A 101,467-nucleotide genomic window follows, 5' to 3' on the forward strand; every position below is an offset into this window, starting at 1 on the left:
AGCCCCCAATATTCTGGCATGGCCAACTCACTGCATGTATCAGCTAGGAATCCAATCTTAATGGTTATCTAAATGTGAATATGGAGTGAATATCATATGAGAATGTTTCTTAGTGCTTGCAAAAGTTACTTAGAAAATTTATTTAGGCTAAGTATATACTTGGAATTTTATATCCCACATACAAAGAACACTGAATGACTGCAATCATATTTTTACTCCATCGTGTTGACTGCTCTTTGATGGTGCCAAAGGATGGAAGCTGCGCTGAGATTGTGGCCTGTCACCTCGTCCTTCCACCCTGACCCCAAAGAGGTCAGACTTTAATTAAGGTTCTTTCAGAAAAGCCTCTTAAATTCTTATCAAAAACAAAACCCCCTAAAAATAGCATATTAATAGTTTTAACACAGTGAATTTTTTTATTGTAGGCTGTTTATTGTAAGATAATTTACAAATATCTTGCTGTCTTTAGTAATTTAAACAATGGACCAATAATTTCTTCTGACCAGGACAGCAGTAAGCTAAAAACAAATCAGCTGGCTGAATTTTCCTTCTTTACCTGAAAAACAAAGTACAGAACAAATAAAAATTAAGCAATATTTTTGGAAAAACACAATGACATTAAGAGATAATACAGGGAATGCTGGCTTGTATGTTACTATACAGTTGACATATATTTTTGTCTCTCCTTTATTATCTTAGTAGTTTCCTGCTATGTATGTACTATAACCAACTTATGGCCTATGAGAAACATGTAAGATAAGGTATTTACAGCCATTGTTACAAGTTTATAATGTATTTTTCTATCTTGTTTTATATATATGTTATGTAACACTCAAAAATTTTTTTCTTGAAAAAAGGATATAAAATGCAAAATCCACTATTTTGATAACTGAAAACTGCCAATTGTTTTTGAATACTTTATTAGGTTTTGTGTCTTGTCTTTCTTAGGCTTTTTAGTTGGCTTATGAATGAATACATTAGATACTTTTGGATTTTAGCTGGGATTTTACATAGCTTGTGTTTTAACTCTTTGGTTCTTTGTTGTTTCTATTAACCCATGGCATTATTTTAATAAATGTTGTAACAACCACCTACAAAAAAATTTTGAAAAAGAGATGACACATATTTAAGTGGGGGTTAAAGAACTGATTTTACATAATAAAATGTTACTCTACACTAGTTGTTCTCAAATTTTGGTCTGGGAGCCCTTTCATGGGATTCGTGAGGGCAAGACCATATTCATAATAACATATTTCCCTGTTTTAATCTCATTCTCAAGAATATATGTTAGAATATTAGAGTGTGGTACCTGAATGGAATGAATATAGAAAAAGATGAGAATCTTGCTGTTTTTTTCACCAACCTATATTTGATATCTCAAAATAATGCTAATTCTCTCTACTTAAAGTTTACTTAACAAATCTAAGGAGAAAAGGTCCCCAGCATTACCCATGTGCTCCTATAAGCTGGCTGCTTCTGTAAACAGGCCTAGCAAAGTAAACCCCTCATTAGTGTCACTGCCTCGAAATTAGCTTCAGCTCTAACTGGCGGGTGTCTTTTCTGAAGGGGTATGGGAAAACGTATGAAATATTACCACTTTACCTCTTGTCTGAGGATGAAACTTGACTTTCATTAATCCCTGGTTATTATGTTAGAAGAAAAAGACAAACACAAACAAGCTGGTCAAAAGGCAATCCATGCTAGTTAATTAATGTACAATTTCCAACTAAAGAAGTCTATTTCCTCATTTGTTACCTTGAGGATATCACAAACTTACCAAAACAGTCCTTTAAAACAGAGTCAACAAGTATATTAAAAAAAAGTTATAGATCTCAATCTGGTTAGAGGCAGTAAAGCCATATTCATGCATGCAGGCAAGACTGAAAGCATAATTGAAATCACTACTTTTTCTATAAATAGCATACAATATATTATAAATTTTAGGCTGGCCACTAATACTTGACACCTCAAATATTGCGGTTTGTTCATGCTTTTTATTTTATTACTAAAGAAACAAATGTGTTTGTGTTAAATATTAAAGTCTTTAACCAGAATAAACTGATAGGTTAGAAAGCATGCAAGTCCATTCATAAAACCAATCCAACCTTGAGCTAACTTCTTTTTTTTTAAAGAAAGATTTTGTTTATTTTTAAAGAGAGGGAGAAAGAGAGGAAAAGAAACATCTATGTGAGAAACATAGATCGGCTGCCTCTTGTGCACCCCCAACTGGGGACCTAGCCTGCAACCCAGGCATGTGCCCTGACCAGGAATCGAACTGGCAACCTTTCACTTTGCAGGACAACACTCAACTGAGCCACCTTGGTCAGAGCCAGCATTTACTTTACATAAAGGATGTAGAAGATCTTTCTAAAAGGTGAAAATTTAATAGTCAATTTCCAATTATTGGAATTCTTTTATTACTTCTCAGTTTTATGTCTTAACCTCCCTCTCCTTATTTCCCTTGATTTGCTGCTTTGTAGTAAGGTTTCCCACATTTCTAATTTAGAAAGACCGTAGTCTGCAATTTGGCAGGTGTATCCTCACACTTTATTTCTAGCTTTCATTTTTTTTTAAGAGCAAAGAAAGAACCCTGCTTCTCTTTCTCTTACAGCCCCCTGAACTTTCAGAATGCAGTTTTTCCTCCAGGCCTTCCCACACTTGCCATCCAAGAAGAAATCAGCTCAGCATTAGCAGTAGGACATATAACAAGGAGAATAATGAGTTATATAATTATTTAATCCTTGGATGAGTCCCCATGTTCTAAATGACAAAGCTGAGTTGCAGAGTATCTTAACCAAGTCTATCAAGACACTAAGTGGCAGGGCCACTCATTATTGCACTGTACTCTATGATGCTACTAGAACATCAGTGACCAGGCTGAGTGATGGGTTAATCTTCAAGGAGGGATCCTTAAGATAAAAATCTGATGGATCCAACTAATAGCTTATAGAATGGTCTCAGTAAGTTTTATTTGTGTCTCTTGGGCATTCTGTCCAGTTTCTATCCTAGAGAGACAATTCTTAAGGACGAATTTAAATTTCACCTTCCTGATGAACCTTTCCTTCTTAAATATGGACCTGTTTTCACATATTCAATAAAATGTTTTTTCTCCCTCTTCGCAACTTCCAGTACTTAATATAGTTTTGGCACATCTTTCATTCACTTACCTAACTTTCATTGAAGAAGTACATGCAGGTGATGGGCCTACAGAAGTGAGTAAGACAATCCCTCCCCTGCCACAGGAGCACACAGACAAAGGCAATTCCTAATGAAATGCTGTGAAGTACGGATAAAGTGAAGCACAGGATGCTGAAAAGGGGTACCCCACCCAAACTATGCAAGAGGGTTCTCTGGAGGAAAGAATTCCCCAAGCTCAGTTAGGAAGGATAAACAGGAGTCAGTCTGAATAGGTATCAAGGGTGCAAGGGAAGAAAGAAGGCCATCTGAGGCAAAGACACGTGCCAATCTGAAGGTAAATGAGCATAGTATGTTTGTAGAACTTGAAGTAGATTAATGGGGCTCAAGTTCCAGGGAAGTGAGAAATGGTAGTGGTAAGAGTCTAGACTACAGAGAGCGTTCATGGCCAGAAACTATAGGTTCATAAACTTATATATCAAGCTAAGCTGTTTCTGCAGGATGATAATGTGAGAGAATGGGTTCTATTATCTTCATCATACCACTCCGTCGCCGGATCAGCAATTTTTTCTGTGAGTTGCTAGACAATAAGTACTTTAGGCTTTGTGGGTCACATACTGTCCCTCTCTTTTTATAACCCTTTAAAAATATGAAAACCAGGCCCTGGCTGGTAGCTCTGTTGGTTAGAGCATCCTCCCAATATGCCAAGGTTGCAGTTTGATATATGGTCAGGGCACATACAAGAATCAACCAATGAATGCATAAATAAGTGAAACAACAAATTGATGTCTCTCTCTCTCTCTCTCTCAAACCAATAATAAATAAATAAATAAATAAAGTAAAAATAAGAAAACCATTCTTAGCTCTGTGCCTCAGTTTGCTGACCCCCATTCTACTGCAATTTCAAATATAATGTCTATCTTTCCTGTTAAGGCTTGTGAGCTTTTTAAGGCCAAATATTGTCACTACTACATCCTCACTGCCTAGCACTGAGTAAGGCACTTAAAAGACTCTCAAAATACATATTTTTTAATTCTGGAGAAAAATGACAAGGATCTGCATTAAATGAGCATAAAGGGGAAAAGTCATGGGCTATTTACAACGTAAAACTTAGAGAACTTGGTGACCAATTAGGAGGAGGGGATAAAGAACGAGTCAGGCAACTTAATACACATTTGATCCTTCTTCACAATGATCAACTTTTTTATCCTATTAGAATATAAATGCCTTGTAAGTATTACATCCTTTAACAATTATACTCTGCATATAGTTAGTGTACAATTAATAGTTTTTTGAATAGAAGTCTCATTATCTTAACCCTGGTTTCATAAACATTAATATTCTCTTGAGGAAAATGGTATACTATCTTATGGTACTGATATAAAAAAACTTAATAATTTAAAAAGACAGATTTTATAAATGATACTGAATTACCCACATCCCTATTCCTAATGCTTTAGGAAAATGAAAACTAGCAATATATTGATTTCTGAAAGAAGAAACTAAGCCTGAAACAATCATAATAAACCAGAGATTCCATTTTCACCAAATTTTTATATCCTAAAAGCAAGGATAAAAGATTAAGAAATGGGCCATTTCATCTTTAACAGACAAAATGAAATTGAACACTTGTAAACATCCAAAGGTTAAAAAAGCAGACCTAGAGATATGAGAACAAAATCCCTCTGAAGGCAACCTATGAGTACTTACAGAGCCGCAGCACCGGAGATGATTTCAATCAACTCCTTTGTGATGACAGCCTGGCGGGTGCGGTTGAAGGTCAAAGTCAATTTGTCAATCATCTCAGCTACAAACAAAAAGATTACACAATAACATCTACAATTAGAAACAGAGCTTCATTAATTTATTCAGAGATATATGTTGCTTAATGTAACAATAGGATTCTGGGGTGTTTTTTTTTTTCTTTTTTTGCAGGTGTAGGGGGCAGAGGGTGGTGCCAAAGTTGGCCTCCAAAAATTTCAAGATGATATTTTTAATTTCCCATGAGGTACCTTTTCCATGTACTTGCAAATTTACTGCGTACCAAGTAAGATATACCTCCTTTAAGGGAGACAGTATTACCTCTCTATCTTTTCTGATGAGAAAATTCAAGGAAAAAGATAGTATTTGGTCAAAAATGTTGTAGAACCAGCAGTAGAGCCCAGGCCTAAGTCACAGTTCTCTTGCTTCCTGACCTACTTAAAGAATGGTCATGTTTTTGCTGTGAGGGTCTTCATGCTCCTCACGCAGCATGAATTTTCCCAGAAGTCTACTGTGTGCTTACAAGCATTCTTGCTCGCATTGTCCATGGCTGTCATCCTGGCACTTTGCTCACTCGTGGTGGATTCCTTCAGAGAATAGTAGATGATGTTGGCCAGACTGTATTCCTGGTAATTCTGCAGCACATCAGCATCAATGTCATCATAGATACTCATGCTCTCTGTTAAAACAAGTGGTAAATATTTCTGAAGTGATACAGCACAAAGACTGCTTTAATCAAAATGGCTTACTATTATAAAAATCCTCTATAATTACTGAGCAGAAATAGGTGTAAGACAGGTCAAAAGCCTCAGTTATGATAGTTTCATCTATTTCCACACTGTAGATTATGGCAGTTTTTCAGCAAAATATGTAAACAAACCATTGGGTATTTTAAAATAACTACTACATTTTATGGTCATGAACTTGTCTAGATAACATCTAGTTGAGTGCCTGGCACAAAGCCAGTTTTGTTTTTGTTTTTTTCAATAAAGAAATTAAGAATTAAAACTAGTAGAGTATAATACAAAAATCTCAACTCAGCCTTTTGATTACTGGAGAAATCAGTATCAGTGAAGAAAACGAGAGCAGAAGAATGTTTCATTAGGGTGACATGGTGAAAACATTGCTATCTTTCATCAAACTTAAGATGCTATAGGTTATGACCCATATCTGATGTACCAATTAAGAAAATAACATAGCTAATTAAAAATGATATGCTGCTGACTGGGAGAAGCATCCCAATTTCAGAGACATAAAAAAGTGCAATCTTAGAATAGATGAAACGTGATACACAAAAGGGGAAAATGCCTTAGGGAAATAAAATCATTTCCAGAATACTGTTTCTAGAATGCTTCACTGGGCAATGGTGAATTTATTCAAACAATAAAACAAGAACTTACTGGGTCAATGTATATAAATGAGTTGTGGACACTGTTCAAATCTCTATTCTAGAGCTTCATATTAATTAGTTTAAGATAGAGTTTGCATACATAGGCTGCAAAGCCAATGTCTAGCTAGGCTCTCCAACCCAAGGACAGCAAACATCTAATGATTGCCTTCAATACATACTTATTTATTCAATTAATTAAAGAACAGGGTAAGAGTCGCCAAACAATGCACAGATTAATATATCATGGAAGCCATTAATAAACTGTGATGGAAACAGCCCAACATCATTTTGCTACTGCTGAAGCAGGCCATCCTGACAAACACTATTTCCCTAAATGTACAAATTTCCACTTTTATGTGGAAAAATACTTGTCATACAAAAACTACATACCAGCACTTGCAATGGTATTAAGAGAAAAGATGGGCTTTTCTTCTGTCTTGTAGGAGATGACAGACCTACAAGTGACAAAACAAAATATAAAGTTCAAAATAACTTTTAAACTGTTAAACAGACATTTACCTATTTTAAAATATGAACATAAACATTAAAAAAGCTTTGATTTCTAAAATTTTCTTGCCTGAATCGATTAAAGATGATAGATCCTTCATCAAATTCATATCCAGAATTTAGTAATTCCAGGGCAATGACTGATGCATCCCCAAAAGTAGGGGGTTTTCTTCCCACTTCTTTGAATGTTACCAGAAACTGGTCAGAATGAGTCCTACAGGAAATACAAGAGAGCACATAGGATAGTATAATGGCATCTTTCTTCTGAAATAACATAGGAAACAAGGCTTAAATTGCTATGGGTCAAGTTTTTTTTGTTTGTGGGGGAGATGGTGTTCACTGAATTAAGTTTTCCATACATCATCATGATTATTACTTTTCTTCAGCACCTGCATAGAACTAAGGAATGATAATGAGGTCTTTCCTGTTTTGTATTTCTCTATGCCTTTATTTTTCTTCTTACAATCCTAATTAACTATTGTTCATTCTGACATTTCCATACTGTGATAGCTCCTCAGAGTTTAGTCCTCATCTTTCAAAATGTCAATAGCTTTTCATATTCCTACTGCATTCCATTTATGGCTTGGAGGAAGAAGCAAAACACAAGTAGAAAATGGGAGAAATCTATATATTCTAGTGTATACTGGAAAAAATAAAAACAAAAGAGGGTATAAACACCTTTTTATCCATAATATATATATTTAAATTACCTATGAAGTATACCCCTAATTTTATCTCCAATTCCAACAATCTTAACTTCTTTCCCAGCTGCTGTGAGTGTAGCCACCTCACTTTTCATCTGTTTAGCAACTGAGGAATGGATAGCACCACAAAGCCCTCTATCTGAGGATACACCGATAAGGAGGTGTTTCTTCTTGTCTTCAGGCGCCTTAATATCAGCTTTTTCATACAGAGCTTAAAAACAAACAAAAAAAAGCAAGAATTTTTATATGTAATTCATACTAAATACAGTAATCCCTAATTTACAAAAGAGCTGTTTTCAAAATGATGCATTTAAATTTAGGTGGCATTTGACTAATATAACCAAAACTGCCCATGTAGTTATTCCATTTACAATCAAGATTAAAACCAAAAATGTTTAAATCTGTATGACGAAGGTCCCTAAAGGCCCATTAAAGTCAACTTTATCTTAAATACTGACCAAAAAATTATCTCTAGTACAATTAAAGAACTTTTAATGAGGCCAGAATTATAGAGGTAACAACTTATTTAGTATCAGACTTCTAAATAATGTAAACCCTCAGTATACAATGCCCCCCACCCCCCCAAAAAACCAGGAAGCGAATCTTTGCTGAGCTGCTTATACAATCTGCATATCAAGCTCTTATAAAAATCAATAATTATATCCTTGAGTGAGGATTTAGAAAAAACTGGTGATATTAAAATAATGATGCCAATTTCATTTTGGGGATTATTTTAACAGCCTCATTTTGTTGGTCTAGTTTTCCAAGAAGCAGAGGCCAAGGGAAGATTCAGTAGGATAAAATATATAGGGATCTACCAGGAGGTATGCCTGTGAGAAAACAGGAAGTCAAAAGAGCCATCATACCATGACACAGGTCTGAGCAATGAAAAGAAAGGTTGAGGGGCAGCTTCCCAGACCACTGTGGAATTTAAGGAGTTCAGTAAGGCTGCCGGGAACCCCAGGTCTCCAAGACCACATCTGTGCTCGGGTGCTGGCTAGCAGGAGGCCACAAGACGCATGGCAATGGAATCAAATGCAGAACTGACTTCAGCAGCTAGTGCTCGATGTAGTTGCATCTTCATGGCCGCCACATTTGCCCATTTCTACAAAATTGCTGCTGCTACAACCTTTTTCAATATAGAGCAGTGATTCTCAAATTTCAATATCTGAGACCCTCAATAAAAAGCAGAGAGAATACTCAACTCCAAAGTTCAGCAGAGTGGAGAGAACTTTCCTTTTAAGTTTCTTCTTATATTTAATATTGCATAATATAAAATACCTGCTTTACATTTTTAAATATTTACAATGATTAGTCATTTAATATTTATTAATTTTTTTTAGTTTGAAGGACTTTAAAAGGTGATTGGCAACCTCACATTGGATTTTAGTATTTTTTCACAAATATTGATCAGGTATGTAAGCCAGTTTCTTCTTTATTAGATAATTTTGTGGTTATAGACTTCTGGAGAGTAACAAATTTATTATATTTTTTCATACCAGCAAATAAAATGACTTTCCTTTTTCATATAAATAACCAGAGAGTAATTTACCAACAAACATTTACTGAGCCACCAACTTGACGCTTAGTATTGTGCTAGGCAGGGAAGGAGACATGAGATCAAATAGCTGCAGCTGATAAGAATAACTAAAACCTAACCTAGCAACTCTCCAATAGGTGAAACTAAGTATGTTGTTTTATAGCAAGGAGCCATTTCCACTGAGACCTAGTGCTCTACCATTTCCTCCAGAAAATTTTCTTTAGTAGTATAAATGCATGTTTAAAAACTATGGAAGAGCACAAGATAACTACTGCACAGAACATTTTACATCTAATACACAGATATATCAATACACACACATTTTCTTTAATTTGTAAATTTTACTTTCTTTACAGTTGATGTTTAAACATTGCAGTCACATATGTATTCATAAGCTATGTCCATGATTACTAGGTCAACTCCCCATCATAGCATACCACCTCCTCACCATGTAGTCCTAAAATAACACATCACAACTAATAGGATGAAATCAAACATTGGAGTTTGATGCACTATGTTGCTAAGTTCTTTCAATGGTACACTTAACAATGTAGGAAACTTTTCAGAATATTTAAAAAGTTAACATAATAGGTATGCTATCTTGGGTAAGTTACTCAATGTCACTGTGCTTCAGTTTTTTTCATATGCAAAACGGAGACTAAAACAGTTCCCACTCTCAAAGGGTTGCTATGAAAAATTAGTACATGTAGCTCTGGTTTGTGTGGTTCAGTGGACTGAGTGCCGGCCTTCGAAATCAAAGGTCACCGGTTTGATCCCCAGTCGGGCACATGCCTGGGTTGCAGGCCAGGTCCCCAGTTAGGGTTGTACAAGAGGCAACTGGTGGATGCCTCTCTCGTACGTAGACGTTTCTCTCCCTTTCTTTCTCCTTCCTTTCCCCTCTCTCTCAAAATAGATTTTAAAAAAAGAAAAATGAATAGATGTAAAATACTCAGAACAGGCTCATCATCATGGAAAGCACAAAAGAGAAGTCAGTAGTAGTGATCTTCTTTATTTAAATGGTTCTTTATAATTTGTGAATTACACTCTTCTCTTACCCAAAGATCCTGTTCCATACACTCGAGCTGGTTTCAGCTCCCTTTCAGCTCGGGCATATTTTGCTGCTGCTACCATTTTCATAGACTTGGTAATTTTCTGGATGTTTTTGATTGACTTCAGGCGCCTGGTAACTGAAAAACGGAAGTGCTGTGTTAAGATGAAAGAGTTATAATTTCATTTGTGAATTTACTGAAATACAATATTTTTCTAAACTGCAAGGTAGAATAATTAGCATTTAGAACATCAATTAACAGCATGATGCTAAACTAGGCTTAATGTTAGAATGAGTACTAATAAAAGGTCCAACTTGGTTGTTAACACATGAAAATGGTAAATCATACATTAAAATATTAAATCGTATTGAAAATGATCTTAAATCACATATTCCATAACATTTTAAATAAATCTACAAATAGTATAGATGTTCCTTAATTATCACATTATCATTCTACAGACAGTAGAATCTGAACCACCACGTGTTACCTTCCACTGGTCTTTTCTAAACCAAGTCCAATGCCCCACACATATGACATAGATTTTGTCAGTTTTGACAAACATATAATAGGCTTAAAAAGGAGCATGATTTTAAAGTATTATATGTCAAAATTTAGTTTCTCTTAATTCACATATTGAGATAAAGTACTTACTATCTTTCAAAGTTGCCATATTTCGAGCCTGGATCCTAAGAATAAAGGTTTTAAAAATGTTTTAGTTTTTTTGAAAAATAGCTCAATTATATAAGAAAAACTTTCAAAGCTATTATGTTTGTTTAGAGAATACCCTATAAAGAACTACTCAAACATAGGATTCTTAATGTGTATATATTAATTTTTAAATTCTTTAATACTGATACCAAACCCATATCAAAGGCCTCACTTTATTTAACCTAACACAAGCCGTTCATTGAAGTCACAATGGCATTCACACCCACTCTATTCCCACCTCCACTGTTTTTGCCTATATTGGTTCCCCAACAGAAAAGTCCTTTCTCAAGGTCAGCCACCTCTAAAAAAAAAAAAGCATTTCTTGACTTTCTCAGTTCACTAAAATCTTTTCAAATAACAGTTATACATTCTAACACAACGAAATGTGGAAAGTACAGTTTATTCCAACCAATTCTTAGCTTCTCCAACTCAATTCAGTAAGTAGCTACTATGCTTCAGGACATGGTCTCTGATCACAAGCATCATACTATTATCTCATAAACAAGATTCACGAAAACTTAGATTTACATAAAATTTATATTAGATTTTTTTTTTACAATCTTTAAAGTATAATGCATAAAAGTAAAATGGTTTGACTTAAATGTAGTGTTAGTGAAAGATAAGTATGACAGGATCCCTGCCCTATGTGGGAAGACAACATGTTATCCAATATTAATTATCTTCCAGCCCTTAAATCCATACAATACCTGGATTGGCCCAGTTAGGTCCATGGAAGAACTGAAGAATCAGGAAACGAATGTTTATAAGCCCACGAACCAGTTTAGTTTTTCAGTGTATCTTGGATGGCAGTGAAAAGCACAAAAGGACACTGGAACACTGATAACATGGAGACTAAACAGGGGCTGCAGCTGCTTCCAGACAAAAGCAGCAAGGACCTAGACTAAAATGTGAGCACAGCCAACAAGAGACTAAGTGTGAGATCAAGTTCTTAAGAATGAAAAGCAGAAGAGTAAGAATGACCCAAAATTTTCTGATGTAATGACCCAAGTGGATGGTGTTTATCATTAACCAAGATAATTAAACTGGATGCAGGTGATCCCCCTGGAGACACTGATGCTTGAATATGATATAGTTAAAAAGACCATGGGACCGGGAGGAAATGTCCAATGGGTATGAGAAACACATGAAGTTTTGAGATTTGAGATATGGATTTGTAAATATCAGTAAACATAGTTCATCCCCACCCCCAAAGAGGAAAAAAAAAATGGGAATAGGGTTAGAAGCAGAGGGGCATTCCTAATTCCATGACGTTAGCAATATCGTAATACCAAAACCACATAAAAACAAGAAATAACAATTAGAGAATAACATCTCCCATGAACAGAGGCAAAAACCCTCAGCAAAATATTAGCAAATTGAGTTCCACAATATATTAAAATGAATTATACGCCATGACTAAGTGGGATTTATTCCAGGTATGCAAGGCTGGTTCATCATTTAAAATCAAGTAATATCCATCACATCAACAGGTTAAAGAAAAATCATATGATCAAGAGGTACAGAAAAAACATTTGACATATGTAATACATTTTCATGATAAACACCTCTTAGCAAATTAAGAATAGAATAAAACTTCCTTAACCCAATAAATAACATTTACAAAAGACTCCATGGTTTAATGGTGAGAAACTAGAAATTTCTCCCCTAAGACTGGGAATAAGACAAGGAAGTCCTCTCTCACCACTGCTAATCAACATCATACAGGATGTCCTAGCTAATACAGTAAGAAAAGAAAAGGAAATAAAAGGTATACAGACTGGGAGGAAAGAAATAAAACTATTAATAGGTGATACGATTGTCTAGGTACAAAATCACAAAGAATTGGCCAAAAAAACCTCCTGACACTAATGATCAATTATAGTAAAGCATATACAAAAGTCAATTGCTTCCCTTTATACCAGCCATGAACAATTGGTATTTCAAGTAAAAAAAAAAATAAGTAAATAAATAAAATAGACTGTAGACTTAAAAATGGTATAGATGATAAATTTTAAACTAAAAGTTAAATTAAAAAAACAAACATGTATATAAACATGACAAAATATGTATAGGATCTATATGAGGAAAACTGCAAAACTAATGAAAGAAATGAAAGATCTAATTAACTGGAGAGGTTCCATATTCATAAATGGGAAGATTCAATGTTGCTAACAGGTCAATTCTTTCCAACTTGATCTGCAGATTAATACAATTCCAATCAAAACCTGAGCAAGTTGCTTTGTAACTATCAATAAACCAGTTTTAATGTCTATATGAAAAGGCAAAAACACCCAGAATAGCCAACACAACAGTGAAGAACAAAGCCAGAGAACTGACATCACTTGATTTCAAGACTTCCTACAAAATTACAGAAAACAAGAGAGTGTGGCACTAAGCAGATCAATGGAACAGAAAAGAGCCCAGACACAGACCCACACAAATACATCAATTTAAGTTTGAAAAAAATAGCAAAAGTCATTACATGGAGAAAGGATACTGTTTTCTACAAATGGTGCTGGACCATTGTACATCCATATGCAAAAATAGTAATCTAGACAATATCATACACATTTACAAAAATTAACTCAAAATGGATCACAGATCTAAATGTAAAACACAAAACTTTAAAATTTCCACAAGATACCACAGGAGAAAACCTAGGTGCTTTGAGTTTGGCTGAGTTTTTAGATAAAACACCAAAAGCATGATCCATGAAAGAAAAAAAATGATAAGCTGGACTTTATTAATTGTAAGAACTTCTGCTCTTCAAAAGACACTGTTAAGAGAATGAAAAGACAAGCCACACACTGGAAGAAAATATTTGCAAAACATGTATCTGATAAAGAACTGTTATCCAACATATACAAAGAACTTTTAAAACTCAACAGTAATATGGACAACGAAATATAAAAAGTGGGCGAAAGACTGGAACAGATACCGCACCAAAGATATACAGGTGGCAAATAAGCACATAAAAAGATGCTCAGTATCCTATGTCATTACGGAATTGCACATTAAAACAATGAGGTACAAGTACAAACCTGTAAGAATGGCTAAAATTTTAAAAACAGACAAAACCAAATGACGATGAGGATGTAGAGCAAAAGGAATTCTCATTGACTACCAGTGGGAATGAAAAAATGTTGTGGTTAATTTGGAAGATGGTTTGGCAGTTTCTTACACATCTTAAATAATTTTAACATATGAGTCAGCAATCAGGCTCCTATCTAACCTATTGAGCTGCAAACGTCTCATTTGTCTACACAAAAACCAGCCCACAATGTTTATAGCAGCTTTATTCATGAGCATGAAAAACTGGAGGCAACCAAGATGTCCTTCAATGTGAGTGAATGGATAAACAAACTGGTATATCCATACAATGGAGGAGTATTCAGAAATAAAAATAAATGAGCTATCAAGCCACAAAGACAAAAAGGAACTTTCAACTGCATATTAACTTTAACTCAGTGAAAGAGGCCAATCTTTAAAGGCTACGTATACTGATTCTAACTATGACATTCCAGAAAGAACTACAGCAACAGTAGAAAGATCAGTGGTAGCCAGGACAGATTTTTTTTAGGGCAGTGAAACTATTCTGTATGATACTGTAATGGTAGGCACATGTCATTATGCATTTATCAAAACCCACAGAACTATACAATAGGAGTGGCCTTAAACTCTGCATCTTAGTAAATAATATTGATTCATTCATTGTTGTACATATGCCACACTAATGCGAGATGTTAATAACTGGGAACACTATTCAAAGTGGGGTGTGAGTATATGGAACTCTGTACTATTTGCTCAATTTTTCTGTAAGTCTAAAACTGTACTAAAAATAAAGTCTTTAATAACTTTAAAGTGCAGGTTATGAAATGGTATGTTATATGATCCCATTGTTGTGATTGTGTTTATGTGCATAAAATAATTCTGAAAGGTCATAACCAAAAGTTATCTTTTAAAATCTTGACTTATCTTACTACTGGTATTCCTTTGCTAAAGAAAAATATGGAAATAAGAGGAACGAGACTTTATGAAAATACTAGGTGGGTTAGAAAGGATCCACTGAAGATTAAATCTGTTAAATGCTGACAGGCACTACTATTTTGAGTACAGACTTATCTGATGTGTAATGACCATTCCATTAACAAATGGCACTTGAAAAGTGACCTCTTTTTTGGACAGCTTTCTTTTTTGGTATAACGACTTTTTCACTCTCAATATTCTAAATTTACAGATTATAAAAAGTGACATTTGGACATTATGGTTGTAGGCAGACATTCCAACTCAATTGACACAAGTTTCTAGTCAGAGTAAGACATGAAACAAATCTGAATCGCATGCCGTATTTGGATGAACACAATGACTTTGGTTTCCATAGTATCCCAAATGAGGTATGAAAAGGTAGGATCTTTTGTGATTCTTCATGCTTTGCTCATGCCCTAATTTCCTGTTTTGAAGCGCTCTCATGTTTAGCCTCCACTTACTTTTCTCTTAATTGTTCAATTTCAGTTGTCCCCATTACCGCCCCCCGCCACTGCTCTACCCTGCTTCATTTACTTCTAAAAAAGATGCCAGTTTATGTTACAACTTTATTTTTTTAAGTACAATTTGAGTACAGAATAACCATGAGCTAATCTGAAATCTCTGGCTTGGTCTATCTATTGAATATACAGTATTTGCAAACAAAACTTTTGAATCAGTTTTACGTTCTGGAAAATTGCATCATGTCCTGATACACATTTAGGACGCTGAGGAACTAGAAATATACCAAATACAGTGGATGGAAAAATCACACAGATTGTGGAGTACCATTATCTACTATTATTAGTACCATCTAGCACTGTTAGAAAAGCTAAAAAAGGCAGCATGGAGGATGTCAGGAAGGTTGCTAGATGAATGATTTATCAAAGAATTTTATGGAACATATAAATGCTGTATAAGATAAAAATTAAGGAAGCAGCATCCACTAATTCTTAAGGAAAGGAAAATTATGAAGTATGTCTAATTCTAATGTTGAATACCCGCATGCAAGTCCATCACCTGCCCCTCAACCAAAAAAAATGACTTGCTCGCACTTCTTCACCATTGCCCATGATCGAGTCTTCTTTCACAAGCACATAAGCCTTCTCACATTATATTTTACATAGGAACTGTAGTTATAAACTCATTTTCATTTTTCAATTGATACATCTGGATGCACACCAGCACGTTTCCCACTGCTATCAGTTCTTTACAAATACCGCCTCATGTAATCCTCACACTAATCCATTAATTGTGTAGTAATCACCCCCTCCACTTAATGGACAAGTAAATGGTTTAGATACATAGACAATAACTTGTCCAAGGTCACAGAGCCAGGTGAGTGGCAGTCAGGATTCAAACCTCAGCAGTTTGGCTCCAGTCCATCTTCTACTATACTTTGCTGCTTCCCATTTTTTATTTACAAATAAATATCTGCTTTTGCTTTCAGATGACAATCTTCCTTTTCTCTCCTGAAATACCATCTCTCTTTCTTTTCAATGTATATAGTTCAATTTATGGCCACTGGTCTTCTATCATAAAATGTTCCATTCTAGAGAATGTGGAACAGTAGGAAATAGAGATGTATTTTCCCTTAATTTGAGGCAGAAAAAGCAGAGACTCTTTTCTTCAAATTTCTTATTCCCATTTTCTTAAATGCTAAAAGTGAAAGTGAAGGGTACTTTCTGATCCCGTAAACAATTAAAATATTTCATCACGATTTTATTAAGCCTCATGCTTAATGTAGTTAGCACGGAAGCCACCCTGAAGCAAAAACTATAATAACCGCCCAACTGCACATTTAAAAGTTTTCAATAACCAAAAGAGAACCAAGAAGACGCCACTTCATGGTTCTGTTAAAGCAAAGGTATTTTTCTACACTTAGAAATTAATTCTGTGCAGTGTTAAACAATAAGATGGTTTTCATTTCTGAATTTTAAGGGCAATTATAATGAATGGAAAGGCATAGGGCAGAAGAGACAGGAAAGAAATCAGGCTCCGAGAGTGATGGAAAACGTGCAGGGAGGACAGAACATGCTTTCTTCCACAGTGGAACACCAATGTTTGATGAATATTCATAATCTACTAACTTAAAGCCAATATTCCAAAGAGATTAATATCCAGACTATGACCTTCATTTGGTGACTGAAGGTCCAATTTAGGCCCTACTTTGGCATTACGCATCTCAGATTTAAAGAGCTCTTATTTAAAACAATTTTTAATGAAAAGATCTTCAAATTTTCTTACAGGGTTAAAAAAAAGTTATTTCTCCAATTTTATGTAAAATCTTTTGTCCTTATTTCAGAAACTCTTTACATTTTTAAAAGATCAACTTGGGTCCCACTTCAGGTTTTAAAAATATTGACAGATAACATTAATAATACACAATTAGATGGGAAGGCAGGCAGGCAGGCGGGTTGATGTTTGCCTAGCACCACTGTATGCCAGGAACTGTCCTGCAAGGCTAACTCAATAAGACAGTGTCTATATTTTAGTTTATGACCACGTTTTAGCAACTTAATGCAGACCAGTCACCTAACAAATGTGTGCCAAGTGATTAGCAAATGGCCCACAACTGAGAATTCAACAAAGGTGACTTCCTAATACACATATTCTTTTTCAGTATTAAGGGAAAAAACGGACTCCCAAAGCAAATCAACCAACATTTTTATGTAGGTATTTCGCATCACACTAAACTACCTCATTACCCTGAACATCTTGTCTATTGCTTTAAATTTTTTGCTTAATGAAAAACATACCTATTTCAATTAATGCTTTATAGTCTCTATAATATAATATAGTCACATAAACTAGGATACAGAAATCTAGTTTAGTGCTACAGCTCCTTAGAACTCCCTTAGTGTAAACCCAAGGAACTGCTACACCCAGTCTATAACTAATAATCTCCTTAGTACTGTGTCTGAAATTGTCCCAGACTTTGTCTAGCATCGAGACATTTCATCCTACTATATGGTCCTACCACAAGCCATTGCTTATCTGCCTATTCCTCCTAGGCCTTCTAACATACAATTGTTTTTCGGGAACCAATGCTTAAAATGTTTGAAAATTGCACAGCAGTTAGGCACTTACATCTACCCCCTCCTCCTCTCAGGACTTTGGGACAATTTCATGACCTTGCAGGGTTACTGCTTCAGCATAATGGTTTCGAGATAGTGCAAGGTCTTTCTCTTCTTCTCCAACATATTTTTAAGGTCCCTTTTGCACCCCAATTTCCATCGGCCCACGAGGGCACTTATTTGATTCACCAGTGCCCCAGCAAAGCACCTACTTCGTGATAGGTGCTTAATAAACGTTCTGACTGAATCGAACAGCTCTTACAAGTGTTACTCCGCTCTACACTGGCCCATACAAACTCTGCCCAACACTGGGTGGTTTCAAAAGGCGTCAAGGACATAAAGCACAACTTAACCTTCCCCTAGACCTTGCCTTGGGTCCTCCCCTCCCCCTCACTTTGTGCGCCCAGGGAAAGACTGCATCACACTCCTTGCCTGGCACAGAGCAGGCGCTTCGGAATTACTTTTCAGATGAATGAATACAAAGCCGCCCTGAAATTAATTCTGATTAAAGAATCCCGAGGTCCCAGATGACAACTCCTCGTGGCCCTCACCCCGCCCCATCCCGCCTCAGGAAACGTGGCGTGACCTTGTGGTCTCTCGAGCTCCTTCGCGTGCGCCTTGCGACTTAAGAGGCGCTTCCTTCAGCCAGAGCCTCCCAGGGCCTCCGTGGAACCAGGGGCCCAGCTGGCCCTGCGACCCCTGTTCCGTCCCACTCGCCTGCACCCGATTCCCATTCTCTCTCATCGAGGTCTTCCATCCCTTGCAACATTCCCGTTCCTACCGCAAGCTGCCATACCATTGCGGCTGTACGGCCCAGGCCGAGACCCCAACGACGCCCGCCCGAGAAAACATGGTGGTAATGGCCCTGCTGAAGGTCGGTCAGACAGGCCTTTCTGCGCATGTGCAGGAGTTTCCCCACGCCCCCTCCCATCCCGCTTCCCTTTTCAATCTCGCTTCCTGGTGCCAAACTGACGTAAACCTCGCGAGCGTTGGGGGCCCAGGGCACGAGGCCCCACCTTTTTCCGGCTCGCAGCTGGTATTTGTCCCGCCCACCAATCAGTCCAGTTCCGTTTCCGGTCGGCGGTGAGCTGGCCCCTGAAGAGTTAGCGTTCGGGTGGTCGCGATGGGAAAGTCAGATTTTCTTACCCCTAAGGCCATCGCCAACAGGATCAAATCCAAGGGGCTTCAGAAGCTGCGCTGGTATTGCCAGATGTGCCAGAAGCAGTGCCGGGACGAGGTAAGCTGGCGCAGGGATGGCTGCAAGCCCCGTCCTCTCCCTTGGCTAGGTCTGGCAGCAAATCCGGATTCAAGTCCCTGATGTTGAGCGTGAAGGCGTGGATCTCAGGTCCCTAGTCATGGGCCTGTACTTAGAGAGTAAAGACGTCAACACAGTAGGGACATCCTCCCTTGCAGCCCCCGTCCTAGTGAGGAACCAGTGGTCTCTGACGCTTCTTTTCTCCCAGTCGGCCCCCCAAAGACATGGGAAAGAGAAGATTTCGCAGCTCTCATAGAAATGATTCCACTCAAAGTGTCGTAAAACGGAGGCTTAAATAATTAAATGTCGGGTTCGGGGCAATAACAGTAACAATCATCTCTGATGACTTGGCTCTTAAGATAAACATGGTTTGGAATCACACCTCATTTCAGGATCAGATGAAAAAGAAGGAATCAGTTCTTGCATGTTACTCATGTACCAATAATTTATGGAGCAGCTACAATATGCTAGGGCCAGGATATTATTGTGGTTAAGATGTGGACTCGCGTCAGACTCAGAATTGTGAAGCCTAACCGCACCACTTATTACTGTGGTATTGAGCAAGTTACATTCTCTCTGCCTATTTACTTAACTGTAAAGTGGGAGCAATAACTGTCCTTACTTGTAAGATTGTTGTGAATTTTAAATGAGTGGAATATGTGTATAGTCACTCAGGGGTTCTTTGGGCAGTTCTGGAAAAGTTTAGTGCGCCCTGCTATGGAGTTTACACTTTTTCCATTAATGAGGAAGATGATGGGTTGCCTTGAAGAATTGAGAGCAGGCCAGTGATGTGATCATATTTTTCTCTGGAGATTGAATTGGGTAAGGATGGAAGAATGCTGGGCAGTAGGAATAATCTAATCCATTGATTCTGCATGTGAGGTATGAGATATTTTGGATGGGACACAACAGTGAATAATATTGATACTGTTACTCATTTTCATTTCTCTTTAGATCTTGCTGTTTAAGCCAAGGTGAAATTTTCACACAGAAAACTAGAGACTAGTACATTGAATATCCATATACCCATTACCCAGATTTAACATATTAAGTATTTTGTCTTATTTACTTGTTCCTTATTTTAAAGTAAATTGCACACTGCAGGCTATTTCACCTCTAAACACTTAAATATGCACATCTAAAATAACCAGGATGTTTTTCTTCAGAGGCACAAGATATGTTATCACATATAACAAAATGAATAAAAATTCCTTTATGTCATCTGATATATCATACATATATTTCCTCAGTTCTTCCAAATGCTTTTTTAAGCAGTTTTTTAAAAAACCAAGAGCCAATCAAAACCTATGAATTGGATTTAGTTATTAGGGCCTTTAAAAAAAAAACTTCATTTTTTGAAAAGTTTTACATCGACATGTCATTATCACCAAAATCCATATTTACATTAGCGTTCACTCTTGGTTTTGGACAATCTTGGACAAATGTATAATGACATGTAACCCATTATAGTATTTTGCAGAGTAGTTTCACTGCCCTAAAAGTCTTTGTGCTCCATATTATTAGGACTTTTAATCCTCTCTCAATTCTAATTTTCAATAGTGCCCACTTCCTCTTCCCTTCCCTTCCACTTTTCTCTTGCCATTGTCTTGAAGAGCCCAGGTCAGTCAGTTTTCAGAGCATCCCCATTTTCTGGGGTGTGTTACATTGTTTCCTTGTAATTGTCTTTTGCCTTTTTTCTCTAACTGGAGTAGTTTGATTTCTCAATTAAGTTCAGATTAAATATTTTGGGGACGACTACTTCCTAGGTGATTCAGTGTATTTCATATTGCATCAAGTAAGGAATCCCATATGATTAAGTAAAATGATAGCCTGTAATGTTAGAAAGTAATGTTTTCCCTCTTGCAAGAGCAAGTAATTAGTAGGATGATACTTTGGAATCATGACCATATACCTAGTTTTCCATCAGCCTTTCACCTGTGTGTTTTAGCATCCTTGTCTGAGTCAATTATTTCATTAGGAGTTGCAGAATGGTTCTTTTTCTAATTCTTTCTACAATAAATTTGTTATTGGCTGCTATTTATTTGTAAAAATGAGCTTTTCCCCATTAGCTAGGGCTATTGGGTTATCCTCAAGTACAGTTCCAGTAAGAAAAGGAAGATAAATACTTAATCCTTTCCTTGAAGGCATTTGTGGTGGTTCTGGCCTGTTTGCCTTCAGAACTGTCTATTTCCCTTCCCTACCTGAAAGGACAGCCTGGGGCAGAAGAAGTTGACCCCAATAAATTTCTGCCTCTGTTTCCTGTCTCTCAATATTGGAAGATTGAAGGAGAGGAAGGTCAGGTCCACAGTTTCCATTCCTGCTCATCCACTTCTTTGGATTTCTAGGGTTTAATAACATTTTTTTTTGTTTTTATTTTATTGACTTATTTGTAATTTATGGAATATGGAACTGGTTATTCATTGATGAGACCAACACCAAGTTTCTTTTTAAGATACATTTAAGTAAGAGTAATGCATGAGTAGCACACAGATAGATGAGCAAGAATCATACAGGTGATCTTTGAATGACCAAAGATTAAGAAACAACCCAAATCAAGATCCAGTGTTAAAATCAGGATAGTGGCAAATGGGATTGAACAGAGAGACTGGATAAGAGTTATTTAGAAAGCTAAGTAGGCTCAGTAGTAAATGGAATGTGGGGTGATGGAGAAAGACACTAGGATGCCAATCTTGGTTTTGTCTTGGATGATTGGGTGTGTGATATAGTGCTGTTCATTGAGATGGGGGTTAGGAGAGGCTCATTTTTTCATTTCTATTGCTGAATCAGGTTCAAATGCTTAAGTTGAACAGATACAAAGTTAAAACTTGTATGCTTTTATAATCATCTGAGAAGATACAGATTTAGTATGTTTAACATTAGGTTTATGTTATATGTAACAATGTATTTTGGATACTAGCTAAAGTAGAGGAAAGTGAGTGAAAAATAGTATCCTTAATAGAAATTAATGACCCATTTTACTTCATTATATTCCTTGAAGCGTTTGTATAACTGAAGTAGGTGCTCAACAGGAATTTGTTAAATTGAGTCCAGGAAAAAACCCCTGAAATCACTCTTATGTTACTGTGCACAATAATCTTTCTTACTACTGTCCATTTTCTAAAACACCATTTTTCTGTCTCTTTAAGACTTGGGATTATTCTTTGATTAGCAGGGTTGCAAAACTCAACTTCTTAAAAAAAATAATAAAAATAGGTGTTTATGGCTAGTGATTTGATTAATTTTTACAGTTTATCATCAAAGAGCAACTTTTTACAGCTTAATTAAATACTTCTACTTAAGGCACTATATGATGACCTATCAGAATTTAACTACTGTCTTTACATTTTTTGTAGAATGGCTTTAAGTGTCATTGTATGTCTGAATCTCATCAGAGACAACTCTTGCTAGCTTCAGAAAATCCTCAACAGTTTATGGATTATTTTTCAGAGTAAGTAAATAAAATACATTCTTGGGTCATAAGCTTTATTCAGTTGGAAATTTAATAGATGCTTAGTATTTTATATATTGGAGGCTTTGTTTATTCCTTATATACTGACATGATAGCTGTGTTATCTTTGTGCTCAGTTTCTGTCTTCCTTAGACAATTTATCATAATATGAAATTGTTAAAAAAAAAACATGTTTTACACAATTCAGTTTTTTTTTTTTTTCACTTCAAACAAATGAAGCTATCTTTTCTTCTGAAATAGGTGTGGCTAAGAGCACATCTGTGGAGTCACACTTCCTGCCTTTAAATCCTGCAAACCTGGGTTTCTGCACTCATGAGCTATGTGACTGGGTGAAATTACTTAAGTTTTTCTGGGCTTTAATATCATCTGTACTAAATAGTACCCTCTTCCAAGTATTGTCTTTCCTTCATAGGGTTTATATGAGGTTGTATGAGTTAATACTTTTAAACTGTTTAGAAGAATGCCCAGTACTTAATAATATTAGCTGTTAATTATTATTAATAGTATTTAGTCTTGCTTCTATGCATCTCTTTTTAAAGTTCTAGACATCTTGATCTTAGGATCATTGTGAATACCGCCAGGGTACAAATGGCACACTTTGGGAATTACCATTCTGACAAGTGCCATCTACACTCACTGTCTTCCTTGCCACCTCCGTTCACTTGGTCCCATGTAGCTGCCTTCCGCCTCTGTCAGTCTCCTGAGGAGTCACTTGTGCCTTTTTCCTTCTTCCTCTTCCTTCATCTTTTCTCAGTGGGTAATGGCCTTAACTTGCAGTTGAAATACGTCTCTGATTTACAGTCTTCCCTGGTTTCTTTCTTACCACTCCCAGTGCTCACTTCTTCATTAACCCTTTTCTCTTCTAGCTCCTCCCATGTAGGAAGTCTTTCTGGGTGCCCTCTGGGCGTCTTTTCATCCCACTCCACACAGTCTCCATGAGTTAGGTTATTCTTCTGTTACCAGTATGTTTGTATAAACATAAACTCTGAAGTCTGGATGTTTATTCCTAACATCTGTCTTGAGTTACAGTTTTGTTTTATTTATTTATTTATTTTTTTCTGAGCAGTTCTAATCTGTATTTCTGAAGGCTATCTCAAAGTCAGCATTTGCGAAGCTGAAGTTAGAATTCTCCCCACCTTCTGGTTTCCTGTGCTGGCTAATAACTGCCTACACAGACCGCTAAGCTGCAAACCACAGAGTCCTCTGGTAATTCTCTCATGTGGATTCTCTTTAAAATTATGCCTTTTCTATTCTCACAGCCCCAGTAATCATCCTCAACATCTCCACCTAAAAGATTTCAGAGGCTTCTTCACTGGTCTCCCAACCTGCAGCTTCTGCTCCTCGTGCCCCTGTTCTGTGCCTGCGGTTCCCAAACCAGTGCATGCATTGGGATCACCTTGAGGGCTTGTGAGGGCAGAATGGCAGACCCCCACACCCACTTCCTGATTCAGTAGCTCTGGGATGGGCTGTAGACTTTGCATTTCTATCAAGTGCCCAGGTGATGTTGATGCTCTTGGTCTGGGACCACACTGTGAGAATTATTATTGTATATGCCCACCAGAATTATCTTTCCAAATCATAGATTTTTCACAGATTAACTCCTAAGTAAATTATTTTTATATTTTTCCATTATCTGCATAAAACCACCCTCTTTAGCATGACCTACAAGGTACTTAAAAAATTAGCCCTGACATATTCCAGCTATATCTTCGCCCTGTTATTCTGTTCTACCCCCACTCTCACACTCATTTTTATCTGCCTTAAACGTTAGCCAAATTTGATTGTCCTTTCTCAGACGTGTGAAGCTCTCCTGTCTCTGTGCCAACTGGAAATGACCTCCTTTTCTTCACTTTGTTAAAATGCTATTTATACCTCACCACCCATATTAAAAATCCTTCTAGGCACCTGTGAATATTTCCCTCAACTCTTCCTATGATACTTCGTAACATTTCTTTTTCAGTTTGACTTCTGTTATGATTGGATCTGCTAGATGATAACCTAGGGGAAGGCTTATGTTTTATTCACCTGTTTATCTAGCACTCAGTTCAGGGGAACACATTGGGTGCCACTTTCTTGTGGAATAAGGAAAGTGGTTTTGTTTTTGTTTTTGTTTTTGTCATCATCGCTAGAATGGGGTTGTTATGCCACAGTCCATAGTGTTAAGAGGCTTCATGAAGGACCCTCTCCAAAAATGTGTGGTCACCTTTGCTATGGCTGCTTTGCCAAGATAAAAAGTTTCAACTCCAAACTGATACGCAAATTTAATTCCTGAAGCTATAATCTTTTGGGACTCTTTCCTTGTTCAGTGTTTAATGGTTAATAACAGACATTGAATAAATGTTCCCTACATCATTTGAGAATTCAAACTGTACAGTGCCTTAAATTCCAGGAAGACAGTGCTTTATAGTTGTATAAATTAACTTAATGCTTTCCTTTCTTTATTAGGGAATTCAGAAATGACTTTCTAGAACTTCTCAGGAGACGCTTTGGTAAGCATCTTAAGTATTGTGCACATAATAACTTTTAGTCCTATAACCTGCTCAGGATCAACAGTTCCTTATTTTGTTCTTAGGCACTAAGAGAGTTCACAACAACATTGTTTATAATGAGTATATCAGCCACCGAGAGCACATCCATATGAATGCGACTCAGTGGGAGACCCTGACTGATTTTACCAAGTGGCTGGGCAGAGAAGGTAAGAATAAGACATATTTGAACAGTTGGTATGTGGCTCCATTGCAGGGAGAGAGTTGTTATAGTTTCTGTGTAAATTTATGGAAAAGAGGATGAAATAGGGTAATTAAAAGACTGGTGGAGAGGAGCATAATACTCCAGGGTTGATTTCTGTATCACAATTGCGTATGGTTATCTAGAATTGCTCTTTGGACAGTGTGAACATTTATCACTGAAGCCACCTCTCATTTAGATTAACGACTATTATTAATCCTCTTCTATTCCTCACCTCCCACCCCCTTATTCATTTCACTTTAGGAAACTTGTTACCCCTTATTAAGGAGATTTTTTATTTATTCTTTTTAACCTTTATTTTTAAAAGATTTTACTTATTTATTTCTAGGGAGAGAGGAAGGGAGGGAGAAAATGAGGGAAGGAAGCATCAAAATGCGGTTGCCTTTTATATGCCCCGAACTGGGGACCTGGCCTGCAACCCAGGCATGTACCCTGACTAGAAATCGAACTGACAACTCTTTGGTTCTCAGGGCAGCACTCAGTCCACTGAGCCGCACCAGGCAGGGCAGATTTTTTAAATTTATTGTTTCTTTTTCCATTTTTAGTCTTCATAGCATGAAAAATTGGGGAGAAGAAAAAGAAGGAAATTTTGTGTTAATGGGTTACTTACTCATGTGGGTTACTTTATTCCATTTTAGCGTAATAATTTCTACATAATTAAATGAGCAGAATATCACCTACTCATTTGATATTAAACACTTATACATAGTTGAATAATTACTAAGCAAGAAATACTTCTTTTATATGTTTTCTTTGTTTAAATATGTTGCCTCAACTTAGTTAAAAATCAGAACAGTAATTTTTTTATGTTCAAAGAGATAAAATATTCCACTTATAATATCTAAATCTTATTAACTATGAATATGGAAAATTCATGTACTGCATTAATTTGTGTATCTGAATGAATGAGTAAATAGTACAGAGATAAAACACATTTGTATTTACCTTTAGCTTTGATTGTATACAAATTTATGGTGTCCATTTAATTTTCTTAAGGCTTGTGTAAAGTGGATGAGACACCAAAAGGCTGGTATATTCAGTATATAGACAGGGACCCAGAAACTATCCGCCGTCAACTGGAACTAGAGAAAAAGAAGAAGCAGGACCTTGATGATGAAGAAAAAACTGCCAAATTTATTGAAGAACAAGTGAGAAGAGGTCTGGAAGGGAAAGAACAGGTGAGCCTGTGTTATTGAGAGAGGCAATAGAAAAAAGGATAAAGAAGCAAAATTGCTTGTTTTGTTAAGCATTGGATTCAGTTTTGTAGGTAATATTCATTCCTTAACTAGGAGACGAAGTACATGGCTGAAGTAAAAGCCCAGTTTTTGGAGTTGAGACAAACCTGGGTCAATCCCTGACATACTGACTTCACAATCTTGTGTAATTATTTTATCTTCTAAACCTCAATTTTTGTACTCTCTAAAAAGAAGCAAAAGTTAATGGGAAAGAAAGAAGCAGATAATTTCTCCCAATTGTAATTAACGCAGTGCTGGAGGTAAGCACAGGGTGTATGTAACATAGAGGGCCAGAGCTTACTCCAGCCTGGGGCAGATGTAAACTGTTTGAAGGTAGACATAACGCCTGGCTTGAGAAGTCTTGAATCAATGGTCAAAATCCAGGTAAATGGGGAAAGAAGGGCATGGTGGTGGTTCAGGGGTTAGAATAACTAGATCAAGGCATTTATTTCAACAAATATTTATTGGGTACCTCCTGTGTGCCTGGTGCTCATCTAGACACAGGGGATACAGCAGTGAACAAAACATTAAAACAAAAAAATCTTATAAAATAATTTTCAATTGGATGATATTTACAATACATATAATTTCTTTATTAGAGTCTCGATCATTTTCAAGTTATATCTTAGGGCTACCTTGCAATATAGGTAGAAAGTCCTAATTTAGGAATAAAGAATATTGTTAGTAAATGCTCTGGGAACGAAACTTTCAAACTTTTCTCTCCCCTTAGGAAGCTCCTGTTTTTACAGAGTTAAGCAGAGAAAACGATGAGGAGAAAGGTAATTTTACTTCTTTTTCTTTTTTTTTTTTTAATGTGAATGCTTTTGTATTGGTTCTACTAAAAAGTTAACAGCATGTTTGGGAGCAAGGTGTAATCTGTCTGAATCGCATTGTTCTCATCGATAAAATGAAAAGGCAGTACTAATGAATTGGATGGGATGTCCTCAGCTCTAGGGAACAAAAATGGCAAGTAACAAATTAGCCTAAACAATAAGAAAGTGTCTTGCCATACCAAGAATCCCTAAGGTAGGGTAGTTCAGGATGCCTTACTATCAGAAGCTGGATACATGGTGGCTGTAGGCACTTCCAGTCATCATTGCAGACCCAACATTGTTGAGAGGATGACAGAGAGCGTCCTTTCAGGAGTACCCTGTGAGCAAGGAAGGTTTTTCTAGAAGACACTTCTCCTGCCAGGGGACTTTTTTTTTAATGTCATTGGCCGGTCTATCACATGTCCATCTCAAGAATAGTCACTGGGAAGGAATGGGAATGTTTTAATTTGTTTAGACCAGGAGAACCTTACTGATCATTTCCCAAGGGTCCTACTTCATAATCCTGTCAATTTGGGCATTAGGTTTTCAAGTAATTCAAATGTGAATTTTGGGGGACACAAACATTCAGACCATAGCATTTTCTGCATGAATAGGAGGTATGTACACTTAAACAAAATTGGATTCCTATTAGTGAGGGGAGCTGAGGCAGTGGAGTGGAGCGGCACCAAGGCTGTCCGATACAGCTCCGTCATGAAGCTCTTTCCCAGCCCTGTAAGTATCCATCCAGTATATGCTACAGGAATTTATAAATTTTACCTAGGAGCATTCCAGCCCTCATTTTTTCAGAATGCTCATGGGAAACACCACCAAAAAAATGCCCATGAATTTCTTTGTGCATATATAATGGTATCTTATCTGATAAGCTTTATTATCATTTTTCCTGAAATAAATAGAATACCTAATTTTCTCTTCTAGTGACATTTAATTTGAATAAAGGAGCATGTAGTTCAACAGCAACATCTTCCAAGTCAAGGTGAGCTACATGAATAGGTATCTTAGAAGCTGAAAATTGTGAAATGTTGATGACTACATTTTAAAAGCTGTAGTATTGTGAATAATTTTTTTTCTGGTTTTAATTTTTTTTTTTTGGTTTGTTTTTGATGGCTGGTTGAGTTTTTTTGTGTATGTGTGTGTGGTTTCTTTTAGCAGCTATTTTTTTCTTACTTGCTTGTCATTAAATGACTGCCTTTTGAAGAAAGGCTTCTTTTGATTAGCTGCTTCACATAGATAAACTGTTGCTTCTCCATGCATCCCTCCCCACTTAATGGTTCCTTTGTGCTCCTGCAGTACTTTTTCTTTTCCTGTCATTGCCCACTTAGCAAGTTTAAATGTTAGCTAGGGTATATATTTTTTGCTTTCTCTGATGTGTTGTGATTTTCTGAGAATATTAACCTATCTCCTTAATACTATCACCTAGTACAGCATAAATGCACTAGTAGGCACTCAGTAATAATTGCTTTCACTTCTAGATGGTGTAGTACAGGCAGGAGTCCACAAACTTTTCTGTAAAGGGCCACACAGTAAATATTTTAGACATTGTTGTCATATATATATATATATATATATGCCTTTATCACAACCATTCATGTAGCTGCTGTCAGAGTGAGAAAGCAGACATAGGCAGCACATAAACAAATGAAGTTGGCCATCTTCCAGTAAACATTTTATAAAAACATTTTATAACACAGGCTGGATTTGGCCCTCAAGTTGTAGTTTGCCAAACCCTGATATAGCATGTAGTCCGTTACTTCTGTCTACTTTTCATTTTCTTTTCTAGTTCTATATTCTTTTATCAAATATTTATTCACTGTTTGTGTTGTGCAAATGCAGTCAATTTAGTTAAGGAGGTTAGAAAGCTAAATATAAGAGATGTTCAGGAAGGTACCAGTATATATGTGAATATAGTTTTAAGCTGTGTTTTACATGTTGTATATTTAAGGCCCTCATTTTGGGGGGTTGGGGAGCAAAGGTTAATTTATAGGCTAGTGGCTATTCGCAAGACTGAAATGGCTAGGAGAATTGAAGGAAATGGGCAGGCTGAGTCAGCAATGTTTAACTGCTTCACAGTGTCTTACCTAATGTCTTAGCTTTGATCAGAGCATTTCAGAATTAACACCTGCATTAGGTATCATAGGTTGAGTTCTATGTATGGTACATTTGAAAATTCTTTTGAAGATAATGATATGCTGTGACCTGGAAGACAGGCTTGAATATATCATAACACACATGTCATATGGTTTTAGATCTTTCTGTATTTCTCTCCATTTTCCTTTATTATTTGCTATTCCTAAGTGTAGATGAATGTTAAGGTTGGGCCCAGTGCCCCCAAACGGATCACCCTTGTATTAGTTTTCTCTGACTGTTAATAAATTACTACAAACTAGGTGGCTTAAAACAATGGAAATCTCTTTGTCTCTGGAGATCAAGCTTCTGAAATCAAGGTGTGTCTGCAGGGCTGTGCTCCCTCCACAGGCTCTGGGGGAGAATCCGCTTCTGGTTGCTACTTGCGTTCCTAGGCTTATGGCTGCATCCCTCTTGTCTTAATGACCAGGATCTTTAAATTTCTCTTTGTTTCATCTTCATGTCACCTTCTGTGTATCTGTCAGATCTCTGTTTTTCTCTGAAAAGAATGCTCTAGTGCTACCTTTAAATACTTAAATTTTTTTAATGTAGAACAAATAATGGACAATAATAATTCTATTGTATTTTCCGATCATCACACTTTTTTCTTCTTGGCCATCTCCATGGTAGCTTTGTGCAAATATTTGCTTAATTTTTTGTAAAGATGACAGATTAAATAATTATAATACAAGGTGCGGGTGTCATGTATCTCATAAAGTACTATGGCATTTCAAAAAAACCATTCAAGAAACCTCATGAATAATGGATCTTAAAGACTTTTAACAAATGGAGATAAATGGAGAAATTCTTTTAAGTATAAAAGGGGCATGTGCAAATTTGCAAAGGCATGAAGCATAGGGCATGGCTCAGCCAATAGCAAATTGTTTACAGTGGCCAGTGAACGTAGTAAGTCAGAGAGATACTATTCTGGGATCAGCGGTGACAAGTTTATATGACTGCCAGGAAATCAAAAATATTTAAGTGATATTTTAAGATCTTTGCTTAAAAAAAAAAAAAAAAAGAATTGGCAATAATATGCTAGACTTCTACCAATTATTATACAAACATTTAATCCTTGCAGTTGAGTTCAGAGTTAGATCACATTATCATCTCCATTTATAGATGAAGAAATAAGACTTAGAAAAGCTCATTACTCAAAAGTCCTAGGAGAAATAGTCTTAAACCCTGGTCAAACCAAAGCCGACGCTGTCACCACTGTGCTGTATGGGCTGCACCGGCACTCACTGAAGGTGTGAGGAGAAGGTAGGAGGGAGGTAAACACAGGAAGGGTTACATGTTCCCCTGGTGCCAGGAGCCTGTAAGGGATACAGATGGGCCCTTCATTGTTTTGACTAATCTGTTATAAAAGAATCATGTTTATTTTGCACGTTCTAAAGCCTTCGTCTGTGTATAGTTTTCGTTAACAAGCACGGTTCTTCTTTTCATCAGTTCTTTGGGACCAAGTGCATTGAAAGTGATAGAAACCACAGCATCAGTGAAACGGAAAGAATCTTCCCGGAGCTCAGCTCAACCCAAGGAAAAGAAAAAGAAATCCGCACTTGATGAAATCATGGAGGTACAGTTGATAAACTGCCTGTTGACTCTTTTTTTTTTTCTTTTTATTAATTTACTGAGGTGACATTAACCAAATCACACCGGTTTCAGATGCACAATTCATTTGTACACTGTGCCGTTATTTACCACCTCAAGTCGTCTCCTTCCTTCACCGTGGATCCCCCCACACCCTCTCCACCTCTTTCCAACACCATCCCCACCAGCAGTCACCACGCTGTTGTTGTCCGTGTCTATGAATTTTTCTGTTCTTTATTTTTTTTGCTCAATACCCACCCCCCCCCACACTAATGCAGTTTAAACTAAGGAAACTTAAATAGTTTTACCATTGTTAGATTACTATAAAGTTAGAAAACTGTGCATATATTATGTTAGGGAAAAGGATCCTAGGTGCAGTTCTGTTAGAATAAAATTAGAACTCCCCAACTAGGTTTAGTTTTTTGCCTTGAGTGCTGTCTTCGGAACTCTTCGTCCAACTATGGTCAGTAGAGTTCAAAGAGAAGGACTTCAGTTGTCGTGGAAGCTAGAAGTGAAAGTTCTGTTCCTCTTCTGTGACTGTGAAATTGTCATCCTCCATAGAGTCCCCTGCCAGCCTGTGCTCTCCTGCTATCTAACTTCCACTTGCCGCCTTCTAGCCAGCAGGAAGAAACTGTGACATAGTTTTAATTTGATTTAACCTCATGGCTAAGTTTATGAGGTGGATCATTGAAAACTTGTTGGTTATCTGGATCTAGGACCACACCTTCTGCCTGGAACTCTAGAGTAGTTCTGCAGAATATTCTTAATACACTCCTATATAGTCCTTTCTCCCTTCTAACACATGGCCTGACCTTATCAATAAATTTATGAAATAAGTGGAAAAAGAGAAGAGGAAGGACAAGTGACAAGAAAGAATAAATGGATACAAGAAAGTTTTTTTTCTCCCCTGTAATATCATTTCTTCTAGTCTCTCCATCCATTTTTCTTTGTTTATGAAGGGATAGAAGGTCACTAGTCAGTCTTCCCTGTTACTGAGTCCTCACACAGTGAGGAGCAGTCTGAGAAGTGTAAAGTCTAACATAAGGCGTGTATACTCTGAGATGTGGTCCTTACATCATTCAACAAATATTGAGTCGCTATTATGTGCTAGGTAGGCATTGTATGAGGTCATGGGTCTGTAGTATAAGGATAAAAACATAGTACATGTGTGCCATGAAACTTTCATTTTAGTGAGGCAGACATTCTGTGAACAAGTGAACCAGTAAGTGATCACATACAAAATGCTAAGTCCTAAGGAGGTCTGAGCATCAAGAGTGGGGAGATAGCTTGTGTGAAGACACGAAGGAGCTATAAGTCAAACATCCAAAGGAAAAGTCCACGTAGCTGTAGCATGGTAAACACAAGAGTGGTAGCATTTGAGGTTAGAGAGAGAAGCAGAAAGGGAGTGTATAAATTTAATTCAAAGGAAAGTGGAAGGCCGCATCTACCTGCTTTGAATGTAATACATGCTAAATTCAGAATATTTTTTGTTCATGTTGGAAAGTTGGAGAAGTTAAAATGAGATTTAGAATCAATCAAAAATAGCAATTCAATTCCATTGAAAGTTGGTAGTTAGGGTTCTAACTCTAAGCAGTTGAGAAAGAAAAAGATGTAATATAAAGCCATAATTGGCCGGTCAGCCTTTGATTCTTTCGGTTTCCCTTTTAAGTACATCTCTCTTGGTTGTATACTTCCCCTCCATTTATAAGCTTCATTATCCTTATGAAACAGGAAGCTCCTTTTTGCCATAAGACTCTGTACCTAAGTCTGCTAAGTTAAATTGGTCTGTGAGTGTTGTTTTTACCACTTAAAAACATTGCCTGTTTTCTAGTTCATGACAGTCACATGGGAGGAAACCGGGGGAGGGCATTGCCTTGCTGTGCAGACGGCTTTGCAATATTACCTAAGTAGAGGTTATTTGTTTTATTTTCTTGGTCAGTCGGCTTGCTTTATGACATATTTCCTTAATCCAAGTTTATAAAAATCAAAAGTAATTGTAAAAACATGTTTGTATATTAGATCTTGCAAATTATGTCATTGATCTTCTGAGAAGTATACGTTTTCTGTTGTTCTTTTGCTAAATAGAATGTTACTCAAATGAGTTGAGGATTTTAAGGAGATCATTTTCTGATTGTCTTGTGTGTTTTACAGATTGAAGAAGAAAAGAAAAGAGCTGCCCGAACTGACTACTGGTTGCAGCCTGTACGTATTCAGTTGGAGTGTCTTAAGTTCTAAATGTACTTTCAAGTTAATTATTTACATAGCATTTGGTATAAATGACCAGATTTCTCAAGTTTATATAAATTATATAGATTGACTTATAACTTCAATGAGTTTTTTTCTATTTGATCTTTAATTAGGGGTTGCACCTGTATTGGAGGGTTACTTCATGTTTACTAGGCTAATAATATTCCTTGAGTTTAATGCAAAACTTGTTTATGGCACCTTGAAATTAAGCCTGAAATTATTTTCCATTTTTGTTATAAGACAAAAGATTGTAATTTCAGAAATAGAATTAAATAGAATATAAATGCAGAAGTACTTGTTTTCAGCTTATATCTACTGAACTTAGAATACCTATTTAGGTGTTTTGTTTAAAAGAACAGATTTTAATTTTACCAATTCAAGGAATGCTTGATATTTTATTGCTTATAATTTTAAGATAATTTTATAACAATTTGTAAAGATTTAATTTTAAAATTATTATTTATTGATGCTCTTTTTTGAACTTAGTGAGATGAAAAGGTCTCATAAAACCTTCAAATTACCTAGTTACTCCTAAAGCAGTTGCTTTGATTAATAACAGGGGAGTAAAGTATAGTGTGCTATTTAAATAATTTCTGATTTGAAAAATTAGATTAATAATAACCTCAAAGGTCAAGAAGTTCAAAGTTCTGATTCAAATCTTCATAGGCATTTTCCACTAGCTTGGAAATAATTTAGCTTCCATGTCTTAATTTATATTTTTATGTAATGGGAAACATTTCTACCTTAGGGTCACATGAGAGATTATGAAATAAGTTATCTAATAACAAAATACCTACTATGTTAATAGGAAATACTCATTTTCTATAAATTATTTCAGTTAATCCTCATATCAGCCCTCTAAGGTAATTATTGTTATTATTCTGATTTTATAGGTGCGAAAACTGAGGTATAAAGTATTTGAATACCTTCTTCAAGGTCATTTAGTTAGTGGCGAGCCTGGAATTCCCTGGCAATCTAATTCAGTAGTTTGTACTCTCAACTAGTAAATACTTCTTTCTGGGAAGCTTTTGTCACCCTGGCTCCACCTCTGAGTAGAATTTTGGGTCAAGATTAGTAAAGGAAGGACCTGTAGGGAAGAGACTGTCCATGAATTATTTTTGTTTTCCCTGTTAGAGTGGCTATCATTTGAACATTAATAGGTTTAGATGTTTTTGACAATGTAATCAAGAATTTTGATTAAAGCAGTAGTTAGTTCTTAACCAGGAGTGATTAAGAGATTTTTTTCTGTTTACCTCAGTCTCTATAATAGCAAGCATTGTAGAACACTTTATTATATTCACTTGTCTTCTGGAGACAGAAGCTTAGGGTACAATAAGGCCATGGAATTTCAAAATACACATGCTTTACTGTTCTCGCCATCCAGTCTCTTGGTATGAAATGCACATTTTCACTAACTTCCTAGGTGAATTTTATATTTACCCTTAGTTAAGAACCATTTGTTTAAAGGAAAAAAAAAACCTAAAAGCAGAACGAAGAAAGGCAAAATTCCAATTGTTACTTAACCTAAAAATTCTCTTCCCAATCTGACAAAAATCATTCAATTAAATTTTATTTTCTGTTGATAATTTTCTCATACTGTAAATTATTCAGCTTTTCTACATAGTTCCTCTTAGAAAGTTACTTTAAAAGTGAGAATTAACAAACAGTGCTCTGATGACTTAGCATGTTTCTTATTTGGAAAAGGGCAGTATGTTTGTTTAAATAGCCAGCAGTGTACAGAAATAGATTGGAGAGCTTCATTTTTTTAAACTCAGAGAAGAAAGGTTTTGAACGGATTTATTGTGAGCAAGCATCAGTAAGTCCAGTGATGTAATGAACTGTCTTTAAATGCAGGCCTTTGAGAGATTTAGTCTAGAAGTACTCTGGCTAAATCAGAGAAGCTGTTCTGGTATTATTTTCTTTACTTAGAAATTCTTAGTAAAACAGAGACTTAAGAATAAGACCCCTTAAGCCTTCTCCTAAACATATCTCTATCTTCTATTAAATAACTTCCCTGAAAGTCCTCACTGAATTTGTGTTCATACAATTTTTAGCATAGCTTAGTGAAGTACTTGTGACCATCTGGTACCTCTGTTGTAGTTACTTGAAGTAGCAAATGTCGAATTACTATAGTGAATATATAACAATAAATTAGGTGATTTAATTCCCATTATCAGCTGTTAACACAGCTAATTCAAATCAGGAAAACAATTAAGGAAGCAAAATCGGAATGTGTTGATATGAAATAAACCCAGATTTCTCTCACATTTGAGAGTAGTTACTCAACAGAGCGATACTTATAGCCAGAGCTAATCTGGAGGAATCTTGTCTGTATCAAAAATTCAAAGCAACATAATGTGAAAAGAACACTGTGGAGAGTGTCATGTCCTGAGGATTCCCAGTGAGTCTCTTGCCATCCGCACCCTTATCTGCAGTGAACACCAACAGTAAAATATTCTCCACCCTTTTTACTTCCTTAAATGAATAGAAAGAAAGAAGCTGTTTATGAAGGACATGAAGCAATAGAGTTGAGATTTATAGATAAAAGTTCTAGACTTCAAGAAACCTTCACTAGGGAAATCAGCCATTACATGTATGTTTTTTTCCTCTCGAGAACTGTATTGAATAAAAAGAGAAGGAATAAAAGATTACCAAGGAAGCACCATTGTTGGGAATAAGAACTCCAGGTTTTCTTATTTAGCAGAGCAGTCACATCTTACAGTGATTTTTGATGAACACTTAAAATGAAGGAGTAAAACAGAAAAGGTATTTATATATTTTCTTTCATCTTTATTTTCTATTGTAATTTTCTAGGAAATTATCGTGAAAATTATAACCAAAAAACTTGGAGAGAAATATCATAAGAAAAAGGGCATTGTTAAGGTAAGACCATGAAGTTATGAATGAAATTTGTGAAAGGAATTGCTGGGTGGCTGAGTAAAGCATTCTGGTGTTCCATAAATATCAAGTCCTACTAGTAGAAAGCACGTATCTAAAGTTCTTGATAGTTCTGTAAAAGGAAAGCTGAATTCATAATCCCTGGAGAAATAATTCATTTTCAACCATCATTTATACTTCACCTCTGTTTGCTTTTTTACTGGAGCAAATACTATGTATGAAATCCCATTGGCACCTCTTCAGCTCACCTTGCTAATCACTAAGATACATTCTCTCTGGTGATGATGGGCAGTATAGTTGTGCCCCCAGAATTCCAAGGAGGCTTTCCGTGTGTTTTGCCTGAGAGACTGTCTTTTGACTGCTCTAGGATTTTAAAATTTAAATATCAGCACTCCACTCCTTTTTTCCTCTTTTGCTTTTACTAAATATAGTTTCATTTCAGTACCCAGGCTGCTCTTGCATAGATCGCCCTTCCACTGTCTTTGAAGCTAGGCAAAATTATCCCTCTCATTATATTTCTTAAAGTCTTATTTCAAGATAACCAATCTTTTTTCTTTCCAGATGAAAACCTTAACTAAGCTTTGAATTGAATTCTTTATGAAGAACCAAAGACCAGTAATTTTTAATTGGTGTGCTGCAAGAATTTTTAAAACATGTAGTACCTGACTATTTAGTCAGGGGCACCAACCCTTTTTCCCTTAGACTGTCAAATAAAAAATGACAACAGCCAATGCAACAACAGCCATCTGGCATGAATGAATCAAAATTATACCTTTTTTGGGGGGTCATGTTGGCAAAAAAAATTTTTGTGTGTGTGCCACAGAATTTTAGTGTTTAGTTTATATGTGCCATGAGACAAAAAAAGGTTGAAAATCACTGCCGTGGACTAAGAAATAATAAATGGTTTCTAGAAAATAGTGTTTATAGAAGGAATTACTCATCTTCTTAATGGAATTTCATTTCATTTCATTTTTGTCCTTTGAAATTTGTGTTCACATATCTCTTCTATTATAAAAGTATTGATTTTACATGACAGGAAGTAATTGACAAATACACTGCTGTTGTAAAGATGATTGACTCTGGAGACAAGCTGAAACTTGACCAGACCCATTTAGAAACAGTAATCCCAGCACCAGGTAAATCTTTGGGCAGACCATTTAATGCATATGCCATCAATATGAATGATTCCATCTGTCAAACCATAGCTTTTTGACATTACTTGATAGTTACAGATAAGAGTTTCCTTTTTAGAAATATATAGCTGCCATTATAACTGATCCTATACTTAGTGATATGGTGATTTGCAGTCTTCTGAGAAAGCTATTTGTGTCATGAACAAATTTTCCCTTCCTGGAATTTTTTTTTCCGAGGGGCAAAACACAGACACGTTTGGATAAATTCAATCACATTAGGCTTATTATTAATATATAATATTTATTTAGCTACCTGAACTGTAAAGTAAAAGCCAGTAGTATTTTGCTTTTTCTTTTCCTTTTTCTAAAAATATATTTTATTGATTATACTAGTAGAGTTGTCCCAATTTTTCCCCCATTTGCCCCCCTCCACCCAGTACCCCTCATTCCATCCGGCAATCCCCACCTTAGTTCATGTCCATGGGTCATGCATGTAAGTTCTTTGGCTACTCTGTTTCCTACACTGTTCTTAACACCCCCCCGTCTATTTTGTTCCTTCCAATTTGTACTTCTTAATCCCTGCACCATTTCCCCCATTCCACCCTTACTCCTTTCCCAGCTGATAACTGTCCAAATGATCTCCATATATATGATTCTGTTCCTGTTCTTGTTTGCTTAGTTTTTTAGATTCAGGTTTTGATAGTTGTGAATTTCTTGCCATTTTAATGTTCATAGTTTTGATCTTCTTTTTCTTATATAGTTCCCTTTAACTTGAGCACTTGGGTAGTAACACAATGTCTAGTATTAATGCTTTTTGGTCAGGTTGTTGGCCTTTGATCCAGTTTCTTCATGGTGATGTCATTGCTGGCACAGTGACCATGTTAGTTTGTAAAACATTTACATATCAGATCCTTTATTCTTTCACTCTAAAATAAAAACACTAATGGATTAAAAAAATTTTCCAATAACCTGGACTTTTATAGTACACATTTTGATAAGTTTTAACATACGAATACTCTTGTGAAACCATCCTTACAGTCAAGATAATTAATGTTTTATCACCCTCCCCCCTGATTTTTCTCATTTTCCTTTATAATCTAATTGTTCCCTCCCACTCCTTCTCTTGCCTCCCATCTCCCCACAGGCAACTACCAATCTTGCTGTTACTACTGTTTGTTTATCCAGTCACCTGTTGATAGACAGTTGAGTTGTTTATAGTTTTTGGTTGTTACAGTAAAACTGCTATGAACATTTATATACAAGTCTCTGTATGAACATACAATTACTTTTCTATTGGGAAAATATTTAGAAATAGGATGCTTAGTTGCATGACAGGCATATATTTAAACTTTTATGAAACTGCCAAACTATCTTACGGTTTTAAAAAGTTGTGAATTAAAGTAAACAAATTCTTCTCTGATTACTTGTGGATGAAGTATTTTCTTCTCAGAGCATTTCTTCCAAATACCTTATACACCATGCAGTCTAAAATTAAAAATATATCCCTTTAACAACAAAGTGAATAATGGAGTCTTATAATGTGATAGTAATTATGGTATTGTAAACTATATTTTAGAATATTGTTCGTAAATGATTAAGAGCTTATAAGAGGAGGGTTTTGTTTTTCGTTATGTTCATTCAGTGTAATTGCATTTTGCAGTAACAAAGTAAAAGAAAAAAGTGGACATTTTCTTTGCATTTAGTGTTACATTCTTTTCTATTGTAGGGAAAAGAGTTCTCGTTTTAAATGGCGGCTATAGAGGAAATGAAGGTACCTTAGAATGCATCAATGAGAAGACCTTTTCAGCTACTATAGTCATTGAAACTGTAAGTACGTTTGCACAAAGACAAAAATTTCAAAATGTTTTAAAAATGTGTCAATTCTTTTTTATTGGATTGGTCTTTGTTTTATTGTAGAGTTTAGGTTTTTTGTTTGCCTTCTGTCCTATTTAGAAAAATCTGTAAGCTTATTTTTCTTTAGCGACTCTATCATTGCTAAAACATTCTATTTTCTGACTGCAAAAGAAATGCCTATGTGTCTTAGTCCATTTGGGCCGCTATAACAAAATACCGTAGACTGGGGTGGGGGGGAGCGGGGGCCTTATAAACAATAGAAATGCATTTCTCACAGGTCTAAGGGCTAGATGTCCAAGATCAAGGCACTGGCAGATTTGGTTTCTAGTGAGGACCTGTTTCCTTTTCATGTTTCTTCACATGGTAGAAGGAACAAGGGAACTCTCTGGGGTCCCTTTATAAGGGTACTAATCTATTCATAAGCACCCTGCTTTTGTGACCTAATCACCTCCCAAAAGCCCCACCTCCAAATACCATCACATTGGGCATCAGGTGGCAACATGGGAAGTTTTTGTGGGACACATTCAGTCGATAGTGATACTCATATAAAACCTGAAAAATACAACTTAATATAAATAACTTTTTTAATTACGCATAATCTCCCAGTCAGATGATAACCCCCATTAATATTTTGGTCTGTTCCTTTCCAGTCTTTGTATTTTATAAAGCTATCTACAATACATACAGTTTCATATTCTGACTTTTTTTTCCTCTCACATCTAATATAGAACTCAATTTGGCATGGTATAATTAGGGGGGACTGTATAGTCATAATTAACAGAAAAAGCAACGGAGATCAATTTTTTAAAATGTCGCTCCTTTCATAAAAGAAGGTAGTAAAGATCAGCAAAATAATTAAGGAAACCTGAGATACAAAAATTGCTTATTGATTTAGAATTGATATTTCACTAATAGGCCTGTGCATGAAACAAAAGGAGACTTAAGATGTCTGAAGAAGGAAAGATCTGAAACATGCTTTGTCCTAACTGCCTAATTCTTTTTAAAATCTAAACTATGTATTATGTATCCTTATCTCTAATTGAAAGGCGTTTTTGTCTCCAGTTCAGCAAGTGTGAATATTTGGGGGGAATAATTGACCCCTTGGAGTGTCTGGTGAAAGTTTTGAACTGTCTCCAAAAAATTGTACATAACTGCCAAATTTTATGTATATGTTGGCCCAAGGAATTCATAGGCCCCTAAACCCATCTGTGGACTGGTTAGACAGTATGTATTTCACAAAGGTTTTCTGAAAAAAAGCATCTTCTTATTGGAGAGGAATCATATTTTAAGTTGGTCAAGCATTTTTTCCCCATCCCTGGCACTACTAACCTAGAAACTGTCACTATGTTAGAGGGGGAAAGGAAAGGGGAGTATCATCTGTCATTGAGGAATTAATCAATCTGAATGAACAGATCGAGGGTTTTTTGTTGTTTTTTTTTTTAAGTCAGTTAAGTTTTTCTCTCTTGACTCAATCGATACAAGGTTATAGAAAATCTTTTATTTCTGTGGCAGTTTGATCCTCCTCTACTTTTTAATTTCATAATACCATCCAATTTAGGTCGCACTTCACATTTTCAGTTTAGGAGAACCAAAAACAACTAATTATCATTGAGGGTATTCTAGGTTCCATCCAAGTATCTTTGGTTTACAATTTGTATGATTTTTAAGAACTACTTTCTTCTCTCCTTCACCAAAAACCCATAGTCCCACTTTCCTTTTTCATGTTTTAGTTGCTTACAAGAGCTGTCCTGAGATAAAACCTATGAGGAAATCCTCATAAAAAGCCTTTCTGGTTAATTGCAAAGCAGTACTCACTTTTGGAAGAGGAAACCCACCTGCTAATTTTTTTGTTTTTTATTTTCGTTTGCAGCCTGACCCCATGAAGAGAAAAATCTGTGTTTGTAGGTGCATGTGTGTGTCTGCCTATGTGCCCATGTTTTTTTCAAGTCACTGGCATGACACGTGAACATTTCAAATGATTCCTGATATTTTTACCACTTCTGCAATCTTGAATTTATTATCAATAGCATAATGTTTGAAACATTTATTATTCTTATACATTATTATTTTTAAATAGCTAACAAAGTATTCAGAAACAACCTTACTCTTTTAACTACTTGCCTAATTAACCAAAGTATCTGGCTAATTTTTATTCCCCAACTTTGTGGTCCTTATCATAAAAAGTGTAATTGATTATCAGCTTTTAAACTTGATAATGAAAAGACTCAGTCTGGGTCATCCTATATATGGAAACTTTTTTCTTTTAAATGGAATCATTATTGTATATTTAAAGAATGGCATTTTAAAAAGCATTTTAAAGGGAAGGCATGAGTAACAGTAAAAAATATTAAAAATCTCAGTTCAGGGTTAGAGTCATTATCATCAACACCATCATTTTATATTTTTCAAGGAAGAGAACCAGCTTTTAAATTTTAACCAAAAGATTAATAGTGAGTTGAAAATTATTGAGCTCATACTCATATTATGTTCCAGGTATTGTTCTAAGTACTTTATATGTATGTTGTCATTTATATTTTCCAACAACCCAAAAATATATGGTTTAGTCACTTGCTGAGGATGGGATTTGAACTTGGGGCCTTAGCCCATAATCTTAGCCTGTGTGTTCCCAGGTTGTGTCAGCTTTTATGACAAGTACCTACATTATCTAGTTTTCCCCTTCCCCTTTTGGTTGGGTGTGAAGAGAAGATAAAAATATATTCAAAGTTGGACTCATTTTCTGTAATAAAGACTAGCCGTTACAGCTAAGTTAGGCAAAACGTGTGTGAGTATCTGTATTGCTTAAAATAATGATACTGCTATAAAAAAAGAGAAATCTTCAAATTGATAATGGTACAAATATAATAGAAGTTTACTTCTCATTCCAAAAGTCCAAAATGGGTGTTCTTGATCAGGGAACGGCTTTTTCCTAAAGAGTGATTTGTGAGCCTTCGGCCCTTCTCGCTTGTGCCTTTACCACCTTCAGTAAGTGGCTTTTTACTGTTGTGTTAGCTTCATGCTGACCAAAGAGAGCGCTGGATTGCAAGCGGAATATAACATATCCTGGGCCTGGAAATGTCAGGCATCTCTTCTGTTCACTTCCGTGAGCTGGAGCTCCACCTTATGGCCACACCTAGCCACACAGGGAGCTAGGACATCTCACCATCCAGAAAGTACAGCAGACACTGAGCAGCCAGCAGGTCTTGCTGCAGTGCCTAGTAATAGATAACATGTTTCAAACATCTTTGAAGAAAATTATGGTCGTTCCTATTGAGAATGCCACAGAATGTTTTTGAAGTTCATAGACATACAGAAATGTTAGCTGCCATAATGGTATTTTAGGGATATGGAAAAAGCAAATTTGTATTTTTAAGTGTAGTGTCATTTTCCTGTCTTTTAAGTACATGTGTGTTTTTAATCTTTTCAATTCCTTTCATTTGTAGGGTCCTTTAAAAGGACGCAGAGTTGAAGGAATTCAATATGAAGACATTTCCAAACTTGCTTGAGTTTGAAAATTTGTTATCATTAAAATCCTAAAGCATCAAATTGGTGTTTGCCGAGGCATAATGAGACTCTACTGTGTTAGGGTGTTTCTTTTGTATAAATCAAATGGATTTATTTAAATAATACTGTACAGTTGTTTAGCTAAATTTTTAAAAACTAATTATGATTCATAAAATATCAAAACTGTGTAAATTTTTTCTTATTTTTGTTTTCTTTTTAATAGTTCCTTGATTTTTTTTTAGTCTTCATTAAAAGAATGTTACTATAAAGTGTTTTATATAAGACAATTGAGAATCATATAATTAGAGGAAATTCTTCATATACTCGAAACTTAAATTTTTAGTAGTAAAGTAGTAATGTTGAACTATAAATACAATTCCATTTTAAAAAGTCACACTACATATAATAGCTTTATTGAGATATCATTCATACACCATATATTATCACCCATTTAAAGTTTATAATTTCAGTGGTTTTTATCTAGTATATTTACAGAGTTGTGCAACCATCACCACTATCTAATTTTAGAAGATTTTCATCACCCCCAAAAGAAACCCTGTACCCGTAGTCACTACCTAGTCTCCCTCTTTCCCAGGCCCTGACAGCTGCTCATCTGCTTTATGTCTCTAAGGATTTGCCTGTTTTAGATATTTCATATAAACAGAATCATATAGTATGTGTTTTTTAATGACTGGCTTCTCTCATGTAACATAATGTTTGCTAGGTTTATACAGGTTGTGGCTTGTTTCAGTATTTCATTTTTGTTGCTGAACAGTATTCCATTGTATGTATATACCACACTTTAAAAAAATCCATTTTTTTAATTGATGGACATTTTGATTGTTTCTACTTTGGAGCTATTATGGATAATGCTTCTATGAACATTTGTGCACGAGACTCCTTGTGAACATATGCTTTCAGCTCCTAGGTGTAGAGTTGCTGAGCCACATCGGGGCTTGTGATAATCAGCTGTGTTTAACATTTTGTGAAACTGCCAGGCTGTGCTCCAAAGTGGCTACACCACTTTACAATCCCACCAGCAGTGCTGGACTATGCATTTTTAAATAATAAAGCAGTATATTATGTAGGGATGCAAAAACCAAAACCCAGCACTTGCTTATGCACCAAAAAAAGGGGAATTTATAGTTGACATAATTGAAGAGGAGTGGTGTCCAATCTTTTGGTGTCTCTGGACCACACTGGAAGAAGAGTTGTCTTGGGCCACACATTAAATACACAAACACTAACGAAAACTGTTGGGCAAACAACAGGTTTTAAGGAAATTGACAGTTTTGTGTTGGGCCACATTCATAGCCATCCTGGGCTGCATGCAGCCGGTGGGCCGTGGGTCAGACACCCTGGAAGCTTCACGTGCAGTGGGAGTCAGAGTGTGAACAGCCTTTTAAGGGCTGGGTAATAGTGGGTCTTTGGGCTCTTGACTGGGATAAGGCTGAAGAGAAGATGCCACTTTATGATACAAAGTGATCCCTTAAAGCATATAGAATGATTTGAATAAGATCTCAGACCAGTGGTGCTGACGTGATTCATAGTTCATTTTTACCATACATTGAGACACTCTATTTCCTTTTTTGATTTGTTGCTTTGAATTGCCAGATTTCCAACTCTTAAGAAATCTTGTTTAATTTTCAGTATATTAAAAACAGACAAATTTATGACAGGAATGATCAGAGCCAAGAGTCTGGTTTTTCTGAAACATAGGCTCTCATTTTCCTGACAAGATACATATTTAATTGGTTTAATGGAAACTGTTTAGATTGATACTTAGGAAAAGCTTTGAAGACAGACTGCATAAATGGTAAAGATGATTAATATATCTGACAGATACCAGCACTGTAATATCCCAGCTCTATACAGAATTAAATATTGGTCAATTGCCAGTGCATTGCAAGGTGCGCCACAAAATAAACAATATAGGTAATTGTCAGGTTTTCCTTCATCAGTGAGAGCGTAATACTTTCAGAAACTAATCAAGAGGTGGACATGGAATAGTTCCTTGCTTTCCAGTGATTCCCATTAATTTGGTTCCTTCATTTGTAATTCAAAATTAATTATACAGAAAAGGCATATTTCTGGTCGCAAGGGAAACACATGAACCGTATTAATAAAATTTTTACAGGCAATAAATTTTAAAAGTTATTAATAAGTTTTGATAATTTGAATAACATGGATTTGATCTTAAATCTAGTTCCTTTTTATAGGATTCTTGCTCGATATCTGTTGCATATACATATACATCCCAACATTTTTCATCGTTATTTTAACAATGATGAAGCACATATAAAATCCTAGAAATCAAACTTATCTGAAGCTAGAAACGTTAAAGTCAAAATTTTTACCAAGTAACAATCACAAGAACTAACTTTTGAAGTGTGTGTTTTATGTTAGCATTTTAAGATTAGTATTTTTGAAATAGGGAATGGAAAATGTAGATTTTTAAAAAATATAGGTGACCAATTTTTATAAAGAATAGAGCTAAAAGGCAATGTCATCTCAGTATTGAGATTAAATTATAGAAATAATCATTTGTTTAATATTTTATAATTATGTCAAATCACTTGCTTTTTCAAATATGGGTTGGTTATTCCAAGAAGAGGTAGTTTTGTCTACATTCCAAAATGAAAAATGATTGTTATCAAACTGGTGAGAAAATTTCATAAAAATAACTTTAAATTTTTTAAGTGTAATTTTATCAACTTGGACTGTAAAATTGTGCATTTTAGGAATTGATTTTTAAAGGAAAGTTATAAACAAAGGAAAGCAAAGAATTACGATGGGCAAGCCTTGGACTGTATCACCAAAATTCTCTCTACTAATGCAGACATGATAGTCACCTGATTTCACCTTAAATTTGTTACTTATTTTGCCTTATAAATGCCATTAGCCTTTTGTTAAGACATAATTTGCTAGTTAATTCATTTTGAAATAAGATAATCATAATAAGGTTTAAAATTAAATGACATTACTTTTAGAAATTGCTTAGCTACAAACAAAATCAAAGGTCTGCAAGGAGTACTAGTAAGGAAGGTACAGAGTTCAAGATCTATTAAATTTGTGTAAAACTTGTTGCTTCACAGACAGAGGGGCTTCCGGAGCATTTGGAACTGTGATTCAGAATCCATAGTAACACCACTATGTGCAATTAGCCATCTGAGATGATAACCTGAGCAATTTTTAAACCTGAGGAATTTAAGAGCAACAGAGTCTCCAAGGTGATTTTAGAATAATGTCAAGCAGGCAGAACTGTTACAGGATTATAATTTAATCAGAAGACATCTACCCAATTGTATTTTATCTTACTCAGAGAAGGGCTGGCTTAACAGAATAAGATTGATGACTAAGGCCTCATGATGGCTCATTTTATGTGTCACCTTAGATGGGCTACAGGGGGCCCAGAGCGTTGGTCAAACATTTTACTGGGTGTGTCTACAAGGGTGTTTTGGATGAAATTTACCTTTAAAAAGGTAGTCTGAGTAAAGCAGATTGCCCTCTTTAATGTGAGTGGGCCTTATCTAATCAGCTGAAGTGCTGAATAGAAGAAAGTAAACTGATCCTTCCCCAAGTGACTGCCTTTGCATTTCACCTGCAACACCGGTTCTTCCTGCCCAGTGGCCTTTGAACCAGAATGCCAGTTTTCCCTGGGTCTCCTGTACCATTGGCCCGCCTTGCAGATTTTGGACTATCATCAGCCTTCATGATTATGCAAGTCAATTCCTTATAATTCACGTCCCCTGTTCTTATTCCATGTTCACCATATAACCTCATAATTGAATTTCTCACAACTGACAACATAAAAATGTACTCAGCCTGCAATGTTGAGGACCTGACAGAGATACCACAGTAAATGCCCAATCTAGGGCACTACCTGGTTGCCAGCTTGACTTGACAAAGCAGCGTTCCTTTGCATCACCTTAATGGACAGACACATTAGCATCTGAAGACGCAACAAAATCCTAAAGCTTTTTTGTAAAGCATTTATTTAATTCAGATGTGTTAAAATCTGGTTAGTTTTTTGAATTATTCAAACTGAATGCAAGAGTGGCAGGGGAAAATGTATATTTATACATTCAGTTTCCAAAACAAAACCTTTAAAGCCATCTGAGGAAGCTATAGAGCTGAGGTACAAAGTAATCCTTGTAGTGTCCATCGATGAAACCCTTTCCGCTATTGTGTACAAACCAACAGGGAACATCTGTTCCAAATATTTGATCTGTTCGGTAGTCTTTCTGCAGGCCTCTGCAAGGAAAATGATGTATGGTTAGGGCACAGACCAAGGCATGCCAGCCTGCATATCTCAAAAGGAGGTATGCTCCCTACACTTGCCGTTCTTTGCGCCCCTTCCACCACCATATCTGCCTGCCCCCGCCCATCTCCACGCCCCAAGTCATCAAAGTCTGCAGCTTAGTGTTGGAAAGACAGAATAAAGTGTGCCCTTCAGTAAGTCAAATAACCCATACTGAGATTGACCAATATGGACTTTTCTAGCAAAGTAAAGAGGGCAAATTAATTTACAAATGGAAGGCAGGTGGGAACATAATGGAAGTGTCGTGGAAATAGCCGCACATACTCAAAAAGAAGGCTCTAGCCTTAATAAAAAAAAACTTTCTAGCGTGATGATATGAGGGTATTTTTATGATTTCCTCCTTTGATCAGCCTTTTTAATTATTCATCTTGTGACCATTTATGAAGGGCTTCTAATGTATGAAGGTAAGAACAAAAGATTAACTGTATATATGTAGTCATCATTTTCATTTCAGATGGATGAGCTGCAATTTCCTTAAGCAAATGTTACGTATGTAAAAGCAAATGTTATGTATGTACCCTTTCCTGATGAATTGTTTAGTTTGACGTAAGTAATGCTCTGTGAGTCCAATGCTAGTAGGAGCCCTTTTTGTTACTGTCATACGCATCCAAGGCCTACCTGGTGACAACCAACTTATGTCCTTTCACCTCCATGGTCGCCTCTGGCTTCTCAGGGTGATTTCCGGGCCGCTCATTGAAGATGTGTATATTTGGCTCGTGCATGAACTGGCCTAGTAATATAAAGGCCAGACAGTGATTTACATGTTACCCAAGAATAAATAAAAAAGACAAGCTGGTCGTTTGATCCAAGCTACCAGTTGGTCCACCCTGCAGAAGTTCTAGGGCAGAAAGACATGCTCGGAGAAAAAGGGCACAGCGATCCGAGGGAGGGGTCCTTCCTGGGGAGCAAATCCGTGCCGCTCACCCCATGGTCACTTTACTTATGCGGCTGATGTGCTGGATCTGAAGTAAAACCAAATGCCCTGAATGGGGCTGGGGGTGAAGGTCAGTACCTGACAGCATAGTTCAAATCACAGAAACGGGTTTGTTTGTGATGTCAGATGCTGAAGTTGGAGCCATTGTTTAAAAAGGAGGGAAGGTTGGTCTAGATGCCCTGTTTGTTATCACAGACTTCCTAAGCCAGGTAACTTCTCTTTAGTTAGAAAAAAAAAAATCTTCACCATAAAACTTAAAATTTACCTGTCTCTTCTGTTGCCCAGTTTGTGATGATGAAATTCAGGTTCTGGAAGAACCTTATGTGGAATAGCAAAGGTCCTGGCCATATAGTATTACTGAGTTACCCTGCACCACTGTGTTTTTTACTTTCTCCATAATAGGATGTTTGACATCTTAAAACCCCTGTCTGGCTCAGGAGAAACTGCCCCTCCCAGGCTGGCCAATTCTGAAAGACAGCAAAGGACTCTGCCAGGAGCATGCCTTTGGTATACAGTTAACCAACCCAGAGCCGAGCCTCATCTATCTGGCCTGTATAACCCAGAAAAAAATCATTCCAGGGCCAGGTGCCAGGCATCGAGAACCTACTCTCTAGCCCAAAGCCTATGGGAATTTTTCAAAACAGCCAACCTTAATCTACCCTGCTTGTCTTTCCATGGAAAACCCTATAAAGGCTCTGGCCTGACCCTATCACTCGCTCCTGCTTCCCTGACCAAATCCTGGTCTTCCTCCTGTTGGCCCTGGATGGCCAGCTGTGCCTCTTGTTTCTAGGAGAAACTGGGAGTAACAGTTACTGTTTCTTCCAATGGCACTGACCTCTTTGTGTTGTCACTCAGTCACCTTTATAAACTAAGACCCAGGCTCAGAACATGTGTCCTTTGCTTTCGAGTTCACACCTATCACTTTCCCCAGTTCTAACCACCGTTATCCTAAATTCTCAAGCTGTAGCATGGCCCCACACTGGTCAGGTGGTTAATCAACCCTTTACCTATTAGTCCATGTGCTTTAGGCGAAAACTTGTTTGAGGAGGGAATGTAGATCCCTAAAAAGTCTACGTTGATCGGATGCTTCTTCCAAACGCGATGAAGTAACACAGAGAAGGATATCTCCTTATCCAGGGTGATCGTCACGGTTTTCTCTTTCTTCACTGAGACAAGCACCCTGCTGGAAAAGTTGAACTAGAATCAACACTTCCAGAACAGACTCTTAGAAAGTCACTCCTCTTACTCCTTATATCAACTCTCATTCCTCCCAATACAATCCCACTAGTTGTCTATGACCTTTACCATGTTTTTGCCTCAAAATGCTATTTTAACTCCATCTCTGAAATTCTTTCAATTTGTTTAAACAGATACTAAGGGGAAGTTATTACTCACAGAACACAATCATAGTGTATCCGAGCATTTCTGACAGAGAGCCAGCTGTGGATTTCAGCTGATGGACTCATTCACTTACCCAACATGGATTTATTGAGTACTTACTCTACACCAGGCACCAGGCTAGTACTGAGATACCTGGTGACCAAAACACAGGCTTCCAGCTGCCAGGAACAGGGCAGGTAGGTAACAGGAATTTTTCTGAACATCAACTTCTTCATGTTTAAAATGATGATTTTAAGGTCTGTTTATGTCTCAAATGGCAGGATTTATTGGTGTAATGTCAAGGACAGGCCCAGATTCAGACATAATACTTGCCTCTGATGAATGACCTGAGCTGTGTCAGACCAGGATAAGACCGACGTACGAGTGCCCTGGTTGAGGATGATGCTCTCAGTGCTAATTTCTATTTTCATGTCTTCACTTTGGAAATAAAATCCCAGTTTTCCAAAATAGGTGCTTAGTTTTTCATTCCTGGGCTTCTTGGCACCAATGAGCTGTCCATTGACCAAAATCCCTATGGGGGGGAAAAAAAGCTTTTATTCTCTCTTGCGTGCCATTCTTTTTTCATGTGCGGGCACCATAATTCAAATTTATAAAGCTTGGCAGTATTATTTTTATTTTGTTTTAGGATTCACATAACATTTTTTCCTTTGTCACTCACTGTGTAACTATGTTTTATTATCACTTAATTATATTACAAAATCTGTTAGCTTATACTGAGGGAGAATATATTATTTATAATACTTCAAACACTTAGGAATATATTTATAATTTTTTCTCACTAATTTTCAGAGTTTGAAAAATATAGGACTTCTATTATGGTGAGAAGGAAAGAAATCCCAGGTAGTGACAGTGTAATGTGGCAAAGATCTAACTGTCTAATTCAAATGTAATATCTTTTTATTTTACCTGATTCTGGATCAGAAACAAGGTTGAGGATTTTTCCAGGTTCTGAGTCAATATTGAAACAAATATTCTCTTGACTCTTTGGTAGGTAAATGATGAAGTGTGGGTCATTTTCAACTGGAAAATATGCAAAGAAAATGAAAATAAAAACATCATAGAAGGGAAGAGGATTTTGGAAAGTATTTTATTCCTAAACATCTTTAATTTAACAAGAACAAATATTTACTGTGCTTTTGCTATATGCTAGGCACTGATCTAGGCACCGGGGGCCCGGCGGTCCATGCCCATTGTCCCTTTCTCATACAGCCTCCATCAGAGCTGTAAGTTACTTTACAAGGATGATGGGTACTTATTCTGTAGCTGTCACTTATGCACTAGGCTAGAGATAAAAATGAGTAAGAAAGACACGAGGAATAAGACACATACTATATACTCACTACACATATATACTACCTATGTATAAATATATACAGTGAGTGTATAGATAAAAAATCATGTATTAAGTAGGCATACACAATGCATAAAAATAAAGAAGACATAATATTATTTGTTGGCATACAGATTGATATTAATCAATCTAAAAGGTTAATCCGCTCCCAAGAAAGTATTGAACACTCTTTTGTTACTGGACACTGCTATTCTGGCTAATCTCGTTTGTTTGTTTGTCTAACCATTCAACAAATATTTAGTGAGGAAAAAAAACTATTTGCAAAACACTGAATTAGGCCATGTTTGCTGTAGCTATAGATAAGTCATGGCCTTCAACAGAGTAACAGTTTAAGCAAAGAGTGGCAAAGATTCGCTCCTTGACCAAACTCTACTCGGGCTCTCCTGGACTTCTCAATGAGACCTCAACTTTTGGGCTTCTGTCTTGGTCTCTGCACTGTTCTATCTTAGCAAAAATCCTGCTAAGTCAGTTTAACCAGAAACCCTACCCTCCGCATCTGATCGCCCTCGCTATCTGATCAGGTTCCTCCTTCCCCCACCGTCCCCCACCCGCAGGTGATGTCTGATCATACCAGCCTCCCTTCAGCAAGAATCCCGTTGGAGGTGTTTAGCCTTGACCCCTTCCCCGGGTTGCTTCCTCTTTTATCTTTCACCCACTGACCCCCACCCTGCCCCTTGTCTCCGAAGCCCCACTTTCCCTCGCTGTATTTGCAGATGAGTGCAGTCTCCCTCCCCCACTGCCAAAACCCATCGCAGTTGTCCCTACCGCTACCCCTCCTTCAATAAAATCTTCCTCACCATGCTTTCACAGATATCAGGAATAATTGTGTTCTTTAACGGTTAGAACATTATTTTTTCTTCTTTCAAGGAAGCAGACATAACCACTAATGTAAACTAGAACAAAGTAAATGATATAATAATAGCCCAAGTGCAGAGCTCTAAGAATGAAGATGCAAGGATGATTGACCACCTGGGAAAGGTGAGCAAGGTCTTATGAAGGATTTGGCTTTTGAACTAAGTCTTAAAGGTAGGAGGGGGAGAAGGGAAGACTAAGACACAAGAAAGAGAAGTATTTTATCTTGAGTGGACAGAAAGAGAAATGGCATGGAGGTAGAAAAGTTGATGGTTTGTTTAGAAAGTAACTCAGTATAACTAGAGGATGGGTTCTTGAAGAATGCAGAAAACGATTAGACTAAAATGTAGGTGATGGAGACCATGGAACACTATGTTAAAGAACGGACCTTTATTCTGTTGAATAACTATTAAAGGTTTTTAAGAATAAATGTGACATGATTTGGACTTCATATTAGGAAAATTTTGGTGACAGTATAAATTAAATATTGGAAAGTAGACATAGGAAGATCATTTAGCAGATAAAATAGCAGTAACCCAGGCAAGAAATGTTAAATTTAAGAAACAAGGATGGTGGAGAGAGGAAAATTCAGGAGACATATGGTAAAATCCATAGTATCTGGTAACTACTATGAGAGAGAAACAACTCAGCACTGCCAGACTTCTAGCCTCAGTAATTGAAGGCATTGAAGAAGAAGGTGTGAGTTGAAAACCAGCAGTGGTTGTTTCCCGGGATAAAATTGGAAGAGTTGGCTACCATCCTTTGACAGGCCACTGTTTTCCAGATATTGTCACAAAGCTCCTTGCAAACATGAACTCATTCTCCTTGCAGAGGACACATGACCTGTCCAAGGTCACATCATGGAGTTAGTAAGTGCCGGATCTACAGCTCACATCCAAGCTGTGTTATTAAAGCCCATTCTCCCAAGCACGCTGATATGCTCATTCATTTTCAAGTGTGTATTTTGAAACTTAGAGTCAAGAATAAACTAATCCAGAGCAGGAACAAGACCTTGTATTTATTTGCACCCCTCATACCACCAACTTCATGTATGTATTCAATAAATACTTGTTTAATTGATTTTGTGTTGGAGCTGAGCACTAGAGGGCATCATTAAAACATAGAACAAAAGATTACTAACTCCTTAAAAAATTTTTTTAAATCATTTAATTATGCTTTCTTCTCCCTTCTTCTATACAATTATGGTGTTTTGAGACATTTTGTTCAAAGAAAATTGTTTTTGTTAAAGATAACAAATGTTTTTGCCATTTTAATTAACCCAGACCCCACCAATCAAACCTTCTCATGAGCAAAAGAATCAGTGCTGTCACATTGAGTTGATACAGTTCTAGGCAACAGAAGTGAAACATCATGTTTAAGTTGGTCTGTGCAGCCTAAATTTTGATTACAGTGGAAGTGCTTTGAAGGCTCCCATGACTGACTTCATGGATTCCTACGACCTGGGGTCCATGGACATGAGGGTTGCCCATGTTTATTGAACTTCTACTGGGAACCAGGAAACAACCTTGCAGGTGAGGTATGATCATCTCCATTTTATAGAGGGGCTGCCTTTGGGAGATAATTTAGATCAGTTCATCAGAGTGTGTGGCCCCCATGATGGGATTTAGTGTCCTTATAAAAAGGGACACCACGGAGTTTGCCTTCTGTCTCTCTCTCTAGAGGTCATGTGAACTCACAGGAAGAGGGTGGCCACCTTCAAGCCAAAAAACCTGAAATCTACCCTGCTGGCACCTTGATTTGGACTTCAGCTTCCAGAACTATAAAAAATAAATTTGTTATTTTAACCACATTTTGACTAACACATGGAGTTACCTTCTTTCCAGAGAAGACAATGATGACTATAAAAGTCACCTAGTTTACCGAAACACAGTGATTTTATTAATGTATATAAGTGCTCCACAGATTATGAGCTGATGGAGACTGGGGATTTGAAAGCCATGTCGAAGTTCTCTCACCTCTCATCACATGCGGAGGAGGAGTGGACTCAAGCACAGGAGCTCCTTTCACAGGCATTGGGACCCTGGGTGTCGGTGAGAGGCTGGCCCAAGGTGGGAGTGAGGTAGGAGCAACCTTGCTGCCGTAGTACAGGGCACCTAGGTAGAAAAACTTGTATCCATTAGTTTCCAGGTAAGTTGCTTACCATTCCAAGACTTATGCAAGCCCCAGAGGTTCTCAGCTAAGGTTTTCTCTCATTTTTATTCCTGAGTTCTCTGTCATGCTGTGGGCTTGCTGTAGGGTTCTCCCCAGAGTCTGGGATCTGAGCTGCCCCATGCATTTGGGGAAGGGCCTCATGCCTTCAGCACAGGCCGGAGATATAGTGTCCAGTCTAGCCCCTGGAGAATCCTGGATTATGGTCGGCACCTGCCTGATGCATGCCTATTTACCCACCAAAAAACAACCTGAGCAACTTAGTTTCCCAAAGAGATTCTCCTACTGCTTACAAAAGTTCATTTGGCTTTCTGATATCCAGTCTCCCTGAGAAACAAACGCCAGTTCATCCAGGCATTTTGTTTAGGTGATACAATGTCACCTCAATGTGCAAGTTTACCTAGACAAATTTAAGTGTCCCAGCTTAATGTAACTGGGAGGTCAGAGGTCAGAGTTCCTTGAATCCTGGGTCACTGTGGTATATCTGACTTCTCACTTGGACAAAATTAAAAAATCAGAAAACTTTTCCTTTAGTCTATGCTGGTCATTTTCAAGACAACATTTCAACAGTCCTCAATAAAGAGAGAAAGGAAGCAGGAGAATAAACCAAGGACTTCTAAACTTGGGCACAGCACCCTTGGGTATATCTTGGGACTTTCCACAGGACACAGAGATTATGGATAATTTTTAAGGCAATTTCTAGGTTCTCAGCCTCCACATAAAATCTTTCCTAAGAACACCCCTTTCTCCTAGTTTACAAGCAGAAGGAATGCTCTCTCCCTGCTTTCTCTCACCAAAAACCTCCTGGAAGCCAAAGCATTCTGCTGAAAATCGGTGCAATGTGAAAACGCGGAATGACTCCAATGACAGGGAAACAAATCTATTCGCAAGTGAGATAGTTCCAATTCTTTATTTTCAATAGAACTAGAGTCGGACCCAAGCTGTCATCTGATAGATCATTACAAGTATTACTTGATTAGTAGATCCATATGTGAGTTTTACCATGTAATTCGAAGAAGTTCAAGTAAGTGAATGATGTTGCCAGAGCCATTCCTATCTACTTAATGTCAACAAGGTTTTTCAGGGCTATGCTTATAAAACATTTTTTTTTTAAACAAGAGTTGGTGCTGATTCTTGTCTCTTTCAGTCTATTAATACGTAGCATTTACACATAGATACGTAAAAAATACACTCAGCCACATTTTTCTCATTAAAAGATGACTCCCAAGAAAATAGCACATTCTATGTATATTAAAATTTATAATGTATTTACATTATATTGATAAATTGTCTGCCCATAGTAATTTTATTTTACTTTTTAATTTTTTAAATTATACTTTATTGATTATGCTATTACAGTTGTCCCAATTCTTCCCTCTTTGCCCTCCTCCTTCCACCCAGCACCCCCGACTCCCTCAGGCAATCCCCCCACCATTGCTCATGTCCATGGGTCATGCATATAAGTTCTTTGGCTACTCCATTTCCTATCCTGTACTTTACATCCCCATGGCTGTTCTGTAACTACCTGTTTGTACTTCTTAATCCCCTCACCTCTTCATCCATTCCCCCACACCCACTCCCATCTGGCAACCATCAAAACATTCTCCATATCCATTATTCTGTCTCTGTTCTTGTTTGCCTAGTTTGTTTTAAAGAGTCAATTGTTGATAGATATGTATATTTTGCCATTTTATTATTCATAGGTTTGATCTTTTTCTTAAATAAGTCTCTTTAACATTTCATATAATAATAGTTTGGTGATGATGAACTCTTTTAGTTTCTTCTTGTCTGGGAAACTCTTTTTCTACCCTTCAATTCTAAATGATAGCTTTGCTGAATAGAGAAATCTTGGCTGTAGGTCCCTGCTTCATGACTTTGAACATTTCTTGCCAATCCCTTCTAGCCTGCAAAGTTTATTTTGAGACAGTCTATGGGAACTCCCCCATAGGTAACTGCTTTTCTCTTGCTGCTTATAAGATTCTCTTGTTGTCTTTAACCTTAGGCATTTTAATTATGGAGTGTCTTAGAGTGGACCTCTTTGTATCCATCTTGTTTAGGACTCTCTCTGCTTCCTGGACTTGCAGGTCTATTTCCTCCATCAAATTAGGGAAGTTCTGCTTCGCTATTTTTTCAAATAGATTTCCAATTTATTGTTCTTTCTCTTCTCCTTCTGGCACCCCAATGATGTGTATGTTAGACTACTTGAAGTTGTCCCAGAGTCTGCTTATATTATTCCCATTTTTTTGAATTCTTTTTTCTTCTTCTTGTTCCAATTGATTGTTTTTTGCTTCCTTATGTTCCAAATCATTGATTTGATTCTTGATTTTATCCACTTTACTTTTGTTTCCCTATAAATTGTCCTTTATTTCAATCAGCATATTCTTTGTTTCTGACTAGATCTTTTTTATGCTGTTGAGGTCCTCAATAAGTTCCTTGAGCATCCTTATAACCAGTGTTTTTTACTCTGCATCTGATAGATTGCTTATCTCCATCTTTATTTAGTTATTTTTCTGGAGTTTTGATTTGTTCTTTCACTTGGGCCATGTTTCTTTGTCTCCTCATTTTGGCAGCCTCCCTGTATTTGTTTCTATGTATTAGACAGAGCTTCTATGACTCCCTGTCTTGGTAGCATGGCCTGATGTAGGGTCCAGTGGCACAGCTTGCCATATCCTCAAGCTGGGTACTTGAGGTGCACCATTCATGTGGGCTGACTGCAACCATTTTCTTGTAGTTGGCATTGGAAGGTCAATGGAAGGATTTACCTAGACCAGTCAGCTGCAAGGACTGGCTGTGACCATGAACTACCAACCTCCATCCTCTGTGAAGGATCAGCTGTGCAAGGGCAGAGTGGTTGTGCTCCAATGTGCTCTATAGCTATCCACTGGATGCACTGGCCCTGAGGTTTCCTGGGTGGTGCCGGCCAAAGTCAGCTCCACATGTGTTTTGCTCTGGGCACCCTGCCTGAGCTATAAAGCAATCTGAGATGGCTGCTACTTCTGCTGGGCTTCGAGATTCCCAGGTGAAGCCAAGCTGTGAATCTAGGATGGCTGCTGCTAGTGCTGGGCCTGGGGCTCACTCAAGCCAGCTGTTTCTTATTTGATAGGATTTAGACATTGTGAAGCAAGTGCCAAGATGAGCCATTCATATGGAAAAGCAGCGTGGGTGGGGCTGTCAGTTGGGCAGGGCAGAGCCTCTGGAGATCTGCAAGGTGGGTCAAAGAGTGTTAGCCAGGTTGATGAAGTATCAGATATGGCACCGGTTTTCTGGCCCTGTTGGGGGAGGGTTTAGAAAAAGGACAATGGCCTCTGCTCACCTCGATGCCAGACACTTCAGTTTCTTCCTGTACACCGCTGGTGACTTTCAAGCTGCTACCCTAGTGCTGGAGCTCAGAGGGAGTGAGTCTGAGTAGGTGATTCCGTGTGTGGGTTCTTTAAAAGGAACTGTTTGGGGTTCCAGAAGTTTCTTCCACTGAGTTAATCCCCTGCTGGTTCTTACAGCCAGAAGTTATGGGGATTTATCTTCCTGGCACTAGCACCCTGGAGTGGGGAGCCTTGTGTGGGACTGGGACTCTTTGCTCCTGAGATATCCCTCCCAAACTTTTATCTACCACACATGGATGTGGGACCAGACCCTTCCACATCTGCGTCCTTCCTACCAGTCTGGATAAATGTGGTTTCTTTAATTCCATAGTTGTCAGACACCATTCAAGTCAGTTTCTGATGGATCTGAGTGGTGGTTGTTCTATATTTTAGTTGTAATTTTGATGTGGTTGTGCATGAAAGAGAGCCATGTCTGCCTACACTGCCATCTTTCATAGTAGTTTTGGTAAGACTCAATCCAGAAAAGAACTTTGAACACTCAGAATCTTATGGCACGAGAAACTGAAAAAATTAAATTTGTATACATAGTTCCCTTATAGAGGAGAATGATGATCAGGGAAAGACTTTCAAGCATAAAAATACATTCTGTTAGAATATGATTCTGCCAGAAAAGTGAAATGACAAATACAAGTTCAACTAGAAAAAAAGGAACAATATGACTTTTGGTTAAGATGGAGGGTAGGTAAACATGCTTGGCCTCCTTGCACTACTAGAAAAAATTACATCTAGACTACAAAACAGGTATCACCCAGAACTGTCAGAAAATCATTCTGTGCGGAAGTCCAACAACCAAGGATTCAAAGAAGCCACATTCATCCTGAAAGGTAGAAGGGGCAGAGATGTAGAGAGAGGTGGAGAGATGCGGAGAGGCAGGAGCCACGCGAGTATGTGGAGTCATGGGAGTGGTGCAGAGAGGTGGTGCAGCAAGGCGGCGGAAAGGGCAGTCCCACATTCCCATGTGGTAGACATAAACTGGGATGGATGCCTCTGGGGCAGGAAATCCCAGCCACAAACCAGACTATCCAGCAGGCCAGAGTTCCAGTGCCAGGAAGATAAGTCCCCATAACTTCTGGCTGTAAAAACCAGTGGAGATTGGGGCAGCAGAAGAAAGTGCCAGATTATCAGGAGACTCCTTTTAAAGGGCCCACGTGGACTTAGGACTTACATAGACTCACCCCCTCTGGGATTCAGAACCAGGCCAACAGCTGGAAGGGCACAAGTGGTATATGGGGTGGAAACAGGGTGAGTGCTGGGAGACAGCTTCTTCCCAGGCAAACCTCTAGAAGGCCAGGCAGTGGCATTGTCCCCTCTCTGAGCCCTCCCCCCACACAGAGCCACAAAGTAGTGACACAGGTTGCCCCACCCTGGTGATCATGTAAGGCTCCTCCCCATACAATTTACAGGTCCACTCTTCTACAATATGCCATGCTACTAAGACAGGGAGTCAAAGCAGCTCTCCTTTATGCACAGAAATAAACACAAGGAGGCTGCCAAACTGAGGAGACAAAGAAATATGGCCCAATTGAAAGAACAGAACAAAACTTCAGAAAAAGAATGAAACAAAATGGAGATATTTAACCTATCAGATGCAGAGTTCAAGACACTGGTTATCAGAATGCTCAAAGAACTCACTGAGTACAGCAATGGCATAAAAAAAAAAAAAAATCCCAGGCAGAAATGGAAGTTACATTAAGTGAAACAAAGAAAAATTTACAGGGAACCAGGAGTGGAGGGGATGAAACTGAGTATCAAATTAACAATTTGGAGCATAAGGAAGAAAAAAGCATTCAATCAGAACAGCAAGAAGAAAATAATTTTAAAAAATGAGGATAGAATAAATACTAACTCTGGGACATCTCCAAATGTACCAACATCCAAATCATAGGGAAGCCAGAAGGAGAAGAGGAAGAGCAAGAAATTGAAAATTTACTTGAAAAAATAATGAAAGAAAACTTCCCTAATTTGGCGAAGGATATAGATCAGGAAGCGCAGAGAATCCCAAACAAGTTGGACCCAAAAAGAACCACACCAAGACACATCGTAATTAAAGTGCCAAAGGTTAAAGATAAACAGAGAATCTTAAAAGCAGCAAGAGAAAAGCAGAAAGTTACCTGTTCCCATAAGACTGTCAGCAGATTTCTCAAAAGAAACTTTGCAGGATCGGAGGGACTGGCAAGAAATATTCAAAGTCATGAAGCAGGGACCCACAGTCAAGATTGCTCTATCCAGCAAAGCTATCATTTAGAATCAAAGGACAGATAAAGTGCTTTCTTGACAAGGTAAAGCTAAAGGAGTTCATTATCACCAGACCACTATTATATGAAATGTTAAAGGGACTTATTTAAGAAAAAGATCAAAACTATGAATATTAAAATGGCAATAAATTCTCAACTATCAACAACTGAAACTAAAAAAACAAACCAAGCAAACAAGCACAACAGGAACAGAATCATAGATCTGGAGACCACTTCGAGGGTTATCAGCTGGGAGAGGGAAGGGGGAGAATGGGGGAAAAGGTGCAAGGGTTAAGAAACATAACTGGTAGGTACAAAATAGACAGGAGGATGTTAAGAATAGTATGGGAAATGGAGAAGCTTAAGAACTTACATGCACAACCCATGGACATGAACTAAGTGGGGGATTGCCGGAGGGAACGGGAGTACCTCGTGGAGTGACAAAAATTGTAACAGTGGAATCAATGAAAAATATTTAAAAAATAAAAAAACATTTTAGAAAGAATAATATGAAATTTCTTATAATGCAAATAGAATTTGTTTATATATTTTTTAATGGATGATAGTAAGTGTCAAATCTGGTATTCAGTTTCATTGGATACACTTAAAGGAGTTATATCAGAGTTTCATTTTAAAAGCTCAGTCTTTATAATATACCAGACATTAAATTCATTGTAAGTACTTAAGTAAGATGGACAAAATGTTGATGTTGATTTTTTTAAATGTATGAAGTGGTATATAAGTTTTCAAAATTCCTTTGGGAAACACGTGAGAAAAAATGTTCAAAGATCACCGCAATACACTGTCCTTGAAGTAAACTGGCAGGAAGAGCTCTGGGGACGCAGGCTCGGGAGCCACATAGGGCTGGGCTGGGGGTGGGAGAGCGGCAGAGGTTGAGGACCTTGACTGGGCCTACGAAAGCTGGACCGTGATGTTTCTCCCCCAGAATGAAACACTGACCTGAGCAGCAAGAATGGTCTTGCGGGGGAGGGGCGTCGGCCAGCATGCGCTCGTCCCCAGCTTCATTCTCAATCACCATGGCAGTGAGCGGGGTCACTATGTGATGTTCCAGTGACATCTGCAGGATTGTTTTTGTAATTTTCTTTTTGTCAGCTGCTGTAGTAGCCAGGCTTCTGCATTCAAGAAACAGAGACATTACAGAATGTCACTTTATGTAGGGCTGAGTTAAAGTCCCACAACCCCCTACTTTCAGTGTACAGCCAGGACCCTGGGGACCACAAAGGAAAATAGATCTGACTTCATGTTTCAGCCAGTCATGCACTCCTAAGGAATTTTCTAATAGACTTGATTTTTTTTTTTAGCAGTTTTAGGGTCATAGCAAAATGGAGGGGAAAGTACAGAGATGTTCCATAATGCACAGACTCCCCCATTACCAATGTCCCCTCACCCACAGACTCCCCCAGTATCAATATCCCCACCATAAGAACAGTTACTACAATTGATTAACCTACAGTGACACATCATTATCATACAAAGTCCATAGTTGACATCAGGGTTCACGCTTGAGTTGCACATTCTGTGGGTATGGGCAAATGCATAATGACATGTGTTCAACAATATAAGATCATACAGAGTAGCTTCATTGCCCTAAAAATCTCTGTTCTCCACCTATTCATCTTCCACACCCTACAACCCCAGTAAACACTGATCTGTTTTACAGGGATTGTTTCTTAAAAAATCAATATTTAACTTTCGCGGCAATTTGCTATCTGCCTTTAACTGTATCCAGTATAGTGCTGTACAGGGGCAGAAATATTTCTTGCTCACTTCAAAGCCACAGCTTAGAGCCATGTGTCTGTTTTATAATCTTATTGACATCATGGATTTTCTCTGTGAGTAGTTACATTAATTTCCTCCAACCTAGTTCAGATGACTCTGTTCCATCTTCCTGAGAATCTGATAGAATAGGTAGAGTGGGCTCAGGAATAGTATTTTTCTTATCCAGCACCTGCATGTAACTCCAAAGCAGGTGATCAAAGAACCGTCCATTACTCTAAAAATATAGTTTTTATATTGGACAGTTTCAAAGCAGTTCAGCTGAGAAACCCAGGGTGAAACAGATGACTATTAGGGAGCCCTTCCCAATGTGATATCATAATCACATAATCATAGATTTCTCATTGGACAATAACCTGTTCAGTTGCAGACAAAACTAATTGGTGGTGACAAATGCCTAAACAGTGATTTCTGCTGGAGGTAGTGGTGGGGGCTGAGTGGGAAGGAGAACAAGGGAACCTTCAGAGATGAAGAAGTCTTCCACATCTGGATCTGGGTGCCAATTACATAGGTGATATATATAAAAGTGCATTAAACTGTACACTTAAAATCAGTGCACTTCACATACTTTATTGCATGTATGTTTACCTCAAAACAAAATAAAATAAGGGGAAACTCAGCTTTAGCTTAAGTGCTATGGACCAGTGGAAATTAATAATCCAAACCCTGTAATAATTTGCTGCCTTTCTTGGTTCTAATATTTTTGTGTATTACCCCAAATATTCAAGGCAAATCTTCGAGTTTGGAAGTTCCTGTGGTATATGCAGTTCTTACCGCTCAGCTAGAAGTTGATTGATTGTCAGGTAGGCCCACAATTTTCTGGTGAAATCAGGATCTGCATGCTTGTCTTTTGATAAGAAATCCTCCAAGTCATCCATTTGTGCAAGTGTCTCCAAAACTAAGTCTGTGTTGGCCTGGATGATGCAAGGTTCAGTTCAAAGACACCAAGGAAGGAGAATTATAGTTAAATCAAATCACATTTTCATACCTACTTACTGTGAGTGAACCAGGGTACTATGCAACTTTAAGGAGAAAGCAAAATAATTAAAAGGAATACAAAAGAGGAAGTTAAGTGCATACTTCTGGAGTCTACAATTGGTCTGGGATGAAAAAGGTAAGGATTTACACAATAGTTGGGAAGATGGCATAGATTTTCTCATGCCTTCCCTATTGCTTTTATTCTACATACATGGTTCTTGAAATACAGTGTTAGCCTGTTAATACACAAGATGGAGTGTATCCAGGGGACCAGTTAGTATTTTTAGAATAAGCAGATAAGCTGAAGTACCGAAGTTGCGGTGATAATGCTCTGTAATTGCTGTGATTTTTCAGGGTCAAATTTTCCTGCCACCACAATCTCTGAGCCTCTAAAATAGTTATGGAAACTGTTTTGAGTGACATCCGTTACTGACGTATGGGGATAGTTGAACTGAACATTCCGGAGCAATGGAGTAGAGACCTGGTTGTAGAATTTCTACAATTCATAAAAAAAAAAAGAAAAACAAAACAAAATGGAGAAATCATTACTTTCATACCACTTTATAGGTCTAAAGCATTTTTCTCTGAGATTCTTCAAATGCTTAACAGACATCTTTTATTCTCACAGGATCTCTGTGGAAAACTATGGAACAAGGAAAATTCTCATAATTATCAGACAAACAGAAATACAAAGAAGATAAAGACTAAAGGTTAAGAATATTACCACTGACTTAAGAGCCCAGAGTTTTTTTCCTATTATGACCAGCATGAACAACTAATGGACACTCATAACCAGAAAAACCAGCTAGGTTGATAGTCCCCAAATTAGAACTTATCGCTATTTGTCCCCAAGTTTAAATATGATGCCCATCATTGATGTACGGTACCTGATACTGACAGAGGGTGGGGTAAAGTATATTCTTCTCCGTTACCTTTTTCTTGTTCATTTAGTCAACATAAATGATGAATTCATATTCTTTATGTTTAAGGAAACTCACAGGCTACATCTTGATCTGGTTACATTAGGAAAAGTTAATATCCAAGATGCCAGTGTACGTTGAAGGAACAGCATGGCCATGCTGATAAGGAGAACCAACTGTTTGGCAGGGCTGGAGAGCCACAGCGCTGTGATGGTGGCTTGGAATACTCATTCAGGGAGTGGGACTGTGCCATCACCTTACTGTTTCTCATCTCACTGTTCACGCAGATGTAAGCAAGTAGGGTGAAGTGCATGAGAAAGGGACGGACACTTGATTCTTGCAAGCAAACATAGCTGAAATAATGGCAATTTTCACTAAAATTTGGCCATCTACTTTTAGGTATCAGATATTGCTGGTTGAATGATTTTTGAGTGAAGACCAAAAAAAAAAAAAGAACAGAAAAAATGTTACCTTGAGCTGGAAAGAAGTGTCCTGATTTCCATAAATCCTCTGAGCAATTCCACGGTTCTCATTAGATAGTCTCTTCAAAAAATCATAATCGACATCAAATCCTATTCCCAGACTGAACAAGGAGATGTTGTCTTGTATGTTCTGCTTCACATTTTTCTGAATTTTTGACAACTTTAGTTCACCTAAAATTGACGGTGACAGAAAGGAAAAAAATGAAGAGGCAATATTATAGTTTTTGGAAAATCCATGGAGAGCAGTTTAGCAAAATTTGTCAAAATTAAAGACTCACTCTTTAATCCACTAACTCAATTACTAGGAATTTTTCTTACAGAGGTACTCATACATGCTGAAATAAAGTACGGGCAATGGTACATAGTAATAGAATTGGAAACAGCCACATATTAGAAATAAATTTACACCAACAGGGGAGACTTGTTAAATTATGGTACATTCAATTTGAGAAATACTATATAGTTATTAAGAAGAACAAAGAAACTCTATGTATTTATTTTGAATAACCTCAAAGGCATCTTTTTAAAGGGGAGAATAATGTAATAATTGGCATATATAGAATGCATTTATGTATATGCATTCCTGTGTGTATATATGTGTGTATTCACATGTATGTGTGCATGTATGTATACATAGTTGCAGGCATGCATAGAATATCTCTGGAAAGATACACAAGAAACTGGTAACAAGTGACCACCTTTTGGGGCAGGAACTGAATTGTTTAGGGACAGGAGAAAGAAACAGACAATTTTTTACTATATTTCCTTTTTTTCCTTATTATTTTATTTTAAAATAGGATTTTTCAAGTAATCTGATCCAAGAGGGAAAAAAACCCCACTGAATCTGCAACAAATACATAACAACTGCCATTCTAGTTTCACCATCAATCACATGGTTGCTCTTTGCCTTTGTAAACCTTGGGGTGCCCTTGTCGTGACTGCGTCACTGCTTTTCCTCCACGGAGCTGCCTGGCATAGGTTAGATACAGTCCTCGTCCACATGACAGAGAGCAACACAATCTGGCACTTACTCTTCCTTATATTTGTCAGTGTAAAGAGATAAATGAAACAAATAAAAATAATAGTACATGATGATAGAAGCAGGGAAATATTGAGCTAGTTTGTGGATAAGAAAAATGCTTAACGTACAGTCTGTATCAGAGACAGTAATTTCTCCAGTTGCAGTGAGGAACTGGAGGGAAAGTGTGGAGAACAAAAAAGATACATTACTGAGGACTCCGGAGGTACAACTGGACACGTGGGACCCATCCCCGTCACACATGCTACCCTTCCATTCACCACCTCACCTACGTTAAGTTGAGGAAATAAATGCATTTCACTAGTATGTACTAGCAATCATCATAGCATACAATTACAGTTAAAATTAAAGTTTCTCTACATCGTAGAGGTGACACTAAGGCATTCAAGGGCATCACTGAAAAATATCTGGGCAATGGTTTAAGCCGGATGAATGTTTCAGGGTCGAAAGAAATCTTTATTTTGGGAAGCATGGATTTAAAATGATTTAGAAACTCAGGCTAATGCCATTAGGTTTCCCACTGTAAACGAATCATGTTCCCAAGAAACAGAAGTAAAAATATTTGCATTAGAAAATTGAAGTGCTACTTGCCTACTGTTGGATCGCCGTCAGAAACCAAAATGATCAGAGAAACTGAGTTGGGGTCCAGCATTCCCAAGTTATTGGCTTCATTCAAAATAAAGATGGCCCGCAGGAGCGCCTCATTGATATTTGTGCCTGATAAAGTAATAATATAATTTGCTTGTTCTGTTACATGCTCTTTCTTTGCACAGAAACAATCTCATATTGGGTTCAGGTTCATCAGTCTGCTGATTACTCAAGAATAATTTATTTGTTACCCAAGTCATTTGACTGCTTTCCCAAGTGACATCAGTTTTCCAACTAGTCAAGATCCCCTGTGGGGTAAAATATTTCCTTTGCAGTAAAGTACTGCCTTAGGGATGAGTTAGCCCTGCCAAAGCACAGTCTGTCACTCTGTTAAACGCCAAGTTGAAGGCACCTAAATCAGCCTTGCTGATAGACATGGACACTGTTCTATGGACAGTTACATTTTATGCTGTGCAAGTAATGAGGTGAGTGACATTTTACTGACACTATTTTCTGAGGAAGGTAGGGATAATTAAAAACTTTTGTGAGATGGGTTGTGTATTGTGCCTTTGCAATGAATTTGATATCATCATTTAGTGATAAATATTATTTAAGACACACCATTGCAAATGGGACCAAGAGCACTGTGGTAGGAAATAATATTTCTTCAGTGAATCAAGATTCAAACCCTATGGAAGTTTCTCACGGGGCTGTAGGTAAAACCTACTCACCTCCATTGGGCTGGATTTTCTCAATATACCTCTTGGCATCTTCAACCTGTGTTTTAGTAGCTGGGATTAAGTCATTTCTCCAGGTTCGCACGTTGTGGTTGAAATCAACCACAGAGAACTGGTCATCAGTTCTCAGGTCATCCAATATGGTTTTCATTGCTTCCACTGTCTATTTCAAAAGAGAAAAGTGAGAGGTCTCACTAGACAAGTTCTGAGCCTGAGAAGAAAAGGGGAAGAGGCAGAATTCACCCTAGTCATCTGTCAAGTACTGACTCAAGCTCTAATTCTTATAGAAAACCTCTTAAATCCACCTCCATCAACACAGACCTATTTCTCACTTTTTCTGAACATGGATCGTCTGCATTTTGAGACTTAAACTTTTACTGACTTACTTGGTTATGCACTACCAGTTTGACCAGTCTTACATGAAGTTAAGGATCATAAACTTCAGGGTCCCCCTTAGGGGTGTCTGAAAATCAAAAGTTTTTCCCAAGTCCCTCTTCTCACCCACTCTCTTAAACTACTACCTCTCATCACCACTGACACCTTCCTGCACATGGCACTTCTGATTCCTAATACACTCCCTTTTCTTAAAAAAAAAAAGCCTTTTCACAACACCACCACTGAAGATACTTTTAAATTTATTTATTATGTTTATTGTTTATTCTCTCTCCACCTTCCTCCAAATGTAAGCTCTGTCAGCTCCGTCAGGGCAGGCATAATTTTTTAAAAATATATTTTTGGTTGATTCTGCTACTGATGAACTAAGTGCCTGACACACAGAGAGTGCTTAGTAAGTGTTTGTTAAGTGAATGGATAAAGCAAGGAAGCAACGAATAAAATGTTGTATTAGGGCAGTGGTTCTCAGCTGAGGGTAATTTGCCCACCAGGGGATGTTTGGCAATGTCTGAAGACATTTTTGATTGTCATAACTGAGGGGGTGGCAATTAGTGGGTAGAGGCCCTGGATCCTGCTAAATATAGTGCAATGTACAGAGTGGTCCCTGCCAACAAAGAATTATCTAATCCAAAGAGTCAATAATGCCATCGTTGAAAAACTTACTGCTGCACTATGAGCACATTGGGCAGGGGCCATGTATTTTTCTTTATTTGGATGTTAGAAGAGTAGTGAGCACTTGGGTCGGCTGACATGATTGTTGAATAATGAATGAAAGAATGAGTGAGTGAATAAATAAATAGTTGTTGAAATTGGTTAGATGAATGGATTGATAAATAAAATAAGAAATTTCCTTGTTTGTTATTTAGGATTACATCTATAACCATTTAGTGCTAAATAAGCCTATACTGAGCTCCAAACAGGAAGACATGAGACAGGGTGGCCTCCCTCAAAGAATTGCAGTGTAATTAGAAAGATATGCTTATATGACTTCAAAGTTACTTGTGATCAGTGACAAGATATTAAAGTAAAACATTAGGCACAAGAACCAAAATACCATTAAGCAGAAGCATGATCAGAACAAGAAGAGGTTATACTAAGAGAAAATTTTTCGCCAAGGTGAGTTTCGAGTTGAATTTCTGTTATCATAAGCCATCCAGTCTGTGGCATTTTGTCACAGGAGCCAGAGCTGTCTAAGACAAGCCCTGGGGGTAAGGCGCTTGGAATGACTGCAACCACAGGAAGGGAACAAAGAAGGTAGGGAGTCCCACATACCATGCTAACGAGGGGTACTTACTTGTTTCATTTTTATTCCCCACATTGAGCCACTGACATCAATGACAAAGAGGATGTTTTTGGGAATTGGATCCATGTTTTCAGGAGCAAAATAGTGGACAAAATATCCATTAAATACCTAAAAAACATAACATATTTGTGGGTCAAACCACTACCAACATTTGGAATGTAGGAAGTGGGGATCTGGGTACCAAAAGAGGAGAGGTGAGTCATGGTGAGCAGGTGGTATGATAGTTGTAAAGAAGAGAAGAGTGGTGGGTAGCTTGGCATCCATCTGTTTCCTCCTCCTTCCTTTCCTGTGAAGGTCCAAGCCCTCCCCAGGTTGTTTCACTTTTTTCTTGTCCTCCCCACTGTCCTCCACTCCCCCTGGTCTTTATTGACAGCCTCTGCCCCAGGCACACGTCTAGCCAACGGTGGATCAGGCACAGCCCCTGCCCTCCTGAGCTAGCAGGCAAGTGGAGGATCCAGACAAGGAAAGAGGCAGTTTGTAGCTCAGGGTGTTAAGTGCTACCATCAGGAATATAAAGGCTCCAAGAATGCCCTGTGGAGCAGCATCTAATTCAGAAAGAGGAGTCTTTCCCAAGTAAATGGCATCTACACTTCACTTGAATATGAGTTTGGAGCGAACCTGCCAACATGGGGTCTGGGCCAGGCTAGGCATGGGTAGGGTTGGGGCGGTAAGTTTCAGACAGTGCAGTGATGCTGCGAGTGAATGAGGCATGCTTGGGGCTCTGTAAGTGGTCAGCACAATGGAGCCACAGAATTCAAGCATCCAGGGAATCAGGGTGGAGGGTCAGCAGGGCAGATCATAGAGGACCTTTACGGGCACTCTAGAGAGTTCAGATTATTCTTGAGGTGGAAGGGAGGCCATTCCAGCTGGGTGCTTGATCACCCTTTTTGTCCTCTGCTGCAGGCTCTAATGATTGGCTCCTCTCATTCTCTCTCTACTGCTCTCTTGTTGCCTCTGCCAACATCTTATAGGGCTTCCCTGTAGGGTATGTAGCTGTGGGTACTTCCTACTCCCCATTTCTGGAAAGAGGCACAGGCTTCTGGATACCCTGCAAGGGCTCTACTTTAGCATAAGAGAAATACAAACACACACTTAAGACATGGCAAAAAAGAAAGGACAATTTTCAGAAACTCTCACAATGAACATCGACCCTGGAATTCATTCCTGGCCCCGATCTTTCTCTAGGCTTTTGTTGTGCCTTCCTTCCAGCCCCATGACTGCTTTCTTTGATAGTCTAGTTGCACAGGTCCTTGAAAGGTTAGGCAAAATTTCCATTTTGTTATTTTCTATTATTCTTCATATGAGACCTAGAAGCGCCCTTCTGGGACAAGGACATGAGACCCATCGACCCTTTATTCAGTTTTCATGATGTGAAAAGGTAATGTTTAGCGACAGGGAAATCCGATTTCAGTCCCTTCTTTGCAGCCTTGACATGTGTCTTGGCAGCTGGCAACTGCCCAGAGGCCAGGGAGTTTGTTCAACAAGAGACTCTTCTTTGGCCTCAGTGAGGTGGCTGTCCTGGAGTCTGTTTTCACCCACCTCAAGTTTCCCGGCACTCTCCTCTCTGTTCACGTCATACAATACCACCAGCTCTCCGTCCACTGCAGTCTCAGAGCAGTTGGAACATTTTCTTTGTTGAGCTACTGTAGGCTTGAAGGACACATGGGCCTGGAAAGAACAGCATTGTCAGAGACTAGTCCCTGTCCCTGTCCTTCTGCAGGTGAGGGGTTGACAGTTGTCCTTTCTCATGCCCATAGGAAAAGAGGTATGGCCCAATGGCCATTCTGCACCCAGACAGCATCATTGATTTTGCTACTCATGGAAGGGACAGTGCCAAGGCACGTCAGGGGAGCATCTGGCAGACTGTGGGGGCTGTTGACCGGGTTTCAGGACTTTTTGAACAGATTCAAAGAATTCCTCCATTCCCCCAGGGAAGGAATGGCTACGAGCTTTAGTTGTGAAAGGTTCTTAGAGGAATTTGACTCCTCCATAGTTGATTATTTTTGGCATTAAGACAGAGAGAATTAACCTGAATATCTCTTGCTGTGATTAATATAAATACACCATGCCGTATTTTTCCATGTATAACACGCAACAAAATTTTTGGCCCAAACTTTCAGGAAAGTTTTAATTTTTTAATTCAGTTTTGTTTGTTTCTATTTAGATACTTGTTTTTTGTATTATAAAGGAATTTTAGCATTCATTTTTTAACATATTGTGGTACAAGAAATTTTATGTAACAAATAATTACAAAACACAAGAACAGATACAAGGTATTTCAGGCACCACCCATGTATATGCATATCCTTATTTTTCCTAAAAAAAATTGGGCAAAAAAGTGCACATTATACATCGCAAAATATAGTGTGTTATGTGAAAGTGGCCTTTTAGTTACTGGTCAAGCAGAGACTTCGGTGAAATGAGGCTCTAAAAGGGACAGTCGCTGGCAAAAATGCAATAAAACCATTGGGAGTTTTGCTTTGTATATCCTGTGGAAGACCCTAGACTTGGCTCAGGGATCACAGCTTCTTCATATAGTTCCCTCAGCTCAGCATGTAGCCACTTTTCTATTCCCCAGGGAACAGGAGAAGAGCAGAACCCACATCTAGAGGCCCGTTAGACTCTCTGCAACATGCAGTGCTTGTGATTACCTTCTGGCGTCCTTTAGATATGACTGGAACACCATCAAAATGGCCATCAGATATATCAGGAACATGAAGAAATTTTAATCCTTGAGGTTCAATAATCCACACATCTACCTAGAGATGACAAAGAAAATTACTCAAATTATCAAAATATCTTTCAAGTCTTTTTGTGCAAGAAAAGTAAAACTGCTAAGCCCTCTGCTGGTTGTCTTTTCTACAAGTTTTCTCAAAGATGGCCCTGCATGGTTCCACGATCACTTCTGCATGTCCTTTAAATTCCCTGGGAAATGATGCATTTAACCATGGAGGCTGAAGGCTCTTTGGGCAACACAGTACTCACCTTTTATTGCTTCATTTCTTTAGGATTCATTCTATTCTATTCTATTCTATTCTATTCTATTCTATTCTATTCTATTCTATTCTATTCTATAGCATTCAAGTTGTTAGGACAAAAAAAAAAAAAAAAGAAGGAAATCCATTGTTAAATGATTCTGCATTTACTTTGGAGATCTGTCAGTAATAGACCACTTCCCCCACATCCTGGGCCTTTTTGTTCCTTTTCTGTCTTCTTGTCTTGAGCAGAGCTAATAGGAGGGAATCCCTCTCTATGGTCCTTGGCAAAAGCATAGCCATAGCTGCTATTTCTCTGTGTATAGTGTAAGTGCTATGCTGAGCAATTTATATGTATAAGCTCATAACTCTCACCAATGTTATTATTTGTTATTGTTATTATTTTTTATTTCACATCTGACAAAGGAGAAAAAAGAGATTCCAAGTGACCCAGCTAGTAAGTGGCCGAGACATGCTTCAAACCCAGGGCCCAAGCTCTTAGTGCTTTGTTCACTGTTTCTTGATTTGCAAAAGCTTCAGTCTGCTCCAGCTTTTCAGTTGACATTGCCGTTCTGATACTGTTTTTTTAGCCTCATGACAAAGCATGTGACAGTACCTTTTCCACATATGAAAACATGGACACCCAGGACAACTTGTCCCAAGTCAGAAGGCTGGTTTAGTGGGTTGAATGACAGTCCCCCCAAAGATATGTCTACATGAAGTCCCTGGAACTTGTGAATGTTACCTCATTTGGAAAAAGGTCTTCACGGGTGCATTCAGAATCTTGAGATGAGATCATCCTGTACTATCCAGTGGGCCCCAAATCCAATGACGACTGTTTTTATAAGAGAAAAGGCAGAGGGGGATTTGGGACACACAATGGAGGTGAGGTGATGACAGAGGCAGAGATTGGAGTGAATGTGGCCATGAGGCTAGAAGTCAAACAATGCCAGCAGCTGCCAGACGCTGGAGAAGTACAGAACAGACTCTCCCCTAGAGCCTCGAGGAGTGTAGTCCTGCCAACAGCTTAAGTATTTCAGACTTCTTTTCTCCAGGACTGTGAGAAAATAAATTTCTGTTGTTTTAAGCCCCCCAATTTGTGGTCATTTGTTACAACAGTGCTGGGAAACTGACATAGCTAGTAAGAAGCCCAGCTGGCATTGAAATCAGTAAGGAAGTGGCTTGGTGGACTCCAAAGCTATAACCTTTTCAGTATACCGAACTGTCTAGTAAGGATGAGTAGCATCAAACACCACAATGAGTGATGAACAACAGAACCATAAGCAGATGGTGTCACCGCGCATACTGCAAATCCATGCTTACCTCCAAGTGTTTGGCCAGCCGTCCTGGATGCAGATGAAGCCTGTGTTCATAGGACCCCAGCTTCCTCCACTTCACTTCTTGGTAATGAAGTTCAAACTGCACCTTTGCTCCAGGGAGGACGTTCACTTTGGTTTTGAAGTTCTCCATATCAAGAACATTGCTCCTAAAGATGTGAGCCTCCATTGTAAGTTATCACATGCATGACCCAGCATTAAGACCCAGAATCTAGGCAGAGGGCAGCTAGGCCTTTTTGGGCAATCACACCCGCTCAATTAAGCATGAAAATGAACAGTATATTAAAACCTCCATATAAATTGAATTCCATGAACACTTTTAGTCTCCTTTCTTACCTGATCTTTTTCTTCTAGAGCTTCTTACAGATTTGAAGGTCATTTGTAAAAAGCTACCAATTATTGATTCCTATTATGTGCCAGAAACTTGACGTATGTCATCATAGCTTGCAAAGCAGCTCTGCAAGATGGGTATCAGTCCCCTCATTTATCAGACAATAACAAATGAGGCTAATAGAGAATTGGTAGCCTGCTCGAGGCCACACGGCTATTCAACAGTAGGGCTGAGACTCCTATCAAAGTTTAGATAACTCCAAAGATACCACATGTTTCCTTTGCTGCACTGTAGACTCATTCTATGAACTCTTTATATTTTCGAAAGCCTCTAGAAAGAAGACATCTATTATTTCATCAAATTGAATATGTAGTTCCAGGATAAGGCCTTATTTAGTTATGCATATATATTAAGTCCAATATGATCACTGGTCTTGAAATATTTATAGTTTTAAAGAAAAATGATCAAATGAGGCTGATTTGAGCATCAGGACACACAATGCATATTTTCTAAAAATTAAATGATTATGTGAAAATGAGCCCATTGGGGATCGGGGAAGTGCTGCAGGGAAGTCGCTGTGGGATATCAGGTGCCTGAAGAAAAAGACGGGCATGGATGGTGCACACCTTGGAAGTACAGCATGCGATGAGGGGTCTTATTACCTGGGGAGAGGACTAGAACGTGAACTCTATGGTCTCTGTTGTATCTGCAGTGCCTAGAAGAGCTTCTGTTATTAATAAATACTTGTAGAATGAATAAATAACCGACGAGTGGACAATGTGGTCAAAATGATGGCTAAAGATGGCAAAATGATACCCTAAAGATAAAAGAACCTTTTAACTTGGATCAACATTGGAGGTGTTTGCTCCCTCTGTTTGGAATTTCTTCTCTCCTTTCCCCATCTGGATAAATTTTACAATCTATTTGTGCTCAGTTCAAACATCAGGTCCTCTGTGATGATTTTTCCAGGATCCCAGACAGAATTGTACACTTGAGCTCCCATAGAGTTTTGTATCCTCTCTACATTAGTACTCACCCCCCTATGTAAGGGGGGATCCCCCAAAACTAGAATTATCTTCTTGAGGGCAGACCCCTGATAGTACTGGCTTCCCCTGCTGGGTGAATGTTCTCGGAACCCCTCTGTATCAGTGTGCCAGCAGGCGTTGTTATGAGAAGCTACATTTGGCTTCAGTGAATTTTTTTTTTTAAGACTCAATTTGCTGGCCTACATCATGATGTGTAACTCATGAGTGCACCTGCCCACACCATGCTGTGTTCAGCAGTTTTTGACTAAAAATGGCATGACCTCTGTGCCCCACCCTCCCTATTCACCTGATCTCACCCTAAGTGACTTGTTTTTGTTTGTTTCCCCTGATGAAAAAAGTCTTCAAAGGGATACTTTTTGCTGATGTGGAAGAAATTAAACAAAAAATGGCAGAAGCACTAAAAGGCATCAAAATTGTTGCATTTGAAACTGTTTTGAGCAGTGAAAAAAAATCTTGATAGTTGTAGTGCATCAGATAGAGAGTACTTTGAAGGTGGCTGAAGTTTAAAAATGTAAAAATAAATGCACAATTTTTTATAAATAAATTTGCAGATTTTTTGGGTCCCCCAGTATATTATATGTAATAATACATAGTTAATATGTTATATATTATGACCATCTCTACATTACAGGTTCCTTGGCTGTCTTCTTCTCTAGCTGGCAATATTTGCTGCAGTGTCATTGTCACCTTTGCCAGAACTGTGTACAGAGCTCAATGAATTCTCACTGAATGAATGAAGACATGAATGAAATGAAAAGAATTTCAAGTAAAGGTAAATTTGGGGATGTAGAAGAGGTGGAGATGAAGAAAAAAGGATGGCAGAATATATGCAGTGTGAGAGGTGATTGGTTGAAAATTCCTTTGAAGCTTCTTGCTCTCAAGAGGCTTTCAGGTGGTTTGGCATTCCCGGTGTCTTAAGATTATAAGGAGAACAAAATAAACATAATCTAAGCTAAGTAACTGGTGCTGAGAAAAGGTTACACAATAAAAATAAGGCAGAATAAATCATTAAAACGAATTCCAAATCTTTCTTTCTGTGTACGTTTGACCCTCAAACAAGGCAGGCCACAGTGCAGTAAAAAATCTTCCTGCAACTTTTGACTCTACAGTCCACACTTCCTATCCACTGGTTTTGCATCTGCAGATTCAACCAGCTATGCATGAACTACAGTATTTTTTATCTTGGATTGGGATCCGTGGTTGAGAATGCAAAAATACTGTTTTTATCTGAGGTTGGTTGAATCTGCGGCTGTGAAGGGCCATCTGTATTCATTGAAAAAAATCCACATGTAAAGGGACCTGCACAGTTCAAACCATGTTGTTCAAGGGTCAACTCCATGTTTAAGTGTTGTCACCAGATCACTAATATTTCTGTAGTTGATCTTAGCAAATCAACATTAACTCTAGAACATCTAAATGCAAGCTATGTAAGGATAGCTCTGCTGTTGCAGAGAGGCCTTAGGGAATAGAAATTGGACCACCTAGCTCTACCACCTGACTACAACTTTGTGTGCCTTCCCGGACCTGTTGTGCTCTTGAGGAAGGGACTGGAGTGTGGGGAGACAGCAGTCGGGATGAGGGCACTGGCCTGCTGTCCAACCCTTACCTCACCAATCCGGCACTTTTGCCTTTTGCTCTTGCCTGTGAGTACAGCGCTCGGGCCACAGATTTCTCCTTAATGGAACTAGTGAATGTGGTGCCGTCTACAGTCCTAGAACATGACAGAAATGTACCAGTTGGTTTGAATAGTAAAGCAAATAAAAATAGCAAGCAAACAAAAAACAAGCAAACATGCCAACCAGATGAATTTACTGAATGGGGACAATGATCTTTTTGTACCTGGAGGAAAAGAGAAGAAAGACATTTGCATATTTCATACATGGGAGTCCCTTTATCTGAATGTAATTTAAGAGGGTCATGTAGGCTCCCATCCTAAAAGCTTTTTCTCACTACTGTTGCTTGTATTTAAAATGTTTCCTTGCCTTCAAATTTTACCCTTCAGATTAAGCATTGTTTTCTTTGGGTGTCTGTTTAAAAAAAACTTTTATTTTTTAAATTATGGTTGACATTCAATATTATTTCATAATAGTTTCAGGTGTATGGCATAGTGCTTAAACATTTATATAATTTATGAAGTGATCTCTCTATTAGCCTAGCACCCACTTGGCCCCCTATATAGATAATACAATATCATTGACTATGTTTCCTTTGCTGTCCTTTACATCCTTGTGACTATTTTGTAACTGCTACTTTATATTCTTAATTCCTTCACCTTTTTCACCGAGTCCCGCAATGCCCTTTCATCCTGGTAATCATCAGTTTGTTCTCTGCATCTAGGAGTGTGTTTCAATGCTGTTTGTTCATTTATTTTGTCCTTTAGATCCCACATATAAGTAAAATTATATGGTATTTGTTTTTCTCTGTCTGACTTATGTCACTTAGCATAATACTTTCTAGGTCCATCCATGTTGTTGTGAAAGGTAAGATTTCATTCTTTTTTTATGGCTGAGTAATAGTCCATTGTACAGTGTCCAGCTTGAGTGTGGTTGGTAGGGTAATAACATGGGTGTAATAATTTATAGTTTTAATTTGAACATTTCACCTAAAATGTCATATGGTGTCCTTTAGTGTGATATTGTTATGTTATAGAACTACATGCTTATGATTTTGTAATAACTAAGCTGTGTTATTTGTGCTGGACCCTGTATATATGTACCACATCTTTTTTATCCCTTCATCTACTAGTGGGCACTTAGGTTGCTTTGAGTATCCCTTTTGAATCACAAATGTGCGTAGAATAGGTAACAGATAAGTCATGTCATCTGGCTTACATTTGGTCTATAAGGTCAATCTTCTATGAGTTAAGAATCTGCCCCAGCCTGGGGACATTTGCTCTCCTACAAGGATGGCAGAAAGTAAAGAAAGCTGGAGGAAAGTGTTGGTGAATGACTTCTTTCAAAGATTGTGTTTACCCCTCTAACATCTCCCTTGAGCATCTCCGTCCTCTCTTTGCACTTCCATCTCCACTCATCTGAATTTTAGCTGGTTGTTATCTTATCCATACCAAGAAATGATTGGTCAGAACAGTTGAATTACAGAATTTTACAAATGAAGGGAAGTTTATGACACTCCATCTACCCATGAAGCAACTTAGAAATATGTGGAAAGGTTTTGGTTGTTCTGATGACTGAAAGTACTACTGGGATGAGAGGAGGGCACCAAGAATGTTAGAAATTCTGCAATGTGAGGGAGAGTTTTGCTAAAAATTTTCCTTCCCCAAATACCAATAGCATGCTTATTGAGGCACACTTCTAGGTTGGCCTCTTTAGATGAGAGGAATCAGAGCCAAGGAGACAAATGTCTTGTTCAAGGTCATATAGTTGGTCAGAGGCTGAGCCAGGACTGGACCTCATGTGCCTAGGTTAGCAATGTTTCTATCAAATCACACTAAGGTTCAAAGATTAAAAAGTCTTTAAGACAAAGGACATGGTTTCTAATGGTAAAATGTGTGGAACGTTGATAGAAAGGCAGAAGAAATATTTTGAATACGGAGATCTGCATGACTCTTATGAAATTGTGGTGATATAAGCAGCTATCCTCTCTTGTCTTATAAATTCAGCCTTGTGTTGAGGGAGACCAAAATAAATGTATATTCATTGGGTAAAAAAATGGGACAGATTTAAATTAAGTATAAGAAATAATTCTAACAGACCTATAAACATTTAGTGGATTGCCATGGTAAGTAGTGAGTTTATCATTAAGGAGATAATCAGATCAGGCCTGGATAACCCACTTGTCAGGGGTATAATAGAAGAAGTCAACCACTAGACAGAAGATAGGACTTAGTCAGTGGTTCTCATTTTTTTCCCCCATGGAGAAACATATGACAGGTGACACTAAACTGCTCTGTACACCTCACATATGGTTTTCTGGAAGCCAGGGCAACTTAAATTTCTCTCCCCTCAAGTACATCAAAATGCAAATAAGTGGGAGGTTGTTACCATAGAGATAGCTTAAGTTTACTTTGATTTATTAGAGATGAAAATCAAATCCTTCACAAATTCTGATGTTTTGAACAGACACAAATCATTAGGACCCACTTCACAATGACTCTTGACATCCAGTGGGTCCAACACTCTGAGAATGAGAACCACTAGAGCAATTGACCATTAAGGCCCAATCTAACTTTGATTCTGTGAGTAGAGCATGTCCAGTTTCTATTATATAGAAGTTACTCACATGGAGAAGTTGGAAATGAAGGCCCCTTTGGGAACCTGAATGTCAAACGCGACATCCTGAGGCTGTGGGGAGTTGTTCACCACTTTGGTCTGGATCATGGTGTTGGCCATACGAGCAGTAACAGTGGATTGGACTTTGTAGCTATAAAGAGTTACTTGATCAACATTTTCCTGTAATTGGCAAGAAAACATAACTGTACTCAGAGAAAAATTACGCAGAACTTCACTATATATTTGATGTGAAGAGCAGTATATTTTATTATGAAAAAGCCCAAGGCATTGTTAAGCATGTGAGCATGTGTCTGGTATTGTAAAGCATTATCCTAGCTTGAAATACACCCCAGGCAGAAGTCTGCCTTTATTTTGAGCTATCTTGAGATGCCTTTCAGCTCTGTAAGTCTATTAATAATGATTTTCAAAGTTAGAATATAAGTAGAAAATGGTTGTGGGAAACAAGACTGGATTGAGAAAGTCGAGGAAATAACTTCAAATGCAGGGTCATAGTGAGAAAAAGGACACAGGATTGACGGGGCGGTAGGGGACCTTGGCTGCATCTCCAGAGTGCAGCGCAGCCAGGAGGATGGTGGGCTGGAAGACACACATGGTCCCCATGCTGCTATCTACCTTCTTTGATTTTACACATTGCAATTTATTCTTGCCCTAATTTTCCTACCTTCCCCACATGAAAACAAAATAGTGAGAGAGCACTGATGGGTGTGAGCAACAAACAGTATCATTTTGATGCAGTTATTGGTCTGGCACTCTGAACCTTCTTTGCCAGTTTTTCTCTACTCATTTAAGGCAGCCCCAATGTAAAATACTATGAATATGATCAAAGGCAAAAGATTACAGACACATATCTTTTAGGTGGTGCCTGAGAATTGTAAGCTGCTCCAGGACTATGGCAGTTATATAGCCCTATTAGATTTTGCTTTTTTTCTTCAAACGGATTTGCTTATTTCAGTACTAGGTGTCATCCCCCAAACGTTCTCATTCACTATGAAACCTTTCAACTCAATATGCAGCTCAGCTCCAGCTAAGATAACACCAAGGCTAAGTTACTTGTCCTTCCTATGCCTTAAACCTGTGCTTCTCACCATTTCTGTCAGTTCAGAGCAGGAAGCCAATGCAAACCACTTCCTTTTGACGTTTTCTTGCCACGGGAAGCATGGCTTTGAACATCCTAGGGAGTCTGGTCACTTCATGTTTAAAAGTTCCTTTCCCTCTCACGCTGTGAGATGTCATATTTTAAATCAAAACCATTAAGTTGGAATAAATATATATGCTTGGATGAAATCTGTGTTGGCAAAACTTGAGAGAATAAAGAGAAAGGGCATTTTTAGCTCTTGATGCCATCTTTCCTGGCTGCAAGCTCACGGTTCTCTTTCATGCTGAGTTTGAGACTCACTTCCAAACAGAATTGGGCAAGGGAGTATTTCGAAAGTCAGGTAAACGCTCTCAGTGATGGAGACAAAGGAGGTAACAGTACTGATTTCTAGGTAATAGGTAACAGAAAAATCATTCGGATATTAATTTTTAACAAAATCAAAGTAAACTTACCGTGGTTTCTTCAGATTCTCCAGAAACACTTCTCTGTGAAAGGAAGTTAGATAATCATTCTTCAAAAGTATGTTACTGATACCTTGAGGGTAAAAATTGCTTTCGCTCAGTAAAAGTTTCTTTAATACTGAGCTGTAATTCATTCATTGGAGCCCATATATAAATATCAAACATTCTGAAATACCATTACTCATTGATGTGTTTCTCTGAACAAATTTCCCAGCCCCTTTTGGGTTACATACATATCAGTTTTTATATAAAGCTAAAGCAAATGTTTTTAAATGAAAATAGTCCACCGAACTCATGCCAAGTAGCATATATCACCTTTATTCTATTTGTCTGATTGATTTTTTCATTCAGTTGGATGGTTATTTTGGTGCTCTTTTCTACCACGGGGCCCTGGGCACACCATCCCCACTGTCTGCAATACTCCACTTCCAGGTCACCTCTGTCCCCTACCTCAATATCACTAACTTCTACTCATCTTTCAGATCTCAGCTCAGGCAGAATTTTTTCAGCAAAATTCTCTCTGACCGCCTGTCACCCTCAGGCTAGGTAAGCTTCCTTTACTAAGCATTTTATAGCAGCATAGCCCTTCTTCAATGCAAGTCAGAGGGAATACGTGTGTGTCTCCTCCAATAGAGTAGGCTACACCAGAGCAGGGATCTCTATGTGTTTTCTCCTTGGTGGAACTAAGCGCAGTGACCGGCATGGGGAAAATTCTGTGCTCTAATGGCTCTGCTAGGGAATTATTCACTGGAAAGGTTGTCCTGTGGGCATGGAAAGCTGAATGGCTTTAGAGTGATGGATAAACATTTAATGTCTGAGGGATTTTAAAATAATAAGGCAGATGTAGGCTTAACTTGCCTGATTTGGGGTGAACTGAGGTTTTAAGGGGTATTACATGATATAATGAGGTCAACAGATGCTTACTTTTAGATTTTTTTAGTGCAATTCTCAATGATTAAGTTTTCTCTCTTGTGGGTAGATGAAGACCCTGACATAAGGGTTTGCCTATAGGGTTTTAATACTATTGGTCTACAAAAACCTGGACTTCTAGAAAGTCAAAAATTCATAGCCATACAAAATAAGTCATAAGTCAGCTTAGGGTTGCTTCCACAAATACCCACTTCCTCAGGATATAGGTTGGAGAAGCCAAACCCTTCCTAGCTTCCTGGAGAACTCATCCCCACGAGTGAGAGGATTTTGTCCACCGCTGCTGCTGGGGGCTTCCAGGTGCAGCCCTCAGTGTGGCCAGCTGTCTGAGGCGCTTCCATGCTCTCCGAGCTACACTCCAAGAGAGCAGTGGCTGCAAGGAAGAGGAGGTGTGGCCGCAGTGGAAAAACCCTCCTAAGAGGGAATTCTTCCTCATCAGGCCGTAAAATCATCCCATAATCTTCAAATTTGCAGAAAACACATAACCATCTACTCTTTAAAGGACTAAGATGACCTCTACGGTATGGGGGCTCGCGGAGAGCTCTATGGAGGTCTCCCTTGATGTCACCTTGACAATGTTTCCACCTGGGTGTAAAACCATTGGGCTCTTCTCTGCCAAATTAAGGCTTTACTGTACCTGATGCCTCCGGTTCTCGGGCACAGATTGCAATTTGCCTGGGGCCAGTTCCACAAGATCTTCATATTCTACAAACTTAAAAAAGAATTTAGGATGCTTGTTTCTATTAATAAAAAAGATCAAGAGCAAAAGAGACAGCTGGTAACAGGCATAAAGCTATTCACTATATTATTTTATCTTATTTCCTGTACCTCTGGGCAGTCTCACATTTTTACACAATGATTTCTTAAATATGCTTACATTTGTAAGTCATTAATGGAAGGAATTCATTTCTGAGTTTTCTAGAAGATGATGAGACATAAAGTAGGGGTAAAAATAACCCTGTGATCAGGTAGATACCTGGGGAAAGGATTGGGTAAATCTTGGGAGTGTCAGCAGTGTCTGCCTGGATAAATGTGAACAGTTATCCATTGGGTTAATAATGCCTGTATAAAAAGAATACCAGTAAGAAGTGACTGAGAATGCACAGACAAATTTGGGTGTCTTGGCTTCAATTTTGGTAGTTTCCAATACACTCTAGTAGTTTTTAAATTGTTGGAAAATATGGTAGTTAAGCAGACAGAGTGATTTTTCCCCCCTGAAAATATGCTATTCTGTTTTTTTGGCATTTTTTGTAGGTAATCCACTCTGCAAGTATTACAAGCTGCTCCATATCCTAGGATATTCCCATAAGACACATTTCTTTTTTAGAAGATATTATTTATTTATTTTCAGGGAGAGGGGAAGGGAGGAAGAGAAGGAGAGAAACATTGATGTATGGTTGCCTCTCACGCGCCCCATGCTGGGGACCTGGCCCACAACCCAGGCATGTGCCCTAACTGGGAATCGAACCAGTGACCCTTTGATTTGCAGGCCAGCACTCAATCCACTTAGCCACACCAGCCAGGGTACCATAATGCACATTTCTTTTCTGGCATCAAAATAGCTCTTGGATGTATGACTTTCAAAATGACTCAGTCCAAGAATTTCCTCACATGGGGATGGGCAAAGGACTCAAGTGGAGACTTTGAGTTCTCAGAATAATTTCTGCACTCTTTCAGCCCACTTGCCATCTTTCCCTTTAACAGGAATATTTAACGTGCCCTTACTTTCAGAAATCATTGTCCACTTAGTTATGAAAAACAATAGTGCTCTGATAATGACTTTTCTTACACTTTTAGTATAACAGTGATAATGACACATCATCATCACCATCGCCATTGTCATCGTCGTTGTCATCATCATTATCATAGCTAATAATTATTAGATGCTTCCTAGTGTTTGTCCTGGGTAGGTAATTTACATATGTCATTAATTCTCAAACACCCTTCGAGTTAGATCATTTATTATTCCCATTTTTTAGATTAGAAGTGGGCAGGTGTACTCTATAAATGCTACATGATGTGGCCAGCACAATGACCTTGACTTCATCTTGTGCGAAACTGTTAATGCTTTAAAAGGTAAATACACAGTCCAGTTATTTACAACAGTGAACACTTCTATTCAGATGAATTTATCATAAATTTCCTTCCCACCCAGAATAGCCCTTGAATAGCAATAGCAACAAGTCAGTTCCTGAGCATATGTATAGGCCAACAGCAAGGAGGCTTCTGAAAGTACTCACATATGGATCCTCATTGATGGGGATTTTGAAGCCTTGCACCTCAGAAAGAAAGAACCAGACGAGAAAACCTGTGAGCCATTTCATCTTGCCAATGTCTCCAGTGCAGGGGCTGGGGGAGTATTCCACCCCTCACTGAACCAAAGTTCAAAGGAGCAACAGAGGAGTACAGTTCGTTCTTAAAAAGTAGAAAAATGAACAAGAAAGCTCTCAAACTTTGTTCAAAAATGGGACAAATATTTGTTCTGGAGGGCAGGCTTGAGTTGTGGGGGTGGATCTGACACCTAGAGGTTATTCAAACAGCAAAGCCGGAGGCAGTCACTGGGCTGTGAGAACAAGTCAGGGTCGATGGACGAGCTGCTTCTGGGGCTGTTTTTTTTTTTTTCTCCTTCTTCTTTGCTGACTTTTGTTCCTCTTAAAATCAGAGAGACCTAAAAAGTATCATCCTTTTTGCGGGACAAAGTGAGGAACTATATTGAGTAATAGAGTCAGAGAGATAAAAAAGCTAAGTGAAGTTTTTGGAAATAAAATCCTTTGATTTACATGGAAACAGGAGGAGTCTAGCAAAAGTGGGAGATGAAACCAAAAGCTTTCCTGAGCAAAACATTCCTTGTCAGTGTTTTCTCTCTCTATGGTAACTGAGTACCTATTACAAGCGAAGAACTGGGCCAGCAGCTGTGCCATATACACAGGCATTCTCTTCAGTGAGGACTCTTCATGAAAATGTGGTTAAGAGAACAGTGTGTGTTCCTGCTGCCCTGATCAGCCTTCATCCAGGTCGAAGGCATATCAATTCTCCCCAGTCCCACAATCAAGGGAAGCCCATCCTGGGAGCAGAGTGTATTCTTCCCTCTTGTTCAGAGTCTGGATATAATAATAAAGTCAACTAGGATTTATTGAGCTCTTCCTGGTGCTAGGCACTTCTATTTTCACGATCTTTAATTCTTCTCTTTTTTAAAAATCTATGCAAGTGCCATGTGAGGAGTGTACTGTACTTATCCTCATTTACAAATGAGGGAAATAAGGTTAAATAATTTATTGCACATTTCACAGTTGGTAAGTGGAGACAAGATTCAAGGTCAGCCTGACCCCAAAGCCTTTGTTTTCCATGACTGTCCAAGGGAGGTAATCTGCCATCCGTCATTGGGATCCGATGTCCCAGGTGTGAATTTATATGAGATTTTGCTGTATTCCCCAACTTGGGTGACAAGTCTACTTGACAAGCTCCCTTTTGTTTATCCTCACCTGAGGATATTTTTTTCATTGCTTTGAGAGAGGGACAGACAGACAGACAGACAGAGATGAGAGAGAAACATTGATTGGCCACCTTCCAAGCACACCATGACCAGGAATGGAACTTGAAATTTAGGTATCTTCCCTGACTGGTGTTGAACCCACAGCCTTTGGTGTATGGGACCAGGTTCCCACCAGTCAGAGAGACAATTGGTGCCTCTACTACTCCACACATTCACTCGCCCAGATTTAGCACCTAGTCATAGACCTGATGCTGGGAACCTCTACTATCTAAGGAAACTTGTCCCCACTTGGAAGAGGAAGTTGGCCATGGCCTCTGAAACATGAAGACATAGGGCCGTTTCCACCAGATTCCTGTCTGACTAGACTCAGCAGGTTCCCTTGCACCTCAGAGAGGCACTGAGAGGATTACATACAACACAAGATAAATAAGTAGGTCAGCTGCCTGAGATAGCTTTCTGATTTGGTTTGAAGGAAAATGGTTTAAAGTTTATTTCAAAAACAATTCTAGATGAAAAGAGAAAGTAAAAAACAATGCTAATAAAAGAGAAACTTATGGATTAAAATATGTAGGATGGTATTTTAAAAACTACAATTTTATTTATTATATTCAAGCACAAACCAAAGATAATTTGAAATATAAAGTAAAAATAGATTAAATTTATCTGTAAAATTATAAAGGGTTACTGATTTTTTGAAAAGGTCAACCACATTCTGTTTCTAAAAATTACACATTATCTCCAACAGACAAAAACATAATAAAGATTGAGATTACCTTAACATCTCTTCTATTTACAGTATTTTAAATACTCAAAAACAGGGACTACAAAGATGGTATCAGGTTAAATGATGTCATAACAAATAATAAAAAAAATCAGAAGAGACCAATAAATCTAAGATTAGAAATCAACTATTTGGGAAAAGGAGATGATAATAAAATAAAAATTTTAATTAGAAGAAAGTGATAGATCTGTCCAAGTCTATAGAAGCAGAATAATAAATTAAATACAATAAATTAAAAATAAAATGAAGTATATAATGATTAACATGAAAATATATACTTTTTAAAATCCTCATCTGAAGATATATTTATTGATTTTAGAAAGAGAGGAAATGTGAGAGTGAGAGAGAGAGAGAGAGGGAGAGAGGAGAGAAACAGATGTGAGAAACTTCGATCTGTTACCTCCCGTTCGCGTCCTGACTAGGGATCGAACCTGCAACCTAGATATGTGCCCTGATCTGGAGTTGAACTTGAAACCTTTTGGTGCACGGGATGATGCTCCAAATAACTGAGCCACCTGGCCAGGGAAAGCTATTTCTATAATAAATATAGATATTATGAATAGAGATATTGACCCATATGTCAATATCTTATATGAGATGTAAAATATTTTAAATGGCCCATAATATAGAGGTAAACAGACCAAATACAGAGAAAGAAATAAAAAAGACTATTGAGCCTGACCATTTTTTTTAACTTCATTGGATATATAATATCTGTGCGACATTCAGAAAGTGATAATGTGGTTTTTAATTAATTAAATGAGGAAGGTATTGTTTTTACCTCCCAAATCTGAAAAGTACAACACACACACAACATTTAGGACCAATATATCTATTAAAAATAATAAATACGTGGCAAAAGGGACGCAGGAGGGGAACGAGAGGGTGGGAGTCGGAAGAGGAGGAAGAGAGTTGGGGAGGAGGCGGCGGCGCGGCCCTGGGGCTCCGCCGCAGCGGCCGGCCCGGAGCGAGGACGCGGACCGCGCCTCTCTTCCTCCTGCCGGGCCCTTGTTTCTCCCCACGTCCCAGAGTAGGCATCGCGCCGCGGCCCCGCCGCTGGAGCGCGAGGACAGCCGGGCCTTCCCTTTGGGGAAGATGATCACAGCTAAACCCGGGAAAACACCGATTCAGGTATTACACGAATGCAGCAGGAAGACCAAGAACATCCCTGTTCTTGGAGGTGGAAGATCCAGTGTCAAAGTGCAGGTGCTCACTTTCTCCGTCAGAGTAACCGTCGGTGACAGAGCCTGCACAGGCGCAGGGACCAGGAAGGAGCTGGCGAAACGCGGAGCTGCGAAGGCTGCTGTAAACGTTTTGAAAGCCAATCAGAGATTTGCTTTGCAGTTCCGACCCCTTGATGCCTGGCCCTTCCAAGCGACCAAAGAACCAGCTTAATCCTATTGGTTCATTACAGGAATTGGCTCTTCATCACGGCTGGAGACTTCCTGAACATACTCTTTCCCAGCAGGGAGGATCTGGTCTTAAGAGTGAACACACCACAATTTGCAGGCTAGAGTCATTTATGAAAACTGGAAACAAATCAAGAGAAATGCTGCTGAGAAATTTCTTGCCAAATTCAGTTATACTTCTCCAGAGAACCACATTTCTTGAACAAACGTGGTAGGACATTGTTTAGGATGTCCTTGGCATTCCTCTAGGAATTCTCCTGGTGAAAAGATCAACCAACTGAAAAGAAACCTCCTCAGTATTCCAAATACAGATTACACGCAACTGCTTAGTGAAATCGCCAAGGAACAAGGTTTAACTGTAACATATTTGGGTACAGAAGAACTGGGTGCCAACGGGCAGTATCAGTGTCTCGCGGAACTGTCCACCCGCACCATCCATCACAGTCTGTCAGGGCTCTGGGATCTCCTGTGGCAACATACACAGTGATGTGATGCTGCTCACAACGCTTTGCAGCATTTAAAGATAACAGCAGACAGAAAGTAAACTTGGAGCAACTTAGAAAATCCTTCAGCAGCACATAGAAAATTCCTCTTTCACCTCTTCCCAAGTACAGTGTTTAATGTTTCAGTTTGTGTGTTGTTTCTAAATCTCTCTCATAGATTCCATCAACACTACAGATTTAGTTATCTCCTAGTTGTTATTACACTCTTTTTAATGGTTTCAACCTTGTATTTGTATATTGTCTTTATAAACTTTGTACCATAGGCAGAGTGTAGCACCCATTTGACGATGTCATGTACATAGAAGGAGGAAACTGCACGTGTATTGATGTTGATGGAGATGATCAAATAAAACTGCTAACAGTCTTTCTTACTGGTGCTTAACTTCTTTGTGCAAGCTTTGAGAAGGGAATAGAAAGAAGCCCCTTAGAATTAGAGTGTTGAGGAGTGCATTAACAGGCTCATATTGAATGTGATTGTTAAATGTCAGGGAACATGATTAGTCTGCTGTGTATGTCAATCCATATAATAAAGAGTTGTTGTTATAATGGGTCATACTCATTTTACTAAAGTGTTACTGATGTGAAAGACTTAAGAAAATAAAAAAAATGATAAATATGCTTCTGGAAAACATTTTGATACCATGAAAGAATAATTCATTATAACTGAGAATAGATTAGTTTAAGAAGTCAAGGCTGATATTACACAGGTAATCTTATCAAAGTAAAACTTCAGTAAAAAAACACTAAAAATTATTTCACTGCCTCAATAGCTATTGAGAAGTCATTTGATAAACTTCAAAATTTGTTTCAGATTAAAGTGTTAACAATATTTGTTTTAGGAAGCAATCTTTTTAACATGACAGGAGGCGTGCGTGTGTGTGAAAGACTATTCAGAAAAGTCACTTCTTTCTTAAAAAGAGAAACCAAAAGGTTAGGTTTCTGCATAAGAAATCACATCCTGTGGTTTTTAAACAATAAGAATTATGCTTAGTTCTTTAGATTCTAAAATATATTACAAAGCATGGATTAAAAAATATGGCTTGAGGCTTAAATATAGACACAAATCAAAGCAATAAAATAGTGAGTCCAGAAATGCTTCATATAGAATATAATATAAATCTAAAGCAACAAAATAATGTGGAATGAATTCAGTCCTAATAATCAATAGTAGTGAAACAATTAGATAGTGGTACAAAGGAACTAACTTTAATTAAACCCTTCCCTCCCTTGTCTAGGACGGACTGGGTGAGCTCCTAGCCATGTGGTTGCCTCTGCCTAACCTTCATGGAAAAATCCTGTCACAGCTTTGCATTCTCTGCTGAGATAATGCCTCTGAGCAATTGAGGCCCTATGGAATGTTTTTAAAAAATATTTATGATTCCCATCATTATGGCCCCTTCATCTTTTGGTTGTAATTTGATATTCGGAATGACCTCAGAACAACCAAACTGAAGGCAACCTAGGTCAGTCTTCTCTTTTCATGCTGATAGCCTATCTCCAAATTCCAAGGTCTTGGACAAAATACCACGTTTGTCCAAAATAACATCTCTTGATGTTCAGAAGCTCCATGGATCCCTGTCAGGGCTAGTGTGTATTCAGATCACTGGGTGCTGAACCTTGGGCTCTCCCACCCAGCTTCAGACCTGGACAGCTGTAATCTGGTGGCTTGAAAGTACCCACTGTTACTTAAACTCTCCTGATTTATGGAATGGAAATCGCTACTACAAATGCCTCAAGAATGTTGACTTTATTTTTGAAAATAGTTTTTATTTCAATTATAGTTGAAATGCATTATTATATTAGTTTCAGGTGTATACCACAGTGATTCGACATTACGTTACCTAAAAAGTGATCATCCCAATAAATCTCGTGCCCTTCTGACACCATACATAGTTATTAGACTATTATTGACTATATTCCTTATGCTGTACTTTACATTGTATGACTATTCTGCATCAACCAATGTGTACTTCTTAATCCCTTCACCTTTTTCACCTCTCCAATATCTGTCCCATCTGGCAACCATCAAAACATTCTCTGTACTTATGATTCTGTTTCTGTTCTGCTTGTTCATTTATTTTGTTTTTTAGATTCAATTTTTGACAGATATGTATTTATCGCCATTTTATTTTTCATATTTTTGATGTTCTTCTTAAAGAAGACCCTTTAACACTTCATGTAATATTGGTTTGGTGGTGATGAACTCCTTTAACTTTCTCTTGTCTGGGAAGCTCTTTATCTGTTCTTTGATTCTAAATGATAGCTTTGCTGGATAGAATAATCTCTGTTGTAGATCCTTGCTTTTCATCAGTTTGAATATTTCTTGCCAATCTCTTCTGGCCTGCAAAATTTCTTCTGAAAAATCAGCTGACAGTCTTATGGGAGCTCCCTTGTAGGTAACTAACTTTTTCTCATGCTGCTTTTAGGATTCTCTCTTTGTCTTTAACCCTTAGCTATTTTAATTATGATGTGTCTTAGTGCAGGCTTTTGGGTCTCTCTGTGCTTCCTGGACTTTTTTGTCTATTTCCTTCACCAAGTTAAGGAAGTTTTCTGTCATTTTTTTTCAAATTGGTTTACAATTCCTTGCTCTCTCTCTTCTTCTGGCACCCCCGTGATGTGAATGTTGGTACGCTTGAAGTTTTCCCAGTGGTTCTTTATACTATCCTCATTTTTTTGGATTCTTTTTTTTTCTTTTTGTTGTTTTGAGTGGGTGTTTTTTGCTTCTTATACACCAAATCATTGATTTGGTTCTTAGCTTCATCCACTCTACTGTCATTTCCCTGTAATTGTTCTTTATTTCAATTAGTGCTTTGTTTCTGACCAGATCTTTTTTATGCTGTTGAGATCCTCACTAAGTTCTATGAGCATCCTTATAACCAGTGTTTTTTACTCTGCATCTGATAGATTGCTTATCTCTGTTTTATTTAGTTCTTTTTCTGGAGTTTTGATCTGTTCTTTCATTTGGGCCATATTTTTTTGTCTCCTCATTTTGGCAGCCTCCCTGTATTTGTTTCTATGTATTAGGTAGAGCTGCTATGACTCTCAGTAGTGTGGACTAATGTAGTAGTTGTCCTGTAGGGTCCAGTGGCACTGCCTTCCATATCACTCAAGCTGAGTACTCGAGGCATGTACCCCATGTGGGTTGTGTACACCCTCCTCATGTCATGAGACTTGATTGCTGTTGGCATGTCAATGCGAGGGATATATCCCGGCCAATCAGCTGGAAGAACTGGCTGTGACCACTGACCAGTGACCAATGACCACCGTGGAGGATCAGCTGTGCAGGGGCCCACCCCATAGAGCAGGACTTAACTTCAGTAGGGCTCTGGTGCCTGCGGAGTCAACTCTTTCAGTGTGTTGCTTGTGGAGCTGTTTAGGTGTGGTGCTTTGATGTGGTCTGAAGCTGTCCACTGGGTACGCTGGCTCTTGGGCCTCCTCGGAGGTGCAGGCCAAGGTCAGACACCACCTGTGTTCTGTCCAGGGTCACCCGGGATAAGCTACAAAGCAATTTTTAGGTGGCTGCTACTTGTGCTGTGCTTGAAGGTGTCCAGGTGAGGCCAAGCTGTGAACCAAGGCCCGCTGCTGCTAGTCCTGAGGCCACTTAGTGAAAGGTACAGGGGTTGCTGAGGCCAGATCCTGCTTGTTTGGGAGAATTTAGGAAAGTCTGAAGCTTGAGGTATTCGTACTAAAAAGCCACTGGAAACAGCTTGAGTGGGCCTGAAAGTTGAGTGAGGTGGGGTCTCAGGGAATTACCAGGTTCAGGCAAACTGTGTGAGCCAGATTGATGGAGACTAAGATATAGCCTGCCTGGCCTGCTCTGTGCAGGGAGTACTCAGCCGAGGAACAATCATCTCTGCCAGCACTTATCTGGGAAAAAGTTGCCTCTCCAGATCTCATCCTGATGCCAAACAATTCAGTTCCTCACTGATTATCTCTGCTGCCTTTCAAGCTGCTGCCCCAGCGCTGGAGCTCATAAGGAGTGAGTCCAGATAAGTCCATGTGTGGGCCCTTTAAGAGGAACTGCCTGAGACTCCAGAAGCTTCCCTCTTCCTCAGCCTCAAATCTCACTGGATTTTACAGCTGGACATTATGGGGACTTCTCCTCCTCACTGGAACCCTGGGCTGGGGGGCCTGGTGTGGGGCTGGGACAATTGCCCCATGGGAGGATCTTTGTAGCCAAGATATCTTCCCAATTTTTATCCACCACACATTGGTGTGGGATCAGCCTGTTCCACACACATCTCTGCCACTCCTACCAGTCTCAATGTAGTTTTTTCTTTAATTCCATAGTTGTAGGACTTCCACTCAGCACAATTTCAGGTGACTCTGAATGATGATTATTCTGAAGATAAGTTGTAATTTTGATGTCGCTGTGGGAGAAGGCAAGTACCTCACCTTCATATATTAGAAAATCAGTAGGAAATCTAAGAGAAAAAATTTTACTATTTTTTTATAATGTTTAAGCAAAGTAGTAACTCATTTAGTACTCAGTAAGAATCCTAAGGAATATCAATAAACTTGAGATTCATGACTCTGAGTATGTCATCGTGGCCAAGCTAATTATGTAGCAATAGCCATCAGACATTTATAAAATTCAGTTTTAGTTCAATCATTGTGAAAGTATAGTTTTAAAAGTCCAAAGTCAAAGGTGAACTAATTTACAGATAGCTGTATCTGACACTTTACTGCTTGTTCATTAGTTCAGATGAGACATAATACAGGGAAAGTCTATTTTCTACACATATTTGAACTCTGATGGCTTCCTTCTCCTAGTGAGGTTAAGACATTTGCTTTAGGTTTCTAAAAGACTATTTGTTTTAATTTCTCAAGATGATATTCTATTGTTATGTCACACCTCTCTTCTTCTCTTATAGGCATACATGTGGGTTAATATAATCTGGGGCCAGAGAGAAAAAAATTTCACAAGAAAAATGTTAGAAATTGGATAGATGTACTATAAGCCAAAAGCACTAAATTAGAAAGTTGGGGTTTAAAACAGCAAAATTTTGCCTGATCCTTGGACTTACTACCTGTTGCTTTCACTCAGAGGCCTAGGCTCAGCGAGGCATGGGAGGGGGAATGGAAAAATAAGGTACTTCTTTTATGCTATCTTCTGTGTAATCACTAGTTAAGAGAGATGTAACTGATTTTGCACTTCACCTTGTATCTTGCTATTTGGCTAAACAAATTTAGTACATCTAGTAATTTTTTATTAGCTTTTCTGATAAGAAATCACATCCTCTACAAAACTAATCTTTTGGTTTTTTGTTTTAAGAGAGAAATGACCTTTCTTAATAGCCTTTCTTAAAAAAAAAAAACAACAACACAAAACTGCTTCTGCCCTGGCTGGTGTGCTCAGTTAGTTGGAGCATCATCCCATATACTCAAAGGCTGCTGATTTGATTTCAGGTCAGGGCAAATGCCTAGGTTTCAGGTTCTGTCCATGGTTGGGGCAGAAACAAGAGGCGACCTATCAATGTTCCTCTTTGGCATCGATGTTTCTCTCTGTCTCTCTCTCCATCCTTTTCTGTCTTTCTAAAATCAATAAGCATGTCCTCGGGTGAGGATTAAAAAAACTGCCTCCTAAACCTAGTATTTTCAGTGCTTTAATCTGAAACAAATTTTGGAATTTATTGACTCCTTCTCAATAGCTATTGAGATAGTAAAATAATGTTTATTTTTTAACTGAAGTTTTATTTTGATGAGTTTTCTTGTGTGATATCAGCCTACTTCTGTCTGGAAGTGACACATTATTTCCAATCATAGGTCAATGGCCAGAGCAAAGTGCAAGACTATGCTTAATTTCAAGGTGGGCAGGAAATTGCAAACTTTTCCTATGCTGGAAAGGATAGAGAATTTGGATTTTGGGCGTAGAATAATGTCTATTGCTGGAGGAAAGCTGGCACTGAGAGTATGAGTTCGGCAGGAAGAAAAGCAAATGTTACCAAGAGTTAGATCAGAATTTTTGGAAATACCAGTGAGGCCTTTGAACTTCCCACGAAGCACAGAAGAGCACATTTAAATACCATTAACCTAAACAGCAAAGGTGAGTCGCTATGAAAGGGTACCTGCCATCACAAAGGTGCACTTTCCATCAGACCCTGTAGCCCCTCTCCCTTAGGCACCCAGGTAGCAATACTGCCTACCCGGGAGCCCCTTCAACACACTGTGAAGAAAATAAATCCTTGGGATCAACTGATCAGGACAGTGGTCTCTTCTAGGAAACTCTAGGGGTGTTTTCAAGTAGGAAGCTGCTGCGTGGACTCAGGAGAAGCGGCAACAACCTGGGGGAGACTGGAAGAATGATTTTAGAGCACAAATTATTGGGAGAAAGAGCCCACTTTTATTCCCCGTTTGTGTTTTTATTTTGTATAAGTCTCTCCAAGGTAGCATTTGGATGGTATCAATATGAAATTCACTTGAAATGTTTTTCAAGTGAACATGTCCCCACTAGATGGCGAAAGGTGCTTACCTATTTTGAACTGCCCTAAAGGACCTGTGCAAAGAAGGGGATGAAGAACTTGGAAGTATTGACCACACTTTGGTGTGGGCGGGGAGGGGAGACATGAACTTCTATAGTAAGCAGCTTTATTGTAGTGCATTGAATGATTATAACTTAATATCACTAGAACCAATTATGTGGTCTTCCTCTCCAAAAGCATATTTAAATCATCACATATTAAAGCTATTCATTGATTCTGATATATAACACATAATGAATACACAAGAGTGATTTGTTTATAAGTATTATGGATAAACCATACCTTAAAAATAGGAGATATGGATAATTATTTGCAGTAGGCTAATCAACCAGTCAAGCCACTGATATTACTGAATACTTTTCTGTATGCAAAACATGTTGTCAGACTGTCTATGGAACAGGCAGCAGCCATCTAGGGGAGCGATTAAGATCAGACTCTATGGGATTCTGAGTTTGTACCTTAGTTCCTACCACTTGTTGGCTATCACCTTGAAAACTTACTCATCTTGTTTGGAATTCTTGTTAAGTGAAAAATAAATACCCTATGGAGTTGGTCACTGTTCATTGGGTATTCTGTCTCATGAAGATGATCACATCCTGCCTGGTGTAATTACTAATTTCTTTAAAAAATGTTTTTATCATGAAACATTTCAAAGCATAAGTAAAATTTAAAAAAACTAGCATGAGTGCCTATAAGGACCACTTTTCTCAAAAATCCCACCCTTTCATTATTTATTTATTTTCTTCCAACATACTTGTACTTATTACAAATTTATAATTCCAGGTTAGAAATTCTAAGTGTCAGTCCTCAATATTGGTGCTTTTGGAGTATGGGGAAATTTTTAAAAAATTATTTTTAAAATGGAAATGAAATAAGATAACATAAAATTAAACATTTTAAAGTGAACAATTTGGTGGCATTTCGTACATTCACAAAGTGGTACAACCTACACGTCTACTGAGAATGGGGAAGTTGAACAGAATTCAGAGGTAAGCACTGGGTGCTCCTACAGTGTCCAGCCTATGTGCTGAGCTTTGTCTTGCATTAGACTGGAAAGCCCGCTGTGGGCGTGAGTCGGTCTCTTTTCTCATTCCCCTTCCTTACAGTTGGTTTTCATAATGTCACCAGGTATGTCCTCTAGAGTGCACAGGGAGAGAGAGGAGAGGCGAGGGCCAGGAAAGACACAGTTCTAACCCAGCAGAGGCTCTGTGATGGTTAATTTTATATGTCAACTTGCTTGGAGAATGGCACTTAGATATTTGGGCAGACATTATTCTGTGAGGCTGTTTTGGGTGAGATTAACATGTCAACTGGTGGACTTTGAATAAAGCAGATTGTCCTCCCTAAAGTGGTGGGCCTCATCCAATCAGTTGAAGGCCTGCATAGAACAAAAGACTCACTTTTCCCCCAAGTGAGAGAGAATTCTGTACTCAAACTGAAACTCTTTCCTCAGTCTCACCCTGCAGATTTTGGGCTCACCAAGCCTCCACAACCATGTGAGCCAATTCCTTACAATAAACCTCTTTCATATGGATATGAATCCTGTTTCTATGCAGAACTCTGACTAAGACAGGTGCTCTGTGAGTGGGGATGATTTTGTTTCTGTCATGAACAGGCGGTCAGGACACTTTCTCCAGTAGAGGAATCTCCAACTGCAAATCCCTTGGCAGTGGCCATGTCTGTTCTGCAGTTGCTCAGAGCGCCTCCCTCAGCCACTGGCTTCTTGCTATCTAACCCATTCTTCTGGGGTCATGTTGAATGTCTGCTTGCAGTCCTCATGCATGGAAACCAAGTGGCTCCACTGCAGCTCCTTCCACTGGGTGTTCTTCTATTCCCAGACTGTACAGACGTGCACCCCAAGGCATCATGCAGTTCACGCCTCAGTTTGCCTTTCCTCTTCACAGATGGCTTCGGCCAGCTGCTTGGGGTGGGGAGACAACAGAGTGCACCAGACAACATTCTCCAAAGGGTCCCTTACGTCAGTCCTTCCATCATCAGCTCTTGAGGAGGGTGATGGGTGAAAGGGCACAAAACTTCCTGTGGACACATCTTTTCAAGACTTGCATGGAAAGTAAGGGTAGCACTCATTTTGCAGTATGGCATGACATATCATTCTGTTCTTGATCTTTGATCTTTGAAAGAGTCCTTGTAGAAGATGCTTCTCTTTTTTTTTTTTCTCCTCAGATGTGCAAAGTGCAGGATCTAGGGTAGAATATGAAGTAAATACTTAGAGGGTGTGCTAGGCTGAATAATAGCCCCAGAAGATTTCTACGTCCTCATCCCCACAAACTGAATATGTTACTGTGCAGGGAAAAAAGGGATCCTGCAGGCATGAATAAGTATTTTCAGATGAGGAAATTACCCTGGATTATCTGGGTGGGTCCAATGTAATCATGAGGACCCCTATAAAAAGAGGGTGACAGGAGGGTCAGAGTCAGAGAGGAGATGTGGCCACAGAAACAGAGGCCAGGGTGATGTGGGACCATGGGCCAATATAGGTGGCCATCAGGAACTGGAAAAGCCAAGAAAACAATTCTGCCCTAGAGCCTTCAGAAGCAACATGGTACTGACAACCCATCTTTAGCTTTCAGACCTTCAGAGCTGTAAGAGAATACAGGTGTGTTGTTACAAGTCACTAAATTTGTGGTCATGGGTTACAGCAGCCATAGGAGACTAATACCAATGTTCTCTTGGGGCATCTACCACTGAAAATATATCATGCATGCATAATACAAATATAGAAAAGAGTATTTCCCTGTTGTGATCATAAAGTTATCTTGGCATTAGGGAAACCTTATTAGCATTCCTATTTGAAAGGTGGTAAAACCATGGAAATGTAAAAATAAAAAAGATACTCCATTATGAGGTTTAATACATAGTGACATTTTTCTCTGCTATATATAATGACTTAAAATTTATAATAGAGAATAACACAGACCAAATACTCAATAAAAACATAGCAGCCTTATGAGGAAATACAAGCCTTGTTGTTTTAAGGTTCAGATCGGGATCTATGAAATCCAAGCGCCACTATTTCAAAACATGGAGTTACTTTATTGTTCTAAAGCAATACTTTTTATTTGTGTGATGGAGATTGCCTGAGGAGAAAGTAAGATGTGACATGTACAACCCTTAGTATAATGTTGACATAGGGTTGGATTAAGAGGAACAAAGCAGCTGTCTCTCTTGTGTCATAAAGCTGTCTTAGCAAGACTCTTGGTAGAAAGAAGACACGTACTGGTATTTCCCTTTTAAATGGAGGTAAAACTATGTCAATATTCATTAGAAAATTATGTAATCAGTGGCAAAGCTGAGAAATGACCCCATATAGTAGAATTTCATTGGCCAAGAGTTTCTTCTATGAGTTTTGCTATGCCTAGTTGATAGAATAAGCCAAGATAGAATGACCTTCTTCATTCCCTATTTCTGAGTAGGCAGATAAAAAATAAAGGTGGTAATTATAGAGTAGAGAAGGGAGCACACACACACAGTTGGCTGGGAACTTTGGGAATAGCAGGAAAAGACCCCTCCCGCCTCACCCTGCCCCCTCCTCCACCTAGAGTTTCATTTTCCACAAGGTTGTAGGGTATACTGAACTTTACTTTTTAATTTTAATTTTATTTTGAAATGATTAAGGGTTCACAAAAAGTTGTAACCATAATACATCATGTTTCATGTACCCTTCACTTGATTTCCCCACTGGCCACATCTGACGTAACTATCACACAATATACAAAACCAGGGCAACTGTTGCTGGTATAATCCACAGACTCAGATTTTACCAGGTTCACATGCAACTTTATCATATATGTAGAATCATGTAACCACTGACAATCACAGCCAAGATACGGAACTGTTTCATTACCACAAAGATGTCCCTTGAGTTATGACCCCTTTACAGTTACACCCAACCCCTCCCTCCTTCAGCTTCTCACCCTGTTCCCAAATGCTGGTAAACACTAGTCTCATCTCTATTTTTATGATTTTATGATCTTTTGAGATTGTTATACAAATAATTATATAGTATATGACCTTCGGGGATTGGCTTTTTTCCATTCAGCATAATGCCCTAGAGTCCATCCTAACTGTTGCATTCATCACCACTTTCTTCCTGTTTATTGCCAAGTAATATTCCATAGCTTGAATATACGATAGTTTGTTTCATCATTTACCCATTAAAGACTAGTTGGGGTGTTTCCAAGTTTTGGTTTTTATGAATAAAACTGCTATGAATATTCACGCACAGATTTTTGTGTGGACATACCTTTTTATTTCTCTGAGATCAATGGCCTGGAGTGGGATTTTTGGACTGCATGGTAAATGTATATTAAGTTTTTTTCAATTGCCAAACTGTTTTCTAAAGTGGCTGTATCATTTTACATGTCTGCCCTCAATTCTGAGAGATCTAGTTTTCTGCATTTTTGCCAGCATTTAGTGTTGTTACTGTTTTTTTTTTTAAATTTTAGTGGTTCTAATAGGTGTGTATGAAATCATATTTCATTATGGTTTTAATTTGCACTCCTCTGATAGTTAACAATCGTGACTGTCTTTTCTCATCTTTACTTGCCATTCATATGTCCTTTGGCGAACTGTCTTTATATGGCTTTTGTTCATTTTCTAATCTGAGTGTTTATTTACAGCTGGGTTTGGAGAGTTTTTATATATCAAAGGCCCCATCTCCACATTGGGGGTTAGGGGCTTCAATATACAAAATTTGGGGGATCTGAACATTTAGTCCATGATACAGGTAATGGATGACCAAGGACCAGTGGTCATCTCTCATTCCCTCATGGCTTATGGCACGTAGAACAACTGACAGATACATGGGAAGACAAAGAATCTAAATTGAAAACAATTATTCAAAATAAAAAATATGGATGGCTTATCATAAATTGGCCAGAGTGAAGTTCTTTCTACATGGGAACTCAGTATGTAGATAACCTTGAGATACTGAAAAAAAAGATTACATATTTTTGTTCAGCAAGCCTGCGCCTGCGCTATCCAAACTTGCTGCATGTGATGCAGACAAAAGGCTTTCCCCCTTGCCAGACAGGCCGCAAGCCCCCGAGCACCACCAGAACAATCTGACGACAACTTTGTTGTTTGGTCTTGATTTCAGGGACTGCTATATAGCTCTCGGCATCAACCACAAAACCGACACTTTGCTTTAGTCAAACCCTTCCAAAGACACACCTGTGGGTTTTAGCGTAAGCTCTCTGGCTATCTCTTCACATCTGGAAAAGATTTGGCAAATCTTCAGGGACAAAACACACCCTGTAGATCAACCTCAGGCCTTTCTGGCTTCTGTCTTCATGCCTTTGAGTCAAAAAGAAAAAGTAGCAGGGTGGGGCGTTCATGTGGGCACTGAGGCAGGTTGCACTGAACCTCCCTCTATCAAAGCATCAGCAAAGCCTCTGTGCTCTTCCAAGTTTCCTGTGGGCCCAGGTTAAACCAGGACTTGTTCTTCTCAGCATCCTTCTAAAAGAAAATACAAAGGACTAAAAATAAAACATTTGATTTAAAAAATTGAAAAGAAAAAAATGATTCTTAACTTTGCACGGAGATGGTGTGGTGTTTAATGAGCATTTCTGTAGAGACAAACTATCACTCAACTGACAGATGTTTCTTCAGCACTGTTTGCCTGGCTTTGCATTACACATAAATGCAGATGCAGACAACTAAAGACAACTATCCACAGCTAATGCCCAAGAGTGAAGAACTGGCTGTGATTTTTTGTGTGTGCACCGTTAGGAAACAAGGCAAAATTAATGCTCATTATGTCTCCTGATGACCAAAGGGATATTAATATTATATTACTACATATTATAAACTTTAAACATTTTTCAGAGTGAGAAATGCCCTTAGTGTGTGTGTTTGGAGACAGACTGCAGCAGTTTCTGAGTGCTGCTGTTTGAGGGGGAGATCCTTGAAGGAGCAAAAGAAAAATAGAGGTAGGAGTGGGGATGTTGATGGATTGGAACTTGCTTCTCACCATGTGGAATACAAGTCTATCAGAAACCTAATACTTTGAGAGAAGATTAAGCACCAAATAGAATATTACATTGGGGGCCTAATATTCAGTTGTCTTTCCCCAGTTCTTACAACGGTCACAAAGATGAATAAATAATGAAGAGGAATAGTTGTGGGTTAAAAGGTTCTTGTCAGTTGAGGAGTCAATATTATGTTTTTCTTTGGAAACATGCACCTCCGGAGAGATAAATACTTTTTTATCTAAGGCTTGCATCCAGTCGGTGGCCATGCAGACCGGTGTTCTAGACATTGTCAACGAAAAGCACAACCTGGAAGGCACACCATGCTACCTGAGTCTTCCTTACTTATCAAAAACCGTTTCTCAAGCTCAGGTGATGTGTGAGATGCTGACAAAATGTACAATGATAAATAGAACACAGAACCTGTCTTCCACTGGGTCTTGGTTTAGTGAGACAGACAGACAGGTAAACAAAGAGATTAATCCTGAACAGGTAGGACATGCACAGTGTTCAAAAACCAAATGTTAAATGTGAGAAAGAATCCCTCCCTTACTCTGCTGGATTCTGCCCCGCCCCGTCCTCTTGCCACTCCACCTCCTCCCTTTCCTTCATTGTTTATGTTTCCTAGAATTTCTTTATGCAAATATATATCATTATGGATATGCCTTTTAATCTTCCCTCCTTCTTTCTTTAATGACAACCTGCAATATGTACTACACTTGCTCTTTTTTCTTAATAATATAGTATTTTGGGTGTCTTTCTATATCAATATGTAGAAAGTTTCCCCATTCTTCCTTTCAGTTTTATAGTATCATGTTATATCTCATCAGACTCCTGTTAATGAACTTTTGGATTGTTTCCAGTCTGGGCATTAGAAACAATGCTGTGATGAATAACTTTTTACCGACTTTATATCTCAGATCATTTTGTGTCTGAACAGGCTTATTTGTGTGATAAATTCCCTAAAGTGGGTTGGATGGGACAGAGAGTAGATGTATGTATGTGCAGATTTGATAAACATTGCTGCCAGAGGCTTACATTAATTATTAGGCATTTCACATTAATCTATAGGGCTTTCTACATACATAATTATAGACAGCCCCTTAGCCCAGGTGAATCCTGGGGGCAGAGTCAATTGCAGTGATGTCATTAAAAAGTACTTGTATTCGACCTCCCCCAAACCAGCCCTGCAAAATATGCTAAAGGGACTGCTTTCAGATGCAGAAAAAGTTTCTATGAATACTCAGTTCCTTTTAGAGTTGCCAATACTTGATATTACCAATATTTTTAATACTCATTAATCTGATTGTGACAATGATGTTATTTTCATTGTTCCTTTACTATTTGTTGGAACTAAACCTGTTTTAGTATATTTTTTGCCTTTTTCTATTTTTTTTTTAAAGCTTTAAATGACTTTCTGGTATTCTTTACCCATTTATTGATTAAAGGTTTGTAGAACTCTTTTCCCTAAAAAACAAACAAGCAAAAAAACCTATTAACCATGTTTTAGATGTGTTGCCAATACTTTTCTCTCCTATTCCTTGTCTTTTAACTTTTTAAAATATGTATATTACTATATGGTTAAATATTTAATATTGTCATATTGTCAATATTTACTTTATAGCTTCTGGGTTTGAATATTTTACTTCAGGTCATGAAAAATAGTAGTTCTATTTTCTTCTAAAACTCCTTAGATTCTACATATTGATTTTTAACTCACCTGAATATTTCTTGTATAATGTGTGACATAGGGCTCTATATTTGTTTTATTTCAAGTAATAGTGGTCCATGCACCTTATCTGTTGAATAAGTCTTATTTTACCCATTGATTTGAAATATCAACTTAATCATATAAAACATTGTTAGACAGATACATACATTTGTCTCTAGAATGTTCACTATGTTTCATTGATCTACTTGATTATTTCTGTGCATGTGTCATGTTGGTTTAATTGCTGAGACCTTATAATGATTTTAGATTTTTTTAATATTTTATAACTAACTTTGACATTTAAAAAAATAAATAAAATCAATCTGCATTTAAGAAAGAAAGAAAGAGAGATATATGGAACTCCTACCTTTAGTGACAGCATGGATGGAACTAGAGAATATTAAGCTGAGTGAAATAAGCCAGTTGATGAAAAACAAATACCACATGATCTCACCTATAAGTGGAATCTATTCAACAAAATAAACTAACGAACAAAATAAACCACAGGCACGGAGATATGGAGCAGACTGAATGTGACCAGAGGGGATGGGGAAAGAGGACAATGGTGGAAAGAAGGAGAAGGGACTAGACAAAGAATATGTATGAATGACCCATGGACAAGGACAACAGAGTGGGAATTGACTGGGAGTGGGGGGTGGGGGTGGGATGGGTGGAGGAGGGTAAAGGGGTAAAAACTGAGACAACTGTAATAGAATAAACATGATTTATTAAAAAAAGTACTTGTATTCATCTACTCAGTTTAGAGCATTAATAGGGGAGCAGGCATGGGTAATGGAAATAGCAATAATTTCTATCATTTCCAGGTATATGGTACAAAGTTTGGCGGTGTGTGGGCAGGATTTCTAAATCATCTGGGAGATATTTCAAATGACATTTGTCACTCCCAATGGCTTCCTAAGATTCTGGTTCACCATCTCATCCCTCTTACTCTCAACATATACCCGTCCCTGGGGACATACCCCCCTTTTACTCTTCCACCCCGTGCACCCACAGT

General features: G+C 38.2%; 3 protein-coding genes and 1 pseudogene across 6 annotated transcripts; 2 read left to right on the plus strand and 2 right to left on the minus strand.

Annotated features, from left to right (window-relative positions):
* Window positions 1-411: 411 nt before the first annotated feature.
* ATP5F1C (ATP synthase F1 subunit gamma) lies at window positions 412-18,813 on the minus strand. 3 transcript variants are annotated; one of them, XM_054593881.1, is made up of 10 exons: window positions 18,694-18,813; window positions 10,741-10,775; window positions 10,093-10,224; window positions 7,504-7,708; window positions 6,864-7,007; window positions 6,677-6,741; window positions 5,420-5,575; window positions 4,846-4,942; window positions 1,603-1,639; window positions 412-556 (listed from the first exon to the last, which is right to left on the minus strand). In XM_054593881.1, the coding sequence occupies exons 1-9, from the start codon at window positions 18,747-18,749 to the stop codon at window positions 1,633-1,635; spliced, it is 897 nt and encodes a 298-aa protein (XP_054449856.1). In that variant the 5' UTR covers window positions 18,750-18,813; the 3' UTR covers window positions 412-556; window positions 1,603-1,632. The 3 variants fall into 3 exon arrangements, with proteins under 3 accessions (XP_054449856.1, XP_054449864.1, XP_054449870.1); XM_054593889.1 differs by lacking the exon at window positions 1,603-1,639; XM_054593895.1 differs by lacking the exons at window positions 412-556; window positions 1,603-1,639 and having other exon boundaries at window positions 4,842-4,942.
* Window positions 18,814-18,964: 151 nt separating this feature from the next.
* Window positions 18,965-42,823, plus strand: KIN (Kin17 DNA and RNA binding protein). Of its 2 annotated transcripts, none has more exons than XM_054593902.1 (13): window positions 18,965-19,134; window positions 22,506-22,600; window positions 25,067-25,110; window positions 25,194-25,316; window positions 26,366-26,547; window positions 27,335-27,383; window positions 28,353-28,410; window positions 31,008-31,134; window positions 33,300-33,350; window positions 36,210-36,278; window positions 37,330-37,429; window positions 39,153-39,257; window positions 42,721-42,823. In XM_054593902.1, the coding sequence occupies exons 1-13, from the start codon at window positions 19,021-19,023 to the stop codon at window positions 42,744-42,746; spliced, it is 1,143 nt and encodes a 380-aa protein (XP_054449877.1). In that variant the 5' UTR covers window positions 18,965-19,020; the 3' UTR covers window positions 42,747-42,823. The 2 variants fall into 2 exon arrangements, with proteins under 2 accessions (XP_054449877.1, XP_054449871.1); XM_054593896.1 differs by having other exon boundaries at window positions 39,153-39,253.
* Window positions 42,824-46,887: 4,064 nt separating this feature from the next.
* On the minus strand, window positions 46,888-82,532 carry ITIH2 (inter-alpha-trypsin inhibitor heavy chain 2). The gene is made up of 21 exons (XM_054591107.1): window positions 82,324-82,532; window positions 80,721-80,795; window positions 79,148-79,180; window positions 77,589-77,758; window positions 74,956-75,060; window positions 71,959-72,121; window positions 70,312-70,419; window positions 69,200-69,328; window positions 67,652-67,768; window positions 65,959-66,127; window positions 65,231-65,356; window positions 63,590-63,771; window positions 62,509-62,694; window positions 61,995-62,134; window positions 60,384-60,556; window positions 53,617-53,754; window positions 50,344-50,457; window positions 49,750-49,948; window positions 49,044-49,216; window positions 47,721-47,832; window positions 46,888-47,035 (listed from the first exon to the last, which is right to left on the minus strand). The coding sequence occupies exons 1-21, from the start codon at window positions 82,405-82,407 to the stop codon at window positions 46,888-46,890; spliced, it is 2,844 nt and encodes a 947-aa protein (XP_054447082.1). The 5' UTR covers window positions 82,408-82,532.
* Window positions 82,533-85,437: 2,905 nt separating this feature from the next.
* LOC129084501 (interferon-inducible double-stranded RNA-dependent protein kinase activator A-like) lies at window positions 85,438-86,310 on the plus strand (annotated as a pseudogene).
* The last annotated feature ends 15,157 nt before the right edge of the window (window positions 86,311-101,467 follow it).

The sequence above is a fragment of the Pteronotus mesoamericanus genome, unplaced genomic scaffold (genome assembly GCF_021234165.1).
Source record: "Pteronotus mesoamericanus isolate MK-2021 breed Mesoamerican mustached bat unplaced genomic scaffold, CSHL_Meso_final contig_130, whole genome shotgun sequence".
In the NCBI taxonomy this organism is placed as follows: Eukaryota; Metazoa; Chordata; class Mammalia; order Chiroptera; family Mormoopidae; genus Pteronotus; species Pteronotus mesoamericanus.

Coding starts and splice junctions, on each gene's coding strand:
- ATP5F1C (XM_054593881.1), bottom strand. CDS start 18,749: ATGTTTTCTCGGGCGGGCGTCGTTGGGGTCTCGGCCTGGGCCGTACAG. Junction 10,225..10,740: donor TATGGCAACTTTGAAAGATA/GTAAGTACTTTA, acceptor TCCGTTTTTCAG/TTACCAGGCGCCTGAAGTCA. Junction 7,008..7,503: donor ATTAGGGGTATACTTCATAG/GTAATTTAAATA, acceptor TATTTCCTGTAG/GACTCATTCTGACCAGTTTC.
- KIN (XM_054593896.1), top strand. CDS start 19,021: ATGGGAAAGTCAGATTTTCTTACCCCTAAGGCCATCGCCAACAGGATC. Junction 22,601..25,066: donor TTTATGGATTATTTTTCAGA/GTAAGTAAATAA, acceptor TTTCTTTATTAG/GGAATTCAGAAATGACTTTC. Junction 25,317..26,365: donor CAAGTGGCTGGGCAGAGAAG/GTAAGAATAAGA, acceptor AATTTTCTTAAG/GCTTGTGTAAAGTGGATGAG.
- ITIH2 (XM_054591107.1), bottom strand. CDS start 82,407: ATGAAATGGCTCACAGGTTTTCTCGTCTGGTTCTTTCTTTCTGAGGTG. Junction 80,796..82,323: donor CCATCAATGAGGATCCATAT/GTGAGTACTTTC, acceptor TTCTTTTTTAAG/TTTGTAGAATATGAAGATCT. Junction 47,036..47,720: donor CATAAGTTGGTTGTCACCAG/GTAGGCCTTGGA, acceptor TTTTCCTTGCAG/AGGCCTGCAGAAAGACTACC.